This window comes from Lepidochelys kempii, chromosome 1 (assembly GCF_965140285.1).
Source record: "Lepidochelys kempii isolate rLepKem1 chromosome 1, rLepKem1.hap1, whole genome shotgun sequence".
NCBI classification, from domain to species: Eukaryota; Metazoa; Chordata; order Testudines; family Cheloniidae; genus Lepidochelys; species Lepidochelys kempii.
The window spans coordinates 175,112,419-175,226,524 of NC_136380.1; the positions used below are offsets into that span (position 1 = coordinate 175,112,419).

General features: G+C 39.8%; 1 protein-coding gene across 1 annotated transcript; it reads left to right on the plus strand.

Moving 5' to 3' along the window:
• The first annotated feature begins 21,073 nt into the window (after positions 1 to 21,073).
• Positions 21,074 to 109,370, plus strand: TMPRSS15 (transmembrane serine protease 15). The gene is given in 24 exon segments (XM_073329227.2): positions 21,074 to 21,298; positions 21,767 to 21,834; positions 26,076 to 26,272; positions 28,259 to 28,304; positions 34,467 to 34,594; positions 38,865 to 38,973; positions 45,637 to 45,746; positions 47,912 to 48,049; positions 49,189 to 49,338; positions 56,848 to 56,953; positions 61,732 to 61,882; positions 63,139 to 63,280; positions 77,441 to 77,530; positions 78,921 to 79,046; positions 79,529 to 79,669; positions 81,634 to 81,744; positions 84,594 to 84,726; positions 94,646 to 94,741; positions 99,325 to 99,374; positions 99,707 to 99,881; positions 103,456 to 103,637; positions 103,927 to 104,022; positions 107,526 to 107,665; positions 109,215 to 109,370. Coding segments are annotated over 24 exon segments (3,066 nt in total).
• Positions 109,371 to 114,106: the final 4,736 nt, after the last annotated feature.

Consider the following 114,106-nt stretch of genomic DNA (forward strand, 5'->3'; position numbering starts at 1 on the left):
CCTATCATGATTTTAGCTTGGATAGCTACAAATATTGTTAATGGTCATCAAGTTATCAAGTGTATGTATAAATCTAAAGAATTCCACATTGACTGTTCTTTGCATTGAAATTATACAGGATTTAAATATACTGAACTTTAATTTATTGTAACTAATGGATTATGAAAGAGGAGGCTGAATGGTAATTTGATTTCAGACTCTGGCCCCAGTTCTTTTCTTCATGTCCAAAGAGAGAGTGTTTTCCAAAGCTGTAAGCCTGATAAGCAGACAATTTCAGATGACTGTGAGAAGCTTAGAAGTAAAGCTGCCTGAAATATTTTTGAATGCAAATTTTTTTGTCCAAAAATGGCTGGAAAAAAAAGTGGAAGGTTTTTTGGATTTTTTTCCCTTTTAACCCCCTTTTTCAGTGAGGAAAGGGGGGAGGGAAGAAGAGAAAGAGGGCAAAAACTAAAACTTGAAAATCTCAAAACCAAAAAATATTTTTTTTTTAAATTTAAATAAATAATAAATATTTTTTTTCTGAAGAATGACAATGATTTTAAAGTTCTAAACAATTTTTTCTACCAATTTTTGACCATCTCTACTTAGAAGGGATTAAGAAAGTAACATGGACAGAGAAGCAATGGAGAAGCATTATGTTAGTAGTGGCTCTCTCTCTGCAGGCCTGTTCAAAAAGACTATAGAACAGGGATCAGCAATCTTTGGCACGCAGCCCATCAGGGAAAGCCACTGGTGGGCCAGGATGGTTTGTTTATCTGTAGCATCCACATGTTCGGCCGATCGCTGCTCCCACTGGCTGCAGTTTGCCGTCCCAGGCAAATGGGGTTTGCGGGAAGCGACAACCAGCACATCCCTCGGCCGGCACTGCTTCCTGCAGCCCCCAATGGCCTGGAACGGTGAACTGCAGCCAGTAGAAGCTGCGATCGGCTGAACATGTGGACGCTGCAGGTAAACAAACCGTCCCAGCCCGCGAGCGGCTTTCCCTGGTGGGCCACATGCCAAAGGCTGCCGATCCCTGCTATAGAAGATGCTACCTTTATTATCTAGAAGAGAAAGGTGAGTTGGTTTGTATAAAGTTAGAAGTACTTTTAAATCTTAATCTGTTCTTCAAAATGAACCATTCTTGATATTTGAAAATGTTCAATTACTTTTTCTATATTATATTTGTACCCCTTCCAACAAGAAACAAGAAGTATAAATTTAATTTTAAAAGATTCTTCCTGTAAGAGTTTTATCTCATTTTTCAGGCCAAAATAGTTTAAATAATGTGGAAAAGAAGAAAAGCTCTACATCAGTGCAGACTAATGCATAGTCACAAGATTCTAAGCTACCACATTCACCTCTGGGACAGTAGGCATCTGTTAGGGAAAAAGGGTTTCCCTCTCTTCCAGTTCAAACCGGTCAACCCCTGTTGGTCTGAGTCCTGAGGTATGAACATGGAGGCCCATCTGTATAAGGAATCCCTTCCCCAAACGGGAAGTACAGGTTACACATAGTTCAAATTCTTTCTACCCATAAACATAGGGAAAGGACAGATAAGCATAGAAAAAAGACAGAAGCCTAGCTGTACATGATTATAGGGTTGTTTTCTGGTTCTTTTCTTTATCACATCCAAAAGTCAGTGCACTTCTTCAAGCTTTCAAACAATTTGAGCTTCACCCTCTATCAGTAAAAGTCAGTGTTTGGCAGGTTGCCTTCCTTAAATATTGATGGTCCCACAGCTGTTTGCCTTCTACCTGTATGATTGCTCCATTTAGAAGTCACAATAAAAAAAAACAGTTTTGAATGAAAACAAGTTTTATTGAAACTCTTATCAAAAGTAGGTTCATAAATCTGCATTATAGGAAACTTGCAGGCATCACTGCTGGAACAAAAATTGGAGGAGTAGACTCAGTAGGGATATATAATTTACAGTGATGCTACTGCCACAAATTCATTGCAGCAGTGCATAAAAATAAATAGTTGGATAGGGAGTGATTGCATGAGGTGTTTCCTATGTTTTTAAAATTATAGGGCAAAATGTACAAATAGGGACAGATTCTAACCTCAGTTACACTGGTGGGTATCTGAAGTAACTCCACTAAAGTCAATGGAATTACTCTGGATTTGTACTTTGGGACTGAGAGCAGAATTTGGCCTAGAAAGTATAACTTTGTCTCATAGCTTCAAAGCCTTCAAGAAAATGTTGATAAAATGTCTGTGTTTGTTAAGATAATTAACATGATAGATAAATTAATATGACGACAGTGTCATGTTTCTTTAACTCTCAAACAGTTGGAGATTCATCATTTATTTTAAGTAAGATGTGTAGTAAGTATTCAAAGGTATTCTTTGGAAATATTTTTTTTCTGTTGATAATAGATGACCCCTCACACAGTGTTCCATGACACTAGGTCCAAGTTCCTTAACACCGGCCTCCAGAAATTGAACTAATAGAAAGAATGTTTGAAGTATCAAAAATGAAGTCACACAGTTTGGGCAACTAATTATTTTTATTTATTTATTTTATTTATTTTATTTCTTAATTTATTTGTATAATCATAGCACAGGACTCCATTGTGCTAGGTGCTGCCTGAACACAGAACAAAAAAACAGTCCCAGCCCCAGAAACTACACTTCAGAATAGCCTCCTGAGATATTGATTCATCATGTGCTCTACTGAAATGGAAAGATAAGAACAATCTTTCAAATCAACAATGAAATTCACTCAGAACTGCAAGATTTAGTTTTCAGCTGTAAAAATGTAAAAGGTTCCCTACATTTCTTTTCTTTTATTTAAGTAGGTGTATATGATGAATTTGTATCTTGTGCTTTATTTACTTTAGAAATTGTGCTGGGTACACAAGTGAGCATTCTCCAGGGGTCTTCTGGTGTCTTAAATTTGGGGTGGGTTCTTTTCAAACTGAGGTAGGAGAAGACTGTTAAATGGGTCATGGACCAAAAGTACTGAGGTGTGGCTTTTTCTCTGCTAATAGGGTAGATCAGTGAAGAAAAGAGAGAAAAGATTTCTAAAGCCTGATAGTATAAAAAAATGGTCAATTACAGGATTAAGGAAACTTCTTAACAATCAAAAACTGATATTGGGTCTGCATTCATCTGCTTATTTTCAGTTTCACTGTACCCAGACACGAAACATTATCATCTCAAAGGCCCTGATTCAGAAAAGGATCCCTAGTCAGGAAAGGGGCTTAAGCACAAGCTTAACTATAATCCTGTGTTTCCTGAATAGGGATGGACTAGAGCACTGCTTAAGTGTTTTCTCGAATGGGGCCTGAGTTGGATAAGAACATTTAAAATTCAAACACTTGTATAGATGGCATTGTGATTCCCAGCCTAAGAGTTCACAGGACAACGTTCTTCTCATATTTAACAAATTCTGCTCACACCCACCCTCTGAAATCTTTACTGAGTTTATGAGACTGTATGTGATGAGTATTTTAAAAAAGAGCAAGTAACAAAAAACACTCATTGAAAATAGATGTCTTACATATGTTCCCAACGTACATGACATTATGCCTGCTACCCACAGTTTGAGTAGTAGTATGCAGGAGTGACAATCAAGGATTAAGTTAAGCAAATATTTTGTTCAACCAAATATATGCATTTGAATAGGCATGCAAAAAGGCTATGCTTAGTAATTTATTTGCTCTTAGTGTTCTACATCTAATCATTTAAAGCAGATTAATTTATCTGTATCCTTGAATGTTTTTGTGACAAAGATTAATGATTAATGTATCATTTTTAACACTTTTTGACATCTGATAAATTTTCTCTTGAACAGTTTGCCAAATATTACTTGTAGAAAAATAAGTATTATTATTGGGAGGAGAACCAAGCTGTTTTTCCTTAAAAAAAAAATAACATGCATTGTTCACTTCAAGAAAGAACACTCCTTATTTAGATAATTTAATGCCTGTGTTAATGTTGTTAGTTCATAGACTACATTTTTCTCATATTACATGTATTCTCCTTTAAGCCTTTCACTTTAATGCTTCTGAACGCACTTCTTAAAATATATTATTTGTTTAATTTTCTTTTACAAAGTCTTTCGTACTTCTCTAATAACTCTCTAATTTCTCCAGAAGAGTTATAAACTCATTACTTTGGCCTTTTTGAGTCTTTCACATCTGTCCTTAAGATGTTCTCTTTCTTTAATTTCTTTACCAGACAACTTGTCTATTGATCCTCAGTCTCCTTTTGATTAATTTCATGTTCATCCTGATTCTCTGCATTTTTATTCTTCAGGTAGACAATGGTCCATTCCCAGGAGTATTGTTTGTTAGAACTGGGTGAAAATTCGTAGTGAATAATTTATTGACAAATTTAATCTATTTTTTTTCTGTTTGTGAATTGTCTCTGTACAGTTGGGTAAATCCCATTGATTTTCTCTGAACCAGAGTTTCTGAGTGCTTCTGGATATCCCACCCTGGCTATTTATTTCAGACATTGATTTTCTTATTTTTATGCTTTATAGAATAGAACTAATTTCAGAATAAAATTCTGAGAACAGTAAGTGGGAAAATACTTAGATTTCATTTGTGTTTCTAATTATCATAATTTGCTTCACATAATCCCCAGCCCAAAATCAAACATTTAAAATTATGCAGCAGTTTTCCATAAATCATCAATTCCATATCATTCAGATAAGTTTCATACTATATATCAGGGATTGGTTTGTTTACTAGCCACATCCGCAGGTTTGGCCAATCGCAGCTCCCACTGGCCGTGGTTCGCCACTCGAGGCCAATGGGGGCTGCGGGAAGTGGTGCGGTCTAAGGGACGTGCTGGCTGCCGCTTCCCACAGCCCCCATTGGCCTGGAGCAGTGAACTGCGGCTAGTGGGAGCCGCGATCAGCCGAACCTGCGGACACGGTAGGTAAACAAACCGGCCTGGCCCGCCATGGGGCTTATTCTGGCGGGCCACATGCCAAAGGTTGCTGATCCCTGCTATATATCTATTATTTCTATAATCTTTATGGTTGCAAAAAAAAAAACAAATATCTTATACTCTTTCATAGGTACTTTAATTATCCTACTTCACTCTGAAATGTTTGCCCTTTGTGTTCATATTTGACTATTCATCTGCATGAACTCAGTATAAACTATTGCTCTTCTAGATTATGGTACTTTCAGTCAGCAAATATTGTTTGAGAACCATATAGAACTGTAGATAGAAAGTGATTTAAATTTATAATTTATGGCTCCCTTTTTCTCATGTGCAGACTTGATCTCAAAAGGGTAAGTGTCAAAAGTAACCAGTAAAATAATAATAACTAATAATAATAATACATAAATAATACATAAATATTTTTGGTGAAATCCTAGCCCCATTAAAGTCAATGAGAGCTTTGTGATTGATTCAGGAGGGTCAGGATTTACACCTTGAATGCAAATTTAATAGTACCTGGTTTCCTTTATTTTACTATGTTTAAAATTTCTTATACAAAATTAAAAAGTTACAAAATAATTGTGACTTTTAAAACATTAGCTAAATATTAGTATTCAGAATATTCCATGGTTGATACAATGGACTACAATGTATACATTAATCTAAAATGGTGCAACTAGTCCAGGGATCGGCAACCTTTGGCATGCGGCCCCCCCCAGGGTAAGCCCCCTGGCGGGCCAGGCCAGTTTGTTTACCTGCCACATGCACAGGTTTGGCCGATCGCAGCGCCCACTGGCCGCGGTTCACCCCTCCAGGCGGGCAGGCCACGTGCCAAAGGTTGCCGATCCCTAAACTAGTCAATGGAGAAACCTCTCATAATTCTTTACTAGTGTTCTGATCTTCAGTCTCAGGAAACTAGACATGTTTATCGCACAAACTCAGTGGATCCTTCTGAGAGGGATTCAGTATCATGTCATGTTATCCTTCTTAAATAGGTTATAATAAATTATTTTAACATTCCAGTTATGTGAATCATCCCACCAGGTGTTTGTGATACCTACTAGATAGAATTTACGCCAATAAATGAGCAATTCCAATTTCTTTTGTTTGCTATCTAGGTTCCTAACATTAGTATATAGGCAATTTAATAATTTCTTCTCTTTGTGTCCCTTGGTTCCTTGATTAATTTTCTTCTCAACATCTCAATTTTGTGCTGAGTGCTCAGATCTTCCCTCTTTTTACCCTCTCTTTTTGCCATTTGTTGAACCCCCTCTACTTTTGGAAATCACACCCCCTTGCTGATCAGCAATCAGGTTTTTTTTTTTTATAAAATATATACAATTTTTGAATTTGATGTAAGGAACATTATGATGAATAGAACTGGAGAGAAGTTTGGGACTGAAAAAAAAGCATATTGAAAAATAGCCCTTTTTTAAAATTGGAAAATGTGTGCACAATCTTTTCAAAAATTTCCAATTTTTCAGCAAAATTTTAGCCTCCTTTTTTCATTATTTCAGGATTTGTTTTTGTTTTTCTTCCCTTTCTTCTTTCCCCACTCCATAGTAGCAAAGTGGGAAAAAGAAAAATAGGAGAGAATAAAGGCGAAGGAGCAAGGGAAAATTCAGGAAAAACAAAACTAACAAAACTAAAACCCAAATTTGTCTGATAAAAATTTTGCCAAAAAATAGAATTAAAATTAATCCTTCATTTTCAAATCCTATGGAACGAAAAATAATTTATTTTTTTCTTTTGTCATGGGTTTTTTTTTCCATTTTTTGCCAGTTGTAGTAAAGAGGCATAAAGAGTCACTTTTAACTAAAAAGTTTGGAATGATATGCTTATGGTTTATTTCCCCACCTACTTCCCTTTGTATGTGATCATATTCTCTTTGAAAGACTGACTGTATTAAAGGAATCAAATTGTGTGGTATCAGACAAAATAAGACTGGCTGATTTCATGTTGTTGTCAGACAAGATGGTGGTTGTTAAGCATTGCAGAGTGTTTTCAAGACTTGTAGTTTATTATATATATGTATACTAGCTTAGTGATGGGGGGAGGGACAGAAATTATTGTGACTTTCATTGAATTATTTCACCATTATAGAGATTACAATGAGATTCTTCTCAGACATTTTTTGCACATCAGTTTCTTTACTCCTAGCTTCAATGCGAAGTATTTTAGAAGTAGCATAGCTATTACACCACATACAAATCCCACTAGGAATCTTCTCCAGAGTATTTTATTTTTATTTTCTATTATGACCTCAATGATAATAAAAATAAATATCTTAAAAAGAAACCTGAAGAGCCCTGTGAATTTTCCATATTCTCCCACTTTGCTCTTAACCAATTGCTTAAGCAATGTGGCAAACAAGATTCATGGAAAAAGTATCCCATCCTTTATGGTACCCACCACATATAGCCTATTATCAAAGGCAGAAGACCCACTGGGCAATGAAAGCTACTTCGTAGTCATTTCATCCAGCTTCTCCAATGCAGTCATTTGCATCTTGTGGTTTTTTTCAGCTCTGTAAAAGTAGAGCTCAGTTTCAAACAGGGGTCTAGAGTAGGTTTTCCAAAGAGCTGAGGCATAGCAGATTGACCAAAGACTTGAGTGGTGTACAGAACTGGGAATCAGGAGGTTCAAGTCCAACCTCTCCTGGAGGCTCACTGTGTGATTTATTTTGATTTACCATCGATAGCAGGGATCGCCAAGTGGCAAGTGGCCCAAAAGGGTAAGCCCCCTGGCGGGCCGGGCCGGTTTGTTTACCTTCTGCGTCTGCAGCTTTGGCCAATCACGGCTGCCACTGGCCACGGTTGACCACTCCAGGCCAATGGGAGCTGCGGGAAGTGGTGTGGGCTGAGGGATGTGTGGGCCACCGCTTCCCACAGCCCCGATTGGCCTGGAGCAGTGAACCACAGCCAGTGGAAGCCACGATTGGCCGAACCTGCTGACGTGGCAGGTAAACAAACTGGCCCGGCCCGCCACGGGGCTTACCCTGGTGGGCCACATGCCAAACGTTGCCGGTCCCTGATCTATAGATTTCAGTTATCCCTTCCCCCCAAAATGGGGATGATAACACTTACCTATATTTGTAATACATTTTGAGATCTACAGTAAATAAAGTTAAATATTAAATATAATATTTAATCCTTAAATCCAGATGCAGATGCTCAAATAGGCATTTAGGCATTTCCCATTTTAAGTGTTTAAATAGCAATGTGAGTATCCAACCTTTGGATTTGAACATTTCATTAAGTCACCCCTTTTTTAATGTGTCCTGAAGAATAGTGCATCAATTTGAACTGGCCAATGAATAGGCATATCAGAAATGTACAGGGAATGCCTTAGATTGTAAAGAAAAAGAGGGTGCATCTATGCAAAGTTAAAACCAGTGATCTTCCCCTCTTTTTATACATCTTCCAGGACAGATATCTTTAATAGATTTGAACAGAAAGGGATAACAATGGTTCTGGCCTATGACCTGCATCCTTCTTTCAGTCCTATCCTCTTTTCCTTTTCCATCTCTTGGTGATCCCTTAGTATCATCACTGCACAGGTATTTCTACCTGGACAATGTACTCTTTCTTCAAAAAGCTGCTTAAAGCCTCAGGTGAATTCACACTAACAGTCCTGCAGTGCTTCTGCACAACCAGCAGATAATATAATTTCATTCTTTCAAATGCAGAGAGTGGAGAGGGGGTGGGGGGCGGGGAACCATATACCAGCCATTTTGATTTTCTTTTCAGGACTTCCATATTTGTCTCATAGAATCATAGAATATCAGGGTTGGAAGGGGCCTCAGGAGGTCATCTAGTCCAACCCCCTGCTCCAAGCAGGACCAATCCCCAACTAAATCATCCCAGACAGGGCTTTGTCAAGCCTGACCTTAAAAATGTCTAAGGAAGGAGATTCCACCACCTCCCTAGGTAATGCATTCCAGTGTTTCACCACCCTCCTAGTGAAAAAGTTTTTCCTAATACACAACCTAAACCTCCCCCACTGCAACTTGAGACCATTACTCCTTGTTCTGTCATCAGCTACCACTGAGAACAGTATAGATCCATCCTCTTTGAGCAGCTATCAAATCCCCCCTCATTCTTCCGCAGACTAAACAATCCCAGTTCCCTCAGCCTCTCCTCATAAGTCATGTGTTTCAGTCCCCTAATCATTTTTGTTGCCCTCTGCTAGACTCTTTCCAATTTTTCCACATCCTTCTTGTACTGTGGGGCCCAAAACTGGACACAGTACTCCAGATGAGGCCTCACCAATGTCGAATGGAGGGGAACGATCACATCCCTCAATCTGCTGGCAGTGCCCCTACGTATACATCCCAAAATGCCATTGGCCTTCTTGGCAACAAGGGCACACTGTTGACTCATATCCAGCTTCTCGTCCACTGTAACCCCTAGGTCCTTTTCTGCAGAACTGCTGCCGAGCCATTCGATCCCTAGTCTGTAGCGGTGCATGGGATTCTTCCCTCCTAAGTGCAGGACTCTGCACTTGTCCTTGTTGAACCTCATCAGATTTCTTTTGGCCCAATCCTGCAATTTGTCTAGGGCCCTCTGTATCCCATCCCTACCCTCCAGCGTATCTACCTCTCCTCCCAGTTTAGTGTCATCTGCAAACTTGCTGAGGGTGCAATCCACACCATTCTCCAGATCATGTATGAATATTTTGAACAAAACCGTCCCGAGGACCGACCCTTGGGGCACTCCACTTGATACCAGCTGCCGACTAGACATGGAGCCATTGATCACTACCCATTGAGCCCGACAATCTAGCCAACTTTCTATCCACCTTATAGTCCATTCATCCAGCCCATACTTCTTTAACTTGCTGGCAAGAATACTGTGGGAGACCATATCAAAATCTTTGCTAAAGTCAAGGAACAACACATCCACCACTTTCCCCTCATCCACAGAGCCAGTTATCTCATCATAGAAGGCAATTAGGAGGAGATATACATACATAAAATGTTTTATAATTGCCTGCCATCCCTGTAGCCCATTATATTGTCCTTGGACTTGCTGCTGTTTTCTAGTCATTGATATATTATTAACTCACTGGCTTTTATACAAATTTTATCTGAGCACCAGTTATATTTTTACTCCCTCTTGACCTTTCTCTTTTGCCTTCTTCTTTTGCTATTAACATTATCAGTGGAGATAAGAGGCTGATTCCTCCTTAATTTGTCTTATCTGCCCTTGCCTTTGCTATTATTTATCTTTGACAGAGAGAACTTTGGGCTTATATGTACTTTTTATTCACTAGTCCATGGTTCATGCCTTTTCTCCTACTGTTTTTCTTGCACCGTGTGCCATTTGTCATTCACCCAGGCTTTATATTCCGATTTCTCCCATGACCCACACATTCCCTCCTACCTTTCATGTCACCAAATGCAACACTCAGAAACACATATTTTAAAAAACAACAACACAAAGCCATGAGTGGAAACATTTAGGGTTAAATTCTGACAGCCTTACTTACAGTGAGAAGCACTTAGCTCCACAAGTAGTGCTGTTGAAGTCAGTGGAATTCGTCACAGAGTAAGGTGTTATTCCAGGTGAGGAAGGGTCTCTGATTGTGGCCCTTTTTATTGAGACATGACTGTCCAGTGTTGTGTGTGTGTTGGGGCAAATCTTTGGAACTAGCACTAGAGAAAATGAATGATGAATAGAAACTGCCTAGAGCTGGGCAAAGTGTGGCCAGGTGTAATGAAAGTTTCCACGCTCTGCTCTGGCAATGCACTTCAACCCAGGCTAGCAAGTTCCTGCTGGCCTCCGTTGAGCATAGAGAGTTAAGGATGCTATTTCTTTATTGTCTTTCAGCAATATGTTTCCAGTTTTGCTTTATATGCAGATTTTATTTTCACCTGAGTTGTCTAAGATTTACAGCTGCTTATGACAGCAGTGCGTTTTTAATTATTTCCCTGATATGGATCAATTCACATTGGGACAGATTAGTTCCCAGCAATCCATTTGGATCATTTCACTGGATACTTAATTTCAGTTCCTATTTCTGAACCCTCTTCAGAAAATGTATGATGTCTTCAGGGGGGTTAGACTATATTTTTTATCATAGGGTTATTGAAAACCAGAGTTTAATTAAATTGTGAATGCACAAAACATGGTACAGCTCAGATATTGGCGTATGTGATATGAATCTGAATATACTCAAACCCCATTCTTTAGAGTCTCAGCATTCTCTTCTTTATGAAGTAAATGTATCAGTTACTTCATTGCATTCAGTTACCCATCAAAGTATAATTTTGTGTATCTGTTCTGCCAGTGCCCCTAAAAAACCTTCTATTATTTGGCAATCTTGTATGTGAAAGTTCTAGGGTAATATCTAAAAGCATACTCCTCTTGGGTACCCCTATGAGTGGGTCTTTTCTTTGCCTGTGGCTCTCCCAACATTAGCAGACCCATGGATCTCATCTCTCAATGTTTAATCAATAGCTAGACATGGGGTTTCCTACATTCTGGGTCCAAGATGCCGGCTCTGACCAGCAAACACAGGCACTGCTCCTTTGTACACTATCACATGAGTAAAATATCAGCCTCAGTGGAACTTAAATTGGTGCTGAGAAACTCATAAAATCAGATAAATTATTTGATGGAAGTTTGTGTCCTAAAAGACTAGGAACAGAACAGTTGTTCCACAATGGATTATTGACAAATATTTTCCAAAAATATGATGTATTATATCACACACACCGGCCTACGATAATGTAACTCTTCTGCTGGATCGGTGATCAAGTTGTATAACCCGGCATCAAGAAAAGAAATTGTAGGGGCAACAGAATTTTATAGACTGCTAGTGATGTATGTTATGTCATTGCCATGCAGGCAAGCTAGCTGTGCCATGGTGAAGAGAACAGGTTGCACAAGAGAGACGCAAATAAGGAGTTACATAGTCCTTTAAGTTACCAAAAACAAGGCAGGTTAACTCATGCTGTGGATGGAATTAAGAATCATGTGAGCCTTTTTTTCTTCCACATGTGAGGTTTGACAATAAATATGCCACTGTCCTCATTTGGAATCTCATTAAGTTCTGCAGTTGTAAAGCTTGATGGTAAGTCATTTAAGTCTGTGTTTCTTAAAGTTGGAATTGTTAGAATTTACCAGTATAACAAACCTAGGAAGCCATATATATGCCTGAGTTCTGTTTTAAAATGCCAGTTCATAAGCATCAGCAAAAATAAGTTAACGGTCTGTTACTAGGTTTTCATCGCAGATGTATTGATGCAGTTTTCCAGCTCTTTCCACAGCAGCCTGCACAGCAAAATGCACTCGCATATCTGAAAACACCTGCCACAAGAAAGCTGACTCTCACTTCATCTTGTTAATGAAGGGGATTCCTGTGAATGTAACCAAATCATTTTCCCACAGCTGGATTAACAGAATGTCAGGCTTTGGGTGTGTTTGTCATAGACTGCGTATTAGAGGAATTATCTGAATACAACATTTCCCCTCTTTCTGTGTCAGCAACCCCTTTTCCCTATGCAATAGTATGGTTAAAAAGGAAAATAAAAACATCACAATGAGTCTGTAAATTTTGCTTGCTCTGCAGATGGTGTTGACACAATATAAAGTGATTGTACTGTCAGTCTGCTGGGATTGCACTCTGATACGTTTCTTTGGAAATGACCTGAACTAGAATTTGGTTACTGAGACAATGGAGATGATAATGAAAAGCTATCAGTCAAACAAGACTTATATGTAATAATACTAAGTCATTTTTTAGAAAAAGTTGTCCATTCCTCTCTAGTTTAGATAAATATTTCAAAATATTTTTGCTCTTGGCTGAGTTTCTATAGAAACTCAATTTTATTGTAGAATACTTTGCAACTATTAGTCCTTAAAGAAAGCGGGAAAGATACAGTAACATGAAAATACACTTTTGTACATGCTCTCACAGTCATGTTGTTTTTTCTCCATTTCAAATATGGATAGTCTAGGGATTATACTTGGTCTGTGTGTTTGGTTTTGCTTTATTATTAATTATTATTATTATTTATTATTTATTTTATTGTATTTTATTTTAGAATAATTTGGGCCTCATTTATAGGTTAGCAATCTGTTCTATTTTTCTTTAGAAAATAAATACAATGTTTGATGCATACATATTTTATAGCACAAGGCATAAAACTTATTGTCAGTTTAGAATCTCCTTTCCTTAGTGTACATAAAAAAAAAAAACACCCACCTTCCTACCAGTTGTATAGCAGATAACTATAGGAGAAATCTAAATTACATGAATATGGGGCAATCCAAATAATTGAGCAAGAAGAAGATAATTTTGTGATCCCTTATGCAATAGTTAGCATTTTGTACAATGTAGACTATTTCACAGTGTGACATTAGTCCAGCCATGTTTAAGTTCTGCAACTATCGTACATTTCAAAGGCCATGACAGTATGGATGTCACAAGGGTGAGTTTCCCAACAGAGCTCAAGAAATTGATGAAAAAATAGTGGAATTGCACAAGAAGAATTGTAATAGCATTCTCCTGTACAAAACAATGACTTTACCAAAATATCAAGGGGCAAGATTTTCAAAAACAACTAGTAATTTCGGAAGTCTAAGTGTATGGGTACGTGACCTGACATACCTTAAAAGGCCTGATTTTCAGAATATGCTGAGCACTCAATTTTTAAAAATCAACACCCTTTAAAGTGTCTCCAGTTGGGCACCCAAAATCATGAATCATTTCTGAAAAATCTTTGCTAAAGTCTAATTTGCTAAATGTATTCTTCTGCCTTAGAATAATGTAGGAAAACAACTCAGTATTTCACACTGATGATAGTAAATATTGCCCTTATTTGAAACAAAAATGTACTAGGTATTACTTGATTGCACACTTCCTGGCAGGGATTGATTCAGCCTTGAATAGCACCAGCTTCCACCTCATAACACAGGACAACCTAGAGGAGAAAACTCATCCTCGAGGTGGTTGAAATGTTGCAATCCTGATCAAGTAGAGGTTTTCTGATCCCGTATTCTGCATAGATTTACATTATTATGTGTTCTTTGAGTCATGGCAATGGACTAAGGAACATCTCTTAAGTTTTTGTTAAATTGCAAGATTTGACATTTCTTTGAATCACATGGCCCTGTTCTCTCCTCTGATATATGTACCTAAGGGTATGTCTACACTATGAAATGAGGTTGAATTTATTGAAGTCAAATTTTTAGGAAGCGATTGTATACAGTCGATTGTGTGTGTCCCCACTTAAAACCATTAAGACCATTAAGTCGGCGGAGTGCGTCCACAGTACTGAGGCTAGCGTCGACTTCCGGAGCATTGCACTGTGGGTAGCTATCGCACAGTTCCCACTGTCTCCGCTGCCCATTGGAATTCTGGGTTGAGATCCCAATGCCTGATGGGGCAAAAAAGATTGTTGCAGGTGGTTCTGGGTACATGTCGTCAGGCCCCCCCTACCGCCCTCCCGACCTCCATGAAAGCAATGGCAGATAATCTTTCCGCGCCTTTTTTCCTGAGTTACCTGTGCAGATGCCATACCACGGCAAGCATGGAGCCCGCTCAGCTCACCGTCACCATACGTCTCCTGGGTGCTGGCAGACGTGGGACTGTATTGCTACACAGCAGCAGCTCATTGACTTGTGGCAGCAGATAGTGTGATACGACTAGTAGCCGTCCTCATCGTCTCCTAGGTGCTCTTGGCCTGCCTCACTGAGGTTAGTTGGGATGCCTGGGCAGACATGGGTGCTTCTGGCAGACCTCAGTAAAATCTTTCAAGGGTGCCTGTACATTCAGGTCATTCTCTTCTTTAAGTTTTGTCTAATGGACATTCAGTCCTGCCTGGAATATTGGCAGGGGGATAGCTCAGTGGTTTGAGCATCGACCTGCTAAACCCAGGGTTGTGAGTTCAGTCTGCTGCCAGCCTACCCCTTGCTTCCCCCTCCCTTCCTCCATGAAAGCAATGGCTGACAATCGTTTCATGCCTTTTTCCGTGCAGGCGCCATATTGCTGTCAGCATTGTCATCCACCCGCCGCTTCCAGTGCCACTATGCTCTCCTGCTCATGCCATACCATGGCAAGCATGGAGCCCACTCACATTACTGTGGCAGTTGTGACTGCTCTAAACACCATGCGCATTATCCAGCAGTATATGCAGAACCAGAACCAGAACCTGCAAAAACAGACAAGTAGGCAATGGCTGTGCGGTGAGGAGAGTGATGAGGACATGGACACAGACTTCTCTCAAAGTACGGGCCTTGGCGATTTAGCCATCCTGGTGGCAATGGGGCAGGCTCATGCTGTGGAACGCCGATTCTGGGCCAGGGAAACAAGCACAGACAGGTGGGACCGCATAGTGTTGCACATCTGGGACGATTCCTAATGGCTGCGAAACTTTCGTATGCATAGGGCCACTTTTATGGAACTTTTTGACTTCTTTTCCCCTTCCCTGAAGCAGCAGAATACCAAGATGAGAGCAGCCCTCACAGTTCACAAGCGAGTGGCGATAGCCCTATGGAAGCTTGCAACGCCAGACAGTCAGTCAGGAATCAATTTGGAGTGGGCAAATCTACTGTTTGGGCTGCTGTGATGCAAGTAGTGAACGTGATCACTGAGATGCTGCTATCAAGGGTAGTGACTCTGGGAAATGTGCAGGTCGTCTCCAAGTGGGCTCTTTCCCTGTTCTTTGTTTAAAATGCTTGGTGGTGGCAGTATACTGTTCAAGGACAAGGCAAAGTTTGTACCTTGGGAAAGTTTTTAACCTAAACTGGTAAGAATAAGCTTAGGGGGTCTTTCATGCGGGTCTCCACATCTGTACCCTAGAGTTCAGAGTGGGGAAGGAACCTTGACACCACCTCTCCTCTCACTCATCCCTCCTGTCCTCTTGCTAGTCCCTCCTGTCCTCACATTCATTTTGTGCTTTCCTGGACTCTGACATTGTCTCCCTCCACGCATTGTGCTGGGCTCTTTCAGCGTGGGAGGACTGCATGAGTTCAGAGAACATTTCATCGTAAGTGCGGTTTTTTCAGCTTCTAATCTTTGATAGCCTCTGGGACGGAGATGATACGTGGAGCGATGAAACATTTGCAGCTATGGGAGGGAAAAAAGGGAGATTAGTCTTTAAAAAGAGACATTTTAGAGAACAATGGGTAGACTCTTTCATGGTTAACCAAGTTGTTAACATTACATAGCACATGTGCTTTCTTTACAAGGTCACATTTTGCCTCTTATATCGAGGGCCTGCCGGTATGGTGTGAGAGATTACACACGCAGGGCCGGCAGGCAACAGAATTTGGCTTGCAGGCAGACATGGTAAGCCACTGTCTTTTGGCTTCTTTAACCTTCCTAACATGTGGAAATGGTTTCAAAAAGCAGCGCCCTCATTTCACATACCAAGCACCTGTTGGGTTGGCCCTTTAAAATGGGTTGGCCATTTAAAAGGAGGTGCTGCAGTTTTCGGGTTAGCGTGCAGCACAAACCCAACTAACCACCCCACACATGCACACACACACCCCCAATTTCCTGGGATGATTGCTTCACCCCTCCCGCCACCGTGTGGCTAACAGCGGGGATGATTTCTGTTCAGCTACAGGCAAACAGCCCAGCAGGAACGGCCAGCTCTGAATGTCCCCTGAATAAAATTCCCCTATTTCAACCAGGTGACCATGAATGATATCACTCTCTTGAGGATAACACAGAGAGATAAAGAACGGCTGTTGCTTGAATGCCAGCAAACACCGGGACCATACGCTGCCATGCTTTGTTATGCAATGATTCCAGACTGCGTGCTTCTGGCCTGCCATGGTAAAGTGTCCTACCATGAAGGACGGAATAAGGCTGCCCTCCCCAGAAACCTTTTGCAAAGGCTTTGGGCGTACATCCATATATTTTTCAAATATTTTGGCATTTTGTCTTTTCGAACAGAGTTCTGATAGCACGGATTCATCTCCCCATACAGCGATCAGATCCAGTACCTCCCGTTCGGTCCATGCTGGAGCTCTTTTGCAATTCTGGGACCGCATGGTCACCTCTGCTGATGAGCTCTGAATGGTCACCTGTGCTGATCAGCTCATCACGCTGGCCAAACAGGAAATTAAATTCAAAAGTTCACAGGGCTTTTCCTGTCTACCTGTCCAGCGCATCTGAGTTGAAAGTGCTGTCCAGAGCGGTCACAATGGAGCATTCTGGGATAGCTCCCAGAGGCCAATACTATCCAATTGCATCCACACTACCCCAAATTGGACCCAGCAAGGTCGATTTCAGCCCTAATCCACTCATTGGGGAGGAGTACAGAAACCGGCTTTAGGAGCTCTTAAAGTCAGAAAAAATGGCTTTATAGTGTGGACGGGTTCAGGGCTAAACCTATCTAACGCTGCTAAATCCGACCTAAACTCATAGTGCAGACCAGGGCTAAGACAAATAGGGTATTGGCTGTGCTGCAAAGAAAACCATGACAATGAGTCTCAGAGCACAAGTCAAATGTTTGGGGTTCATGGGCCTTGAGCTGGAGGGCTAAAAATAGCATTATAGATGTTCCTGTTTGGGCTGGAGCCCGGGCTCTGAAACCCAACAAGGGTCTCAGAACCCCACTCCAGACCAAGTGGGAAAGTATATTTTTAGCTCCACCATCTGATCCCCATGCATAAGCACCGACTCCGTGGGTGCTCTGGGGCTGGAGCACCCACAAAGAAAAATTAGTGGGTGCTCTGAACCCACCACCAGCCAAGTTCCCTGCCCCACCCCTCCGCTCCACCTCCGCCTCCTCCCCTGACCGCACCACGTCCCAGCTCCTCCACTTCCATCCCAGCGCTTGCTGCTGCCAAACAGCACAAGCTCTGGGAGGGATGGAGGAGGAGCGGGAACCTGGCACGCTCACGGGAGGAGGCGGGGCTGGGGCGGAAATTTGGGGAAGGAGTCAAATAGGGGCAGGAAGGGGGCGGAATTGGGGCAGGGACTTTGGGGAAGAGGTTGGAATGGGGGCGGGACAGGGTGGGGCAGAGGTGTAGTCGGGGCAGGGCCGGTGGCAGAGGGGGGTTAAGCACCTACCGGCGTCATTAGAAGTCTGCGCCTATGGCCCCATGAGCCCAAGAGAATTGACCCGGGTTCTGAGAATTGGTGCCATGAGTTTTTCTTTGCAGTGTAGACATACCTTCAGATTCTAAATCTGATCTTTTATTGTCTGGCATGGGGTGGTGATATATTAAAATAATTTTGGGCCTGATGTACAGTCCATTGAAATCCATAGGAGCCTTTCTATCAATTTAATAAGCTTTGGCTCTGGAGCATATAAAATCATTCATTTTTCTTGCACTTTCTTTGGGCTCCGCATTCCTTTTTATAAGTACTTTGGACATCTTAAAACATCCCCATGCAAAGTATTTCTTTTCAAACATCAACACTTATGAGACACAAACATCAGCTGCTCACACAACTTCTAGTAATTTAGTAATCCGATTTTAAATGATCGTTAATAGCCATGCTATTCTAAAGGGCTTTCCTTAAGTTAATGTACTAACAAAATTAGCATGGTTGTGAGATGCCTTTATACACCAGAGGGTTATGGACATCCTCCAAAATATTTTTGAGCAATATATATTACCCAAGACGGAGTTATCAGACACATATATATGAGTGCACCAAATCAATAAAAGTGTCCAGCAAAAAGGTTAATTAAAATAAAGATTAAAATATTGAAAAGATTAAAACTCATGAGATAATGAGGTGCTGAACACTCTTAACTCACGCTGATTTCAGTAGGAGTTGAGGATACTCAACCAGGAACAGGATTGGACCCTTAAAGTGACTGCCAACTGGATACTTTGGTTGTATTACTTATTGATGCAATGCTAAATTCAGTTTTATTTCTGGGTATTTACCCTAAAATAGTAAACCAAGCCGCAATAAACTATATTCGTAACATTTATTTTCAATTTAAAATTTGCAAATGACAGGTAATTATAAAGCTGATGATTAACATTTACAACTTTGGGTAGCTGTCTCCATAGATATTTTTTATCTTAGACATTATCATCTTCCTTAATGAGAGTTTTGTTTTCTGTTTATACCAGCATATACTGTACATTGATATAATCATTCAGGAATAATATAAAAACTACATCATACTGACTGAGTGTAAATGAAGATTAATGGTGCAATTAATTTACAAATATCTCCTATAAATATCTGTTCATGTGGATCGCTGCCCTCTTTGTCATGCTTATATGTTTCTTGCAGCAATTCTTAATTGATATAAACTTCCTAGCTGGAAATGAATCTGAAAAAATTGTTACCTAAGAGAAGTATCCCTCTTAGTGACTTTGAAATCTGTCTTGTTGTTTTGCTTACAATTTTTGTGTGTGTTTGTGCTGGATTAATTGCACTTGTATGGGTACAAAGCAAGGAGTTGCAACAAGGTAAGTAGTCAAGATTTAACCTTTAAAGGAGCTCTCTGGTAAGTGCTCAAACTTGGAAGCCAACTGTTGTTGTTATTGTAATTATTTTTCATGTTTCATGCTCTGCTGTGACCACTGTTGCTTTAAAAAGATTCATTACAAACAAGATATGCAAAAATTTAAACACTTCAGGCCTGATCCAAAGTTCATTGAAGTTGATGGGAAGACTCTTATTGTCTTCAGTGGGCTTTTGATCAGGCCCCTGGACTTTAATCTCAATAGTAAAGATTATAATATTTGATCAGATGTGTCAGAGGAAAAATTAAAAGCTACACTGGTTGGGGTATTTTTGTTTTCTTTTGTTTTTCATTAAAGTAGGCGGTATCATTTTTGTAAATGTCCTTTATCGAAATACCATTTTATTTGACAAGCTTCTGGCTTGGTCCTCTGAGGTACTGACTTCCATGTAGTGTTGCAGATTCTCCACGTGTCTTGGGATCACATTTTTTCAGAGACAAACAATATTACTAGTTTATGTAATACTTTGATTTCAAGTGCCATCCTGCACAGTACCTTCATCTCCCAACCTTGTGGATAGTGAGATGTGAGGGCACTCAGCTGGTAGTAGGAGGTTCTCGGCATATTGCACAGTCAAGCCCTTGATAGTCAAAGTAGGTTACTGTCACTGTCAATGCTAGTTAGTTTTTCATAGGAAAATGCACTTTCACTAAAATCAAAACAAGTCACAGGAATGTGTCAATTTCAATGACATTTCAAATGGGAAAGTGTAGAAATGAATCATTTTAACTTTCTTATTTCTTTTTAAAATACTTTTTGCAAAATCATTAGATGGGGTATGTGGCAGTGAACCTCTTTTTTTTTTTTTTTTTTTTTTTTAAAAAGATAGGTGGGGAAACATCTAGTCTGAAGAGCCTGCTGAGACTTGGATGTGAGATAGGCACCTGGGTACCTAGACTGAGGCAGCTGTGCGCATGCTCACTAGTAGATTTGTAGGCACCGTGGGGACATGAATGGCAGAAATTTTGCTGCTCTAGAGGCTTTAGATGCCTACAGAGTTGGGCAGCATCTGGTCAGGGGGGTCAAGGACTTCACTGGTGCTGAAATGTTGGATTTAGGTGCATAAAGTGGCAGTGAGGTGTCTGTCCTTTTCTGAATCTAGCCTTTACTACCTACTTGCACATATTTTTTTTCATAGTTTATAAAGCCACAAGGGACCACTGTGATCTTCTAATCTGACCTTTTGCATACCACAGGCCATAGGATATTCCTTGAATTAATTCCTGTTTGAACTTGTTTTTTATAAACTCATCCACACAATCATGTATGTTCTGATAGAAAAGGTCAGTCACACATGTCATATAATAATTCGTTCAGTGAAAGCAGTATTTTCTCAAAGGGGTGTATGTGTATATAGAAGTTCACAGAGCTTTTACTTGTAGAAAGCCAACAGGGTGAGACTTGGTGCCTGCAGTCCAAGAACTTACAAACTTTTAATGGCTCATTGCCCACCATGCTTCCCTTGTATCAGTTAGTTGCTCTAGCTGGAGGAAGCTGACCAGTCATTGCCTCTTTCAGCAGGCAATATAGTGGTTCTAGGAAGCTCTGAAATGAAGATATAATTGAAAGTAATGGGATTATAAAAAAATAGCATGGATTTAAAGATGTTAGCATTGTGAAATAGTATCCTTTAAGCAGCAGAAAAGAATCTGACTTTTCTTTTGAAACCAGTGCAACACAAAGAAAAGCTCTGAATAGAATGTGAAAGGAGAGAGTAGCAATATTTTATGATGATCTTTATTGGAAAAGTCAAATGCAACCTCTTGCTTACATCTCTACATAATTCAACACTTCCACTGTTTTGTTTTTCTTTAAATAATCCAACTGAAGTATATGGAAACAGTCATGCAGCCACAGGAACATTTAAAATACTGTCAGGAGCATCATTCAGCCCTGGTTTACAAGACAACTCATCAGCTGACTTCAAGGCTCTTGCCTTTGATATTCAACAATTGGTAAGAGTCTGTGGTTAACTCAAGAGGATATAACAGATAACATGCCATTAACTGTATTGATTTCTTAAAGGCATCTAATATCGGTTATAACTTGTTGGGAAATTTCTGACAAAACATTTTTGGAAAATGCAGATTCATCAAATATGAGATGGTTCCATCGGAAACCTGCCTGGGGATTCAGCTAGACCAGGACACTGGGGATCCCTTGGTCCCTGTCCTCAATGCCATGGCCTGGCTATCTAGGAGCCCTGGCAGCTGGTGACTGAAATTGACATGATTCTTGTCCCTTTAACCACTGTTAATTGAATAGCAGCAGTGAAACTGACAAAAATGTCAATTTCAGTCACCTCAAGGAGCATATTTCATTTAGGAAGAAAAACATGTGTGGTGTTAAAATCATAATTGTAATGTGTAATTGTGTATATTTCTAACTTGTATTTCTTCAGAATTTTTCATATTTTTGTATAGATAAATGAAATCTATCAAGCAAGTCAGCTGAAGAATGAATATAAGAACTCTGAAGTTTTGCAGTTCAAGTGGGTATATACTGCAGTTCATAATTTTTAAATTTAAAAATCCTCATTAGATTATGAATCTCAACAGTGCCTAAAAAAGATTTTGTCTCTCAAAGGGGTCCATTGAGAACATTTCATCTCTCCCCTTCCTTTGATGAACACTATTGTGAGAAGCACAGTGTAGTTATATTCCTCCACAGTGTAGTTATATTCTTCTCAGAAGCTTTGGCCAAAGGGTGTCAAGCAATATACAGTAATTCTCTTCCACGGCCAGAAAATTGTCAAAATTTGAATGAAAAATAATTTTAAAAATCTGTAAATTTTTTCACAGAAAATGTGTTTGCCTTTTTTCAAGCTCTACTGAGCGTGCTTCATCCAGAGTGGTCCCAGACCCTGGCGGCTTAGAGAACTAGAGACAAGTTCAAGATTGAGGGACAGATCCTCAGCTGGTTTAAACTGACCTAGCACCAATGGAGATACCTCAATGTACGACAGTTTAGGATCAGCTCTTCTTGGTGGTGATAGAGATTAGGCTACTATTATAACCCAGACAGACCCACACCTCGTGCATTTTGAACAGTATAAAACATGTGGGGTATACTCTGTTTTATTAAAGGATGGTTAGCTTTATTTCCCTCATGCCAGTTATGCCACAAGCCTAACTAAACTTGAGTTCAGTCCAGTCTGCTCATGTTTCAGTGCGGCCCTGATTCAGCAGAGCATCTGCTCAGGACCATCCCTATTCACTAAACAACTTCAGGACATGCTCAAGTCCCAAACATTTCAATGTAGCTTCAAAGGTATACAGCAGAGCACTTGACCACATGCTTAGGGATGGATTGCTGAATCAGAGCCTGAGAGTTCAAAACAGGCTCAAAATCAGGTCATCAAACAATGTTCACTTGTACAGGGCAGGAGACATCAGTGCTATTGAAGCAGAAAGTAATGCTCCTGAACAATATTTGTAGGTGTACCATACATTCAGGGATTGTATCAGACAGACAGAGGAGTATGTAATTACTATGCCCCTAACAGTACTTTCTCCCACACAATCTTCCAAAATAATAAAATAAAGCATCTGATTCTCCATTACTCCGTTGCAGAGTGTGTGTACAACACTGCTTTTCTGATCTAGTAGCATCATAAACCCACTCTGCATTGGCATAAATGACTACAGAGAATCAGGCTTTCAGTAAAGAAAATAGAGGAAACCCAACACTGCATTTTCCTTTCTTTTAATACAACTGTGAGAGACTGAAATGAGACAAACAGAGAAAGAGAGAGAGAGAGGATACCAGAGCAGCACTATGAATATGTATTTAAAGAGTAGGGTATTCATATATTTGTAAAGAGCTGTTTTCTCCATTTATAAGCATACAGGAGGAGATGTTAGTGAGCATGAAATATTCTCCCACAACCATTTTCCTAATCATAGATGATTACATATCTAATATTATTTCTATTTTTATGAGCTTTAAAATAACATGGAGAGGTGTTTCATTATAGTTTCGGTCACTAACCATGGCTAGGCTATTATTTGCCAACGCTGGCTCAATCAAAGCTAGCACAGGTACATTTACCCAAGACAGAAATTACACCCCTGGAGCAATGTAGATTTACCCTAAGTGGGTTGATTTTCCTGAGGTTTGATGCTTCCTCTTCCCCTCCCCCCAATACACTCCTATTAACTTATGCCCTCTAGACATTTTATGGCAAAATAGATTTTTTTTTCCTTTTCTTTTCCTTTTGTACAGGTAAAGTGGGAGCCAAACCTCTGTGAAGTCACAGGGAGACTCCATTAACTTCAAAGGACTTTGTATCAGGCCCCTACATTCTTTGGAATAATCTCTATTCCTGTCCACTGTGCAAATACTTAAATTATTACTTTGACTCAGCAATTATTTTCTACTTGACTCTTCATAAAAAATTGTTTACCCTTTTGGGAAATCTGATTATTGTCTCACCCTTGGAACTCGGCTGAGTAACAAAGACAGCAATAAAAGCTTTTGTTTACTCAGCATGGCCTAGGGGTTATCAGAATCATTTAAGACATTAGTCTTTTAATATATTGCAAACTGTGCTCAGTGCAGTGATAAGATTAATCACCTCATATCAAAGAGTGCTGTTGAATCAGTGGCAGTCTGCTAGCACAAATACTTTGCAATAAGGGCGGTCACTGCTGTTTTTCAGCAGGGAGAGAAAATGTCCTTTTCTCCAATAAGCAACATTATATATTCAACTCAACCAAGATGTTGCTATAAGTATAGACCTGAATAACAGGGGTTACTAATAGAGCTGGGTGAATATATACATTTTCAGTTTGATAGCAGTTCTGAAAAATCAGAAGGAAATGGTTTGGGGCTGACTCGAAACTGAATTTGCGGGCAATTTTTGGTGAATCAAAAAGTCAGAAAAAATTGTTGCAGATTAAACTACACGTTGTTTTTTTTTTTCCGATTCCAGACAACTTTAAATGTTTCTTAATAAAAGCAAAAGAAATATAAGGGACTTAAGGCCACTCACAAAACAGAAGGAGGATGGGGTGCAGTCCTCCCTAATATCAAGGGCACTTACTTGGAGTGTTGGAAACTTGAGTTCATGTCTCCACTCTGGAGCAGGAATTTGAACCCAGGTCTCCTATACACCAGGTGACTGCCCTAACCACCTGGCTATTTAGTATCCCTTCAGTTTTGCCTCTTGAAGCTGTTCCACTTTGTATTCAATAGTGAACTATTCATTGGGCAAAAGAGAGAGAAAGAAACTCTCTATCTTGGTGATTAGAGTATTCACCTGGGAAGGGGGACACCCAGATTCCAGTTAATTTTTTTTTTTTGAAAGTGGGACAGCTTCAAGGGGAAAGACCCAGTATCTTGGTGGTAAGGACAGCTATCAGGGGATATAAGAGGCCTTGGTTCAAGTTTCATCTCCAGAGTGGGGATTCAAACCTGGGTTTCCTACAGTCCAGTTGAGTGTGATTGCTAGTGGTCTTAAGGGGATGCCACCACCACCTTCTGACTTATGGGAATGGCACCTAAGTCACCTTGTGAATCTAGCCCCCAGAATCAAACTTTCAGTTTGGACATGTCAAAATGAACCATTTTGAAATTTCTCATATTTTTTTCAAGTGAGACGATTTTCCAAAGTCGATAAAAATTCACCACGTTTTGGTTGTCACAAATCTCTATTTATTAGTGAAATAATGTTTCTGCAGAAAATTTTGCCCTGCTCTAATTACCAGGGCATCACTTTAAATGAAAGCCTGTCCCCAAAGAAATTAATGGAAGTTTTGCCATTGACTTCAGTGAAAACATGATTTCACCCTGTATTGTTTCATGCGAACAGCCCCAGTGCTTATTGAATCCACCTGTGACACAAACATACTTAACTTTGGGGTCACAAAAAGAAGTACTTTACATGATGTTTTATCATGTGGATATTTCAAGGCTATTGTCATTGTTATAAAGCCTAAAATGCGAGACCTAATCAAGACTCAGTGTGGGTTTAGCTAAACACAGGTCCTGATTCTCCTTTCATTTACACCGGTATAACACAATTGACTCCTTTGATTTAAATGGAGTTACTTTTGATTTACAGCAATGTAAGTGAAAGGACAATCAGGCTTCAAGTTTCTAAGGTGTTCAGTACTTTTTAAAAATTATCTCCCTTCACCATATCTCTAGTTGCTCATCCATTATACCCTGACAGTTTGAGTTTGGTGGATGGAACCTATTATTAGAATGAGATCCTCATTAGATTCATATATTCTATAGCCAACAGGGACCACTGTGATCATCTAGTCTAGGGATCAGCAATGTTTGGCAAGCGGCCCACCAGGGTAAGCCCACTGGCGGGCCAGGGCAGTTTGTTTACCTTCCATGTCCATTTACCTGCCACAGGTATCCCTCGGCCCATGCCACTTTCTGCAGCTCCCATTGGTCTGGAGCAGCAAACCATGGCCAGTGGGAGCTGTGATCGGCTGTACCTGTGGACGCAGCAGGTAAACAAACCGGCCCGGCCCACCAGGGGGCTTACCCTGGTGGGCCGCGTGCCAAACATTGCTGATCCCTGATCTAGTCTGATCTCTTATATAAACACAGGCAACAGAACTTCACCAAAATAATTCTTGTTTGAACTAGAGTATATATCTTTTAGAAAAAAAATGTAATCTTGATTTTAAAAAACAATATGTCAAATATGTTATTCACTTGGTATTTTGTGTAATTAACTTGTTTTTTTCTTCTGTGGTGTTTTCTGTTTGGCAGAAATGGCAGCATTATCGTAATATTCAACCTATACTTTGCACAGTGGGTATCTAATGAGAAAACAAAGAATGAACTCGTTTTAGGAACTAAAGCAAATAAAACTAGCCTTTTGCAGACTATTAACATTGATGTGAACAGCATAGAAATCACAGGTAACTATGAAAATTATTTGCTTTCTTTGAAACCTTGAAATGTAAGTCAATTGCAGACATTGGCACTCAATCCTGCAATGGCATATATGCAGGTATACAAATCCACCCATGAAAATTCCATTACAGGAGATTCCTTTACTAGCTGGCACAACAGAGGCTACATAAGTTGTAGGGAAGAAGGCCCAAATCCTCAGTGGGAGTTAGGTACCTAAATACTTTGGAAAATCTTGACCAATAGCCTGTGAGCTGTTCACAAGTGATCTCCTTTAGCCAACCTGGAAGGAGCATTCACAAACCACACTGGGAGCGATGCAGTCATCTTCACAGAAGGGTGTGTCAGTGTGATATATATGCTTTAAAAGGAAAACAAGAGGATAAAATAATGGTGGAAGCCCAGTGAAATTCCATAATATTAATCCTTTATTTATGGTGTCCATCATTTATGATACCTACCAATGTCCTTCAAGGTAACGTAATTAAGGCCCAACAATGTTATTTCATAAGTAAATGCAATTCTTTCTCCCAACATTTGGACCAAGGGTAGTGAGAGGTTCTAGTGTTCATAGAAAGTGAGATGTTCTGCTTTGCTTGTGAAGGCAGATAAGGGAAGGAAGTGGAATTTCATGTAAGTGGAAACAAACATTAAGAATGGAATTTAAAAGGATTTGATGATTCAGTTTCATTTAACCAGAAAGGAAAAACTCTGAGTTGTCAATAAGTGGATGAGGTGATTCTAAGCATCATAAATATGATTAAAAAGTGGTGGTGGGACCCTCGATACCCAGAGGGAAGAGGTGTATGAGTAATGGATAAGACCTGATCCAAAACCCAGTGAAATAAGTAGGAATATTCCCATTGACTTCAATGAGTTTCGGAACAGGCTGACAGTGAGGAAGAGAATAAAAAATTAATTTGAATCCCTTGAAGTGGAAGTTGATTAACTCACATTTTTAACCTTGTTTGAGACACTATTAAGTAGCTACTGATTGCCTTCATAAGGGGAGAGAGACATCTGGTGGATAAAGTTTCTTACACTCTATATACTAAAGGCACATTTCATGCTAGGTACTTTAGGTATTCAATGACTAAATTCAGAGCCATGACATCATTATTTATCTTGACTATTTGCACCATCTAGAAGTTTGTTTGTTTTTTTCTATAAAACAGCACATCATTGTGGAAAATGATTGACCACTATATCCCAGAAATTCTGTAGAAGAAAATTATGAACTGAAAGGGTGATATATCTACTTGTGAGCTTCGGAGTAGCCAAACTTTTGTTGCTGTGAGAGATTAACAGGTCTGACTTAAAATGAGATAACAGCTGTGTATTCCTCCAGGACTACTGCAACAATATGATATCAGTAATTGAACATCCAATTAATCATTAGAATGAAAATTGTACATAGCACTTTAACTTCCTAAAGCTCAACATACTATAGCAAGAAAAGTCTCATCTCCATTTTACAGATGAGGAAATTGAGGCACAGAGGTGAAGTGATTTGTCCATCATCCCACAGCTTCCATAGTGATAGAAAGTAACTTTCTTTTTGGAAAATTGCTGCCATACCACATTTTAATTTCAGCTCATTTAACTGATCCAAATATTGTCTTATGCGATGCAGGTGCCTCAAGGAGTACTGTGATATAAATGGTAATATGACTCAAGATGGCTGCTTGAAAAGATATGTCCCTTCTGACAGTCACAGATGAGTCCCCATGAGACCCCAGACACACATTCTCTATAAAATCCTTCTTGAAGAGGAGAAGGAATAGAGATTGAGGAGCCTGTGTGCATGAGAGAGAGTTGGGAGAAAGGGCTTGATGTGGAATGGTAATCCTTGGTGAGCTTGCAGAGTGGGAGGAAAAGCTGCAAGAGAGGTAGGATATTCACCAGGAGAGAACTGGAAAATTTCAGATGGCTCAGAGGAACATTCAAGTAAAAAATATTTGAGGTATTCCTACACTAATGTGAAACTCCAAAATACTTTATACAGAAAGTTTACACTTAACTTGATTTTGTTCCAACAGCTCCTGAAACTCTGACTACAAGCCCACCTCTATCATCATCAGGTCAGTACTTCTTGTAAATGAAAACTAGCTTGTGTGCCCAAGTAAGGTACAATAACAAATGTAGGGCCAGATATTCATCCTGTGTGAATTGGCATAGCTGCATTGACTTCATTGGAGATGCACTTCAGTACAGCAACTGGGGAGCTGGTCAATAAAGTGATATGTCACCTGAAGTAATACCCTAGATAATCTAAGACGCTTGGATTTGAACTCACCTATAATGAGGAGACAAACTTTTGTATTTTGTATGGAAGTCCTTGGAGTCTAGTGATTTAAACCAGTCTGGAAAAAAAATAAAAACAAGCATAAATCTTTGCCCACCCATTGACTCCAAACAAAAACTTTGTAAAGGTTCAGATTGGTTTAGATAAGGCCAGAGCTATCCATCCTTATGTTATGAGAGATGGTTAGTGCAACAACTTTCCTGAGCTTTGATTCCATTCTCAATGGAAATCTTATGGGGAAAGGCACACTTAGGTTTCGCTGGACACGGGGATGCTGCCACAGCTGCTGGGCCTTACAAATTTAGAATCAAAGGTGAGCAATTAAAGCCAGTTGGAAGAGGCTCAAAGGGAGAGACTGAGTTTCCAACACTGCATGCAATTGTAATGAGAGAAAATTGTACCCTAAATGATCAATCACTATGTACACACAAGCATCCTTGTTGTTAACTACACCACACACTTTGCACCTGATTTTCAACTCAGGTCTGTTCTTCCTCCAAAAACAAAGCCTCTATCTCTTGAGCTGAAAGATGCTCTTCATTGGCTGTGATAACACATCTTTTTTTGAGATGAGATGATCACACTGAGGTCTTGGCAATAGTACATACGCACAATAACCAATACCTTAATCAGCAGCCAAGGGCCTATGGTAGAGGAAGAAGGTGCTTTGGGAAGAGTTGGGTAAGAAGAAAAAAGTAGACTATTGTTAGAAAGGTTAGGAGGAAGGTGTTGATGGGATAACCAACAGATAAGCACCCAAACTTTTCAGATTTTTTTTGAGAACCATCAAAAAAGTAAATCTACACACTAGAGTGTTTACAGATATAGATTAGAACTAAACTAAGGGTTATCTCAACTATGTTTTGTTCTAGCAGAGCCTGCGAATCTCACTACAAGTCCCCTTCCATCAGCTTCAGGTCAGAACCTTTGCATATCATGAGAATACAAGATAATGCTATTGTTTGTTAATGGAAGAACCTGGTATCTACCTGAAGTCTCTCTCTCTCTCTCTCTCTCTCTCGCTCTCGCTCTCTCTCTCGGTTTGCATGCATACACAAATATATGATGAGATTAGCTTAATAAATCATGAGATTTAAAAATAACATATGTTGGATTATTTATGTTATGTTATGAATTGTTGACCTTTTAAAGTTAACATTTTCAAGCTTTTCTACAAAGCCAGGAGCAACAGAAACTTAACTATTTAGAAAATCAAAACTGAGATTCTCACCTGACTCCAGGAGCTGGAGTTTTGAGACTCATGAGAGTCGGTGGCTTTGCTTGACGCTGGACAATGTCAGAGTAGCAAATATGGGCTTCTTTAAAGCAATAATTAACACTTTTCCAATAGTGGGAAGATTTTTATTAGGCCTTTAAGGGATAGGAAAAGTGCTCCTGAAATGTTTTAATCTTGAGGTTGGTTTGTTTATATAAATTCAGAACCACTCACAACAAGCAAGTCTTCGGTTGGTAACTTAAATATAGTGAAAAGGTTGTTATTTTACATAGAAGACTTTGGTATCCATTCACTTGTACAAATTATGGGCCTGAGCCTACAAATACTTCATACATAGACTTTCCATTGACTGAAAAGGGAGAGCCATGCACAGAGCAGACCTTTCAAGATTGGGCCCTAAACACAAAGGATATTATATAGTATACGGTGTTGGATTAATAGAGCTATTTTTGCAAATCGTGGACTACAGGGGATATTTTGAAAAGCACAAATTACAGTCAGGTGCTTAATTCCCACTGGCTTTCAGTGGAAGTTTTGTACCTATCTGCCTGTAGCAGGGTGGTCACCCGCTCCTGCCTGGAAGGACTTAAAATGGTCCTGGGAGAGGGCCGGGGCTGGGAGCCTTAGGCTGGGCTGATTGGGAGGCAGCCTCAGATATGGCCACGCCCCAAACAGATTCAGCTGACCCTATAAAGGGGCTGCTGGGCTGAAGCTCAAGAGACTCTCTCTAGCTTCTGAGAGGGAGGGACATGGCTGCAGGGACCTAAGCAGAGTACCTAGATTAGAGCAGGGCTGGGGAAGGGCCTAAGGAACTAGGGAGCTCCAGCCAGAAAAGCCCCAGGCTGCGGCCTAGCATTAGGCCCAACAGGTACTGGGGCTTCAGGGGACAGCCCAAGGTGAGACAGAGGCAGCAGGTCCAAACTCAACCTTGCCTGTGATGAGTGGCTTATACTGCAGTCTGCCCCAGGGTGTTGGGGGCTAGCTGGTGACTGGCAGGAGCCTACGACTGAGGCGAGGTAGGGATAGGGGGTGGGAGGTCCCCCAGGGAGGGGAGACCCTGCAAGTGAGGGGTTACTGCCAGGGGTCAGCACCCCAGCATACAAGGGGCACCAGGTCCAGGAGGGACACGAGGGCCCGGTGTAAGCAGGACAACGGCCTGAAGAGGGCGCTCCAAGGCTGGAAGTGGAGCTAATTCCCAGGACACCAGCAGGAGGTGCCGCAGGGTTGAGTCCCACCTTTGAGCCATGTGTACCTTTGAAAATATTTCCCAGAATCATTAATTAGTGCAAAGTATGAGAAACACAAATGCATTTCAGATATGTCTAAGCATCTGCAATTTTTACATGTACAGTAGCAATTTATACTCCTCTATGGATTGTGATTTAGAGGTAATTTGTTTTTCAGTCTTAAAATAAAAAAAAGAAGCATTTTCAAACAAAATACCAGTTTTCTTATGCCCAGAAGATAGCAGTACAGTTTGTTTTTTTGAATAGGAATAAAAATGGAATTGAAGGTATCTTTTGTAAACACAACCCTCTTATTGCCTATTAATTTCACTCAAAGCATATCTCTGGATATTTGGTGTAGTTTTGTTCGTGTTTTTTTCATTGTGTCTAGAAATGTACTAAGTTCAAGCATCTCACCAAGGTTTGTGATCATTCCCTTTGCTGATAAGTCAGTGAAGAGTTAGAGTTGAATGGTATGTTTAAGGTTCTTCTACTTATCCTTGGTGGTTGTTGTGGAGAAAGTTGGAATTCCCATTTCACATTTGCAGTGCCCTGTCCAACATTCTTATTCTGCATAAAACAGGCTATGATATAAAGGCTATGAAGTGTATGGCCTATTGCTTGAGTGCAAATGGCAGATTTTCTTTCTTACACCTTCACTTTGTATTGCAAATATTTTATTTACAGGGTTGTTGCAAAGAAGCTAAATTAATTATTTGCAATTGGGCTTCACTGCAGAGGATGTAAGGATGATTCCTACACAGAAGTCATTCTTTTTTTAGATAACAAATCTGAGGAACTGTCTCAAACTGAGGTGTCAGTGGAGGAGGTTTTGAAACAAATTGATTATTTAAACAGTAATAAGTCACCAGGGTCAGATGGTATTAGGGTGACCAGATGTCCCGATTTTACAGGAACAGTCCTGATTTTGGGGTCTTTTTCTTATATAGGCTCCTATTACCTCCCACCCCCTGTCCAATTTTTTCACATATTCTGTCTGGTCACCCTAGATGGTATTCACCCAAGAGTTCTGAAGGAACTCCAATCTGGAATTGCAGAACTACTAACTGTGGTATATAGTCTATTGTTTAAATCAGTCTGTCTACCAGATGACTGGAGCAGGGCTAATATAACAGGTTTTTTTAAAAGGCTCCAGTTGCAATCCTGGCAATTACAGGCTGGTAAGCCTAACTTCAGTACCAGGCAAGCTGGTTGAAATTATAGTATAGAATAGAATTACCAGACACATGGGTGACAACAATATGTCAGGGAAGAGTAAATATGGCTTTTGTAAAGGGAAATCATGCTTCACCAGTCTATTAGAATTCTTCGAGGGTGTCAACAAGTATTCCGACAAGGGTGATCCAGTGTTATAGTGTACTTGGACTTTCAGAAAGCTTTTGACAACGTCCCTCACCAAAGGTTCTCAAGCAAAGTAAGCAGTCATGGCATAACAGGAAAGGTTCTTTTATGGATCAGTAACTAGAGATAAGAGATAGGAAACAAAGGGTAGAAATAAATGGTCAGTTTTCACAGCAGGGAGAGGTAAATAGCCAGGGCCCCCAAGGATCCATATTGGGACCCATGCTGTTCAACATGGTCATAAATAGTCTGGGAAAGGGGGTAAACTGTGAGGTGGCAAAGTTAGCAGACAATACAAAATTTCTCAAGATAGGGAAGTCCAAAGTGAAGATTTACAAAGTGATCTCAGAAAACTGGGTGACTGAGCAACAAAAGGTGAAATTCAGTGTTGATGAATGCAAAGTAATGCACATTGGGAAAAAAAACCCTAACTGTACACACAAAATGGTAGGTCTAAGTTAGCTGTTACCTCTCAAGAATAGTTCTGTGAAAACATCTGCTCAGAGTGCGGCAGCAGTCAAAAAAGCTAACAGATTGTTAAGAATCATCAGGAAAGGAATAGATTATAAAACAGAAAATACCATAATGCCACTATATAAATCAATAGTATACCCACACCTTGAATACTATGTGAAGTTCTGGTTTCTCCAGCTTAACTATATATAATTACAATTGCAAAAGTTGCAGAGAAGGGCAACAAAAATTATTAGAGGTATGGAATAGCTTCCAAATGAGGAGAGATTTAAAATGCTGGGACTTCATTTTAGAAAAGAGATGACTAAGAGGGGATATGATAGAGGTCTACAAAATCATGAATGGTGTGCAGAATGTGCATAATGAAGTGTTATTTACCCCTTCACATAACAAAATCACCAGGCGTCACCCAATGAAATTAATAGGCATCAGGTTTAAAACAAAGAAAAGGAAGTACTTCACTCAATGCATGGTCAACCAGTGGAACTCATTGCCAGATGTTGTGAAGACCAAAAGTATAACTGGGTTCAAACAAGAATTAAATTAATTCATGGATAGGTTCATCAATGGCTATTAGTCCAAAATAGTCAGGGATGCAACCCCTTACTCTGGGTTTCCTTAAACCTGTGATTCTCAGAAGGTGGAGGACAAGATAGATCACTGTCAAGATTATCAAGATAGATAATTGTTCTGTTCTGTTGATTCCCTCTGAAGCATCTGCCACCAGCCATGGTCAAAAGACAGGATACTGGGTTAGAGGGACCATATATCTGATCAAGTGTGGTCAGTCTTATGTTCTTATAAGTATTTTGCCCCTTTTTTCTTAAGTCAGATCTTTTCCACCTTCACTCATATGCATTTACTAACAAAAGCAAAAACAAATGTACGTAGAACTGAGTGATTACCCTTCTCCTCACCTCTATCCCGTGAGGTATGTACTTCCAGGATGCTTATCCAAAATGTCTTTATGGTTCAATCCTGCTCCATTGGCAGAATTTTTATTCACTTAAATGGGGTCAGGACTGCACTCTTTGGCCCTGATCCAACAATTAGACCCATGTGGAGGGACACTTACACCCTTGGGCAGTGCTGTTAGTGTGACTCTATACAGACTTAAGGGTCCACCCCCAGGGAGCTGATTGCAGAATCTGGGCAGAGAATTGTACAAAAATAGATTTTTTTCCTCAGAGATTTATAATATTACTAAAATTTGTCCTTTAAAGGGCTTTTTTATTAGTGCTGTTCAAAATGTGAGAATTTTTTTTCCATGACAAATTTTAAATTCTTTATGAAATGATTGAAGGTGAAAAAAATGAATTTCCAATTGAGTCAAATAAAAATGATTTTTTTTCATTTTGCAAAAAAAAGTGATAAAAAGATTTCCACCAACCCATCCTTTTGAGCTTAGTTCTAACAAGAAGTGAATGTTCAGTTTTCATATTTCTGAACTTATTCACCCTTCTGTACTAATATTCACCTTTCAGGTATTATTTATTGACTCAGAGGATGTAAAAAACCATAAGCAAGTTAGACATACCACTCACATAATTGTTGTGTAATCAGGTTTGTGATGGAGTCCCAAAGGCAAGTCAGTTCTCCTTTCTAATATAATTTTATTTTTCCCCTTTTCTTTTTTCAATTATTATTTCAGTGATATGTTTGCCTCCTGAAGAACCTTGTGCTGATGCCATAAACTGCATAAGTAAAGACTTATTTTGTGATGGAGTACCAAACTGCCCAGATGGTTCAGATGAATCTGAAAAAATATGTGGTAAGAATGTAAAGCTCTGAATCAATCTTTAAATCTGCTTGTACTTGTCAATATATTAAGCAGTAAAAGTATCTTCCAAACCAATCCCACTAGAAGTGAAAAATAGAATTCAAGAAGATAATTTACTCTTTAAGAAATGTATGAAACTATAGATTAGCTTGATATTTTTATGAATATTTGTATGCTTTAATGCTGAAGCAGCATAAGCCAGCTCTATTCATCTAATGGAAAAGCCGTTGTCAAATAATTTACCAATGATATCCAACATTGTGCTATCAAATGATGTTGCTATGCAGCTGCAGAACCACATATGCCATCTCCAGAATGCATTAACCTTAATTTCTTGGTGGAACCAGTACAAAGATGTCCCTTGTGATAGTTGATAATGGTATCCTACTTCAATCTGATGTTCTTCCATTGCTCACTGTTCTCAATTAGCTTTTAATACTGTTGACAGGGGGATTCTACTGCACTGAGGCAATTTATAGGTCTCTCTTTATTATCTCAAACCTGGTTTCCATCTTACTAGAATGTTTGCAATGGAACTGATCAAATATTACCAAAAATGACTCAGGAACATCTAAAGAATAGGTCTGACCTCAAATGGTGCTGAGCCCCTTCTTCAAATTGTTGACTGCTCTTGTTATGTGCTAACTGCACCTCTGACCCCTTTCTTGTCTCTCTGGTCCCTTGCCTGTACCTGTCTTCAGGTGGAATCTCATTCTTCTCCTCACACTTAGCTCAAAACCAAGTTATACTCCCTTCTGGGAACCACCACTTATCACTCTGCAGGTCCGTCAGAGTTTTGGACACTTGAGTTTCCTCCTTTTGGAAACCTATGACCAGTGTTAGTGACCTTCTTGGGGAAAAAATGTAGTTCTTTTACAATTGGAACAAAGCACTAGAGAAAAAAAGCCGCCACACATACTTAAATCTCTTGTAATCTTGCACTTCACTACAAACTTAGCCAAATAAATTTCATTCCAGCCATCAATTCCCATTAAATCAGTGGAAGTGAAAAGGAATTCAGGAGTTTGCGTAATTGGGCCTTTGACTCAGAAAAAGTTTGATGCAATAGCACCTGGCAATGATTTAGCTAAAGTTTGTACAGCGGTCTGAAGCAGTACATAAATATTCCACGGTATGTGTAATACAAAGTATTCTACCTGCAACATTTAAATAAATAAACCAATCATTTTTTATGGTTAACAGTAATTGCATATTTTTATTAGAATAAATAACACTTTTTCATAGCATCATAAAAATGCAGGGCTGGAAGGGACCTTGAGAGTCATCAAGTCCAGCTCCCTGCCCTGAGGCAGGACCAAGTTTGCTTGTGAGGTCAGTTTTGCTCACAGATTTTGCTTATGTTTTGTAGAGAACTAATAGAAACACTTGTAAAATAAGGGAGAATTCAGTGAAATCTTTGACTGCTCAGTTCCTTTGAAAAATCAGAACATTATTTCTTACTTAAAGCAACATTTATTTAGATTGCATTGAATATATAAAACTGAGTCCAAACTTGCATGGGTCTTTAGGACAGAGATGATGTGCAATTATGTCACACAGAAGCTTGATGTAGAGTATTCACAAAGCAAAATCCAGAAGTTACAGCCTGCTCTAGGGAGTTACTGGTGGTATCCTTTTCCTTTTCATTTGTGCTGGTGGATCAAGCATCCAACCTATTCTTTTCAGTTCACATTTTCACTGAAAGCTGTTCTTCACAACCTGGGGGAATATAAAAGTCTGGTTTCAGGATAACATGTTATTCAGCCCATCACCCTTATTTTAGATTTTGAATCTTAAATCTTATGCTCAAAAGTAAAGAGCTTTTCCAGGCTTCTATATTTAGGCTTCTTAGCAACATTTGCAGAGCCAGTGTACAGAAAGGCAATAAGCAATGTGCACATTTGGGAGAGCTGCCAAGTTTTCTACCTCTTTGATTTTTCACTCCTGTCCCATCCCCCAGAGTGACTTAATACAGCTGTATAATAGCTAAAGTTGTCTGGCTTTTCAGAAGTGCCACAGAGTTTTACAATGAGATTTACAGACAATTTATAATTCTTGTTCAAGTTCTTTGGCACACAAAATGTGCTATTTCCCTTTAAACAACTTAAACAACTAAACTACTTGATTCCTCCTCTCCTCCCCCCAGTTTATTTCTCCCTCTAGTATTACTGAATTTAGCATATGCTAGAGATGTATAGATACATTACAGGAAAGGTGAAATTCTAACCGTTTTTTCCTGCCTTTGACAAACTGTAGTGAAATCCATAAGCTTTTAAGCAGAGATTCAGACAACGGATGATGAAAGATACATTCATTTTCTAGTTTTATCAATAAAATTTCCATGAAATATTTCTTTCTGGCTGTGCTATGGGCAGCAACAGCAATAGGCAATACTGAAGGGCAGTTAGAAATAGTACTTAAGGGGTCTCCAGAGAAGTAGGGAAAGCCTAAACTATTTTTATTAATTAATTTTGTTGGAAAAGCAGCCATGTAGCACATCAGTCTAAAGAGAGGGAGTTTGGGCGCTCAGCACTTGGGGGCATTATTTTTCATGACGGGCGCGAAGACCCCTGTTTTTGTCTACCATAATAAACCTACTTCACAGCATCGCTACTTTGCTAACAGAGATTAACCTACGTTAGCAGTGAAGAAATAAACCTTCATCGACAAGTAAAGGCTCTGCACATGAAACAGATGGGCTGGATCCTACTCTTTTGAAGTTAATGTGAGTGTTGTCATTGACTTAAATGAGAGCAGGATTAAATCCTAAATGCACCCAGCCTCCAAGACAAGTGGTTGGAGCTGTCCAGATTCTCGCGGGGTGGAGAAGCAACAAGAGCAATTTCCAGGAAACCCCACACTGGACCAAAAGGTCCTTCTTCTGTCCCAGCAAGGGAAGCAGCTGGAGCTACCCAGGGGCTCCAGCAATGCAGCAGAAGAAGTCAAAAGAACAGCTCAGACTCTGCCTTACCCTGACCCGAGGTGCCTCCTTTCTCTGCAAGGGAAGTAGTTGAAGCAATCCGGAGTCACCGGTGAGGAGGCTAGGGAAATCCAAAGGGACAACACCATTAGCCCTGTGCCAGTACCTTTAAACACTAACTCTTTGTGACTGTTTGGGGAAATCTCCTGCTTGGATAAGTGGATTTATGTTTTAATGCTCTTGTGTTGTGTAGCCCTCTTACAGTCAGTAAGATCTGTGATGGGGAGGGTTGGATTAGGGGCAGATAGTGTGAGAGAGCAGATAAAGGAAAGGGGGATGGGAGACCAGCAAAAGAGAATTGTTGAACAAACAAAGCACATGCCAAACTTTGCCTTAGTCATTATGGGGTGATAACTCTACGAGGCTGGCATCTATTTTGCTACACATCTATAAGAAAATACCACACCTTTGTGCACTTGATAAATTTAGCACATTATTATTATTAATAATGGGGTAATAGTCACATCCATATTAATAAAGACAAAAATATCTTACTAACAATATATAACTTCTTATGATCTGTATCAAATTGAGCAACTTTCTCTTGCTCCCTGAGTAATATGTGGCATTGCATTTAAAATATAGTAGCTGTCCATTTTTCAAGTAAAATATCTAAATGGTAAATGGAAAGCATAGGGAAAAACATTTATGTTATTTTAAAAATAAGACTACCCTAATGATCAGTGTCAGTGAGGATACAGGAAAAGTATTTAATGTTAGATTTGGACAATGCCTCTGTTTTAGCAAAAAATACCCTATGGAATTCAAAATGTGCAAATGTAAAACTTTGTCCATTTTCATGTTCTTACTGGGCTTTTTGCATTTGTGTTTTTGGTTAAATTCACTGATTTTTAAAAAAGGTGTGAACCACATCCTTCATGAGCTCCAGGATGAATGAGCAGTAGGAAATATGAACTCTGAAGGCAAGATCCTGTGTCTATGTGAATGCACTTAATAATAATAAAACAGGGAAGGAGAATACAAAAAATGAATGGCTAGATAAGCAGTGTTGTCTCTGACTACTGTACAATGTTTTCCATAATATGTCAGTGAGACAAAAAAAGTCAAGCTTGTACTGTGAAATCATACAGTTATAGGAGTTAGAAATAGGAAAGATCTATTGGGTCATTTAGCTTATCCCCCTGTCAATGCAGGACTGTTCCCTATAATACATTTTACAAATTGTGGATATAAGTCTGTTTCTGAGCCCAGTTTCATTCAGGCAATACCTTCAAATTTCATATTGTACTATGGCAAATATTAATGATTATTTCTTTACAGCTACAACTTGTGATGGAAAATTTATGTTGACTGGCTCCTCTGGATCTTTCCACTCTATTAATTATCCAAAGCCTTATAATTCAAACATTGTTTGCCAATGGATTATACAGTAAGTAGCTTCAAAACATGTTGTTTCCTAGCATCTATTTGATTGTAAGGTGTTCTCATTTCCTGTATATCAGAACGTACTCCCTGTGTTTTGTATTCCCTGTTAAGATGTTCATGTAAAATGTACAATAGAAATTTCTTCCATTTATGTACACAGCTTTCTTTAAAACAAGGCACAAACTTCAAGAGTCAAATATACCATCAGTTTTTTCACTTAAGATATTTGATGCATGAGGTGGTAGGGATGGTGTGAGAAACCTCGGGTACTCACTTTCTATATATGTAAGTACTTGTCTGCTCTGGATAATTTGGGTGTATTACCACTCAGTTGACTCTCCATTCCACAGAATGTTATCTTTCATAAAAATATTACTGGAAATATTACCTTCAAAGCAATAGTTTTAGAAAGAGATAACTGTTGTTGACGAGCAGGATTTTCAGATGTGCCTAAGTGACTTAGGGGCACAAGTCTCTGCTGGAAGTCAATGGGACTTCTGTTCCTAAGTCACTTTGGCCCAGCTCTTCAAAGATTTTTAGACACTTAACTCCCACTGATTTCAATGGGACTTATGTGCCTAAATATCTTCAAGGATCTGGGCCTTAGGTGCTTCTGAAAATCCCACTCTATGCCAACTAGCACACTCAAAAGTACTTTGAGAAGCAAAGGTTCTTGTAATGTCTTTGTAAAATGGCAGTCTTGTGATCCTCATGTATCCAATGAGGGTGATTAATTTGGGAGTTAGACACCCAATTCTCACTGAAATTCAGTGACAGTTGGGATCCTAAATCACACAGGCTCCTTTGAAAGTCCCAGTTTTTGAGGTTGTTCTGGCAGGGCAGGTACTTAACTTGCCCATTTATCTCAACTAGTCAGCAGTGTATTTAAGTCTTCTGTTTTCCTTTTTATAAACACATTCATCACTCTCCAGCTTCTGATATCTGCAGTGCCATTCACTGATAATTGCTGGCAAACACTAATTATCAGTTATAGTAGATATTATATATTAAGGGTCAGGTGAAACTTCGGGGTAGGCAAGACAAATCAGACTCCTGAAAGGGCCACAGTAGTCTGGAAAGGTTGGGAACCACTGATCTAGCGATTTTGGACCAAGATTTTCAAAATTGGGTGACTAAAATAAGGCACCTAAATAAGTAGCCTGAGCACCCAACAGCTCTCAGTGACATCAGTGGAAACAGGTAGGTACTCAGCACTTTTAACAATCATGTACCTAAAAAGGGTTTAGGACCCAAACTGTAGCCACCTAATTTTTAAAATATAGGCCTTGGTGATGAATTTACCCAATTTAAACACATGAAATAAATTATGGCCCACATACCTACAAAAATGGAATAAGGCATAAGGCCCCTATTAGAGTCATTGGGGCTCTGCCTGAATGAAAGTACCCCTCTGTGATGGGGTGTCCATCCCAGACAAGGCTTGAAGGGGTAAGGTTGGCTATCAGGGCCAATGTGCTTCCCAGGCAGCACCTGGAGGAGGAAGCAGGGACCAGGAATTAATTAGGCAAGGCTCAGCTGAACAGGAACAAGCAGGGCCTGCGTAAAGCCCAGGAGCTGAGAGCAGAAAGGGGATACGTGGAAGTAGGCTCTAGTCACTCCCTGGAAGAAGGAAGGTGTGTTTGGGGGTATAGAGATAAGTAGCCGAAAGTTACTTCCTAGGAAGGAAGGAGGTGTGTGGCTGACAAACCCAGAGAAGGGGGTAGAGTCAAAAGGTAAGGAAAGTCTTTGGGAAAAGGCAGTAAGATCCAGGGTGGAGCAGAGCTTGGCAGCTGACTAGAGGGTCCCTGAGCTGGAACCCATAGTAGCGGATGAGCCTGGGTTCCCCTGCCAGCCAATGGGGAAGTGTCACAGACCAGGCAGTAGTGAGTAGACTCCCTTGGACAGTTTGCCTTGAAAGACTTTGATGCCCCAGAAAGGGAGGTCCAAGACACAAAGAGGAAGCTGTAGCTGCTGACGTAAGAGGGGCCACAAGGTGAAAGAGGACGATGGGTGGGGAGACCACCACAGATGGGGACAGCACCTGGAAGGAGCTAATCCCCAGAACAGCCAGGAGGATGCACCCCTAGTGGTGAGTGAACCCCATGACATCATCCCACAAAGGTCAGAGTAGGTCTGGATGAGAATGCTTTCATATTAAAATACTCCCATGTCAGTAACCTGAATCAAAATCATCCCATCAGTTATTACTAACAATAATACCTAGCCTTTATATAGTAGCTCTCTAACACTTCTCTGTCATGAAGTGATGAGATTGTGCTGCATAGTGAATTGATAGATAAAGGAGCATCACAGATAACATGCAAACATAAGAGGAAGTGTCCTGTATCTAAGGGTTAACCTTTGGATGCCACACCCTCCGGTGTAGTTGAGTCAAAGGCCTTTTAAAGGTTCATCTACTATGTCCAACATTACAGTAATGATGCATCAAATGTGTGTAGCTACATGTTTCTCAATGGGAAAAATAATTGTCTAGTTTTATTCTTCAGTTCTCTGCCTTAGAAAAGCCTAAGTACTCACAATGAAAGCCTGAAAAGATCAGCTGGGTATCTCCTAACTCAGACACTTGTCTTCCTTCAGGGTGCAATTGTTTCTTTGGGGAATCTTTTGAATTTTTCAGTCACCAATGGGATGCATTTTATGTTGTTCTTGTTAGAAAATATTTATTAAAAAAAATCAACCTGCAGCACAACCAAGTTTGATCTTTTTCCATCCTTTCCTTCTCTACTAAGTAACCAGAAAGTTCAGCAGTGACCCCTGATAAAAGATGTTTTCTGTGTTCCCTTTTCTAGTTGTTTCCTTAATAAAGATATAATTTCATCTTTTTTTTTACCTAAAGCATAAAAATAACATGATGGCAACAGTGTGGTCAGTTTCCCTCCATCATATTTAATTACACAAGCAGTCCTCCCCCAGTGTATTTATTTTTCACAGCATTCTTCATCTTTTCATTTTCATAAATATATATATTTATGTTTGTATCTGTGCACAGCCACAAAAGAAAAATAAAAAGGATTACAAGCTGTATGAAACCTTGTTCCATGTGTATCTCCTAACTGGTTATGACAGGCATGTTGCTTTCAAATCTGTATTTGGATTTCCGCTGGGAATCACAACCACAGAGAACAACAAATCCATGGTTCTGTTGGAATGATTAATTGATTTTGGCAGTGGACTTATGGATCTTGGACCACCATGTATTTCTGATGGGGAGAGTAGAGAGAGAATCATTTAGAAAAAATATGGAGAATGTGATGGAGGGGGAGGAATAGGATGCAGCACTTGTGATATTGAACTGATGCCAACAGACTGCTGTGCAACGCTTAGAAGTGAAGACATAGAGCCAACTCATAGGTTGGACAGCTCCGGTTCTCCTGAACTTAAATTGTGGTTTTGGAACAAGGAGGAAGGTAGCATGGACTAAGTCATAGATTCTGAAATCCTTTCTCTTGTTGATTATTGAAATACTCCACAAAAGTTCATTTGACTTAAATGAAGCTACTTGGGAATTAAAGTGATACTCATCATGAGCCAAGTATCAGAAGAGGGCCACAAATTAGCAACCAGTTTAAGAAAAAGAGCTACCCATTTCTACTTCTGATTCCAAATTATTAGAAGGTTCAAACCCTGAAGTGCATGTTTTATGTATGTAAGGAATCTGTAGGCTCTGGTAGTAACCAAGGTTATGAGTTATCACTATATAAGAATTTGCCCAATCATTAACACCTCTTAGAAAAGATAGAACAAATGGCCAAGAGAATAAAAACTCAAGGTCTAACACCTAGGTTTCTTCAATAGTTTGAGAAAAATCAGAGTAACATAAGAATGGCCATACTGGGTCAGACTAAAGGTCCATCCAGCCCAGGATACTGTCTACGGATAGTGGCCAATGCCAGGTGCCCCAGAGGGAGTGAACCTAACAGGTAATGATCTAGTCATCTCTCTCCTGCCATCTATCTCCACCCTCTGACAAACAGAGGCTAGGGACATCATTCTTTACCCATCCTGGCTAATATCCACTAATGGACTTAACCTCCATTAATTTATCCAGTTCTCTTTTAAACCCTGTTATAGTCCTAACCTTCACAAGGAGTTGCACAGGTTGACTGTGCCCTGAGTGAAGTTGCTGTAGCCTTTTGCAAGAGTTTACCGCTGATGGAGCTAAAGAGACTTCCCCTTTTTCCTGTCTGTGAATGAATAAATGAGTGAATGAAAAATGTATTTAACATCAAACATTGATATTATATGATGTGCCAGATACAGCAGTGAAATAGGAAACTGGATTAAATCTAATATTATGATTAATATGTATATAAAAGGAAAGGCAACTATAGGTGATACAGTTTTGGGCAAAATATTGAAGACTTTAATGACAGGGTTTATTCATGGGTGGTATTGTTATGAAAGAAAGTGGTTGTGTTCATACTGATCAATTTTAGCTTAAGTGATAAAATAAGCCTAATGTTTGCAATCAAGCATGCTTATGCTGTCAAGCTAGTGAAATACACCTGCAGTGAGAGAGACAATAAATAAAAGAAATTGAAACCAAATAGTGAGTTTATAGGGACACTTGAGCACAGAGTAGAATAATCAGAAATGTAACTGGTTATATATAATGCATGGGCTCAGCTCAGCCATACATACCAAGGTCTCACCATTGTTGTTGAAAGAAGAACAGAAATGGAAGATTTATACCGCTGTTTTGACCTGTTGGAGAACAACAGTTCTTGAACTGATTTGCATTGTATAATGGACTGTTATAACAAGTTTAAAGAGTATCAAAGAATATGGAGGGACTTTGTATAAATGATATGAACTTTGGAGATTTCAGTGGCTAGCAGAGAGTTGCTGGAGAAGCTGCAACTTGAGCAGGCATAACTGCAAAGCTAGTGAAGCTAGTGTTCAAGATACAACTCAAGTTGGTTGCACCAACAGCTATGACCTAACTTGCTGTACACAAACTGGTGTAACAAAGCATGTTTCATAAAGTGCCTGGAAAATCCCAATCCCAGTTGCAAGAACTCAAAAGCTTATGTCTCGTTCCCTGAGAGGATGATGAGAACTCTTATTTTGGTTGGCCATTTCTAATATTCAGAAGTAGTATGGGTCACCATCTGATTGGTCCATTCCAGCACCTCCAAGAAAAGGATAAAGTTGAACCACCCAGCAGAAATGGGATCAAAGGGCCTATCTCTTTCAGTACATCACTTCCTGAAAGCTAAAGACCTCTGGACCAGAGAAGACTAAGGTCCTGGACCAGCCACCAAGGACTCCTCCTGGTGACATTAAGTATCTCTCTCAGATAGAAGTCATTAACTGAATGTTTCAATTTTCCAGCAATTCTGGTTGCCTACTAGCGCACTGGGGAAAAACTATGGTTGTGTTTGTCTTTTGCTCCATCTGTGTTTGCAAAGTGAACACCTACTGTGAATGAAAACTGAACTAAAAAGCTGACCACTAAGCAAAGATCAGGTGATACAGACTTTCTCTTAGGTGATGACCCAAATTAGTCAATTGACCACTTCCTGAAACTAGGTACCTACGTAGTAAGGATGTGTACATGCTTGTATATGTGCTTTAAGGATTGTCAGAGTTATAGTGTGTGTATCCCTATTTTGTAACAGGTTCTAGTCAAGATTATTGTAAAGTAGTTTTAGAAATGAAAACGTTTCTGTTGTTAACTAAGATTGTAAAAGAAATGTGCATTCAGCTACCATAGTGAATGGTTGCATACTGCCTTTTAAATTCTAGGTGTATACAGACATAAAATGAGACCAAGTGTACAAGCTTCTTGTACTACACTCAGTCTGTACAGTTTGTCATAAAGGTATGAGTTTGTTAGATGGTTAGGAGTGTTAGTTAAATCCTGGGGCTAATATAATTAATTGGGAAATAGATAATAAGAGTTGACTACTATAGATCCATTGGGAAAGAGATGTTGGTGAATTGTTATGAAAGTAACTGATAAAACTGTGTTGTGATCTAGCTTTGGATTGTTTTTTCCTCTCTGTTAGCAACATCGGAATTGAGAAACAAATGACTCAAGGGGGGCCCTGTTCTGAGGGACTCTGAATCAAATATCTAAACTAAATCACCTTCCCAAGGTAGTAATTGAGGATAAATATTATTTTCTATTGTGGTTGTTTAATTTGATTCTGAAAACCTGAATGGTTATATCAACCAATTTTTTAGTTTGTGTTATCCAAATCATAATTCAACACTAGTTTTGTCTTCCTATATCCTATAATATTAGTTGCTACTGGCAAGGATATTTAATAAAAATCTATAAACTAAAATTCAACTCTCAGGTCCATTTCTTTAGTTAAGCAATCAAAATTAAGAGAACCTTAAAAAAGGTGGTCTGGATAATCAATTAAGCAGTTGCTTAAGTGAGGTTTGTTTCCTACAGTTTCCACAGGTGAAGAGGCTTCCCATCTGTTCTCTTTTGCTATTGTACAAAGTGTAATGCTTCATCTAAAATTTCACCATGATTAGCACGGATTAGAAAAGCTGATAATGCAATTCCCATAATTTTTCTGCACTATCCATTAAACAGTCTTCATACTAACAGTTCATTTACTACAGACAAGGAAAATTACTGAAGCATATAATCTTACTTTTTTTCTTTTGTTTTTTTTTGTTATTTTAGTACAAATCAAGGATTATCCATTAAACTAAACTTCACTTCCTTTGATACCCAACAATATGCGGACATTTTAAATATTTATGAAGGTACAGGACCAAGCAAGATTTTAAGAGGTAAGACAAGATTACTTTTCAGTCATTATTATATTTGAGGTGACTCAAATACATGCATATAGTTGTCCAGATTACCTTTTTCTTTGAAGATTTCTGATCTAAATATATTTGCTTACTCATTTAAAGTGGCTTGCTAAATGTTGTTCTAAGATACAAAGGAGAGAGTCACTTTTTAATGCTTTATTTGGCTTATGGTCTAAGTAAATCTGAAGATCACCAATGCATACTATTTACCACTGTGTCCTATTTTAAAGAAGTGAGATTCTACCTGTATTTTACTTGAATAAACCCATTTAAGCAACTTTTGATGCGGGGTTTTAATATATATTTAGAGAAAAAGTTGGGAGGTTTCCTTATCATTATAGTCTTTGTCTTTGTAAGTGAAGGGAAATGTGCGCTACAAATAGTGTCTGGATGGAGAAGGGGATATATAGTGAAGAAAGGTGAAATTCTGTCTCTGTGACATTATCTCACCTCACCCTTATACACACATGGTTCCTTAGTGGAGGATCAGGAAGCTTCAATTGAGTGATCCCTTGGTAGTATTGCTTCTGCAGCAGCTGTGCTTCCCAGGAGGTGAAGGAATGGTTGGGGAAAAGGTCTGGTGGTAGTATAAAGGCATTGGACACCTTAATGCATGTTACCACCACTAGCTCTCTCCAAAATCTGTAGATCAAGGCGATAAAACCTTGGTCTCTTCCAAGGGGCACTGCATGTCCCATGAAGGAAGAATTATAAGGGATTTCCACACAGAGTTTCCATTCCACTCAGAAGGAAAAAACTATGGAAGGGAAGAATTTGGTACATACATATCTATAAAAAGAAAAGGAGTACTTGTGGCACCTTAGAGACTAACCAGTTTATTTGAGCATAAGCTTTCATAAGCTACAGCTCACTTCATCGGATGCATGCTTATGCTTATGCTCAAATAAATTGGTTAGTCTCTAAGGTCCACAAGTACTCCTTTTCTTTTTGCGAATACAGACTAACATGGCTGCTACTCTGAAACCTATACATATCTATGTCATTCTAGTTTTTAATTATCATTTTGACATATTTTTAAAGATTTATAGAATTAAAATGGGCAAAAAGTTCCTCTGCAGCAGAGCGCACACTTGCTAACTGTATGAAATTGTCTAAAAATTGAGAGAGGAAGAGAGCCTAGCCTAAACTCCACTTAATAATGGAAACTGGGAGTCCAGGATTTGCCTCCCCTTGGATATATTATAATGCAGTGACTCATAAAATAGGACCTGACCCAATGCCAACTGAAGTTAATTTGAGTCCTTCCACTGACCACATTTGGGTATTGGCTCATGCTGATAACCAGGAGGCTAACTACATGACTAAGTTACTTATTGTATTACCCCATTAGTTTCATAAATAAATTTTAGAACTCACAGTCATATGTGGTTTTTGACTACACTGTAATTGCTTTTGTTATTTTTTCATACTTTTATGATGTATACATTATTAAGAAAATTAAACTACAATGTAATCATAGTGTATTTAAAGTTCTTTGATTCTAAAAATAAAAGTATTAATTACCAAACCATGGAGGTAAGCTCAAGTAATGAAATCATGTAGTCGACCTTCTGGTCTTAGGGGTTTGGAGTTTATACATGTATCAAAAACTCCAGAATATTTAGAGGGAAATAAGTGTGAAGTTGAAGAGCTAATATGTGAATAAAGAAAAGGAGGACTTGTGGCACCTTAGAGACTAACAAATGTATTTGAGCATAAGCTTTTGTGAGCTACAGCTCACTTCATCAGATGCATTCATCCACAAGTACTCCTTTTCTTTTTGCTAATACAGACTAACATGAATGCTACTCTGAAATATGTGAATAGTTAGATATTACAAAATACAATTAAAGCACAACCAGTTTAGTTACAGTCATTCACTAGCTGGTATCTGTGCTGAAATTAAAGTAAGATGGATGTGCAGATCTGAGGGACCTCACAAAAATAATTATATTTCAGCTAATTAGAAAAATGCTGTTTTGTTTTTTTAGATAGAGCCACCACTTCTGTAAAGAGGGATTTATTCAGAATTGAAAAAAACAGTCAGACTCACTCTCTTTTTATAATAGCACCACTCATTTTATGTGACATCGAATTACCTTCTGTAATTGACAGTTGCTTTTTTATTTATTTATTCTTAGCTTCGCTCTGGGGGACAAATCCTGGAACAGTTTACATTTTTTCTGATGAGGCTACCGCAGAGTTTATTACAGATTATTCTGAAAATTATAATGGATTCAATGCAACATATACCATTTTTAGTACCAGTGAGCTAAGCAGTAAGTGTCTTTTGTCCTTTGTTATTTCTCAACAGCAAAGGCTGATGAATCTGTATTTTGTGTTTGATAAAGGGAGAAAGTGGAGATGTTGAGAGCAAGGAACTGCTACATTTTATGGCCCAGTTCTGCAACTGGGTGGATCCTTCTGCTTCTTCGAAGCTCCATTTACTTCAACATGAGCCTTAAGATCGGCCTACGTGGAACTGATTGTAGTATCAAGGCATTATGATATTATTTATATTACAGGTTTAATAAAAATTAAAGCTCGGGGATACATCATAAGAAATATATTTAAGAATAAGCAATTGAAAATCATTGGCGTTACCATTTGTTCTTCAGTATCTGCTCACTTGAGGGTGAATTAAACTGTGGAGTTACTGGTGTCCTAACTCATTGCAATGAATGATGGTCCTAGAACAGTTAAAGCAAATGGAGGAGCATATCAGCTTCAGTCAGTAGAAATACTGGAAGAAAATCTGTTTGTAGCCAATCTGTTTGTGACAAATGAAGGACAACTACATGAGTTAAGGTTAGGTGTTTCCAGATATTCAGGGGAAAAATTAGACATAGGCTGGACAGGTGGCTGCCATCTAGGATGCTACATTTTGAGTAATGGGGGTGAGGAGGGCATGACCCTGGGGGAGAATATGGCTACACGAGGCAGCTGTCTGGCCAAGATTCCTGTGCTCTGGGAACCCTTGCATAAGATGTGAGCTGCAATAGAAAGTATGATGGCCAGAAGACACGAGGAATAATATTGAGCAAGATATTGTGGGAAAGAAAAAGAATTGTGGAAGCCTTCAAAAGGAACAATGCTGGAGTGAACACAGAGAAAGTAGAAGAAAAGAGAATGGGATATTGTTGACCTGTGGAGCATCAAAGGAATTCTTAAGTGCCTGAGCACTTAGTGTCAACTCCAGAGATACTGCAGCACATAAAGGAGTTTAGGCTTATTAGGAAAACATATACACTGTTTTAACTTTATAATGTTGCTCCTGAGAGGAGTGAATCAAAAATAGCCATATGTTGCAGTCCTCAAAGGCACTCTTAAAAATTCAAACTGTTTTTTCATAGAAATGCACAGTTGGACATGCTGATGAAACCATCACTCTTACGTTCTTATCTAATATTATTCACAGATAATGAAAAAATTAACTGCAATTTTGAAGATGGCTTTTGTTACTGGATTCAAAGTTTAGAAGATGATAGTGAATGGGAGAGAATTAGTGGGCCTACCTTTCCCTTTATGTCTGGCCCTGATTATGATCATACATACGGCAATTTGTCAGGTAAGAACAAATTATAGGAAAGAGTTTAATAGAAGGAACATCCAAAGAAAAAAAATAATTTTAAACAATTGGAGAATATTCATGGGCTGCAAATTTTGAATTAGTAATTGTGAATACTCATCCTAGAAATCTGAATCTGAAGTATATGCTTATTCAATGGGAAAACAAAAATATCCCCATATGATCTGTCACCCAATCAATGCTAATCAATGTAGTTTGAATTTCACTTTGAATAATCACAACAAACTGTTTGTGAGACTGAGAATTATTCAGAATTTATTCAGCCATTAATTAAATACAGATAATTGTAATCTGCTGAAATACATGTTACTTATAGAAAAAGAGGCAAAATTGCCTAATACATTATTTGGTATAAAGTATTCATCTGACTGTAATACATAAATGTACACTCCCTAATCAATGTTGAGAACAGTATCTTATTCTCAAATTCTGCATGCCAGATCAGTTGAAATAACAAAGAATTCATTTAGTAAAACATTTGACAGTGATTTTCAACTCTGAATTTTTCATTTATTCTAGATGTTTCCTCTTTCACCTCACTAGATCTAAACTGACAGTTCTTAGATGCAATATTGCCATTATTCAACTTTCAGATTTCTACTGCCTCAGTTTGATGTAAACATATGAGCTGGCATCATTATACACAGATATTAAAAATGTTCTGTTTTGTTCGCTTCTCTCCAAAAAAAAAGCAAAAAAGATAATACACATTCAACAAGCCTCAGAACCAAATCAGCATAATACTTCAAACGTACACTAGAAAAGATTTACTTTCAACTTAAATTAGACTTAAACCTCTGCTCACTTTCTTCACATCATATTGTATTATACAGTGCCATTCCTCATGCCAAAATGATGCATGCTACATAATAATACATATAAACAGCACAAGCACCAAAGAAAACTTATATGTATTATTAGACATGTTTCCCAAATTGATTCAGATTGCTCAGAGAATTAATGAACCAAGGATCAGAAAGAAGTGCATTGCTTGAAATATTTGCAGACATTTTCAAAATAGGGATGACTTGTTTCCATTTCATCTCTCATTCACATACTTCTAAAGAAAACCTTTTCAATATTGTTGAGGATCATGGAGTGGCTGATATGGGACTTGATTAATAAATAATTAAAGGAGGGTCCTCTGGTGTCCATGCCTTGTCGTGGTGAGACAGCTTGCATGCTCTAATGATCCCCAGAGTCTGTGTCTGCGAGGGCTTTTTGCTTCTGGTAGGTTCAACCATGCCAGATTGGTCTGTGCGGGAGGGACCAGACAAAACAGACACCCTGGTCCTCCAGGTTGGGGGTTAGGCACAGAGCTAACAACCCTGTCCCGTAAAAAAAACAAAATATGTTATGGAAACAGCGACGGAAAAATTGACCTTTACTGTGTGTGATAGCCTGGAGGAGTCAATGACCCATATGGCTGCCAGTGGTGAAAACCAAAAGGAAGCCACTGGCATGAAGACTGAAGTGCACAACACCAAGACAAAAACCAGACTTGGTTTTTGGAATGTACGGACAATGTACGAAACAGGGAAGCTAGCCCAGGTCACAGCAGAGATTAAATGCTACAGCTTATACACCCTGGGTGTCAGCAAGAGCCGATGGATTGCATCAGGAAGCTTAACAGCAGCCTCGGGAGAAACTTTGCTGTATTCTGGATGGGATGATGGACAACACCATGAGGCGTGTTGCCATCCTTTTGAAGAAGGTAGTAGAGCATTACCTGCTTGAATGGAAGTCCATCAGCAGCAGACTTATGAGAGCCAGACTGAAAGGGAAACATAATAATATCACCCTGGTTCAATTCTATCCTCTGACAAATGAAGTGATGAAGAAGTAAAGGAAAAATTCTACCTTACACTACAGGTGGAGTTATAGAGAGTACCATGCTATGACCTAACTATCGTCATGGGAGACCTGAATGCCAAGGTCAGTAAGGACAACACAAAAAATGACAGCGCAATGGGAAGATATGGGTGTGGCATCATGAATGAAAATGGAGAGAAGCTAGTTGATTTCTGTAATATGAAAGACTTAGTCATTGGCAGAACCCTATTTCAACATTGTGAAATTTACAAGCTGACATGGTGTTCTCCAAATGGCAGAGATAAGAACCAGGTTGACCATATCATGATCAATGGCAAATGGCAGTGCTCACTGACAGATGGGAAAGTGAGAAGGGGTGCAGATGTTGGCAGCAACCACCACCTTGTGACAGCCTCCATCAAGCTAAAGCTGAGAAGTGTGGGTCCACCAAACAAGGGACATAGACATTATGACATTGGCAAGTCCCCTGAAATACAGAAAGCCTTTGTTCTGCAGTTAAAGAACAGGTTTCAAGCACTTGCAGACAGTGAAGCCAGCTACAGGCAGAAGAGAAGGAATGAGTGGATTACACCCAGCACAGGGAACACCATAGAAACCAGACTAGCCCAGAAGAAAAAAGTTGTAGACACAAAATCCCAAAAGCTAAAGGACAAATACCGCAAGCCGTATAGCAAGACACATCGGGAGGTCAAACGCCTTGTAAGAGCAGACAAATGACATTATATTCATTATCTGACAACACAAGCAGAGGATGCAGCTGCTTGTGGTGAACAAGGAACTGTCTACAAAATGAAGCAGCTTATCAGTGGTAAATGGCAAACACCAACAAACACTCTCATCAGGAACAAACAAGGACACCTACTAACAACCGAAAAAGAACAAGAAATGTGCTGGACAGAGCATTTCAAATAATTGTTGAACAGGTAGCTACCTAAAGAGGAAGCAAACATCCAGGAGGCAGAAGAAGAACTTGATATCAACACAGACACCCCAAATAAGGAAGAGATCATTCAAGCCATCAAATCCTTAAAAAATGGAAAAGCTCCTGGCAAGGATAACTTAAATGCAGAATTGTTCAAGGTAAATCCTAAATTAGCAGCATTTATCCTGGCACCTCTATTTACATCAGTCTGGAAAAGGGAAAAAAGTGCTGGATGAGTGGACCAATGGGTGAAGTGAAATGAAGTGAAGATACCAAAGAAAGGAACACTCAGTGATTGTAATAACTGGCATGGTATCACACTTTTATCTGTGCCAAGCAAAGTATTGTGTAAAATCATAGTCCAGCATATATTAGAGGCAGTTGATAGCGTTCTCAGAATAGAGCAAGCTGGTTTTTGGAAAGTGCATGGATGCACAGACCAGATTTTCACTCTATGAAACATAATAATGAAACATAACAATGCTTAGAATGGCAATGGCTGCTCTACATAGACTTCATAGACTTTGAGAAGGCTTTCGATAGCATTCACAGGACCAGCCTATGGTGCATTCTGCAGGCATATGGAATCCCTTTCCATATAATCAACATCATCAAAAGCTTTTATTTCAACTTTACATGCAGTGTTGATCACAGTAAACTCAGTTTTGAAGTCAAAACAGGAGTACGTCAAGGGTGTCTCATGTCTGCAATCCTGTTCAACGTTGCCATCGACTGGGTAATGCAGCGTATAACAGAAGACATGCCAAGAGACATTAAATGGACACCCTTCTCATCCTTTGAAACCTGGACTTGCAGATGATCTTGCTCTTCTATCACATACCCAACACCATATACAAGAAAAAAACAACTCGACTCAATACATTTAGCCAACAAATTGGACAGAAAATCAACCACAATAAGACAGATATCATGACATTTAATATTTCCTCGCCATCATCAGTACGGATAGAGGATTATGTTGTCGCCAATGTAGAAACATTCACATACTTGGGCAGCACCATCAGCCAGGACAGTGGAACAAGCCAGGACATCCGGAAAAAAATCAATAAAGCCAGGAACACCTTCAGGAGCTTAAACACAGTCTGGAAATCATCAACACACAAAACCAAAACCAAACTCAAGATTTATCATAGCTGCATACTTTCAACATTACTTTATAGTGAAGAATGCTGGGGAATGAGAAAGTATGACATGTCCAAACTGTCTTCTTGCCACACAACCTGCCTCAGAAAAATCCTTTGTATCTTTTGGCCCAGAACAATCTCAAACCAAGATCTGTTGACACAGTGCATCCAAGAGGTTTTGAGAACCATAATTGCCAGGAGGTGTTGGAGCTTCAGAGCACATTGGTCATGTGCTTCAGAGAGAAACTGATTCCATCACCAGAGTGGCAATAAGATGGGCACCTGAGGGCAAGCTAAAATGAGGCAGCCCAAAAACAACATGGCAAAGAGCTGTGGAAGACAAGCTGAAAAACCTGGGGCACAGCTGGGGAACCATTGAAAGACTTGCCAGAAACAGATTGGAGTGGAGGAGCTTCGTCACTGCCCTAAATGCCAGAGGTGTAATAGGAACGTGATGATCATGATGATGATGAATATGATTAATGTCATTCAACATGAATTTATGGAAAATAGATCCTGTCAAGCTAGCCACATCATTTCTGGTGAAATTAACAAGTATGGTTAGTAAAGGTAATAGTGTAGATGTAATATATTTAGACTTCTGTAAGGCATTTGACTTGGTGCCACACGACATTTTAATTAAAAAAACTAGAGTGATATAAAATCAACATGACCCACATTAAATGTATTAAAAGCTGGTTAACTCTGATAAGTCTCAAAATGTAATTGTAATAGGGAATTATCTATGCCCCTCTGCCATGTACATTGGTCAAACTGGACAGTCTCTACGTAAAAGAATAAATGGACACAAATCAGATGTCAAGAATTATAACATTCATAAACCAGTCGGAGAACACTTCAATCTCTCTGGTCACGCAATCACAGACATGAAGGTCGCTATCTTAAAACAAAAAAACTTCAAATCCAGACTCCAGCGAGAAACTGCTGAATTGGAATTCATTTGCAAATTGGATACTATTAATTTAGGCTTAAATAGAGACTGGGAGTGGCTAAGTCATTATGCAAGGTAGCCTGTTTCCTCTTGTTTTTTCCTACCCCCCCCCCCAGATGTTCTGGTTTAACTTGGATTTAAACCTGGAGAATGGTCAGTTTAGATGAGCTATTACCAGCAGGAGAGTGAGTTTGTGTGTGTATGGGGGTGGGGGGGATGTGAGAAAACCTTGATCTATGCAGGAAATAGCCCGACTTGATTATGTAAAGAGTTGTCACTTTGGATGGGCTAGCACCAGCAGGAGAGTGAATTTGTGTGGGGGGGTGGAGGGTGAGAAAACCTGGATTTGTGCTGGAAATGGCCCACCTGTTGATCACTTTAGATAAGCTATTACCAGCAGGACAGTGGGGTGGGAGGAGGTATTGTTTCATGATTTCTGTGTGTATATAAAGTCTGCTGCAGTTTCCACGGTAAACATCTGATGAAGTGAGCTGTAGCTCACGAAAGCTCATGCTCAAATAAATTGGTTAGTCTCTAAGGTGCCACAAGTACTCCTTTTCTTTTTGCGAATACAGACTAACACGGCTGTTCCTCTGAAACCTACAAAAGGATGTGTCTCTAATAGGGTCCTGCAGGGATTGATTCTTGGCCCAATGCTATTTAACATTTTTATCAATGATCTGGAAAAATACATGAAATCATCATTGATAAAATTTGGAGATGACACAAAAACTGGGGGAGTCGTAAATAATGAAGAGGATGGGTCACTGATTCAGAGCAACTTGGATTGCTTTGTAAACTGGGCTGAAGCAATAACAACATAAGAATGCCCATGCTGGGTCAGACCAAAGGTCCATCTATCCCAGTATCCTGTCTTCAATGGTGGCCAATACCAGGTGGCCTAGAGGAAGTGAACAGAGCAGGTAATCATCAAGTTATCCATGCCCTATCACCCATTCCCAGTTTCTGACAAACAGAGCCTAGGGACACATCCCTGCCCATTCTGGGTAATAGGCAATGATTTTTAATATGGGTAAATGTAAATGTATACATCTGGTAACAAAGAATGTATGCCATACTTAAAGGATGGGGACTCTATCCTGGGAAGAAGTGACTCTGAAAAAGATTCGGACATCATGGTGGATAATCATATGAACATGAGCTCCCAGTGCAGCTCTGTGGCTAAAAGGTTCTGTTGATCCATAAAAAGGGAAATCTTGAGTAGGAGTGGAGAGGTTATTTTCTCTCTCTATTCGGTACTGGTACAATCGCTGCTGGAATATTGTGTCCAGTTCTGGTGTCCAGAGTTCAAGACGGATGTTGATAAATTGTAGAGGGGTCAGAGGAAAACCACATGAGTGATTAAAAGGATTAGAAAATATGTCTTCTGTGCATAGACTCAAGGAGCTCAATCTATTTATCTTAACACAAGAAGGTTAAGGGATGATTTGATTAACATACATGGTGAACAAGTATTCAATAGTGGGGTCTTCATCCAGCAGAGAAATGTATAACACAATCCAATATCTGGAAATTAAAACTGGACAAAGGTGTAAATAAGGTATACATTTTTATCAGTGAGAGTAATTAATCATTGGAACAATTTACCTAGGGTTGTGGCAGAATCTCCATTGCTGGCAATTTTAAAATCAAGATTAGATGTTGTTCTAAAAGATATTCTCTAGGGATTTTGGAGGGGACGTTCTATGCCCTGTGTTATACAGTAGGTCAGATTAGATGATTACAGTGGACTTAGATTCTACTGATCTATGATTATGAGCATCTCTAAATCAATACAGAAATGAACAACCTGATTTGGATTTCATTCTACAAACCAATCTTTTATGTATTTTAATGAATCTTGCAGACATGAAGCATCTATATAACAAAGGTGAAATCCTGGCATCTGTAAGTTTTCTTGGAACCAGAATTTCACCTTTAGGACTCTTAATTCTGTGGCTAACATTGTCTTTCTGATCTGAAATTAAAGTGTTTCTCCACTTAATTTTACCCCATTTAGCATTTTCACATTGCAAAAGAAAGTTTGAGCTCCTAGCCTCAACGAATTAATGTAGACAACTCTAGCAAACACATTACCAAACAATGTATGTTCCATGTTGATGTTGCTTCCACCTAAGACTTATTGTCCCAATCTTTTTTCCTCCCCCCCATATCCCATTATGGTATGAAGGGTTCGGAGTGGTATGGAGGGTACGGAGCGGGAAATAATCTCCCTCCAAAAGCCTGTACAATTGTCATAAGGGCAGACTTTGATTCATTCACTATAAACTCCTTGGATTAAATCCTGCCCCACCTGGTGAAATTCCCATTGACTTCAATGGGACCAGATTTTCACCCCTTGAGTAGTTGCTCAGTCATTTTGTAGGTTAAGGGCCCATTAAAATATACAAGTTTTAAAACTATTGCTTACCAACATGCATAACTTTACACATACATTTTCACCTGCTATTGTGACATTCCCCACTCTTCCCGTGTATTTCGCTCTATCTGCAGTTAACACTGCTGTTTCTGATATTTTTTACTAACCAGATTCTTTTTATTGACTATAATAATTTAGTGTCATCATCAAACTTTATCAACTTGATAGCCAATGAAAGATATTTATTGTTTTACAGGATTTTATATTTCAACACCCACAGGATTTACAGCAAGACAGGAGAGAGTTCGGCTTTTTAGCTTGCCTTTAGTTCCGGCTTCAGATCAATTCTGTCTACGTTTTTGGTATGTTAGAAAGCATCTGCAAGTTATATAATTGCTAAATATCACCTTTTAATTAAGAATGATATCATATGTAAATGTATTTTTGTCATAAATTATTTGGTCAGTTGGTTCAAAGTCTAGAACCTGGCTTGACCATGCAGCAGCAGGAGTGCAGCACAGTTCTACAAAGAGTTTGGATTCCAGGACAAACTAGAGATTCCTGTGGTGAAATCCTGGCCGTGTTGTAGTCAATGGGAATTGTGAAGTTAGGATTTCACTCCAGTTTTCTAACTATCCAGTTCCATAAGAAATTCCAACACGGGCCTTGATCCAAAGTCCACAGAAGTCAATGGGAATCTTTCATTGACTTCAGTGAGCTTTGGATCAGGTCCTATGGTTTGGCGATAAAACCAGCTCACAAGGAAGAGAGTAGCCAGGTAATTAAGAAAAAGTTATGTTATCCTTGTACAGTTTCTTCTCTGGTTTAGGTTTTCTGTCTTGTCTGAAATAAAAACTAGAGTATACCAAGGATTATTAAGGGTGATATTTGTTATATTAGAATTCTATGACAAATATTCAGTATTTAATTGCCTTCAAAATAAAATGTCTTTTATCCTATTGTTTCTAATACAGCCTAAAATCCAGTCCCAAAAGGTCTTGTTTGGGACCATTGTTGATTTTAATGGAGAATTCAGATTAAGAATCAGTTAAATGTACTGGTCACTAATCCTTACTCAAGTGCAAAACTTCCACTGAAAATATCAATAAACAACTGAATAAGACTGAATAAGAAAGATAGGATGTATGACAAGAGACCACCCTAGCTTAACCAGGTGATCTTCAATTTTCTGAAACTCAAAAAAGTGTACAAAAAGTGGAAATTAGGTCAAATTACAAAGTCTGAATATAAACAAATAACACAAGTATGTAGGGACAAAATGAGAAAGACCAACACATAAAATGAGATTAAACTAGCTAGAGACATAAAAGGTAACAAGAAAACATTCTACAAATATGTTAGAAGCAAAAAGAAGATCAAGGGCAAGGTAGGCCAATTACGCAATGTGGGGAGGAGACAATAACAGAAAATTTGAAATGGCAGAAGTGTTGAATGACTTTTTTTTCTCAGTTTTCCCCAAAAAGTTTAGTAGTAATTGGACATCTAACTTAATGAATGCCAGTTAAAATGAGGTAGGATTAGAGACTAAAAATAGGGAAAGAACAAGTTAAAAATTACTTAGACAAGTAAGATGTCTTCAAGTCACTAGGCCCTGAAGAAATATATTCTAGAATACTCAAGGAGTTAATTGCTAATGGTTCATATATTTCCTCAGTTATCTTTGAAAAGTCATGAAAAAGGTGAGATATTCTAGAGGACTGGAAAGGGGCAAAAATAGTGCCAATCTATAAAAAAGAGAATAAAGACAACCTGGGGAATTACAGACCAGTCATCTTAACCTCATTACTCGGAAAGATAATGTAGCAAATAATTAAGCAATCAATTTGCAAACATCTAGAAGATAATAAGTTGATAAGTGACAGTCAGCATGGTTTTGTCAAGAAACAATTATCTCAAACCAATCTAACAACTTTTTTGACAAGCCTTATGGATGTGGGGGATTGGTAGATGTGGTTTATCTTGACTTTAGTAAGGCTTTTGATACTGTCTTGCATGACCTTCTCTTAAACAAATTAGGGAAATACAACCTAGATGGAGCTACTATAAGGTGGGTGTAGTGGGGTGGTCACCCCACTCCTGCCTGGAAGGGCGTAAAGCAGCCCAGGAGAAGGCTGTGCCAGAGAAAAGCTGGGCTGATGGGGAAAGCAGCCACAGCTGTAGCCAGTGCAATCAGGCCCCAACTGGCCCCTATAAGAGGGTAGTGGGCCAGAAGCACAGATACTCTCTCTCTAGATGTGGAGAGGGATGGGCCTGACTGCTAGGAGCTAAGCAGGGCTCAAGGAAGGGCAGAGGAGCTTCGGCCTGGAACCTCCCCTCCCCCGCCGCCAGGCTGCAGGCCTTGTTAAAGGCCAAAGAAAGATACTGGGGTTGCAGAGGGCAGCCCAAGGGTAGGCAGAGGCAACAGATCCAAACCCCCCTTACCGGTGATGAGTGGCACATACACTTCAGTCTGCCCCAGGAAATGAGGCTAGTTGATGACTGGCAGTGACCATAGACTGAAGTGAGGTGGGGATAGAGGGTGGGGGTTCCCTTGTGAGGGGAGACCCAGATCTGTGGGGGTACTGCCTGAAAGGGGCAACGGGGTCCAGGAGGGACTCAGGCCCAGGGGCAAGTGGGACACTGGCCTACAGAGGGCGCTCCGGAGGCTGGGAATGCTAATTCTCTGGACAACCAGCCGGAGGCGCCGCAGGGGTGAGTCCCAGCCCTCTACAGTGGGTGCGTAACTGGTTGGAAAACCGTGCTCAGAGTAGTTATCAGTGGTTCACAGTCAACCTGGAAAGTCATATTGAGTGGCTCCCATACAGATCAGTTCTGGGTCCAGTTCTGTTCAACATCTTCATCAATGATTTAGATAATGGCATAGACAGTACACTTATAAACTTTGTGGATGATACCAAACGGGGAGGGATTGAAAGTGCTTTGGAGGATAGGATTAAAATTCAAAATGATCTGGACAAACTGGAGAAATAGTTTGAAGTCAATAGGATGAAATTCAATAAGGACAAATGCAAAGTACTCCATCTAGGAAGGAACACTCAGTTGCACATATACAACATGGGAAATGACTGCCTAGGAAGGAGTACTGTGGAAAGGGATCTGGGGGTCATAGTGGACACAAGCTAAATATGAGCCAACAGTGTAACACTGTTGCAAAAAAAGCAAACATTATTCTGGTAGGTATTAGCATGAGTGTTATAAGCAAGACACAAAAAGTAATTATTTCGCTCTGTGTGCTGATTAGGCCTCAACTGGAGTATTGTGTCCAGCTCTGGGCACCTTATTTCTGGACAAATTGGAGAAAGTCCATAGAAGAGCAACAAAAACTATTAAAGGTATAGAAAACATAACCTATGAGAAAAGATTGAAAAAAATTGTTTAGTCTGGAGAAAAGAAGACTGTGGGGAGGGTAAGGGACGGGGACATGATAAGTTTTCAAGTACATAAAAAGGCGGTTATAAAGTTGTGGGAGAAAAGATGTTCTCTTTAATCTCTGAACATAGGATCAGAAGCAATGGGCTTAAATTACAGCAAGGATGGTTTAGGTTGGACATTAGGAAAAAATTCCTGTTACGATGGTTAAGCACTGGAATAAATTGCCTAAGGAGGTTGTGGAATCACCATCATTGGAGATTTTAAAGAGCAGGTTAGACAAACACCTGTCAGGGATGGCCTAGATAATATTTAGTCCTGATTCCGTGCAGGGGACTGGACTAGATGACATCTTCATGTCCCTTCCCGTCCTACACTTCTATGATTCTAAGAACTTCAGTATTAGACCTGGAGATAAGATGCAAAATTTTAACTGTGAGGGTAATTAATTGTTGGAACAGCTTACTAAAAGAATGAAACTTGGAGTCTTTAAATCAAGACTTGGTATTTGTCTAAAAGATATGGGGTGAAATCCTTGCCTCACTGAAAGTGAATGGGAGTTTTGCCACTGACTTCAATAGGGTTGAGATTCTACCCATACTAAAGTTCAACCACAACTTGCTCGTTCGTGGATGAAATTCTATGTTCTATGTTATACTGGAGCTCAAATTAGATGATCACAATGGTCCTTTCTAGTTCTGAAATCTCTGACCACTAGAAATTTTAAAAATAATAACAATATGGCCCATTTTTTCCACTTAGAAAACTTCAGGTAAACTTTTACACTCATTTGTTTGGATTTTATTGCAGAGTTTATTTCTGTTAAAATATCAAGATATTTACATTTTTAAAACTAAATCTTTAGTCTATAATGTCTTTATTTGTCTGGAAAAAAACAAACACAAAAAATGTTCTCTAAACTATATATCTAGCTTGAATTCTTTAAGACTTTTAAATATATTAATTCAAACAAGGAATCTCTGTTCTGCTTTGTCATTGATGTAGATACTACCTGAAGAAATTCTGAGTGGGAAGGAGAGAAAAAGACCCATAATGAAGTCATGAGGCTTAAAAACTCATATTATAATACCATTCTACCTTGTTGATCTTTCAGATGCCTGTCCAGGGATCGGCAACCTTTGGCACATGCCCGGGTAAGCCCCCTGGTGGGCAGGACCAGTTTGTTTACCTGCCACTTTCACAGGTTTGGTTTATCACGGTTCCCACTGGCTGCGATTTGCTGTCCCAAGCCAATGGGGGCTGCAGGAAGTGGTGGCCAGCACATCCCTCGTCCCACGCCACTTCCCGTAGCACCCATTGACCTGGAACGGCGAACCTCCCACAGTGGGAGCTGTGATCAGCCTAACCTGCTGATGCAACAGGTAAACAAACTGGCCCAGCCTACTAAGGGGCTTACCCTGGTGGGCCATGTGCCAAAGGTTGCCGATCCCTTTGCCAGTCCTTCAGAATGACACATGCTGGAAGTTATCAAAGTCTGAATATGATATTCTTTTGATACCCTGTATTGTAGAAATTTGCAAATATCTGTGGGATATTAGAAACAAATTCCCAGCATTTATTGGGTGAAAATACATTAAAACCTTTTAGTTTTTGACCTGTCTTGAATTCGTAAAGCTATGCAATGAAAAGCTTGAATTAGTATTTTCAGTATGATATTTCTTTTTATTCACTCATATGGATGAATTCCAGTCTGATAGGATAATATAAAATCTTGGTATTTCCCCTCCAGGTATCATATGTATGGTACTAATGTTTATCGTTTAAGTATTAACATCATGAATAGCAGTAACATGGAGAAGACAGTTTTCCTGAAAGAAGGAAATTATGGAAACAACTGGAATTACGGACAAGTAACATTAAATGAAACATCTAATTTTAAGGTTTGTTAAGCTATTACTCTTTTTTATTACTTGAAGCTAACTCTCTTTCACTTTATTTTCCATCAACCTTTGTAACCGTTTGCAGTATTCCACATCTGCCAAAGTAATATCCTTTGTTGTCTACTAACACTTACTGTCAAATAATTATTAGTATGCAGAAGACCGGGGCTTCAGAACTGAACTGTGTATTTTCTAGGGTTTAAATTGTTGTTGTTGTTATGGTAGGACAGGGAGACTTACTGCTGTCTGAGGACAGCCAGCTTTATATCCAAAGAAAGCTCTTGGTCACAGCAAGGGAAATCTGAGAACATATCCAAATCTGATTGTAAGTTGAAATACCTTGATCGTGAATAACATATGAAGCATTTGTCCCTAATGAGATTTGACCAGAAACTTTAGATTCCCAAGTAGTTCATCCAATTAATTACATAATTATATATTGGAATTTCCAATGTTTTGGAAATGTTTTTTTATATCCAGCTAGGTAAAAAAATGACTCTACTTGTATCAAAAATCAAAAGGAATTATTCTCTAGTAGAACTACTCTAGGTAGTTTTTTTCAGCTATTCTGAATTAGACAACAAATTCATTCCATAAGTATTAGGGATGACCAGTCATTTGAGCAAAATCACTTCTGGAAAAGAGTGCTAATGATTGCAGTTACCATCTGAGCAAACAAATGCTCTTGTAATGTGGGTATAGTCAGTTTTCCAGGAAACCTGGATTTCCTTTTAACACCATGAAGAATATTGCATTTGGCTGTTCAGATCACCAGCACTTAATATTTGGTAATAGGCCTGCTGGAGGTAATAGTAGGTTTGGGGCACAGCAAATTCTCTTCTGATTAAACTAGTTCACCTCCTTATAAATCAAAGGAGATAAGCCAATTAAGGCCAGCAGAGAATTTAAACCATAATGATTTCAGATTCTGTGTGTGGAAACTTCATTATAATAAATAATGAAATTATTGAACTGCATATTCAGTGTTCTGACTCATTTGATATATAGGGTATAGATGAGTGGATCTCTCCATTTGTAAGCATGAACCACAACCTAGTCTTCGGTAGCGCTGTTTCACAAAGTTTTCTAGCGGGGAATTATCTCTTGTCATTAGCGACTCACCAATGGAATGTCAGACCAGAGATTATGGTAGAAATTAAAAAAATGCATGAAACAAGGGAAAATCTGTTCAGAAGGCACAGATCGTTAGATCATTTAGCATTACATTCTAAATTTGTGTTTTTCATGAATTTCAGGTTATTATTGATGCCTTTAAAAACCCAGGTCAAAGTGATATTGCCCTGGATGACATTGGCCTGATAAGTGGACAGTGTAAGGAAAGCATTTATCCAGAACCAACTTTGGTTCCAACAAGCACTACTCCACCTTCACTTCCCAGTAAGTCAGTTTTAAAGTAAAGTACAGTATATGTTTATTTTCTATGAGTATATTTGTTTGTAAACATTTTCAACTCTTTGATTACTTAGACCTTTGTTTGTAGTTACAAATCAGAGGTCAAAATCTTAGCTGGCATATATCATCAAAGCTCTGTTGATATGCACAGGGCTATATTGATTTACATCCATTGAGGATCAGGGCCTAGATTTTGAAAGTATCAAAGAATAAATCATTTACATTTTTAAGGCCCACTAAAGAACTCTAATCCCATCTCAAAAATATGTAGAAAGGGAGGTTTCCTGGAATTTTATTTTAATGTTCATATTAGACTTTACATTTTGAAAGCAATACAGAATAACCAGGTGGTTTGACCATGCCACACACTGACATCAGTAAGGGATTACATGGCTAAAATTTCATGGAGCTCTGGCTGTGTATCTACATCTGTATTTTAACAGAGCTGAAAACTCTGTGCTTGGTAGGTAACTTTCTTGTTCAAATGGGCAAGCCTCTAGTGTTCCAAGCCTGGTTTTAGAGTCAAATACCAGCATGGCAGGACCACCCAAGTTTAGGGGCACCATCCAAATATTCCTCCCAAACAACAGTTTAATTTAAAGTTCATGAACTATTAAAATCCGTGGCTGTAAAACTCCTTTCTGGTGCACCAGACTCCTCTGTCTATATCATTCCTAGAAAGTTCACAGGGAGACATTGTGTGGAGACCACAGAGATTTAAAATTCCTGAATTTATATTGTTTGCAGGTTTTTAAACTCTTTTTCTTTAATGCAACCATAACTTTGTATTTAGAACATGCATATAACACAGTGTAGAATCAATATATCTGATATTAACTCAGTGGGCTAGACCCACCGATCCTTCTAGGTGCCTTATAAACATATGAGTAGAGCTGGTCAAAAAATGGTGAAAATTTATTTTGTTTTGGAGATGTTTTTGCATTTTTTTGTGGAAAAAAAGTCATGGGAATTTTGATAATTAAAAGAAAAAAAGCTTTATGTGTGCCCAGAAGGTCTGAAATAATTGAAATGAACAATAAGTGCATGAGAATCCTGTTTCATACTGGATTTACTGTCCTTTATAAATCCTTCTAGTTGCTAACTTGGCAACATATAGTAAATAATGATGGTCTTAAATGAAAATAACGGGGGTAATTTATTGGCTGTGTTTCCAATCACACAAAGTACTGTTTACTAATATTGACATTCCACTAAAAATCCCATCACATCTAAATGTAAAGCGTCAGTAATGGAAAGCAAACTAAAACTTTTTGACTTTTATGATAAAAGATTATTTTTAAACCTTCCTTGCAATAAATATAAGAGGAAAGGAAAGCTCAAAAGAAAGTTTGTGTCCAAAGTTAAACTTGGACAACAAATTAATCTTAATCACCATAATAAATTAGTTTTGTTCTTTGCTTTGTAGGCCTTCATTTATGTAAAATTCTCAGTGAGTTTTCAATAATATTATCTAGCAATATGGTATTCACTGAGTGTGAGAACATGGATCATTCTTGGTTCATGGAGCAGTGTGATGGAGCTATCTTAATCTATTTCAATCTGGATACATCCTTTTCCATTTGAGCTGCATTAGAAGTTGAAAGTTTTTGAGATTGAAGCACATGAGTAAACTTCCACCAGTTTTTGAAATAATGCAAAAGAACGTTGAAGGATGTTCTAATGGTAAATAAATGACCAATACACTGCTCAGTTCCATCTGTGGGATGATGGAATCAGTATAAGAATTCTGTTTTACCACTGACAGCCATGTGCTGACCTGGTTTTAAATCTATAACACATTTCCAAAGCTGAGTTTTATCCTTTTTCTTATGCCATTACACAAGAAATGAACATTTCTGCACAGTTGAAATATTAAATTTAATCATATATCTAAAGTATCAAGACCAACATGTAACATACAATGCATGGAACTGATGGTGAGCACCCCGATCGGATCATCTTGTCCTTCACAGTGAAAATAAAGCATGCTTTCTGAGGACACAGGATGGTAGAAAATTATGAGCATATCTTGTTTGCTTTCTTATAGCATTCCTGTATCTAAGGCATACTAAAAACTATCTTGTCTTTAAGCTGTCAAAGGTCCTGAGTGCTTCAAAGTAATATTGAACTACAAAAATAGACTTTGTGCAAGTTTAGTACTGATACTGATTTCATTACAAATTTCATGTCAGAAAACAAGAGATGAGAGGAATCTGAGTTGAGTCAATTTCTTCTGCTAGGCATTATGCTTCAGTAAAATGTGGTGTTGTCTTTTGCAGTAGCACAAAACACTATTGAAATGCCAAGCATTTCTGTAGCTTTTTTGCATGACTGTCAGTTCTACATTTTTATTTGCAATATTCATTGCTGTAATCTGTGAATGCTCATTTTCAAATCATGTTTTGACACTGAGCATAACACACAAATAGAGTGGAAATGACTAAGAGTAGTTTTTGCAACTGAGTTGGTTGTATCCATCTAGATTATGATTATGGCCAATGCACAAGGGAGCTTTATGTGAGTAAGGATTCAGGGCTGGGCCCATTTAGATTAATTAACAGAGCTGTCTTCAAAAGTGCTCAGAAAATCTTCTGTAGTGCACAGTTGCCAACTTTCACGCGGTAAATAAGCATCCCAACTTTCACAATAAGCCAAAAATCAAGCTAAGCCCATTTCAAAGCAAGGCCAAAACAAGCCAATCCCTAAGAACCCCAACACTCTATGTGACTCCAACACTCTATCTAGATCCCCCCGGTGTGGGGGGCTGTGGGACTGTGGTGGGCCTGCTGTGCACCCCTGACTCTGTCCCCCCCCCGCTTACTCCTGCTTGCCCCTTGCCCCTGCTTGCCAGGAGCCGATCAAAAAAAAAAAAGCAAGAAGATACAACAAGCTACAAACCAAACAAGCTACAAGCCAAAAACTAGCCAACAAGCAACTCACAAGCCAATTAAGCCAAAACCAAGCCCAATTTCTGCGTTTTTTTCCACGGGTTTGGCATGTCTGCTGTAGTGTCGTCATCAGCGGAAAAAAAATGTGTGATTGCAGTTTGTTACTGGTAACTAGCATCAAGCATAAAGTCCAAAATAACTGCATAATACTTTTATAAACACCACTCAGGATGTTGCCAATATTTTTTCTCAACATGAGCAAAATCAATTACTTTTCTACTGTATTTCCTTACCAGGGTAGTGCTTAGAGGATTGTGAAGAATGTGTCTTATGCTTAGACTTCACAAGATCAAATTTTGCCCCAAGCAACAACAAGCCATACCATTTTAAGGTAGCCGTTGTTGCTCTGCTAAAACCATCAGATGATATTGATTCAGAAAGCCAATTAACTATTGAAATCTCTGTGTGTGTGTGTGTTTCATAATAGAATGCTAGTGTCATCATTTGTTGTTGATCCTATCTATAGAAAGTAGACTTCCCTATAAACCCTTTGAACCATAACTCTAACTTGACATATTTTCTAACTCTACATAATTTCTACATAAAATGTCTGTCTTGAGACTCCTGGCACTATTTTTTCTCTTTTAGAGCTTTTGACATTTCTTGCCAAGAATAATAGGCAAATAGGAACCCGTTTAGTAGGGCTATCAAAGGAAAATATTAAGCCATTCCTTATGTTCCAGAGCTTCCTCCTGAGAGAATTTTGTGGACAATCTCAACAGGAACTTTCCCATTGTGCAGGCGGTCTCTAAGTGGCTGTGGAGGAATTCATTGCTTAATTCTGCTAAACTTGCAATGAAAAAAACAGTGCTCTGCATATTAGGTAATTAAGATCACATTCTTTCACTGTTTGCCCTTCTACAATGGTCATCCCTCTCTAACCACTGAGGTCCAAATGTGGAATGCAATGAGTGGCAAAGACCAAAAATAGGTACACAAAACAATTCTCCATGCAGGAAAATTAGAGTATAGTGGGAGTCCTTCCCTTAGGGTAAATGACTCTTCCTGTAACCTCAATTTCAATATTCTTTATTTTTGTTGTAAATAATTGTCAACAATAGAAGTGAGGAGACACCAAATTTGTTTTAATCATAGGTAACTCTGGGACAAAAATAAGTAAAATCCCTCAAAATAAGGTATACTTAAAAGATATGGCAACAATACATTTCAGACAGAAACCATCTTTTATCACCTCTCCTTCATTATCATTCTCATCTTTAGTTCTTCAGATGAATTTTGCAAAATGGAAATGTTGAAATATCCCAATAAATGCCATTTTCTTCTGGGCTTTTTCTTCACTTCATAGAGCTTCTTGTCTGGAGATGTTTAGTTCAATTTTGCAGACTGAAGAGGTAAATGTATTTTGATGCCAAAAGTTTGGATGCTTCTCTGAAATGAATGTACTAATCTTTGTAGGGTCACCAGTCACTAATGGAGAATGACCTCCAAGTATTTCTGCTGGTCCCTTATAGTTTTGACGATGTAAGTTTCACATGCTCAGAGACAGCAGCTCAATTTCTGCCCATAGTTAAAAGAACCCCACTTACTTAAGTGGGGTTGCATGGGATGTGACTAAGGGCAAAGTTTGGGCCAGTGAATGTTAGAAGAGATAAAATCTTGTAAAACAAACAAAGATCATATAGATATTGCCAAGCAAACAGAATATTGCAATATGTATTGTTTTTTCCAAATCCCTCATCTCCATAAAAAATTAAGGCGTGCAAGTTTCTTAGTCAATTGGCATTAATCATAAACCCTAGAATTGGCGACTGATTTACAAATGTAGCTTTTTATTATAGCCAAAATCTTTAATTAGATGTTTTTTTTTCTTGGTGTGCAGGATGCTGCATTCTTTTCAACTTGCGGGATCTAAGAATTTTATCCTGTGCAGATAAAATAGTATTATTAGAGAAACAGAGAGCCAGTTTCAACCAAGAAGATATATATATTATCACTTCAAATATTCTATTCTTTACACACATGCACACACAATTCGTATATGTCTTGTCTATAGAGTAGGTTTTTTGTCAGATCATAACTCATGAGAAAAATTGTTCCATGGAAAAGACAAATGGCTACTTTTAGCACTTAGAAAGATTATGTGAATGAGCTAATAGATATCCAATGAAGTGAAAGTAACTGACATAAGTATTTGAGAAATTCAACTATCACCCATTTTACACTTGTTCTGTTGTTGTGGCCCTTTTATCTAATAACACTGCTTATCAGGGATACTAAAGATCCATTATAATACAAGTCTTTTGTTGCTTTATTACAGAATACTTACCATCTTTTCTAAATAGGTGGACCACCATTAGTGTAAATGGTATCATCATAATTAGAATGGCAGATACTGTAAGTGCTTCTGCCAATTCCTTACTGTCATTTGTCTCTAGACAGCTTGTAATATATCTTGCTAGACCAAGTATAAAAGATGTCTTACTAGCCAGCTGTTTAATGTGAAATTATACTTGAAATTTATCTAAAATAGTAGCTCGTAAATATTTAAAAGCAGTGACCCTTTTGAAACTCTTCCATTTAGTGTATAAATACTATGAGTGCTATCCATTTTGGCAGGCTCACTAATGCCACTGAAGTCTGGATGTATTTTCACAGGATCCTGACTACTCACCTTAACATATATTTTATTAAAATATATTTTGAAAGGCTAAGATACACATGCAGAGCTCTCAAAACTCTGTTAAAAAAAAAACCTTTATAAGTAACCCCTACACTTGTTCAGTATAGTCACACTATAATAATACCCTGCACGTACATAGCCCTTTTCATCCAAAAAGTTGCAAGTGTTTTAAAAAGGTGGATAAGTATTCTCATCTCCATGTTACATATGGGGAAACTGCAGCATAGAGAGGTGAAATGATTTGTTCCAGATCACACAGTGAAGCAGTAGTTGAGCTGGGACTAAAATCATAGAATATCAGGGTTGGAAGGGACCCCTGAAGGTCATCTAGTCCAACCCCCTGCTCGAAGCAGGACCAATTCCCAGTTAAATCATCCCAGCCAGGGCTTTGTCAAGCCTGACCTTAAAAACCTCTAAGGAAGGAGATTCTACCACCTCCCTAGGTAACGCATTCCAGTGTTTCACCACCCTCTTAGTGAAAAAGTTTTTCCTAATATCCAATCTAAACCTCCCCCACTGCAACTTGAGACCATTACTCCTCGTTCTGCCATCTGCTACCATTGAGAACAGTCTAGAGCCATCCTCTTTGGAACCCCCTTTCAGGTAGTTGAAAGCAGCTATCAAATCCCCCCTCATTCTTCTCTTCTGCAGGCTAAACAATCCCAGCTCCCTCAGCGTCTCCTCATAAGTCATGTGTTCTAGACCCCTAATCATTTTTGTTGCCCTTCGCTGGACTCTCTCCAATTTATCCACATCCATCTTGTAGTGTGGGGCCCAAAACTGGACACAGTACTCCAGATGAGGCCTCACCAATGTCGAATAGAGGGGAACGATCACGTCCCTCAATCTGCTCGCTATGCCCCTACTTATACATCCCAAAATGCCATTGGCCTTCTTGGCAACAAGGGCACACTGCTGACTCATATCCAGCTTCTCGTCCACTGTCACCCCTAGGTCCTTTTCCGCAGAACTGCTGCCTAGCCATTCGGTCCCTAGTCTGTAGCGGTGCATTGGATTCTTCCATCCTAAGTGCAGGACCCTGCACTTATCCTTATTGAACCTCATCAGATTTCTTTTGGCCCAATCCTGCAATTTGTCTAGGTCCTTCTGTATCCTATCCCTCCCCTCCAGCGTATCTACCACTCCTCCCAGTTTAGTATCATCTGCAAATTTGCTGAGAGTGCAATCCACACCATCCTCCAGATCATTTATGAAGATATTGAACAAAACCGGCCCCAGGACCGACCCTTGGGGCACTCCACTTGATACCGGCTGCCAACTAGACATGGAGCCATTGAACACTACCCGTTGAGCCCGACAATCTAGCCAGCTTTCTACCCACCTTATAGTGCATTCATCCAGCCCATACTTCCTTAACTTGCTGACAAGAATACTGTGGGAGACCGTGTCAAAAGCTTTGCTAAAGTCGAGAAACAATACATCCACTGCTTTCCCTTCATCCACAGAACCAGTAATCTCATCATAAAAGACAATTAGATTAGTCAGGCATGACCTTCCCTTGGTGAATCCATGCTGGCTGTTCCTGATCACTTTCCTCTCATGCAAGTGCTTCAGGATTGATTCTTTGAGGACCTGCTCCATGATTTTTCCAGGGACTGAGGTGAGGCTGACTGGCCTGTAGTTCCCTGGATCCTCCTTCTTCCCTTTTTTAAAGATTGGCACTACATTAGCCTTTTTCCAGTCATCCGGGACTTCCCCCGTTCGCCACGAGTTTTCAAAGATAATGGCCAATGGCTCTGCAATCAGAGCCACCAATTCCTTCAGCACTCTCGGATGCAACTCGTCCGGCCCCATGGACTTGTGCACATCCAGCTTTTCTAAATAGTCCCTAACCACCTCTATCTCCACAGAGGGCTGGCCATCTCTTCCCCATTTTGTGATGCCCAGCGCAGCAGTCTGGGAGCTGACCTTGTTAGTGAAAACAGAGGCAAAAAAAGCATTGAGTACATTAGCTTTTTCCACATCCTCTGTCACTAGGTTGCCTCCCTCATTCAGTAAGGGGCCCACACTTTCCTTGGCTTTCTTCTTGTTGCCAACATACCTGAAGAAACCCTTCTTGTTACTCTTGACATCTCTTGCTAGCTACAGCTCCAGGTGCGATTTGGCCCTCCTGATATCATTCCTACATGCCTGAGCAATATTTTTATACTCTTCCCTGGTCATATGTCCAACCTTCCACTTCTTGTAAGCTTCTTTTTTATGTTTAAGATCCGCTAGGATTTCACCATTAAGCCAAGCTGGTCGCCTGCCATATTTACTATTCTTTCGACTCATCGGGATGGTTTGTCCCTGTAACCTCAACAGGGATTCCTTGAAATACAGCCAGCTCTCCTGGACTCCTTTCCCCTTCAAGTTAGTCCCCCAGGGGATCCTGGCCATCCGTTCCCTGAGGGAGTCGAAGTCTGCTTTCCTGAAGTCCAGGGTCCGTATCCTGCTGCTTACCTTTCTTGCCTACAGCCTAAGTCTCCTGACCTGAGTCCTCTGTTCTAGCTGTGCGTCCAGGAACAAAGGGAGAGTGCAGTGTCATAAAACAAATAAAAGCTCACATCAGCAAATGGTCCTATGGTGGTATACCAACGGTTCATGGTGGTATACACACTTATGGCTCTATAGAAATAATAATAATGGCATATCTTCAATGCTCTCTTTTAAAGCATAATCCAGTTGTGGCCTGTTGAATTATTCATCTTAAAAATAGAAGAACAGAGCTAGTTTTATGCACTGCCATGCAAGACAGCTAGGTTCCCTCTCAAGCTCTGAAAAAAGGAGCTGCACAGAAAACAGAGGGGAGAGAAAATCTAATGGCTTGAGGAAATGTTCTTTGTGGCAGGGAGACACACACTGAAATAGGTTCAGAAGGTCTATTGAAAGCATTGCTAAAGCTTTTCCTATAGGGTTAGATTAGATAATTTGTAATATTAAGTGGTCTGGGCTAAAATCTTCCCTGTGTTTCATTGGCTCACTGGGGAAGAATTCTTCCTTTCACCCACCAATGTATCTGCATAGGAGTAAGGAAGGATACACTCCTAGTGCTCTATTGAACACAATTATAACAATTCCTAATAATAATTCTAAGCTTTTCACAGGCCTTGGTTAGTACATCTGCTGCCACACAGGTCTCTTAGGGCAGGATCCACCAGTTTGGCAGTATAGTCAGGTCCCTGATTTTTGGGGTACATGCTCCAGTTAGTAGTTTGCAATAGAGGGGTAGAGGGGTTTGCAAGTGATCCTTTTGGATGAGCACTAAAGTGAGTTCCAGAACACAGTTCTCTTCTCACTCTCATCATCATCTGGAACTATCCTACCCTGTGCTGGCAACAGAGCTCCAGAGCTCACTGCACAGTTTACATCCCTTGTTCCATCTCTTGCATGGCCTTAGCCAACGATTGGCAGGCTTTTCCTTTTTACAGGTAATACCAGTGATTGGCAGTACAGTGTGGTAAGGGATGCTCTGGAATAGCTCACTGTATTCAAAGCTGCCTACAAGAGTCAGAACTCAATTCCTTTGGGAATTGGGTATCCAAATTCCTTAGGCGACTTTGAAAATCTCAGCCCTAGAATTTTTCTGTGGTATTTAAACAAGAGTGCAATACAGAAGTATAGGAAATCATTCAAGATATTGTGGTAGGCTAATGCTTTAATTATGGCCAAAGCTGAATGAAAAAGCATGAAATCTTTTCCCAAAAAATTTTCTTGGCATTATTTTTCACATATATATGAAATTTTGACATTATATATATAATTATATATATGTGTGAAAAATAATGCCAAGAAAATTTTTATATATAATTATAGAAAATTATATATAATTTAAAATTTGTCATATATATATACATATATGACAAATTTTAAATGGCTAATTATCTGACCCACTTTGTCATTTTAGTTCCACATGGTGTCCATTAATAATTTATTCAGTGGACAAAGAAAGGAAAGGACCTCTGTGTCTAAGAACAACAAGTATTTTCCAAGGCTAGCAAATCAAATACAAAGACATTTAGAAAGAGAGTAAATGACAGAGAGATGTTGCTAACTAAAATTCCAAGTTTCAGAGTAACAGCCGTGTTAGTCTGTATTCGCAAAAAGAAAAAGAGTACTTGTGGCACCTTGGAGACTAACCAATTTATTTGAGCATAAACTTTCGTGAGCTACAGCTCACTTCATCAGATGCATACTGTGGAAAGTGTAGAAGATCTTTTTATATACACACAAAGCATGAAAAAATACCTCCTCCCACCCTACTCTCCTGCTGGTAATAGCTTATCTAAAGTGATCACTCTCCTTACAATGTGTATGATAATCAAGTTGGGCCATTTCCAGCACAAATCCAGGTTTTCTCACCCCCACCCCCACCCCCGCCCACACACACAAACGCACTCTCCTGCTGGTAATAGCTTATTTAAAGTGACCACTCTCCTTACAATGTGTATGATAATCAAGGTGGGCCATTTCCAGCACAAATCCAGGGTTTAACAAGAACGTCTGGGGGCGGGGGTAGGAAAATACAAGAGGAAATAGGTTACCTTGCATAATGACTTAGCCACTCCCAGTCTCTATTCAAGCCTAAGTTAATTGTATCAAATTTACAAATGAATTCCAATTCAACAGTTTCTTGCTGGAGTCTGGATTTGAAGTTTTTTTTGTTGTAATATCACAACTTTCATGTCTGTAATCGCGTGACCAGAGAGATTGAAGTGTTCTCCGACTGGTTTATGAATGTTATAATTCTTGACATCTGATTTGTGTCCATTTATTCTTTTATGTAGAGACTGTCCAGTTTGACCAAAGTACATGGCAGAGGGGCATTGCTGGTACATGATGGCATATATCACATTGGTGGATGTGCAGGTGAACGAGCCTCTGATAGTGTGGCTGATGTTATTAGGCCCTGTGATGGTGTCCCCTAAATAGATATGTGGGCACAGTTGGCAACGGGCTTTGTTGCAAGGATAGGTTCCTGGGTTAGTGGTTCTGTTGTGTGGTATGTGGTTGCTGGTGAGTATTTGCTTCAGGTTGGGGGGCTGTCTGTAGGCAAGGACTGGCCTGTCTCCCAAGATTTGTGAGAGTGTTGGGTCATCCTTCAGGATAGGTTGTAGATCCTTAATAATGCGTTGGAGGGGTTTTAGTTGGGGGCTGAAGGTGACGGCCAGTGGCGTTCTGTTATTTTCTTTGTTAGGCCTGTACTGAAGTAGGAGACTTCTGGGAACTCTTCTGGCTCTATCAATCTGTTTCTTCACTTCGCAGGTGGGTATTGTAGTTGTAAGAATGCTTGATAGAGCTCTTGTAGGTCTTTGTCTCTGTCTGAGGGGTTGGAGCAAATGTGGTTGTATCGCAGAGCTTGGCTGTAGACGATGGATCATGTGGTGTGGTCAGGGTGAAAGCTGGAGTCATGTAGGTAGGAATAGCGGTCAGTAGGTTTCCGGTATAGGGTGGTGTTTATGTGACCACCATTTATTAGCACTGTAGTGTCCAGGAAGTGGATCTCTTCTGTGGACTGGACCAGGCTGAGGTTGATGGTGGGATGGAAATTGTTGAAATCATGGTGGAATTCCTCAAGGGCTTCTTTTCCATGGGTCCAGATGATGAAGATGTCATCAATATAGCACAAGTAGAGTAGGGGCGTTAGGAGATGAGAGCTGAGGAAGCGTTGTTCTAAGTCAGCCATAAAAATGTTGGCATATTGTGGGGCCATGCGGGTACCCATAGCAGTGCCACTGATCTGAAGGTATACATTGTCCCCAAATGTAAAATAGTTATGGGTAAGGACAAAGTCACAAAGTTCAGCCACCATGTTAGCCGTGACATTATCGGAGATAGTGTTCTTGACGGCTTGTAGTCCATCTTTGTGTGGAATGTTGGTGTAGAGGGCTTCTACATCCATAGTGGCCAGGATGGTGTTATCAGGAAGATCACCGATGGATTGTAGTTTCCCCAGGAAGTCAGTGGTGTCTCGAAGGTAGCTGGGAGTGCTGGTAGTGTAGGGCCTGAGGAGGGAGTCTACATAGCCAGACAATTCTGCTGTCAGGGTGCCAATGCCTGAGATGATGGGGCGCCCAGGATTTCCAGGTTTATGGATCTTGGGTAATAGATAGAATATCCCAGGTCGGGGTTCCAGAGGTGTGTCTGTGCGGATTTGATCTTGTACTTTTTCAGGGAGTTTCTTGAGGAAATGCTGTAGTTTCTTTTGGTAACTCTCAGTGGGATCAGAGGGTAATGGCTTGTAGAAAGTGGTGTTGGAGAGCTGCCGAGCAGCCTCTTGTTCATATTCCGACCTATTCATGATGACAACAGCACCTCCTTTGTCAGCCTTTTTGATTATGATGTCAGAATTGTTTCTGAGGCTGTGGATGGCATTGTGTTCTGCACGGCTGAGGTTATGGGGCAAGTGATGCTGCTTTTCCACAATTTCAGCTCATGCACGTCGGCGGAAGCACTCTATGTAGAAGTCCAGTCTGCTGTCTCGACCTTCAGGAGGAGTCCCCCTAGAATCCTTCTTTTTGTAGTGTTGGTAGGGAGGTCTCTGTGGATTAGTATGTTGTTCAGAGGTGTGTTGGAAATATTCCTTGAGTCAGAGACGTCGAAAATAAGATTCTAGGTCACCACAGAACTGTATCATGTTTGTGGGGGTGGAGGGGCAGAAGGAGAGGCCCCGAGATAGGACAGCTGCTTCTGCTGGGCTGAGAGTATAGTTGGATAGGTTAACAATATTGCTGGGTGGGTTGAGGGAACCATTGCTGTGGCCCCTTGTGGCATGTAGTAGTTTAAAAAGTTTAGTGTCCTTTTTCTTTTGTAGAGAAGCAAAGTGTGTGTTGTAAATGGCTTGTCTAGTTTTAGTAAAGTCCAACCACGAGGAAGTTTGTGTGGAAGGTTGTTTTTTTATGAGAGTATCCATTTTGGAGAGCTCATTCTTAATCTTTCCCTGTTTGCTGTAGAGGATGTTGATCAGGTGATTCCGCAGTTTCTTTGAGAGCGTGTGGCACAAGCTGTCAACATAGTCTGTGTGGTATGTAGATTGTAATGGACTTTTTACCTTCAGTCCTTTTGGTACAATGTCCATCTGTTTGCATTTGGAGAGGAAGATGATGTCTGTCTGTATCTGTACAAGTTTTTTCATGCAGTTGATAGATTTCCACTCCATACGGCTAAATGCAGTGCCTTGCATAATGACAGGTTTCAGGGTAACAGTACAAGGCAGAGTAATGCCCCTCTGCCATGTACATTGGTCAAACTGGACAGTCTCTACGTAAAAGAATAAATGGACACAAATCAGATGTCAAGAATTATAACATTCATAAACCAGTCGGAGAACACTTCAATCTCTCTGGTCACGCGATTACAGACATGAAAGTTGTGATATTACAACAAAAAAACTTCAAATCCAGACTCCAGCGAGAAACTGTTGAATTGGAATTCATTTGCAAATTTGATACAATTTACTTAGGCTTGAATAGAGACTGGGAGTGGCTAAGTCATTATGCAAGGTAACCTATTTCCCCTTGTTTTTTCCTATCTCCCCCCCCCCGACGTTCTTGTTAAATCCTGGATTTGTGCTGGAAATGGCCCAACTTGATTATCATACACATTGTAAGGAGAGTGATCACTTTAGATAAGCTATTACCAGCAGGAGAGTGGGGTGGGAGGAGGTATTTTTTCATGCTTTGTGTGTATATAAAAAGATCTTCTACACTTTCCACAGTATGCATCCGATGAAGCGAGCGGTAGCTCATGAAAGCTTATGCTCAAATAAATTGGTTAGTCTCTAAGGTGCCACAAGTACTCCTTTTCTTTTTAAAATTCCAAGGTTTGCATTAATTTTTTGTGGGTTTTTCTAGTTGTAAATCTTGAATGACAAGCATTTAAAATATTGTACAGCCAAACAATACAGTGTATGTTTAAAACTTTTCATGTATAAAGCCTTCAAGCTCTGCTCTCTTGTAATCTTAGGAATCCTTGATCAACAAATAAGGGACAGATTGTGACCATTTCCTCTGCCAGAGTTCAAGGGGAGGGCTTCACCAAGAGTGGTCACCGTTGCAGCACTTGTGTTCCCCAGAACACAAGAAGCACATAAGCAACAGAATCTACAAAAAGGCTTTTGATGGAAGCGCAGTACTGCCCAGCTCTGCATCAGCCAGCAGAACTGACTGGCTCTGGACAGTAGTGCATATTATATCTTCTTAAGGAGAAGAGCAGCTGCTGTGTTCCCTAGGAGCTCTGTTAGATACTCTGCTTCCCTGAGACTCAGTGGTCGCACTGGGGTTGATTGACTCCTCACTGCCAGTGGTTCACAATTGTGTATTAATAGCACCATCTGGCTCTGAACCTTCATACTGTTACTGTAAAGCTGAATGCAAGTTCATTCTCTTTATAAAAATGTTGCTGTTCTTTCCAGGTCTATAAAGCGGAAGGAAATACCATTAAGTGACCATTGAATGTATGACCTGTAATTTTATAGACTGGAACATGGTCTTTCTAGGTAATTGGTTGCACAAAGAGGCAATAGGTGACATATTTCTGAAACTCTTTCTCTTTTAGCTGACTGTGGGGGACCATTTGAACTCTGGGAACCAAATACTACATTCAGCTCTACAAATTTCCCGAACAACTACCCACACAAAGCTTCCTGTAAGTCTCCTCTCCCCCAGATCTTAGGGGAGGATTAGTACAATAAAAATGGAAATAGATTATAGGAACTATGTGCTGTGAGGAAGGAGAAGAACCCTTGCTTTATAATTGGATAACTGTTAATTGAGAGCCGTGTTGGCAACTTGCCAGGAGGCTGAGGTACTGGATGTTAGCTAGCTGATAAATTGTGAAGAAGATTGCATCCACTCTCAGTTCTGGTGCACACACCACAGCAATATGGGAGCTGTCATTTTTGTAGTCTGTCTAAAAGCAGTGAGGGTAGCAACAGGCCACACTGGAGAACTCTGTCAGCTTGCTGTATGTGGCCTGCAGGCAGCGTTTTAATCGTACCTCCTATAAAATAATTAATTTTAAAATATTTTATGTGGAAGAACATTTATGTGTATTTTGTGAGTGGTTTTGATTGGAGATTCTCCTCTCGCAGTGGTGTAAATCAGGAGTTACTCCACCGAAGTTAATGGAGGTAAAACTGGTGTAAGTCAGAAGAAAATGAGGCCACGATGTTTTGATAATGTACAATATTTGCTGCTGATGCTTGAAGTGAAGAAGAAAGCACTGTTGTTGCTTTTCAATTAAATTTAAATTTTGTTCAGTTGTTGTAGGAGAGCTGTGTGAATTCTCTGGTGTGCTAATCACATGAAATCAAATCCTGTTTTGTTTTGGGGTTTTTTGGTCACATTAAGGTATGGTATCCTACTTTCAGACACTAATTCCGCAAGATACTTAATCACGTGGCCTTACTTTAAGCATGTGCAATAGTCACACTGAGGTCACTGATGGTGAGGCCATGGTTAAAGTTAGGTATGGGCTTAATTACCTTGTTGAATTGGGTCTTAGTATGGGATCCAAGACGTTCTGAGCATTGCATGGTTCTCAGAAAAAGATTGCCAGTTACATCCTACTTATGCTTCTCTATATGTCCTTGAGCAATTCTGGTCACGAGTTCTCACTTTGTGGAGAAAGAGTACATGTAATCTTTTTTTGTTTGTTTGTTTTCTGTCAAACAAATCTTTCCCTTCAATACACCCAAAGCTGCAAAGGCTTTTTCCATAGAAGGAGCATAATTGGAATGACCAGACCTATGCCATCTGATTCTCTTAATTAAATAATGCTGATACTATTGCACCGAATTTAAGTGACAAGAAAAATCATTTGGAATTAGGCCCCTAAATATCTTTAAAAATATGACCCTTAGTAACTGATGAAAATAGGATTTAGGCTTCTTAATCACTGAGGTGCTTTCGAAAATTTTACCCAAGATCTTTTTCCTCATGGCCTGTCAAAATGCAAATACTATTGTAAATATAAAGCATGTGGGGTTTTTTTGTTTGTTTGTTTTTATTTGTTTTTAATTGGAGTTGTTTTCTAGGTGTGTGGTATTTAAATGCTGGAAAAGGAAAAAACATTCAGCTTCATTTTCAATATTTTGAGCTGGAAAATATCTATGATGTTGTTGAAATCAGAGATGGAAGAGGAGCGGATTCCTTGTTTTTAGGCAAGTACCACATATTGAATTATATGATGAATGAAATCAGGGACAATTTTAGCAATCTGATCAACATGATGGAAAAGGAATTAGGTGTCTCTAATTTTATCTGTATTTTGGGATGATCCATGATACTTGGGAGTTAAATTAAATATATCCTCATGCTTTCTGATTATGTGATCCTGTCAAGACTTATGCACATGCTTAACTTTCCACACAGGAGTACTCCCATTGTAGCTCAGCACACGTGTAAGTGTTGACAGGATCAAGGCTTATGCTGCTATATTAATGTGTCAGGTTTGGAAAATATACCTTCCTTGTTATAAATACTGCAAGGATGTGGGAGGCTTGGGAAATAATTACTACCCATATGTTGCTGTTGCTATCTCTCAATTTGAAGATGTAATACCTTTCATCCTACGGCATCCCAAAACATCTGACAATCCATCTAACACATCACTGCAATGTACTTATCTTTTCCTTGAGAATAGCTGTCTATACTGGACGAAACCCTGTTCCAGATGTCTTCTCCACCACTAACCAGATGACAGTGCTCTTCATTACTGACAAATTCGGAACTCAGAAAGGATTTCTTGCAAATTTCACTTCTGGTTATAATCTTGGCATGCCTCGTGAGTAAAGTTCACTATCTGTTGGATTTAAACAGGCACAATTACGCTCTAACAAAGTTAAGATTGTAGAAAAAGTTATATGAAATTGGGAACAGCAAAAGCAGCATGCAGCACATCAGTCTAAACTTTGGAGTATCTGATCATAAACAGCTGTTGTCACTGTAACATCATTTAAACAGGTTTCAGAGTAGCAGCCGTGTTAGTCTGTATCTGCAAAAAGAAAAGGAGGACTTGTGGCACCTTAGAGACTAACAAATTTATTTGACCACAAATACAGCATCACTTTACTTGATGAAGTGAGCTGTAGCTCACGAAAGCTTGTGCTCAAATAAATTTGTTAGTCTCTAAGGTGCCACAAGTCCTCCTTTTCTTTTATCATTTAAACAGAATAATAAGTTTAGCCAAATTCTGCACTGTCTAGAACTCTGTGCAGTACCACTGGATTTAGGGCAGAATTTGACTCAGTATTGTCAAGTTTACAATAATTTTTTTCTTTTTTTTTAATAAAAATAAATATATGGAAAGTTACCAGCATGTATTAATTATGTTCATGCCCAATAATCAGAATAGCTCTTTGTGAGTCATTTTGGTCCATCATGGGCTGTATTTAGGAAGCTTTTATAAAATATTTAATGTGGACCTGATAACTAAGAACAGATTAGTGTACACAGTAACTATGGGCCAGATTTTGAAAGGTATTTAGATGCTTAACAGTGCAAATAGGTGCCTACGGACTTCTGAAAATCTCCTAACTGCCACTTCAAACGTGTCTAGGTGCCTAACCTCCATTGAAATCAATGGGAGTTTGGTGCTTAGGCACTTTTGAAAATCCTATGTGGTGCCTATCTATATTTTAAGGTGCCTTTAAAAATCCAGGTCTTTTTGTTTACTGGGAATGGGCAAATAACTGCTCTTCCCAAAAGTGGTTCAAAAGATTTTGGCAGTGAGCAGCAGCTGAGCTATTTTCAAAATTTGGCCCTAATTGTGGGTGCTGAACACTTGAAAATCTGATCCAAAGAACTTTTGGAAACCTGGCCCATTGTGTGTATAATGTGTATAATTGTTTTAATCAATATTGTGTCAAAGGTCAGACGTGTTTGTATGACTCTCCTTGATTATTATATCCCTTATTTTACCAAAAGACAAAACAATGGATTCCCCTTAAACAGAGAGATAAAATTTCAGCTACAGTAGCCAGAAAGGCAAAGTAAACTGAAGTAAACACGCTTGTCAATAGACTAGGCATTTTTTTCCATTTCCTTGCTCCCTAATTTAATCTGTAAGCAATGCAATTAAAAAAAATGATATTAACTAGAGAAAACAAATGGTGCTGTATATTCTGAAGGAATGTAACCTTTTTCTGGTATGTAGTAGACTGAACTAGATTACACTTAGCTTGGTGCATGCATCCTTTCTTCCTATCCCCTCCATTCCCCCGCAATACTTCTCCCCAAACAATTTTTTTTTTAAAGTGACTCATGATTTTGGGTGCCTCCGGATTTGGGTGCCCAATTTTTGAGATGCCTTAAAGAAGCCTGATTTATGGAAAGCGCAGAGCACCCAGTACCCAAAATCTCTAGTCCCTTTTGAAAACTGTCCTAAATCCATTGAAGTCAATGGGACTTTTGGCATTGACTTCAGTGGGACCAGAATGTCACCCATGGTCTATGTTCCTTTCTCACCCCTCAGACGTGTATCGTATTTAACAATTGAACACCAGTAACTAAACAGTATTAACCATAACTCTAAGAGATGTTACCATGTAGTTGTTTCCATTTAACTTCTTTGTATAAATTTTAAAAACCCATGTGTTTCCATAACAATAAGATACCAGTGAAGAGCCCCTGCTCATTTCATCACTGGATTCACAGTTTTGTCCCTTCAGTCAGGTTGGATGATCTGCGTGATTAGTCTTACTCTCTGATTATGGTTTTGTTTCCTTCACTGACCAAATCTTTCTGTAGAACCCTGTGGACCCAATGATTATCAGTGTGGAAGTGGGGAATGTATACCCCTTGCTAACCTTTGCGACAAACAATGGCAGTGTAAAGATGGCTCTGATGAAGCAGAGTGTGGTAAGTGTTTGTTTTCCTCTTACCCAAAGAGCACTACATGTATTTTCAGTAATGATAATTTCTTTTCTTTTTATTTTATTACTTTTTTATTGAAGGAAACAGGCATTCAAGAAAGAACAAATGTAAAGAGGCAGAACCTCTGCAGATGTAAATTGACATAGCTCCGTTTACTTCAATGGAGCTGTGCCAGATTACACAAGCTGAAGGTCTGACTTGAAGTCAGAGAGAGAGAACAAAGTGAGTCATTCTGTGACATTGCATCTGAATGGGCAAATATCCCTGTGAAAGCAGGGAGTGTCCTCAACACTTTAAGGTGTAGACTACTTAAAATGCCAGGAGATATTCTTTTTCAGTTGTACAGTTAGTTCTACCACAGTAAGCAGGCAGATTTCTCTTCTAAGAAAACCAGTCTGACTGCTGGTTACTGCAACGTAATTACTGCTTGCAAACCTCTGCTCCCAAGCCTGACCCACAGAGCTTGCCTAGCCTCTGTCTCATACAGGTGTTGGAGCAGCATTATGACTGCTTTTCACAGCTGCTCACGTGTGCAGGTTACCATGACAACAAGAGCAACAGCTCCTGACATGCTACCATCAGTGAAGATAATAAAAAATTAAAGGCACAGTACATAGTTTTGTTTCACGTAAAATGGAAATAATAGCTCCCAAATGACCATTTATATGCAAAAACTATGTTAAAATCATGTTGCGTCTGGCAAAAAATTAAATTGATATTTCTGACAAAGTGCTGTAGACCACAAATGGTAACACTTAAGGGCAGGCTTTTAGACTCAGATACACATTTTGTTGCCTTTGGTTGGTTTAAGGAAGACTTCTAGGGCCAAGATATGACCACAGACATGTGCTGGCAGCTCCCATTGACTTAAACTAGAACTGTGTGCATGCATCCAAAAGCAGAATTTGACTCTTTCCATTATTTCATTGTGTTCTTTTTGAGTGTGAGAATGTCGTTGTCTTTTTTTTTTTCTAATTTCATAAAATAAACTGACCTGCAGCCTCCACCTACAGGAAAAGCCGTGAACATAATTATGTAGCTAAGAACAGCTGGAAAAGGTTTTCAACCATTTATATTGCAGATTTAAAATATGGATAAAGCAGTCATTTCCTGTCCTGTTATATGTACTTGATCCCAAAGAGATGTTTTTGGCACAGATTGCTTTACACCTTCTATTGAGTTAGACCTCTAAGGCTGAGTGAGCTGTTACCAAAACAAAACAATCCCCCCTCCCCACCGCCCCAAGAACTGGCCTTATCCTCAGTCTAAGCCTCAAAAGGAAGTGAAAAGTCAACTAGCCCCCATTTAGTCCCCAAAAATTTTCCTAATTTTCCTGAAACCCATTTCAAGATCTCATCAGCTGTGGCAATCAAGCTAAACTAACTGCCATCTTCAAATACTCTAGTTCCTGGGGCTTCTCGAGGATCACAGAAAAGTCAACATATTCCAAAGCCTTTCTCACCTAGAGAAGCTTATTAATATATTGAAGATTGAGAGTAGCAGTTGTTTGGGTCCCAGTATCAGAACTCCCTTCATCCCTTACCAAAATAGGAGAATCTGTTAAGAGTCATGCGTGAATCAGGGATTACATGGGCTTGTTGGAGATGGGGGAAAGGGAATTGTAGTTCATGTGAAGATAAAGAATTTCAAGGGGATATTCAAGGGGAAAAGAGGAAGAGAGTCAAAAGAAAGGCAGAAAGTTCTGACTGAGACCGAAGAGAGGGAAAGGGAGCTCTCCCAGTGAAGATGCCTCTAATGTTTTCTGGGCTTATCCAAGCTTCCTGATGTTTTAGGTTTGCCAGTCACTAGTTACTATACATCATCTCTGCCTTGCAATGATATATTTCGCCAATATGAATACCAGAAGGATCATACTCTACTAATTGCATACTGAAGAAGACATTCTCAAAGCTCTGCTGTGTGATGTTTTAGATACAGCCAGTCAGGAATATTTAGCAGATTTTTTTTTAATGGAAAATGTGGTTTCTACACAATCAGAAATTTTCACCGGAAAATGTTGATTTTGTGGGGAGAAAAATGTTTGTTTTTCCACTGGGAAAATGTAAATGTAATGGTTCATTTCAGGTCAGGCTGACAATAATTTTTCATTGCCTGAGCTGCAGCAGTGCCTGCCCAGAGTCATAGTTCGGAGTCTTCATGCTGTTCTTCTCCACTAGGGACAAGGTTGCTTAAACAGATTACAGCTCCAGTGAGCCTCCACAGCAACCCATGGAGATGCAGTTTAATGTTGAACAAAACCAAAACGAAGCATTTCAGCGTTTCCAGATTGAATATTTTTTTTAACTTTTTGCTCTGTGAAAAAATCTGACATTACAACTTTTAGTCCCAATTAACAATGAAAGCAAATGTTGAAATATCAGAATTTCTCACAGGATGAAAATTCCAATTTTCAGTCAGCTCTGGTTTTAACTTAATCTCCAATTGGTTTTCATGAAAATTGAGTAGCTAAATCATTGTACAATAGTTTGAAAAAGGGGATGATACTGGCCAGGAAGGGGCCTTGGATAGAGTGGTTGGAGCATTTGCTGCTTCAGCACATCAACTCAATAGCTTCCATTGACAAGATTCCTAAGATTCCCTTGGCTGTAAACTAAAACTCTGTCCCATGTCAGAAATGCCAGAGGAAGTGGCAGTAGCATGCCCTTTTTCCTGTTGGGTTGTGTCACCTCCGCGGCACAGGGTTCCTCATTGCTGCTAAACTGTGTAATTTACACTTTCTTCTGCCAGCACTAGTGAATCTGGCTTGCTGTCTGTTATATTTCCAGTATTGTAAGCCTAGCTGCCGATCCATGTGTCTGTTTTTTGGTCTACAGTGCGTCTGTTTAATGGTTCGCTAAGCATCAATGGATTGGTACAGTTCAGGATTGAGAATAATTGGTCTACAGTATGTGCAGATTACTGGAGTGAGCAGATTCTAAACAAAGTTTGTCAGCTGCTAGGACTAGGGTAAGTAATGTTGTGTGTTGTCTTTGTCAGCACCTCATTTATGCATCTATTGCATATGAAACATATTTGTTCTTCTCTAGGTGGTTTGAACAACTTCAGGATTGTCCAAAAAAGGAAGCATGCACATATCTGTGGAGCAGGGATTGGCAACCTTTGGCCCATGGCCCGCGCCACTTTCCGCAGCCCCCTTTGTCCTGGAGTGGCAAACCGCAGCCAGTGGGAGCTGCGATCACCCGAACCTGTGGATGCGGCTGGTAAAAATACTGGCCTGGCCCGCCAGGGGGCTTACCCTGGTGGGCCGCGGGCCAAAGGTTGCCGATCCCTGCTGTGGAGCATGACAATGATATATTTTTAAAAGACTATCCTTTGGATTTCCAAGTTCTAGCTGGATATAAAATGCTGGAAAAACTAAAATACTGCCAGAGAGGCTGTCTCCATGTTGTCAGTTTCTCACCTCACCAAAACCAGGAAATCCAGAAGTCTCATGAGAGAGCCTTTTTTTTTCATGAGATTTCCAGCCTGATGCCCAAATCTCTGTGGTATGGGAAAGTTTCTAACTATTATATATAGCACTTTCTTGAAATGAACCTCCTGTGGCTTGATCATTCCAATATTCTTTATTGCATCTGTCAAAAAATGTAACATTTTTATACCCACTTCCAACTGGGGAAAAGGAACCAGCTCTTATATATTTAATCAAAGAAACTTAAAATATGTTATAGGTATTGGTAAATTTTCCTAAAGTCCCATGAGAGTTCATGTAGTATGTTGCCAGCCATTAGAAAGAGTTCTCTGAAAAAAATGTAGGTTAAATTTATTTTAAGCAGTTTAATGTGTAAGAACGCCAGGGAAAAAAATTGAGTCATCTTCCTAAGATCTTTCTGGAAAGCCACAGATGAAAAAAATAAAGACTCCTGCTTCTATGTTTGTCTTTCAAGTCACTTCCAACTTATTTCACTTGATAAGTTGAAAAATAAAGTTTTTTAAGTTGGTCCTCCAAGTCACTACCTTCTGTACCCACTAAAATCTCTTTTTAAATTGCATTTTATTTGTTTGAGGCTTTCTCCAAGGTTCTTTCAGCATTAGTCTTTCTTCAAATGGCAAGGATCAGTCCTAATAATATTACTTGGCATTTGCACCGTGCTTTTTAGCTCAGGTCAAATCCTTCTGCAGTGCTTACTCAGGAGTGGGAGCACTCCTCTTCCTGGCCTCCAAGTGGTGGAGGGTCCTGCCATTGTATCCTGTCCCCTACTTCTCCAGGTTCCTCTCTTATCTTCTGTAACTAAGGGATGGGCAAAATATTAGTCCCCATTATCAAAATATTGGCTCTTCATCCTCCTTACTTCCCAAGAGCTATCACAGAACCCCAAAAACTCCAGTGTCCATTTGTAATATACCAGTGTTCTGTGCAATAATGGCCCATCTTACTGCACTTCTTTATGGTCATTTGGATATGTAATGGCAGCTCTTCAGAACATTTGAAAACAGATCATATTTGATTGAGGTTTAAGGCCAAATTCTTTGCCAATTTAAATCCATTGACTTCATTGTGCCAGCAGAAAATCTGGCCTCTTATCTGCTGGGAAATAGCTTCTAAATTCTAAATATAAAGACATCTTGAAATTTTATGATTTGTGAAAAAAAATGTGAACATTCATCCTACTTTGATCAGCTATAGAGCTGTTAAAAAAAAAGTCAAAATTGGAAATTGTAATGAAAACGTGAAGAATTTTTCACGAAAATTTGTACTGTGACCTGACCAGCTCTAGAAGTATCTAACATTGTACTTTAAAAAAAAAAAGCAAAAAAAAGCACCCTATGGCTAGAGAGGTTTTGCAAAAGCCACTGTTTTGGCGGGGGATGACCCACAGAAACAGCAACAATGTAGTTTATATGATCTGGCTCTGGCTGTCACTTGGCAGAGGTGAACAAGAAAAGCAGTGCTAATTTCAGCTACATTAGAAAAACTGGGGAATAAGGGACAAAGAGGGGGAATAATACCCTAAATGGAAGAAGGCAGTCAGTAGAGAAATAAAATACTTATTTTTAAATGTTGAAAGAGATATTGTAAAAAAGGGGATATATAAAAATGTAAACTCAATAGTGCAGCAGGGAGCGAAGAGAGGAGCCAGCAGCAGCTCCTCTTCTAAAGCAGGAACATCTTTTAAAAGAGTAAGCTTCAGCAATCAAGGTCCACAGGGAAATTTGGTTTCTTCCCACATCAACTTATTGCCTGAAGGAAAAAGACCAACCACCGATGAAAATAGAAAAGTCTGGCCTTCCCACAGTGGCAAAGAGGAGTAAGTCAGAGGCCTGAGTGTTCTTACATCCAACTCCCTTGATAGTGACCTGAGGACAGTTTTTGTCTGGCATCAAACTTACAAGGGAAAAGAAGTTGAGCTTTCTTATCCCTCTATGTATGACTTAATTAACTTCCTCTGTCACCTTGCTGTTTGAGAAGTTAGAAGATGGTCTCCTGAACTCTATTCTTACTCTTTAAAGAGACCTACTGTAGCATAGTAAACTGAACTCGAGTAAACTCTGACCTCCCCGTCAAAGCTGTGTGTGGGTCCTGCTGCTGGGAAAATACTTCAGTAAAGTGGCCTGGGCAGATTGAATAATAAAATCAAAGAAATTGGAGATGTATAAGACCTATTAGGTCATTTTGTCCATCCTCCTGCCAGTGCCAAATTGCTCCCTTTAGTATATTTTCTGTTACTTTGTCCAGTTTCGTATTATGACAAAAGGGTATTCCCCCCATTTCCTTAGTGAAACTATTCCACAGTCTATCATAATTCATGGCCTATGTTCTCCTTTTCTTCATTTCATCCAAGAAGAGGATCTGTTCAGTGCTGCTGCCATAAAATGGAGACACAAACAAAATTTGGCCTATATAGCCCAGTGACTCTAAAATTAAATATGGCTTAAATCAGTGGTACCTGAGATTCTCTGTGTGGTAAGATCCTGAACGCATTTGTCATAAACATACAGCTAAGGGTACCATAAAATCCCTCCTTTACCTTTAAAGGGTTAATCAGTTCCATTAACCTTGTTGGCACCTGACCAGAAGGACCAATGGGGAAAGAAGATACTTTCAAATCTTGGTGGGGGGCGGGGTGTTTGGGCTCTTTGTTGTTCTCTCCAAGACAAAGAGAGAGACCAAGCAAGTAATCCAGCTCCTACTGAATGATACATCTAAAATTACAGAAATAGTAAGTAATAGCAAGGAAATGTGTTAGACTATCTTTTGTTTTAGCTTGTGAATTTTCCCTATGCTAAGAGGAAGGTTTATTCCTGTTTTTTGTAACTTTAAAGTTTTGCCTAGAGGGGAATCCTCTGTGTTTTTAAATCTTATTGCCCTGTAAAATTACCTTCCATCCTGATTTTACAGAGGTGCTTCTTTTACTTTTTTCTTTGTAATAAATTTCTGTTTTTCAGAATCTGATTGGGTCTGGTCTGTGCTCACCTTGTTTACTCTCAAGCCTCCCCAGGAAAGGGGGTGAAGAGGCTTGGGGGATATTTTGGGGAAACAGGAACTCCAAGTGGTCCTTTTCCTAAATCTTTGTCTAACTCACTTGGTGGTGGCAGCAATACCATCCTAGGACAAGGAAGGATTTGTGCCTTGGGGAAGTTTTTAATCTAAGCTGGTAGAGATAAGCTTAGTGGGTCTCTCATGCAGGTCCCCACATCTGTACCCTAGAGTTCAGAGTGGGGAGGGAACGCTGAGAGCATTGCTCTTTTAGACTTTCAACATTTACAGTGCAGTTTTATGGGCCGTATTTTAGCCTCACTTACACTGGGAGCAATTCTAGTGACATCATTGGCACATCACTGAATAACCAGCACTATTTCTTGTAGCAGGCTGGTTTTCAATGGATGTCACTCATCTAACTACTAAGTGAAATCTTAGCTTGTAAGATCTGACAAGAGTACAGCCTAATGTTCCTTTGTGATAAATAAGCAAACTACGGAAATCAATCTAATCAGGAGCCCTTAAAGAAAATATTCAGGGTCTTATTTTTCATCATTAGCTGAGAAAATCTGTTGTTTTTGCCTGAACAATCACTGCATTTGTGTACACATCAGGTATCTGGATGTACAAATCATGATGGCAATTTGCATGTGCAATTACCTGATTGATGCATGCAAATATAATAATTGTATATGCATATTAGGCATACAGTTTCACAGCAAACTTATCTTAAAACAAACCCCATCATGTTAAGATTCTTATTTGTTAGTTCTTCTTCGAATAGCGCCTCTGCGGATGCTCCACTTCAGTGCGCTTGCACCCTGTCCCTTTGATCAGAGATTTTTGGTAGTAATGCCAATTTGGTACACTCATGCACCCCACACATCCTCATGCCCCATACAGTTCCTTCTCAACCACCTTTGGCCCAAGATGTAGTCAACTGCGTGCCTGTTCTCTAATATTTAGCTTTTTCTCAGATTCCTTGTAATTCCTTACCTTATAGTGTTATAGTTGCTAGAACAATTGTTCCTTTTTGTTTTTTCTTTTCTTTCTTAAAAAAAAAAACTTTTTATTCATAGAGATAGTTACATAGTTAGGAGATTTCCCTTTCTAGGGGGTAAATTTTCATTAGGTTTTCTTGGGAATGCCTGGGATTTGCCCAGGATTCAAGAGGTGCCTCTTCTGTTGTGAAGTTATTCCAACAAGTGACAGACTCTCCCAGTACCTCTGCTGTCTCATATCCCCAGCTAGTGGAGGATCTGTACTTCCTTCAAAGGGAGATCCCCCAAAAACAGAGAAATTAAGTTTAAACTCCTTGTGATGGAGCAAGATTTACATCCAGCTTCAGATCTGGGAGAGAGTCCCCACTGTACATAGACCTCCCAGTACAGCTAGTGCCCCATCCGCATCAATATCTCAGTCACCAGAGACCAGCAGAGAGGTAGGCACTACCATGACACAGAGTACATTTATGGTGCCGAAGTCCTCATCTACATCTGCCTCTAAGCAAAAGTATGTGAGGAGGAAGTCTCCAAGAAGTTATCAGTCACCACCCCACAAGAAGACTACGGAGACATCAAGTCCTGAGAGGTGTTCTGTGCAAGATCTGAGTGAGGCCAGTACAGCAAAGGCAAAGAGGAATCAGTCATCTAAGACAGACTCAGTACAGAGTTCAGATACCCATACCCAGAGGAGCAGAGACAGGCTTGAAAAAACCAAGTCCATCCCTGAACAACACTCACTACCAATAACCAGAAAGACTGCTCACCTATCTATGGTACCAAGGGAATCCCATGCCAAGTGCTTGGTGCCAGCTGCATTGTACTAAAGCCATCGTCCACGGTTTCCCACTTGTCCCAATCCTTGATACTGTCAGTACGGAAAGAATTCAGGTCCCTAAGGACCTGATAATATCTTCTGAGCCAGTATCTCCACTGTTAATAAGTGAAGGAGTTTGGGGAGCCCTGTAAGATAGGGATGTGCTATTTTTCCCATTTTAAAGGTGGGGAACTAAGGCAACTTGCCCAGGGTTACACAGGAAGTCTGTGCAAAAGCAGGAAATTGTACCAGGATCTCCCAAGTCCCAGTAAGCACCCTGGACTTCCTTTCTTTGACTGTAAGCATTTAATCACAGTTTGGGAAACTTCCAATAAACTGCTTTCATCAATTGAGGTTCCAATATTAAATCCCAAATCCAGATTTTAAGATTCAGCCCATTATGTTGAGAAATTAAATCATACAAGAAAGGAGTTTGGATTAGCAAAGGTAAGAGCAGACATATTTCTAAATGCTTATGGCTTTTTCCTTCATTTTAAATCATATTTTTCTCTGTTTCCAATTGTTGATCAGTATGTGACAGAACAATAGAAGAATCTCATCAGAACAGTTCCCTGAATCCTTTCAGGGCACACATGACCTGCATCACCATGTATATGTTCTCTTGCATAATGGAAATAATGTTGCTATATAACTGAAATCCTGGCTCTACTGAATGAAACATGTTATTACAATAATAGCTTTCCAATAAAGGCACTTGATTTCCTTTTATCTTTACTGAAAAGGAAGAAAGAATACAAAAGCTATTCATTGATTTTTAATGAGGTGGTGTTTTATTCAACAGATTACAATCCAGTACACATCTCATGTGTCACGCATAAATTCTTGGAATTTGCAGTTTTATGTCTTCCAACAAGATATCTAAGAACCTTTAGTCAACTAACTTGCTGTAATTTGATAAATCAAGAGAAACTCTTGAGGGTTAACTCAGAGAAGCACGTTAAACTTGCTTTCAGGAAGTGAGGGGACTATTATCTTGAGGAGGTGTCAAAGACTAGAGAAAAATTGAGAGAAATCTAGAACAGTAATCCGGACAGTATTGCATTAGTCAAATAGAGGAGCAAGAAGTAGAAATAGTTAGTTCTCACTTTGCTGAGAAAAGAGCAAGAAATGTAGGAGAAGAAAAGCACTGAGTAGATAGTCAGAGGTCAGTGGGAGTTTGAGTTAGAAAGGATTGCAGGTTTTTGCCCTATTACAGGATCTCTTTCAACCAATCAGATTTAAAATGTGTATTCAAAAGGATCATGAGACACTGCCTTCTCACACCCAGGGTGGCTGCAAACTAATTCTAGACCCAGAGGCCTGCACCAAAGACTATCTGTGCTCTACCCTGGCCAGAGGGCCAGAGACCCTTATAAACTGTTACTTGCGGTCTATCCCAGGCAGGAGGCTGTGGGCTAAAGACTGTTTGTGCCTGGCCCTTCCCAGAGGGCAAGAGCTTCCCCCACAGACTATTGATTACTGTCTGCCTGTAATGAGGCAGAGTGAGGGACCACTACAATTGTTGGAGAATTCAGGCATCATCCCACCCCTGAAACAAGGGGACAAGCCCAGAAAAGCAGCATATCAAATCCCCCCCATGTGCCGGATGATGGAACGGGGAACCTTCCAACCAGGAAGGATGGAGGTCAAGAAGCTCACAGAGTGGCTCACCAAGTGCCAACAGCAGAAGCATGTGGTGCAGCTTGAGCAGCAGCAGCAATGCCTGCAACAGCAACTGATTCAAGAGCTGGGGGTCCAACACCAGCACCAAGAATGGCAGTGCTTGCAGCAGCTGGCTGTGTTGGTACTGACACCCAGCAGCTCCAATCCTGGGGGAGCAGTGACCCCGACTAACCCCATGGTGCTTGGGAGCCTGACAAAAATGGGTCCCAAAGGTGACCTGGAGGCCTTCCTCAGTTTCAGCTGAGTCTGGACCAGGGAATCTTGGGCATGTAAGCAGCCCCCAGGGCCAAGTGATGACCCTGTTAGACGTGGACGGAATTTGGATCTCCACCCTCATGAACTCTGTGGACAGACTCTGGTATGTCAGGACCTTGTGAAGCCCCCAGACACGTAGTATGCTGCTGCTGTTGGCAGGGTTACACAGATCGCTATCCTCAGGCCTGGGTCACCTTGACTGTGAGGGGGGATATGAGGATTATGATAGTGGATCTGTCACCAAGGCTGGCCTAGCCCATGATCTTAGGTCGAGACTGGAGCAGCTTCTTGGGGGTCCTGCACACCATGAGCCTCGAGTCCCAACAGCCCCAGGGCATCTTTGTGGGAGAGGTCCTGGAAGGGACAGACTGGGCACCCAGGAACCTCAACCCAAGCAACCAGCAATACTTCAAGGCTGACCAGGACCTTCTTGATGAAGGGGGTGATCGCAGGCCTCCCACTCATGATGAACCCCCTGGTTTAGACTCAGACTTTAACCATGATTAGTGGGAGGACCCAAACCTCAGATGGGCCTATGAGCAGTTGGCTCATGTTGATGGGAAGATTATGGAACCCATTCCCCAGGAAATGCAGTATCGCCGCTTCTAGTTGACTGGCAACTGCCTCTAGCGAGTCGATCATGACTCCCAGACCCAGGACATCCAGACCCAGCTGGTAGTCCCCCGATGCCACTGTCAGGCCACCTGGCAGCTTTCCCACATCATTCCCACGGCGGGACATCTGGGGCATGAGAAGACCTTAGCCCAGATCCTGATATGGTTCTTCTGGCCCAGGGTACACCAGGAGGTAAAGGGTTGTTTGTGACTTCTGTCCAGCATGTCAACTCACAGCCCCATGAGGGGTACTGAAGGCTTCCCTTGTTCCCCTGCCAGTGATCGACACCCCCTATGAGAGAGTCACAATGGACCTGGTAGGACCCTCCTGAAGAAAGTCATGGGGTTCCAATATATCCTGACAATCCTCAACTACACCACCTGGTTTGAGGAGGCAATCCCCCTCCAGAAAGTCACAGCAAAAACTGTGGTTACAGAATCTTTCCCTGGGTGTCTCTCCCCCAGGAAGTCCTGACAGACCAAGGTACCAATTTCACCTCACAACTGTTCCAACAGGTCTGTGACCTGTTATGAATGAAAAAGCTCCAAATGTCCGTGTATCACCTGCAGACTGATGGGTTAGTAGAGCAGTTTAATCAAACCCTTAAAGAGAGGATGTTGAAGTTTCCGCCAGAAGATCTGTGCCACTGGAACCAGCTTATCCCTCCCCTATTACTAGCCATTAGAGAAATTCCCCAGTCCTCGAGAAAGCTGAAGATGTCAGGGAGGTTGCACAGAGTGTAAATCAGGGAAGAATTTTGATTCAGTGTATTTTGGTATAATTCATTATTATGTTCCTGCAAATGCCTGTGAGGCCAAGTAACTGCTAGGATGGAATTTTTCAGGTACATGAATATGTCATTACAGTAAAACAATCTGAAACAATGCTACTGTACTGTATTGTACTGAACATTGGGTGTGTAATAAGGGTGTATTCCCTTTCCAGATTGCTTTTTAGGCAAGTTGGTTTGAATGGACTTGTAACTATGAACAGACCCATGTTACTAAGATTGCCTCTTGAATTGAATCCAGAGTTAACCTTCTGCCAAATGTAGGGGGTTTAGTGTTCACAGCCCAATACCACTTTTACACTAGCCTGGCTCCGTTAAATTCAATAACGTGCAACTGGCATGGAACTGATGTGGCAGTGGAGAATCACACCCACTGGGTTCTGGTTCAGCTCATTAAAGAAACTGGCTCAGGATGCAGAAGTTCAGATCAGAATTTACCATTAGTTTGCGGGGAGTTAGTTATAGTTCTCTCCCAACTGCATACATAAGTACTGTAGAATTGCTTCACCTCTGCCTTGCGTCTTGGGCAGCCACTTATCCCAGTGCAAAGTGCATGTAAGATGCTCCCATATTAGAATGGCCGTATATTATTCTGACATTGCACAGATGTGATAATTAAACAAAGTGTGAGTCAACGGAGGATAAATGCATTTATTTTCTGCTCAGCTGAAATTCTCAAGCTGGCTAGGTTTTTATATGCCATTCTGAAGTCAGGTTTAAAAACACTGAGGTTTTTTTAGAAAAAAAGTTCTAACCACCAAGACATACACAGTAGCCTCCCAAGTAACTTGACAATCATATTATACTTGTTCTTGTCCATTGCTGTCCCTCTGGGTAGTTGTCTTTTCTGTTCTTAATTTAGCGCTAGGCTCTGCCATTTTCACATTAAGTAATATCTTATTTCACAAATAGCTCCATCAAGGCCTTTGACTTTAAACTCTTCTCCATAGAGAATGCACCTCTATTTGTTCTGTAAAGCCCAGTGTACATAATACTGTTTCCCCCCAAAGTACAGAACTGTAGTACACAAGTTTCAATTGACTATTGTTGAACATTGCATAATAAAATTTAACTCTCTATCTTTTAAAAATGGTAGTGCAGTACCTTTGAGTGGTGGCATTGTTTCTGTTCTTTTTCCTTTAGATTTCAAACCTCAAAAAATCTTTGAATAAATACCCACTATTCTAGGAACCAGTACTACCAGGCATAATCATTTTTAAAATGTTATTTAGTCAGAGAAACACAATGAGTATCTTAAAAATGTCTCATTTTTTCCCTCTTCCTAGAAATATGACTACATCATCAGCGATGTTATCCACTGGAAATGGGCCATTTGTAAAAATCACCAAAGCAGCTAACCAGAGCCTAATACTTACACCAAGGTAGGCATCAATGCATCTTTCTCACATTAAGGATCAAATTGATTATAGTGGTAAATAAAAATAAATATAATAATAAATGTCTTGTTCTACTTTACTTTAGTTGAAATCCAATGTGGTCTAGTATATAAGGCACTGCCCTGGGAGCCAGGAGACCTAGATTCTATTCCATCTCTGCCACTGACTTTGTGTGTGACCTGGGGCAAGTCATTTCATGTCTCTGTTTCCCCTGCCATGTGTTGTGTATTGTAAGCTTTTGGGGCAGGGACTGTCTCTATCTGTTTGTATGTTACAATCTTGGTTAGGGCATCTAGGTGCTACTGTGATTACAGTAATAAATAGTACTATTCTTGCATAGCATTTGTATCCGTAGATCTCAAAGTTTTTACATTAAGTATCATTAACCCCATTTTACAGATGGAGAATAAGGGGTCCAGAGAAGTGAAGTGACTTGGCCAATATCATCACTCAGATTGATGGCAAGAATAGAAGAACCCAGATCTGTTAACCCAGTCCAGTGTCCTATTTTGTAGCCCACACTGCTTCTCATATTAAATATAAAATGTTAGGAAAATACTGAAAACTGGTGATTTGTGACCAGTCCATAACAAGAACAGAGAGCAATACAAATGTAATAGCCAGCTAGAAAAAAAAAAAAAAGCATGTCCTTCTCTTCCTGGTTGGCTATGTTTTAAGGCAAGTGGTAGTAACAAAAATAAAATGAGGCGTGTATAGTGCTTCTGGCTTTGTCTCCATATCTTTCTTACGGAAATCAGCTCATTAAGCGAGGAGCTGTTCAGAATCATATCCTAGCCCCTAATCTCTTTTACCTTATATCGTATCTGATGTGACTTTGAAGGATTCCTATGGGTTTGGAATAACTGGGAGCTTTTCTTGACTCTAGACCCTGAATTTAATGGTTTTAAAGAATTATGTTCACAAGAGGTGCCCGTGCTTTAGGCACACCTATAAAAGGAGAGGTGCTTGCCATTGACTAGCAAGACAGTTCACACCTCAGTTAAAACAATGCCTTAAAGGAGCTAAGAAAGCTTAGTAGTCCTATCACATTAACAGTTACATTTTCCTGGAACCTTGATGGATGCACTGACACAGAAAATCACCATATAATTGCTCAGTTGCTTAGACTGGATTGAAGATGGGATGCATCAATAGTCTTGTAGGCTTCACTTATGAGCCATATTGCACAATAGTAAAGCTATAGAGAATATTTAATTTGCTGCAGAGTTTTCTTTTTCCCTGCTGGGAGCTGATTGATACATTTTCTGTTCTAATTCTATTCTGTTAATACCAAATATTTATCAGTCTCACTGGTGGTGGGGGAAAAAAAACATCTTAGAGTAATGGAGCATCATTAAAAGCTATTTTTCTTTTTTTAATAAAATGTATGTCTAAACAAGCATTGCCATGAGAGATCTTAAAGAGCAGCCTATGATTTAAAGGTGTCTTCTATTACTATCAGTTAGACACTAAAGAATGAGGAGAACAAGAGGAAAAGGAAGAAGACCGTTCATCTTAACTGCATTCCTACTGCAGAAAGAGATTTCTTTTCTGTTTATCATCTGAACTCCTGATAAGGGTCACTGTATTGTGGTGATACCATTATACCCTCATGTAGTTTCACAGAAGTTGTAATGTTACAGAATGAGAGGACGATTAGACAGTGTTTTTCTTTTAGTAAAATAAACTAATAATAATAAAAGTCAACTGATAATCAATACATGAAGGCCAGATCCCACACTGCATTTAGTCCTTACTCAGTCAAAACTCCCTTTGAAGGTTGCAGGAGTTTTGACTGATTAAGGATAGTAAAATGTGACCCAGAGATGAAACCACTGTTCACATCCGGGACACACAGGGAATTTATTTACTGACAGAAGGATAACATTTGCATTGGGCCAGATCCTAGCCCTAGAAGCATTGGTGGGGCTTAACACGAAGCAGCTCTGTGGCATGGCAGGCTCCACAGCCAGAGATGGGTTAGAGATTTGGGGGGCCCTGGGTCAGAGCAAGTGGGGGCCCCTCTCCACCCCCTTCCTCCTCCGCCAGTGCTCCTACCAGGGAAATGGGGTAGGGGCATGGGGGCTTGCCCCCCCACAAACTCCTGGTGGGAAGCTGGGTCAGGGTTCAGGGGCTTCCCCCACTGCCCAGCTGGAGCACCGGGAGGACAGGAGGAATGGTGCAAGCAGCCATCAAAGTCATCCACCACCACCGCAGGAGTTGCTGCCAGCCCAGCTTCTATATACAGTGTGACAAGTGGGCCTTTTGGAGGTCACGCAGGGGAAGCAGTCAGCATGCACCAGGCCTCCCTGACATTTCAATGGGAGAGGAGGGGGATTAGAACTGGGCAAATAATTGATTTTTCTGGCTCATTGGCAGCTCTGAAACATTGAAAAACAATTTTGGTTTGAATCAAACCAAAATAAAAATTCTGAAAAATTTTGGCAAATTGAAAATGTCAAGAGATGTTTCATTTTGTATCAAACAGAACATTTCATTTGACCCAAAATAAAATGTATTGTTTCCTTTCCAGATGCTTTTAAAAATAATAGCAAAGGAAATGAACGGCTAGATTCACAAATGTGGGAATGAGGGGAAGGGAAAGAGCTGGTGCTGCCTATCTTATAACCTTTATCCCAGTGATTAGGGTGCTTACACAGGATGTGGGAGACCCAGGTTCATTCTCCCCCTCTGCCGGATGTAAAAAAGAGATTTGAACGCAGCTCTCCAACATTGCAGGAGTGTAACCCTAGCCACTGGACTGTAGCGTATGCCTCCGTGGGGCTGTTTCAGTCTCTCCTATTGAAGCTGTTCTATTGGTTAGGGCACTTTTCTGCAGTGTGGGAGACCCAAGTTCAAATCCCTTCTCCACATCAGGTACGGTGGGGCAATTGGATTCAGTTGAATGCCTTAAACACTGGCTAAAAGTTATTAGGTTGGTGGCACCACCTTCTCTCTGTCCATTTTGCGAATCGCACCAAATCCCAAATCATTGTTTTGGCCAAAAGCATTTGGCAAATTTGTTTCAAAATCAGGAATACTTTCAGGCTGGTCCAAACTGCATATTTCGGCAAATAAACCATTCAACTGAAAATTTTCATCCAGCTCTAAGGGGAATGGATCCTCCTCAGCTACCCAGCTGGCATCAATAGGAATGACAAATGGGATGAACAGTCCAAAGCCAGTCTCCAGACTGACAGCTCCAACATGAAGTAAAGGTGGAGGCCCACTAGCTTGAAGTCCCTCTGATCATGGCAAACAGAGGGTGTCAGCAGTGTAAGAAATATCTCAGTGAGTTGCCACTCCTACCCATAGCTCCCTGCTATAGATTAAAGAGTGGGAGATGCTAGATGTTGTATCACCATCATAGAAGGCATGGGCCCTGTCCAGATGAGCTAACGTTCTATCCCACCTCCCGCTGAACCTGCATAAGGAGTGGGCTGCATTAGTTCCTGCACCCTCTGCAGCTCCATGGAATCCATGTAAGGCAGTTTGGTAGAGATGGAGCTCCTATGCAAAAGTTCCCAGTTACTGTGCAATCCTGCTGGGAGCCGGTGTGTTCGCTGCCCTACCCTTTTCTGTGCCATGTTATTCATCCTCCCTGCCAGATGGCCCAATGTACAGCTGGTTTACAAGGGCTTATGAGTTTTCAATGGGAGTTTGAGTAAAGACTGAAGAATTTGGCTTCAATGGTGTAAACCACATCCTTGGGGTTATATGTAAGACTGAAAATAGGAGATATTTGCAATGTGAAAACTATACAGTGATTCTGGATTACAATATGAGAGTGTATGTTATTGTATAATAGGGAAATGTTGATAGCTACATTTATACAATCATGCTATATTACTCTGTATACATTTAAAAAACAAACTGTGCATTAAACTAGTCCTCCAGTGATATTCTTTCCCAGTATATTTTTGTATATATCAAATTTAATTGGTGGCACAGGCACTGTCCCCAGTGTTCAGATTCATTACAAGCTATGAAGATAATCTTAAAACCTCTGGGTGTCAGAAATGCTTGAGTAGTTTTGATCTGTGGCCTTGTGCTCTTCAGGCTTCTGGCTTTATGTCTCTTCTAAATAATTCCTAAGCCTTTATATGTGTCTATATATATTCTACAGTGCAGTGTTATCTCCATGAAAGCTAAACTGATATCAGACTAATATATATATTTTTTTAATTCTTTGGTTACACTGATCTCTAGTGGCAAGTTCCTGAAAACACCTAAGAAGGCAGCAAAAAATCCATAGTGAATTCAGTTTGTATTGGATTCAGAATTTTAGCAGATGACATTCCCCCCCTAAAGATTAAGCTACTTTTATTTCTATAATACGCTGTTTTTAATCAAATGCACAGCAAAGGAGAAATTATATGTGCAATATCCATTTAAGCATTGGGCAGTACAGGCAAATTACTGCATATTAACACCATGGTTTTACTTTAGAATAAGGAAACAAAACAAAAGAAGTTTTATAGTGATTCTAAACTGCACTTAAACATATGCATGTAATGTCACCTGGCATGCAGATACCTGTGTTTTTAACAACTGTGCTTTCATTCTAGCAAACAGTGTCTCAGTAATCTGGTGATTTATCTACAATGCAACAATAAACGTAAGTAAGTGTTTCATAAGAAACTTCCACTTCAAAAATAAAATTGTTAGGTCCATAAACTTCATGTATATTGTTTGAAAGATTTTGGCAGTGAAATATAAACTGTATTTTCATATAAACCATGAAGCAGGAACATTTACTATGTTCAGTTGTTTGCATACAACGGGTGCAAACAAAAAGAAGATATCCACCACCCCCTCCTCCCACCCTCCCACCCTCCTGAACTTTAGGGAAGATCAGATCCTGTTCCAGACTGGAACTTTGCATCTTGGGCACATCTTGAAATACGGCATAAATTAATTTCAGATCTCCCCTCCCCTTTCAAATTTCAGCTTGTGGAAAACGACTCATAACTCAGGAGATCAGTGCAAGGATTGTAGGTGGAAGTGATGCCAAAGAAGGAGCTTGGCCTTGGGTAGTCTCACTGTTTTTTAATGAAAAACCTATATGTGGAGCTTCCCTCATCAGTGATGAATGGCTAGTCTCAGCAACGCACTGTGTATATGGGTAATGTTTACTTTCTCCTTAAGTTAATACATATACCATGTTGGCACTCCCAAATGTTCATGTATAATGATGGAAAGATGCTCATTCATAAAGCTGGGTTACGGAATGGCCCTGACCTGTCAATCAGATACGCATGGGGCAACACTGCTAGCCACATAGGGTATGTCTACACTGTGATAAAAGACCTGCGGCATTGGTCTGCTCACTTGGACTCACAGGGCTCAGGCTGCGGGGCTATAAAATTTCAATGTAGGCATTCAGCCTTGGGCTGTAGCACGAACTCTGAGACCCCGCAAGGGGAGAAGGTCTCAGAGCCTAGGCTCCAGCCCAAGCCTGAAAGTCTGCACTGAAATTTTTAGACCCTCAACCTGGGCCCTGCTGACATGGGCTCTGTGACTTGGTACCGCAGGTTTTTTATTGCAATGTAAACAAACCCATAAAGTCCCACTGAAGTCAATAGGAACCACATATTCACAGGGATCTCCCCTTATGTATCCTATGAAAGAGAATAGATATGGTTGCCTTTGATAGCAGGGAACTGAACTCATTGACCAGGAGGTACGTCCAATCCTATATTGTAATGTTCTGATGGATCTGACTACGGAATCAGGGCTTACATTTATGGTTTTAATAATATTCTGTTATTGTTGCCTCAGTAAAATGACTTTTTCATGCTAGAATAATGTTGTTTTGCCAAATTAATTGTTTATTTTCAAAGTTGAAAAAGAATTATTCAGTGGTCTGAAGGCCCATCAGATAAATGATTCAGATTAGGTATTTGAAAATCATACCCAATAACAAAACTGTTCAAATGGAGAATAGCCAGAGTCAACAGAAAGTATGAGGAAAAATTAATGTAGGGGACTTGAGACAGTTCTGTAGGATTTTTCAAACACGTAATCTCTCTTTCTCTCTCTCCCATCCCCCAATGTATAATATTGTGGTGAAAACTCATATACAGCAGGGACCCAGTTTTATAAAAATGACATGACCACTGAAGTCTGCACCAGACTAGGGAAAATCCTGAAATTAGTGATAGGTATAGTTAACAACCCAGCTCATCATTTAATTATTATGTACTGAATTATTCATTCACCTAATAAGAGATGGAGTCCAGCTCACAGCTCCTGGAGTTTTTAGTAGCCCCACATTTCAATGACTCCAGTAAGGAGTCACTGAAATCAAGAGACACTTTTTTGAAAATGGAAGGTAGTATACATTAAATATATGATACCTCATCAAGCATTTGCAGTTTATCCGTAATTAGTTGGGTGTCTTCATTACTCACTCAGAGCTTTCCCAATGGTGTGAGAGTAAAGAATGACATCTTATCTCATAAAGGTAAATTTAGTATTGCCTGTGTAATTATGACTCTCTGCCATACACTATGAGAGACTGATCAAGATTTACACTACTCTATACAATTGGAATGAATCTCAATTTGTCTGAATAGATGTGTTAATCAGCTCAAGTAGTCTCTATGGTGCACTACCCAGAATGTGAGGAGATGAGGTATATTTTAAAATATTTCCTACAATATGTCACCATGATGTCTACAATTAAAGTGCTGTAGGGAGGACCAAGAATAGGAAAACATAGTGTTTAAAAAATCATGGAAGAGCTATCACTATTGTAAGTAACTAAATTCCATTTATTTATGTCTGAATATTGGTGACATGGCAGAATTTACTGAAGCCTTCTCTATCTATTGCTACCTATGAGCACTTAGCAGATGATTTCCCAATAATCTGCTACACATCATCTATTCATCTCCTCAGTTATCATACCCTTTTACAATGACTTGCCACCATTCCTTTTGTGATAACTGTCTCAAAGTTATTTCCATCTCTGTGCCTGATGTGACCAAAGTACATAAGTTTGTGCCGGTTGATTTCTGACAACAGAGTCTGCTTCTCTCCAGCAATGTTCCGAACATAAACATTCCTCATCTTTTCCATCCAGGAGATATGCAAAAGTCTTTGCCAGCACCACATTTCAAAGGCTTCAGTTTTCTTCTTCTCAGAAGCCTTAATTTCCCACAATTCACATCCGTAGGTTGCTATTGAGAAAATTAAGTTTTTCACCAGTTGAAACTTTGTACGTTTTAAGATTCTATGGGTTTTTTTCCGAATTTTTGTTACGGGGTCATTGCAGAGCAAACCATCCCTACATTTCTTCCAATTTCTTTAGAACAGCCTCCTTGGTTGGATATGTATGATCCCAGATAACTCAGCAGGACAGTGGGGTGGGAGGAGGTATTGTTTCATGATTTCTGTGTGTATATAAAGTCTGCTGCAGTTTCCACGGTAAACATCTGATGAAGTGAGCTGTAGCTCACGAAAGCTCATGCTCAAATAAATTGGTTAGTCTCTAAGGTGCCACAAGTCCTCCTTTTCTTTTTGAAATCATTTACTATCTCTACATCTTGAGCATTAATTGAGGTGTTTGCTTGCATCTTGTTTTTGTTAATCGTGTAGATGTACATGAATTTTATTTTCACCATATTCAGAGAGAGTCTGTATTCATCACTGTGTTTTTACAGACACCAATATTTGCTGCATTTCAATCACAATAGAGAACTGAAGGAAATCTGGGTGCTCAGCTTCCACCAGCTCATAAGTATTTATATTGTTTGTAAATCAGTTCATTCAGTGGACATTTGATGATTCAAAACAACTTCAGCTATAAAGCAGGTCTCTAACTAAAGTACATCCTTTACAGCTTAACAATAAATACAGATTGTAGAAGAACAAACTTGTCATATTTCTTTTTTCATTTAAATGCTGTGTTTCTATTATGTTCAGATAGTCTTAACTTCTGATTTTCTAGATTTTTTCTTCAGCTGTAGGTTAAAAAAAAAATTAAAAATCAGATTTCTAATGGTATGTCTACTCTGCAATCAGGTACGATTGCAGCATGTCTAGACATACCTGAGCTAACTTTGATCTAGCTAGCCTGAGTAACAATAGCCGTGAAGGTGTGACAGCATGGGACTAGTCTTGTCCACCCTGAACCCTGGACACATACACTGTCCATGCTACAGTGGTTTCACTGCTATTGTAACTTGAGCTAGCTTTGAGCTAGCTAAATTAAAGCTAGTTTTGGTATGTCTATATGTGATGCAATCACACCTCCCAGTTGCAGTGTAGACATACCCTCAGTCTACCATCCCCAAGGTATTTCATGCTCATAATTTTCTATCTGAGGGATGATTATTAATTGCATGGGAATTTTTAATTTCAGCTGTTTAAAGGGTCATAATAATTAATGATTCTTCAATAATTGTACTATTGTCCAAGCATCTCGGTATAAATGTATTATTGGCTTAATACCAAAAATGAACTGATGATTCTGTGATACTAAACTTTAGGCCACTAGTGCTGTCAGAAAACCAGAGGCAATTTCAAATGATACTATGCTATTCCACTTAATCTGAAAAAATATACCAAGTGTGTGTATGTAAAATAATATATATTTTTGAGGGGATTAAAGATTAATACAAATTATACATGGCAAATTGTTCAAGTCCTTCATTTGATCATAAATAATTGTGAATATTCATTGCAATCTCTAGGAGGAATTTAATACCATCTCAGTGGAAAGGAGTGCTCGGCTTGCATACCACTTTGAATCTCACATATCCTCAGACAGTAATTCGAAAGATCGATCAAATTGTCATAAATCCTCATTATAACAAGCGCACAAAAAATAATGACATTGCTATGATGCATCTTCAATTCAAAGTGAATTATACAGGTAGGATTGCTGATCTTCTCTTATACATTTATTTACTCTGTATGAATTAATTTGAGCTAGCTCCAAGTGGACTAGTCAACCTGACTTTACTCAGTAATGACAGGTTTATGGGATACTTGGACTTGTCCTTATAAATTAGATATAACCTTGGGAAAACCAATCCTGCACTTGTTGGACATTTTGCCTGAGCAAGGAAGAGAGGGTTTGGATCAATGTGCATTTTGGTAACTGACATCACAAAAACCAGAATACTGGAATCAAGCTGAAAATAATTATTTCTCTTTCACAGATTACATACAGCCTATTTGCTTACCAGAAGCAAGTCAACAGTTTTTGCCAGGAATTAATTGCTCTGTTGCTGGCTGGGGTAGAACTACAAATCAAGGTGAGTCACCACACTTTTAAAAATACCACACAAAATAAGGAAGAAAACTTTGTTTGCTGTCAGAGATGTATTTTTTACTTTACATTTTAAAGACTTCAAGTGATGGGAAATCTACCACATCGCTTGGGAAGTTGTTCCAATGGCTAATTTCCCTCCCTGTTAACAAAGTATGTCTTATTTCCAGTTTGATTTCCATTATCATGTTTCTGATTGTGTGCACACAATAGAAATCAATGTGAACTGCCTGTACATATTTGTGGGCGGGATTTGTATGTAATAGTAATATCTGCCTCTTAAATAGCATCTTTCATCAGTATTTCTCAAAGCGGCTTACAAAGGAAGTGTTATAATAATTTTACAAGTGGGGAAACTGAGTCACAGAGTGGTGAGATGACTTGCACAATATCACCCAGCAGTTGAGTGGCAAAGCCACAGCTAGAATGAAGGTATCCTGAGTACCAGTCCAGTGCTCTCTTTATTCAGCCACCTTCTGTGACATGAAAGATCTCGAAAAAGGTCATATACTGTGACTGATTTTTTTGCCATTCACTATAATGGAGTACTCTTCATATGGAAAAAAATGTCCATCATTTCCTTGTTTTTGTAGATTTAAGGCTGAAATCCTGCTTTTCACTTCATTCCATCTTGCTAAAGCAACGGCAGATGCAGAGAGAGATAAAATTCAGATCCAGATTTTGAACATCCCTGCCTTCAGGAGCATTCGGGTGCAAGAAGTTGGTTCCAGTCCTTCTCTAGAGGAAGGCCATTTTCATAAAATCGGATTGTTCAGTTTGGATGAGCACCAGGCAGTTCATATGCCATACCACAAGCTCGTCAGAAGTGGGGGAAAGAAAAGGGGACTTTTCTGCTGTTGAGAAACTTCAGCGAAGGAGGGCTGTTTATCTAAATTTTTTTAAATTAAAAAAATATTTAGGCTCATTTTAGACAAAAGGCTGAAATTTAGGCCCAGTGTGAACATTTCTGGGGTTGTTGCCTGTTCTTAACGAAGATCCCATATTGTCATGGCTGGGTTGTGGGCAGCCAGACCTAGTAGCCAGAGCCAGAGTCACTAGACAGGAATCAGGGTCAGAAGACAAACTGGAGGTCAGAACCATGAATCACATGACAGGAAATCAAGCCAGAGGAGCAGGAGCAGGAGGGCACATAGTCCAGAACAGGGTGGAGCCCAGCTGTTTCCTGTGCCTGTTGCTGGACCAGCAGGCCAGTCAGCTGCTCTGGGATGCCACCAAAAGTACTGCAAGGGCAGAGCTTCAAACTGGGGCTGGGCTTCTTGGATCCCAGGTAAGCAAGCCTTAGCAGGCTGCCAGATGGAGGGCTGGAATATGGCTGTTCCTATAAACCAGGGATCATAGAATCATAGAATATCAGGGTTGGAAGGGGCCTCAGGAGGTCATCTAGTCCAACCCCCTGCTCAAAGCAGGACCGATCCCCAATTAAATCATCCCAGCCAGGACTTTGTCAAGCCTGACCTTAAAAACTTCTAAGGCAGGAGATTCCACCACCTCCCTAGGTAACGCATTCCAGTGTTTCACCACCCTCCTAGTGAAAAATTTTTTCCTAATATCCAACCTAAATCTCCCCCACTGCAACTTGAGACCATTACTCCTTGTTCTGTCATCGGCTACCACTGAGAACAGTCTAGAGCCATCCTATTTGGAACCCCCTTTCAGGTAGTTGAAAGCAGCTATCAAATCCCCCCTCGTTCTTCTCTTCCGTAGACTAAACATCCCCAGTTCCCTCAGCCTCTCCTCATAACTCATGTGTTCCAGTCCCCTAATCATTTTTGTTGCCCTCTGCTGGACTCTTTCCAATTTTTCCACATCCTTCTTGTAGTGTGGGGCCCAAAACTGGACACAGTACTCCAGATGAGGCCTCACCAGTATCGAATAGAGGGGAACGATCACGTCCCTTGATCTGCTGGCAATGCCCCTACTTATACATCCCAAAATGCCATTGGCCTTCTTGGCAACAAGGGCACACTGTTGACTCATATCCGGCTTCTCGTCCACTGTAACCCCTTGGTCCGTTTCTGCAGAATCCACTGTAACCCCTAGGTCAAGGCCAATGGGGCTGCAGGAAGCAGCGGCAAGGACATCCCTCGGCCCACACCGCTTCCCGCAGCCCCCATTGGCCTAGGATGGCAAACTGCGGCCAGTGGGAGCCGCGATCGGCCGAACCTGCGGTTGTGGCAGGTAAACAAACTGGCCCGGCCCACCAGGGGTCTTACCCTGGCGGACTGTGTGCCAAAGGTTGCCAGTCCTTGCTATAAACCTTGGAAACCCAGGTTTATGACTTGTGGGCCATGACACATACATGCTGCCATGCCCAATTCAACCACATCAATGACAGAGAATTCTCACGTACATGTTTTTGGTGGCAAACATTTTAAAATGTCCCAAATGATTATTTTAAAATTTAAAATTTGCCAAAATTTCAGCCTGCAACCAATTTTTATGATCCTTACATAACCCACCCAAAATAAAAATTGCCATTTAAAAATGAACACACCCTGAAATGTATTTATACTGTACTTCATAATAAAGCAGATTTCCACTTTTCAGAGATTGTTATTGCAGATGGAGCCAAATTCTGTCCTGAGACAAAGGAGGTAGCACAGGGGAATCTGATGGCAGAATGTGGCTCATAGGATATTATTATTACTGGTAAGGATGCATGCAGAGGAAAGAATGCAGCTTGACTGTTAGAGCCTAGGCTGAATTTCCAGAGCTGAGAATTTACATTTTCATTTGTAAATCAATCCTATTGATCTGGTGTCACAGAGCAATAAACATGGAACAACTCTGCCATTTTTGCTGACCTACTTTCAGAGTACAATTGCGCCATAAAACTGTGGTTAATAATTAATAACATACATTGGTGTAAGGGGTTCAAATGACCAACTGAAAATCATACAATGTACTCAAAGAATCTGGATAGTCGAAGCCACATTTTTAATTAATCCTTAGATCCATGCATCATAATATTCATTTATTTTAGTGGTCTTCATTAAGTTATTTGAAAAACAAAATTTAGTGGTGATCCCTATTATAAAAGCTCAGGGTGTCATTCACTACTGTTTACTCAAGAATAACTCCAATGACTGAGGAGTAAGGGGGGCCTAGTGCACAACACACTGGACTGAGACTCAGGAGATGGGTATTCAAATCCTAGCTCAGCCTTATTTCAATTTGTGATCTTGGGCAAGTCACATAATATACCCTGCCTCAGTTCCCCGTCTGTAAAATAGAGTTAATAAATTCTACCTCACAGAGGATAAAATCTATTAATGATAGTGAGCCAGGGCCTTTTAAGTTCCTAGATACATTTTAATGAGGTATAAACTGAAGTAATGACATGGCAACCCAGGCCCTCGATAGTGCTGTGTAATGAAAGTGAAATTTCTGAATCACTAAGAATAATGGCTGTTGTTTATGCTATGCATTTTGATCAGTTTGGTTGTGTATACTCTCTATTTTGATCAGGTTCCACTGCAAACATATTGCAAGAAGCAGAGGTCCCTCTTATAACAAATGAGAAATGCCAACAACAGATGCCAGAATATAATATTACAGAGAATATGATGTGTGCAGGCTATGATAAAGGAGGAATAGATTCCTGTCAGGTAAGTAAAAACAACCCATTTGCATTGCTAATATTATATTCCTTCTAATTACTGAACAGCTCACTGGTTGGTCCTCTGATCATTAAAAACTAGCCACTCGCTGTCAGAATATAATTTCTACTCAGAGCCTTACATATTTCATACTGTAACAAGATACATGCTTCAAAGATTACAAGCTCATATATTTTAAGGTCCGAAGGAACCTTTCTGATATTAAAAAACCCCACTACAGAGCGATATGGGGTGTTGGAAGTGCCACATGTTGAACTTCACACAGTTTCTGGTCAGCAATCTCCTCAAGAGGAAGAGATGTTTGTGGGTGAAAATGTGAGGTGTGAAGCTTAAATACCAAGCTGATACAAGCCTAAGAAAGACTTTAGCTGGATGGATGGAGAGCAGCAAGGGGGCATTACCTTCAAGCATTTAGACCCCATAGATCCTCAAGAAATGGAAGCTCCAACAACTTGCAGGGGCTGCCCTTCTCTGTGACAAGACAACATTGTTAGAATCATGAATCGTAGAATATCAGGGTTGGAAGGGACCTCAGGAGGTCATCTAGTCCAACCCCCTGCTCAAAGCAGGACCAATCCCCAACTAAATTGCTCTCTTATGATCTTCCTGCCCTCTAGCAGCATAGCTTCCTAAGGAGCCATTGTCCACCCCAGCTCAGCCTACAATGCACTCCCTCTCTATGGGAAGGCAGGCAGCACTGAATTCTGTGTCTAGCTTCCACTTAGTTCTGCTTGAACTCTTAGTTCTAGCGGCATGAACTCTGTTTTTGCTGACAGTTTTCATCACATTCTAATGGGAGCATGCTACGTAATGTGGTTCTCACTGGATCTACACTGTGCTGCTTCTGGCTTGTGCCCCATAACTGCAAGACTAGACCAAATGAAGTTGCCTTTAGGGAGTTACAGCAGACTCCCAGAAAAAAGGAGGTCATACTGCTTTGGCTCCACTCCACATTCCTTAAGCTTGTGTGGCTTTCCCTACCTGTTTTGCTTTTATTTGTTTCCCCTAATGCCACACTGAAGAGGGAAGAGCGGGGCCTTAATACTATACAGAGTGCAACAAATCAGTGTTGTAATCAATAACCAAAGAACCATGAATTAGGAAGGATATAGCAAGTGCAGACAGCCTGTAGCCTTCTGCAGCTCCTCTTCAGCCTTTGAGAGAGAGATTTTATTCCCCCAGACCTTTTTCAGAAGTCCCCGGTGCAAACCCCACTTATACAGGATTTGTGCAGGGTAAGAGAATATAACCTAAAGTTGATAAGTAAAACAATTAATGCAAAGGGTTCTACTATGCTTCATGGTTGATACAGTTCATGACTAACAGGTGTCTAAGAGCTTAAGATCACACATTATGTTAAAAAATTTAGTAAACAGTGTTCTCTTTTGAGTATTTCTCCATGTGGATCCCCTTCTGGGCACATCAGGAGTATGTGCACCAAAACTGGGATACACACAGGCAAAACAGCTTGAAGATCCAAAGTTACTTTAAGATCAAGAGCAGTTCTTTTTTTAACTTTTGAATTTCAATATTGCAGGGAGATTCAGGAGGGCCCCTGATGAGTCAAGACAGTAACAGGTGGCTTTTGGCAGGTGTGACATCCTTTGGCTATCAATGTGCATTGCCCCAGCGTCCTGGAGTGTACGTTCGAGTCACACAATTTGTGGACTGGATAAAACAATTCATACGTTAGCTTGATTTTAAAAAACAAAAATAGAATGTAAAGGCAAATACTAAGCAAGATTATAATATACCACATAGCATTCAAAGCTACTGGTGAGAGAAACTGAATAAAATCCTGTCATTCAAAATGAGATTTAGACATAACCAAACTTTTGGGAGGAAAACATTAAATATTAAGAAACTCTATCATATCAGAAAGCAATATTTCAAAACAGCCCCAGTTGTCTCTTTTTGCCACTGGTTCTTACCACTTTACATTGACAGCTCTATGAGATATTGTTTTACTATTTGTCCACCTTACAGACATATTATTGAACAAATACCAATGCCCAGTACATTATGGAAACCTGCACAAAGATTTAGAAGGAGTAAAATCTGTGATGTGCACAGGATACACTATTTATTGAGTAACAGCTATATAAATTATTAATCCCAGGCCAAACATTTGAACAGCTTTTCAAGGTTTTCATGCTTTCCTTCCCAATATTCATTCCCATTTCAATGCATAGGGAATGTTGTTTAATAATCTCCATACATCAAAATGGGGCTGTACCCTAACTGTTTATGAGATCATGAGAGCTCCTTTGTTCCTATTACGAACAGTTCTGGAATATGTTTTATACATGGAGATGGTGTGCAAATCAATCTAGCTGCTTTGTAATGGCTAAACTGACCTGGAGCCAATTTTTTTCCCTGGTGTCCCTGTTTTGGAATTAATGAAGTTACACCAGGGATGAACAGAGTACCATTTTTTATGATTATTTCTGGCAAACATCCTGGAAATTACTGCTAAGTTATCTAATTATAGACAGACAGTTGTGCACACAAAAAACAAACTCTTCTGTTATAAGATGTAATGCTCTTAAAAGCATAGAATATCAGGGTTGGAAGGGACCTCAGGAGGTCATCTAGTCCAACCCCCTGCTCAAAACAGAACCAATCCCCAATTTTTGCCCCAGATCCCAAATGGCCCCCTCAAGGATTGAACTCACAACCCTGGGTTTACAGGCCAATGCTCAAACCATTGAGCTATCCCTCCCCCAACAACAAGCATCTAACAACAAGCATCCTCAGACAATTTTGCAAGGAAAATAAACATGCCACTCAAGTTGCTGCTTGGTACATCACATGTTTACTTTCAGTCATCAATACAAGGGACTTTAAAAGAACGTTTTGGATTGTTTTGTTTTAACAATTAGGGTGAATCACCCACTAGAGGACTTCAATTGTGTAAAATATTAAATAGCCTGACTGCTTTAATTTCTTGGGTTCTTTTCAAAATAAGAATTTTTTTCTAAATGTAAACATAAATAACTGTGTACTCACAATGTATGTATGTTTGTATCTAATGATGTAATCATTCTAGTACAATATGACATGTTCCTTTTGTTTCTGCTTAGTGCCTGCTATAGAACAATTAAAATCTAATTAATTCCATGGTGTTACGTAAAAGTCTAAAAGAATTGTAATTATTTATATAGACACATGTAATGATGCCCATTGCCTAGGTGCCTTCCATCACTGAGTACAGCTATTAACAAGGGCAATCAAATCTTCAGAACAAGAGTCTCGTAGACCTCATCCCTCTCTCCCCCAACTCCTTGCTATTAACCTGAAGTAACACTAGGCCTTACTCAGTCTGGCCTTATACTGTGCCTGGAATCTTGCCAGACAATCAACCTGATCCTCTGTTGCCCCCACCTTGTGACATCATTTATGCCAACCTAAAGTGCTGCTATTCTGATTTGACTGTAGCAGACCACAAAAGGAAGGTGTGAGAGGTGTGGGCTCTCCAGTGAAAAGGGCCTGTGGCCCACTCTGGAATGTCTTGCTGTACAAGGTGATCCAGCAAAAGTGACCAAGTAAATCCTACCCCTGTCCCCCGACCAGGACAAAATCACTATGAAAGATCACAACCGATACTATGAATTGCACTAAGAAGCAAATAGATAATCAGCACATATCAGTAGGATTATAACAGCTCACCTCACCCATAGTGGACCCACACATTTCCATGCTGGTTGAAGTTTCACAATCCTTTTTAAAGGCAGTCTCAAACCAAGTGCATGGCATTAATCTAGCTTTGGGATTACAAAACCATGAATTGCTGTGACCATGATATGAAAGAATGTAATGCCAAGGAGTCTCTTCTCCCATCAATAGAAAATTCAGAACTTTAGCACCAACAGACATTACCAGCATAAATCCTTGCACCTCTGTGGGAGAATAGCTGCCCCAAATGGACTTAAAAATATATGCAGAAGAACAATTTCTTTCTATCATTGCTAAAGTACAAGCCATTGCTATCCCTTTGGTTGTGAATCAATCATTAAGATGATGTGGGGAAAAATTGTTAATGTCAAAGTCAAAGTCAAAAACTCCAGCTTTTCCAACTAATAGCAGAACGTGTTTTCCACATTCCGATTCTACTTTTCTTCTTTCTAATGAAATGCAGCCCCTGAGACACACAGGGCATTCTATACCAAGTTCAAAGTTTGATGTGAGTGAAGCAATTATTAAAATGTTTTAAAAAATGTTATTCCTAGTTAAAATCATGTGAAATAAATTTGCAATTAGTAAAAAAAAAATTAAGGTGTTGATTCTTACTGTCGATTTTTCTAAGGTCCTTATATTCAGTGGAAGATGCACGTTCAGAAAGTTAATCACTGGTATAATTTCCAATGGACAGTGCTATGTGTCATGTTACCATAAATGCTGTAAGTTTTACTCCATTAATGATTTATAACAGCCAGATCATTAGAGGCCCTGGTTGCTGGAAAACTTGCTTGCCAGAAACATTGCAGCATGTTTCTATTTTTTCATTGCATAGTTTTGAATTCCAAATGCAAGCAGCAGATACTCTGATGCACATACAGTACCCCTTAAAATAACAGATAAAGCCTTTAAATCATATTGTGTCCCTACTACCTTTAAATATGCAAGCAACATAGACTGTTTTAGACAAAATCTCAGGTCATTTTGCGTGCTCTTGGAAGCTGTGAAAAAGGCAGAAATGGACGATATGGGCCTGAGCAGGCTCACATTGCTGAGATACTAACTGATTCAAGGAACTGGTAGGACAGTATTCTTTTGGAGCTGTGGCTGGTGCTTCTGGCAAATGGCCAGGGCAATTATGGAGGAGTGAGAAGGCACTTCGTTAGGGGGTGACATAAGTTTTCAAACATCTAGCCTCAGAACAATAGAATCCTTACTCTTTCTCTTCTCTTCTTCTGCTGTGGCTGTTTCTCTGCCCTCTGCCTCTTTGTGAAGACAAAAGAGGCTGGAGAGGGCTGAGCAGAATGGAATGTGACACAGTAAGTCAACACCTATATCTAACCGCCCCTCCTCAATTCTGACCAGCTTAGACCGCAGAGGTGATGAATAGCTAGAACTGCTTGACTTTTGATGGCATCTCTTCTGTTAACCATGGAAAATACCATATAATTACCAATAGTCTCACTACTGGATTCTAAGGGTGACAGCACGTCTGCCCAGGGAAACCTTGGGAACTATTGGTATCGCCCAATTGCTACGCACTCTCTTTGCAAATGAAAAAGTGGTTCTTCTCTCTCCCCCATGGCTTCACAACTGGTCCTTCACTCCCTGCACCACCCGCTGCCCTCCCCCTCTGTGAGCTCCAAAGAGTTAACTTTAAAAATAAAAAATAAAATACAGAGAAAAAAGAACAGTACTTATACACATATTGGATTTGTGTATATGATGCATAAAAGTATCATCCCTGTAAAAGAAGGCATTCTGGGAGCTTTGAGAGTTACAGGTTTCCCTAAGGAAACAATTTCCTTTCAGAGACTCAGGCCCACGTAAGGAGTCTCATGAGCCACTCCAAGAATCTGAATCCTGGCCAAGCGCTGAATCCTGACCAGGTGCTGGTCCACTGCATCATTAAGTTTATTTTTGCACTATTTGCATTTATGTATAATTTTATTTGCTTCTAAATGATTTTTCAAGTTCCTTTAGCCCTTTTGTCTGGAGTTATGGAATGTCTTGAAACAGGGTTTATGGAAACACATCGTCTCCCCAATCCAGTCTATACAGATGAATAACAAACTTGTGACTACTGGGACAAAATATCTCTGTTACCACTACGTCCACAGTCTAAGGGACCCTTTTTCTGAGATACAGGGGCCTGAAGGCCTTCGCATACCAAAGTGTTAGCTGTTGATTCCCTCTCCTCCTTGCCCCTTCAACACAGTTTTTCAGACTTATTGTTGCTGCTAAATGCCCAACATTCCCCATTACTCATTACCCTGTGGGCCAAAGAACTTGAAAGGAAAAGGTACTTGCATTCTCCAAACCTCCATGTGGAAACTCCTCCTCGGTCACCAACATTGTGTTGATCCCAATAGATATTGGTATGTCCTTAAGTGGTCATTTCAAGCAGAGAGAAATGCAAAGTAGTGAGACCATTTGGGACTTATTAAATCTTCATTCCCCCCAACATCACCACTCCATTTTCTTCAATAAGTTGTTCTTTCTTTGAAATCTTGCATATCTTTCTAAATATTGTTTATAACACGCATCCTCAGGAAAGACATCTCTCTCTTCTTCTGTGTTAGCTGGGTTCAGCTGTCTTTCAGGTAAGTAGGAAGTATGAACTCTGAGGTCATGTAGGATCATGCTTTCTTTGTTATAATAATTAAAGATAAAGTCAAGTAATGGATGGGGAGAAAGTGAAACCAGGAGAGAGGTTCCAAGAGATGGGGAAGACTATCAACAAGTGGGAGG